The 142,336-nt window shown below is 40.5% G+C and overlaps 11 protein-coding genes, 3 non-coding genes and 1 pseudogene across 16 annotated transcripts in view; 5 read left to right on the top strand and 10 right to left on the bottom strand.

Annotated features, from left to right (window-relative positions):
- LOC130552366 (E3 ubiquitin-protein ligase TRIM39-like) overlaps nt 1–27,108 on the top strand; it is an 80,965-nt gene extending 53,857 nt beyond the window's left edge. The window contains exons 7-12 of the mRNA XM_057330599.1: nt 24,871–25,151; nt 25,318–25,413; nt 25,899–26,132; nt 26,213–26,351; nt 26,438–26,464; nt 26,561–27,108. Coding sequence (XP_057186582.1) covers nt 24,871–25,151; nt 25,318–25,413; nt 25,899–26,132; nt 26,213–26,351; nt 26,438–26,464; nt 26,561–27,108 — 1,325 coding nt within the window. The remainder of the gene's footprint in view (nt 1–24,870; nt 25,152–25,317; nt 25,414–25,898; nt 26,133–26,212; nt 26,352–26,437; nt 26,465–26,560) is intronic.
- A 4,819-nt stretch (nt 27,109–31,927) lies between these two features.
- Nucleotides 31,928–37,916, bottom strand: lrp10 (low density lipoprotein receptor-related protein 10). Its single transcript, XM_057344694.1, has 9 exons — nt 37,841–37,916; nt 37,070–37,252; nt 36,101–36,239; nt 35,636–35,826; nt 35,025–35,497; nt 34,502–34,932; nt 34,191–34,385; nt 33,932–34,061; nt 31,928–33,856 (listed from the first exon to the last, which is right to left on the bottom strand). Exons 2-9 carry the CDS (start codon nt 37,113–37,115, stop codon nt 33,257–33,259), a joined length of 2,205 nt encoding a protein of 734 aa, XP_057200677.1. The 5' UTR covers nt 37,116–37,252; nt 37,841–37,916; the 3' UTR covers nt 31,928–33,256.
- Nucleotides 37,917–38,421: 505 nt separating this feature from the next.
- mmp14a (matrix metallopeptidase 14a (membrane-inserted)) lies at nt 38,422–48,004 on the top strand. The gene is made up of 10 exons (XM_057333299.1): nt 38,422–38,965; nt 43,743–43,891; nt 44,028–44,150; nt 44,703–45,010; nt 45,133–45,294; nt 45,368–45,510; nt 45,599–45,737; nt 45,822–45,972; nt 46,094–46,209; nt 46,521–48,004. Exons 1-10 carry the CDS (start codon nt 38,864–38,866, stop codon nt 46,850–46,852), a joined length of 1,725 nt encoding a protein of 574 aa, XP_057189282.1. The 5' UTR covers nt 38,422–38,863; the 3' UTR covers nt 46,853–48,004.
- Nucleotides 48,005–52,656: 4,652 nt separating this feature from the next.
- Nucleotides 52,657–53,934, bottom strand: mrpl52 (mitochondrial ribosomal protein L52). Its single transcript, XM_057340427.1, has 5 exons — nt 53,889–53,934; nt 53,610–53,679; nt 53,199–53,266; nt 52,928–52,992; nt 52,657–52,808 (listed from the first exon to the last, which is right to left on the bottom strand). The coding sequence occupies exons 1-5, from the start codon at nt 53,920–53,922 to the stop codon at nt 52,662–52,664; spliced, it is 384 nt and encodes a 127-aa protein (XP_057196410.1). The 5' UTR covers nt 53,923–53,934; the 3' UTR covers nt 52,657–52,661.
- Nucleotides 53,935–54,640: 706 nt separating this feature from the next.
- On the top strand, nt 54,641–61,785 carry ajuba (ajuba LIM protein). Its single transcript, XM_057340414.1, has 8 exons — nt 54,641–57,942; nt 59,335–59,436; nt 59,562–59,629; nt 60,345–60,407; nt 60,484–60,614; nt 60,775–60,826; nt 60,906–60,974; nt 61,125–61,785. The coding sequence occupies exons 1-8, from the start codon at nt 56,472–56,474 to the stop codon at nt 61,227–61,229; spliced, it is 2,061 nt and encodes a 686-aa protein (XP_057196397.1). The 5' UTR covers nt 54,641–56,471; the 3' UTR covers nt 61,230–61,785.
- A 428-nt stretch (nt 61,786–62,213) lies between these two features.
- Nucleotides 62,214–85,750, bottom strand: acin1b (apoptotic chromatin condensation inducer 1b). The gene is made up of 17 exons (XM_057329702.1): nt 85,577–85,750; nt 84,545–84,610; nt 84,132–84,243; nt 83,628–83,704; nt 81,611–83,203; nt 81,264–81,319; nt 77,244–77,379; nt 73,113–73,158; nt 66,238–66,356; nt 65,643–65,795; nt 64,973–65,138; nt 64,724–64,869; nt 64,410–64,517; nt 64,216–64,323; nt 63,749–64,100; nt 63,567–63,664; nt 62,214–63,483 (listed from the first exon to the last, which is right to left on the bottom strand). The coding sequence occupies exons 1-17, from the start codon at nt 85,712–85,714 to the stop codon at nt 63,139–63,141; spliced, it is 3,819 nt and encodes a 1,272-aa protein (XP_057185685.1). The 5' UTR covers nt 85,715–85,750; the 3' UTR covers nt 62,214–63,138.
- On the bottom strand, nt 81,426–81,538 carry LOC130563284 (small nucleolar RNA U6-53/MBII-28). Its single transcript, XR_008964089.1, has one exon. It is a non-coding gene; the product is annotated as a small nucleolar RNA U6-53/MBII-28 (small nucleolar RNA).
- LOC130563279 (small nucleolar RNA U6-53/MBII-28) lies at nt 83,910–84,022 on the bottom strand. The gene has a single exon (XR_008964088.1). It is a non-coding gene; the product is annotated as a small nucleolar RNA U6-53/MBII-28 (small nucleolar RNA).
- A 162-nt stretch (nt 85,751–85,912) lies between the features above and the next one.
- Nucleotides 85,913–96,272, bottom strand: efs (embryonal Fyn-associated substrate). Its single transcript, XM_057329830.1, has 8 exons — nt 96,068–96,272; nt 94,904–95,045; nt 91,830–93,203; nt 91,580–91,696; nt 89,611–90,522; nt 89,221–89,295; nt 88,719–88,970; nt 85,913–88,415 (listed from the first exon to the last, which is right to left on the bottom strand). Exons 2-8 carry the CDS (start codon nt 94,913–94,915, stop codon nt 88,233–88,235), a joined length of 2,925 nt encoding a protein of 974 aa, XP_057185813.1. The 5' UTR covers nt 94,916–95,045; nt 96,068–96,272; the 3' UTR covers nt 85,913–88,232.
- Nucleotides 96,273–97,568: 1,296 nt separating this feature from the next.
- dhrs4 (dehydrogenase/reductase (SDR family) member 4) lies at nt 97,569–101,919 on the top strand. Of its 2 annotated transcripts, none has more exons than XM_057342180.1 (9): nt 97,569–98,064; nt 98,495–98,557; nt 98,724–98,901; nt 99,056–99,157; nt 100,383–100,453; nt 100,549–100,600; nt 100,895–101,029; nt 101,391–101,446; nt 101,645–101,919. In XM_057342180.1, exons 2-9 carry the CDS (start codon nt 98,496–98,498, stop codon nt 101,757–101,759), a joined length of 771 nt encoding a protein of 256 aa, XP_057198163.1. In that variant the 5' UTR covers nt 97,569–98,064; nt 98,495; the 3' UTR covers nt 101,760–101,919. The 2 variants fall into 2 exon arrangements, with proteins under 2 accessions (XP_057198163.1, XP_057198157.1); XM_057342174.1 differs by having other exon boundaries at nt 97,570–98,064; nt 98,448–98,557; nt 101,645–101,917.
- Nucleotides 101,920–102,092: 173 nt separating this feature from the next.
- On the bottom strand, nt 102,093–112,344 carry tinf2 (TERF1 (TRF1)-interacting nuclear factor 2). Of its 2 annotated transcripts, none has more exons than XM_057342155.1 (10): nt 112,094–112,344; nt 111,073–111,275; nt 110,756–110,854; nt 110,534–110,629; nt 109,177–109,287; nt 108,857–108,977; nt 107,920–108,736; nt 107,732–107,790; nt 107,532–107,614; nt 102,093–102,427 (listed from the first exon to the last, which is right to left on the bottom strand). In XM_057342155.1, the coding sequence occupies exons 1-10, from the start codon at nt 112,122–112,124 to the stop codon at nt 102,311–102,313; spliced, it is 1,737 nt and encodes a 578-aa protein (XP_057198138.1). In that variant the 5' UTR covers nt 112,125–112,344; the 3' UTR covers nt 102,093–102,310. The 2 variants fall into 2 exon arrangements, with proteins under 2 accessions (XP_057198138.1, XP_057198145.1); XM_057342162.1 differs by having other exon boundaries at nt 102,314–104,559.
- A 621-nt stretch (nt 112,345–112,965) lies between these two features.
- Nucleotides 112,966–115,480, top strand: cideb (cell death inducing DFFA like effector b). The gene is made up of 5 exons (XM_057341741.1): nt 112,966–113,269; nt 113,705–113,819; nt 114,163–114,312; nt 114,691–114,884; nt 115,048–115,480. Exons 1-5 carry the CDS (start codon nt 113,241–113,243, stop codon nt 115,196–115,198), a joined length of 639 nt encoding a protein of 212 aa, XP_057197724.1. The 5' UTR covers nt 112,966–113,240; the 3' UTR covers nt 115,199–115,480.
- Nucleotides 115,481–115,617: 137 nt separating this feature from the next.
- Nucleotides 115,618–126,052, bottom strand: homezb (homeobox and leucine zipper encoding b). Its single transcript, XM_057341728.1, has 2 exons — nt 125,324–126,052; nt 115,618–119,571 (listed from the first exon to the last, which is right to left on the bottom strand). The coding sequence occupies exons 1-2, from the start codon at nt 125,630–125,632 to the stop codon at nt 117,703–117,705; spliced, it is 2,178 nt and encodes a 725-aa protein (XP_057197711.1). The 5' UTR covers nt 125,633–126,052; the 3' UTR covers nt 115,618–117,702.
- An 8,615-nt stretch (nt 126,053–134,667) lies between these two features.
- On the bottom strand, nt 134,668–134,786 carry LOC130563078 (5S ribosomal RNA). The gene has a single exon (XR_008964036.1). It is a non-coding gene; the product is annotated as a 5S ribosomal RNA (ribosomal RNA).
- Nucleotides 134,787–137,243: 2,457 nt separating this feature from the next.
- Nucleotides 137,244–138,330, bottom strand: LOC130547231 (butyrophilin subfamily 2 member A1-like; annotated as a pseudogene).
- Between the last annotated feature and the right edge of the window lie 4,006 nt (nt 138,331–142,336).

Below are 142,336 nucleotides of genomic sequence, written 5' to 3'. Positions count from 1 at the left end.
GGATGTCGACACGACAGGACAGGATGTCGGCAGCTGGGCAGCGCTCTCTGGCAGCTGGGCAGCAAATAAGGACAAAACAACACACAAACAGAGTCGAATCGACAGGCCTGGGCACCAGCTGGGAGGCCGGCAGGGATCTGCAGCGGGAACAGGACACCGGCGGCCTCAACCCTGGAGGGGAATCCGAAGACCTCAAACATGGAAGGGAGCCCGGCGGTCTCGATCCTGGACGGGGTTCCGGCAGTCTCTACCCCAGAAGGGAGTCCGGCGGTCCCGACTCTGGACTGGAGCCCAGCGGCCTCTACCCTCCAAAGGAGTCCGGCGGATTCAACCCTGGAAGGGAGTCCGGTGGCATCGACCCCTCCCGCTGAGATCCCTCTGTCTGATAAGTCCAAAAGGGTCGGATCATTCTGTCACGAGTGTGGGTGGTGGGTGAGACAACAGACAAGGAGAGAGGACCCAAACGCAGACAGCGGGTAAGGGGTTAACAAGACTTAATAAATAATTAACAAAACTCAAAACAAAGACCCACGTGGGGGTAAACATAACAAAACAGAGAAACAAGAACAAGATTAACTAACAAGACTCAACTAATAACACATCACAAAGGAACACTTCAAACTAGACTAACAAGACAAGACAAGACAAGACAAGAACTCACCCACACGCCACAGTACAACATAACAGTACAATGATCCGACACCAGACAGAGAACACAGGGGCATTAAATAGAGGGACAAATCAAAGGGGAACATGTGTGGGGCATGAACTAATAAACAACCAATAACGAGAGATACAAAAGGGCGGGAACACAGACAAGGACCGGAGAGAGTATCGAAGGCCGACAGGGTCAAAATGACTCTCTCCACACATAACAAGGGATCCTGCCGTCATTCTACCACAAGATCAAGAAAGACATGAAACGACGAGGCAGAATCACGACAAGAACCTTTAATGAGTCAGCGCAGCCGCATGTGTGCACAGCTTCAAGGGAAAATTAGTTGTAATATTTTTGTAATATTCATGTTTTACATTTTTAACAAAAAGTTGTCTGTGAGTCAACATTAATTAACGGACCCCCTGCAGTTCCACCGTGGACCCCCGTTTGAAAACCCATGCTGTACATCATCAGGATCACATCAAAGAGTTTAAATGCTGTATAGGCAATATTCATATTGTGTGTATTCACATCATATTTAACCTGCTTTTTATTTTGGCTTATTGAGCTGTTTTTATCTTTCCTTGTTTTCTTCACGTCTGTCTGCATCTGGGTTCTCTGTCCATGCTCATCATGACAATATTAGTTAATGTCAAAGTAATATGTAATATAAAGTTCTTGGTAACACTTTATAATAACTGCATGCTATGAAGCGTTAGTAAAGCATTAGTAAATAGTTAATTCATCATTTGTAAAGCATTATCTCAACATTAATAGACATTAGTAAGACATTCATACATACAGCTATAAATGCTTTATTCCTAATTTATAAGAATATATGTAATGCGTTTAATAATTGTACATTCATACTTTATGAATGATCACTTTATTATTTCTAAATTGAGTATTATATCATTTATAAACCAGTTATTTAAGAGTTTGTCAGTGGTTCGTAAGTACATTTAAAAAGTGTAAGTAAATGATTAGTAAACTATTTAAATGTACATTTATAAATCTTATTATTTAGACATATCTTAATAGTTACAGTGCGTTAATAAATGCTTTATTAACACATAGTACACCTGTAATTCATGAATAATACAGGTAGTTATAATACATTTAGTTGTCAGTTAACTATTTGTGTGAGCTCATCTAAAGTGTGGACTATTTATGCTTTATAAAGCTTTTACAAAGAAGATTTAAAGGCTCGGTTATCTTCGAAACAGAAAACAAACCCAACACAGAGGTACACAGAACACAGAAATATTTATTTTATTTCTTGTTTCTCAAAGAAGTGCCAAAATTCAACATCCAGATCTTACTGTGGCAAAATACAAATAAATTCTACATTTCAAGCTAAAGACACAATTAGCTTAGATAGGAAAACAAATATTGAACAAATGTTAAATCAATTTTATATGAAAGTGTTCTGGTGTTCTGGTCTTTGCCAGCCATTCATTCCACTCAATCACTGCAAGATGGTCAGAAAGCAAACTCAGTCCGATTTCCCCTAAGCCTCCAGATTTGCTCTTTGTAGGATCTCCAGCCCCTCTCAATATGCTGGGTATGGGCACCAGTGTGGGGATCTACATACCACCTGCTGTGGTTGACAGTGTGATGGTTGTACCCTAGTGCAGGGAGTATGCGATAGGCACGCCACTCATCACTGATAATTGATGACCCAGGCCTCACATGATGCACATAGGGGTGGAGCCGAACCCGAATACGCTATTCGGAAAGGCACAAATAGCGTGTTTTTTACTAATACTTATTTCGAACAAATACTTAAAAAAATATTTGTATTCGGGAACAAGAAAAACTTTATATCAAAAAGCTGCGTTTTCTCATGAGACCGCATTGCATGCCCGCATGATTGAGTGACATTCAGGAGTCGGGGGAGGTGGGGGGTAAAAGAGGTGACTGACACAGGCTGCTGCACACAATAACAGAGAAGGCTCGGCTGAGCGAAAAAAGTCTTCACTGCGTGAACTTCACTATTTTTGTCGAATAGATTTTTGTACCTTAACTGGGTTCCGGAGGCAGTTTATAACTTTCGGGAAGCGGAGTTTGATCGGGAGATTATTCCATTACGCTGCATTATTGATGTCTGCAGTCGGGTGCTCTCATGTTCACTCTGTTACGTACACTATAACGTAAATTAGAAGTGTAACGCAAAAAAAAATGGATTTTTACGCCTATTTTGAATTTTACTCGAATACAAATACAAATACAAATACTTTCCCCCCTCAACAAATACAAATACAGATACAAATACCGGCTGCTTTGCACACCCTTAGTTGCACAATCAAGGGGACTAGATGTGTTTGAGATCTTCTCTCCAGAAGACGTAGAATAAGTTTTCTAGAGATTTGCTGGTGCTGATGCCACACACCTAACATCCCAAAGACCCATTTCTTTCTTTTCCACCCGCCAGCCATTCTTCCTCTACCATACTAATGGAGAAAATAGACAACAAAAACAGACATAAACAGATACATAATAACAATAACTTTGGTAACTATTGTTCACATTTATTTTATTCATTTTAATCAAATTTGCTATAGACCGTTTCATCGGACACGCACACCTTGACTGTAGGTAACTTCCGGTCAGTGATTGTTTATCAGTCTAATAATATAACTATTTATATTTTATTAAATTTATGTTAATATTAGTTCTGGTCAGTTCTGGTCCTTGATTCTGACTGCATTACATAGTCTAAGTGTCACTGTGCCACTGTTGCTGCATGTGTTTCTTGGCCTTGCTATGCATGTGGTATAACCGTTTTATAAAAGCAATAAGCTCCTGTACAATAATAAAGCAATAAGCCCGCAAGAAGCAGTGGGTTACAAGTGCATTTTATAACACCTAAGGGGTTTAATGACTAACAACACCCCTTAGCCATTATAAAATGCACTGTAACCCACTGCTTGTTGGGGCTTATTGCTTTATTATTACTTTATTGTATAATAATTGTATTAAATAATCGATTTGTTGAATTTTGTTGTATATTAATTCTATTAAATGGACAATTTGTTGAATAGGTCCTGTAGTTTGGTCACATTTAAAGAAACCGTATTGACATAATCAGTCTAAATTCAATATTGGAGAGACAAGTTTAGCCAAGTAACGGTTCCTCTCGGTTCTTTTTCTTGTTATCAGAAATAATCTTGTCATGGTCGACAAAGCTGAGAGAGACCCAAATGCAGGAAAAAGCTTTATTAGAAAATGGCAACAGTCAATAATCCAAACAACCAAGGAAGGCACAGCCACGGGAAGCAGAAAGATACACCACCGGAACGGGAGAGGCCTCCGAAGAGCGTCGAGAATCCCCCACCGGGGTAAGGGGTCAGTAGTTGGGGTTCGAGGGTTTACCTCGAACCAACTCTCAGGAGGAGAGAGAAGTGGTAGCTCGTGACGAAGATCACGCCCCTGATGTGACTGTTGTCAGGTCGGGTGTGGAGCGAGGCCGCCGGCCGGGACGCCAACGGATACTGCGTAGACAGAGAGCAGACCTGGGACGTGATGGGAGAGAGGTGAGAACACACTGGAAAAGCTAAGGAAAACAGAGTCAAGAGAAGCACGTTCGTGAAGGCAAAATGCCTAGAGGAGCTAGGACTAAGGCTATGACTAGGACTGTGGCAAGGCTAAGGCTAAGAAATCCAAGTGGATATCGAGATGCTATAGGTGAGCTGCAGCAGCACCTACGTCAGTCTGTAGTGGAAAACACACAACGGTCAGACACAGGACAAGAAACACCAAAGGAATATAAAGGAAACCTAGATGGGCTGGAATAGTCAACAGGTGTGGGACAATTGCGGGAACAAGTGGGCTTAATGAGGGAAGTGAGAACAGGGGTGTGAAAGCTGAGTGGAAAAACACCAGTGCAAGGAAAACCCTAAACGGAGTCTCGAGGGCGGGAACAGTGACGCAGACTCCGAGCACGTGGTCAGCCGTCAGTAGACAGCTTCCACGTGCTCGACAAAACAAGACCGTTCCCGTGCAGACAATTACCCCGACCTGACCTGGGTCGTGACAAATCTACAAGCATTCTATAATCTGCAAATGTGTACCGGAAGTTAAGGGCAGTCCACGAACACGCGCATGTGCAGTAACGTTTTTTATGTTGTTGCTTTGAAACCATCTATAACATACCTTTCTTTTGTGCTGAAAATGGCTTTCGTCGATCACAACAAACTCCCTTCTTCCACCTATCTGCTGGCCTGTACGTCTTCTCATCCGTTCAATTGCTGTGACACAGACTTCCCTTATTTTCTTTGCCATTTTACTATGAGTCGCTGAACTGCTTGCAATACTGTCATCCATCATGACTATCTGCCTCAACCATAGACCCTGAGAAAACCTTTAAAGGCAAATAAAACATATGTTTATGAACGCCTTTATGAAAAAAATATATATGTATGCATGTTTATATTGTACAACAGCAACAAAGTAAGTTTATGACATAGATATTTATATTACAACTGGTATCACTTGCCTACCTGTACAAGAATTGCATCAACATACTGAAGGAGACATTTGATCTGCTGAAGATTGATTTGTGCCTTATAGAAAAAAAAATTTGCCCTTCCCTCGTGAGCTGCCTGTTGACAAATCCTGTTTTTAAAGAAATCCAGTTTTTAGAAAGGGGATTCATACAATTGCATGATTGTTTTATTGCCCACCAACATTATCACAGACAGCAAACACTTAACATTATTTTACATTTTATATAGGATATATTTATTTATTTATACTTACCAAGCAAATTGATCTCCACTGTTCGTCCTTTTCTTCATTTTCATGACCCGATGACATATATTGCATTTAATTTTGTTTTTTAGCAGTTTCCTTTTCTGGAGCCATTTAATCAGCCTCAGGGTGTTCTTTATAGAGATGGGTTTATTAATAAGCTTCATTAGTCAGGTAAATTTACTCATCTTTAAAAAAAAATTAACGTTAGTGGTTTTTGACAATTTGCGATCTGATGGGCGGGAGAAATCGCTATAGGGAAATCGCGCTCCCGCTTTCAAACGTCATCAACAGGGGAACTATGCTAAACCGTTTGTGCAAACGTCATCATAGGGGCGACAAAGGAATCGTGCAGCAAACGTTGAGTTATGCATATAACTACTGTTCCCAGAAGGAGGGAAACGAGGTACAACACATGACTATGGGATATCGCGCTCTTGCACCATCTACTGAAGACACCTATATACACGCCTTAAAAGGCAAATGACGCATGACGACGTGGGCGGGACTGCCTGCCCACAGCATATAAATACAGTCGCATGTGTCATTCCCTTTGTTCAGTCCAGCTCTTCACCGAGCTTACGACTGTGCGGGGCCAAGATGTGTTGCACCACATTTCCCTCCTTCTGGGAACAGTATGTCATGAACGTGGGTGGTGAGGACAAGGACAGAGGACCCAAGTGCAGACAGTGGGTAAGGGGTTAACAAGACAGACTTTAATTATAACTAAAAAATACAAAACAAAGACCCACGTGGGGGAACATAACAAAACATAGCAACAAGGACAGGGACTAACTAGACTAGAAATAATAACAACACTTGACATAACCACAATAAACTAAACTAACTACAGAACAGTAACTCACCCACATGACACAAACAGAACACAACAGAACAATGAACCAGCACGAGACAGAAGACACAAGGGCATAATAAAGGGGAAAAATCAAGAGGGGACAGGTGCAGGACATGAACTAATTAACAAACAATAACGAGACGAAAGGGCGGGAACAGAGACGCCACACCGGAGAGTGGAAGACCATGAGGGACAAAACGTCACTCTCCACATAAAACAAGAGGTTCTATCATGGTTCTGCCACTAGGTCAAGAGAAGCAAGACAAGGTGGGGCAGAACCATGACAGAAGCCCTCCTTAAGGAGCAGCATCCTGATGCTCCTCAAGGAACAAACAAGACTAGACAGACTGTGACAAAAAAACATTATACAAAACACGACCAAAAACGTGATAAATAGGAAAAAAAAAGTCCAAACAAAGACATGGTGCCGGCACGAAGGCCGGCTGGACAACACATGGTGCGGCTGGAAGGCCGGCTGGACAGTACATGGCGCCGGCTGGAAGGCCGGCTGGACAGTACATGGGCCGGCTGGATGGCCGGCTGGACAGTACATGGCGCCGGCTGGATGGCCGGCTGGACAGGACATGGCGCCGGCTGGAGGCCGGCTGGACAGGACATGGCGCCGGCTGGATGGCCGGCTGGACAGAACATGGCGCCGGCTGGATGGCCGGCTGGGAGAACAGCTATCACCGGCTGGGCAGGCCTGGATGTCGACATGACAGGACAGGATGTCGGCGGCTGGGCAGGCTCTCTGGCACTGGGCAGCATCTCCGACGGCTGGGCAGCGCTCTCTGGCAGCTGGGCAGCAAACAAGGACAAACACACACAAACAGTCGACTCGACAGGCCTGGGCACCAGCTGGGAGGCCGGCAGGGATCTCAGCGGGAACAGGACACCGGCGGCCTCAACCCTGGAGGGGAATCCGACGACCTCAACCCTGGAAGGGAGCCCGGAGGTCTCGATCCTGGACGGAGTTCCGGCAGTCTCGACCCCGGAAGGGAGTCCGGCGGTCCCGACTCTGGAATGGAGCCCAGCGGCCTCTACCCTCCAAGGGAGTCCGGCGGCATCGACCCCTCCCGCTGAGATCCCTCTGTCTGCTGGGTCCAGAATGGCTGGTTCATTCTGTCATGAACGTGGGTGGTGAGGACAAGGACAGAGGACCCAAGTGCAGACAGCGGGTAAGGGGTTAACAAGACAGACTTTAATTATAACTAAAAAATACAAAACAAAGACCCACGTGGGGGAACATAACAAAACATAGCAACAAGGACAGGGACTAACTAGACTAGAAATAATAACAACACTTGACATAACCACAATAAACTAAACTAACTACAGAACAGTAACTCACCCACATGACACAAACAGAACACAACAGAACAATGAACCAGCACGAGACAGAAGACACAAGGGCATAATAAAGGGGAAAAATCAAGAGGGGACAGGTGCAGGACATGAACTAATTAACAAACAATAACGAGACGAAAGGGCGGGAACAGAGACGCCACACCGGAGAGTGGAAGACCATGAGGGACAAAACGTCACTCTCCACATAAAACAAGAGGTTCTATCATGGTTCTGCCACTAGGTCAAGAAAAGCAAGACAAGGTGGGGCAGAACCATGACACAGTAGTTATATGCATAACTCAATGTTCCCATTCAGTCGGTCCACTCGGTACAACACATGACTATGGGACTTGTATTCACGCCCCGCCAAGTCGCCAAACTAAACGTAAGGTACCAACACCGTCACTTAACCCATGCATCTCACGGAAGTGACGGCCCCTGGCCTGAAAATCCTGCGGTGAGCACGGACTGAGCCACTGTCGCCGCCATGACATCTAGTCGGTAAAACCGAACAAACGTGTGCAGTGACGCCCAACTAGCTGCTGCGCAAATGTCCTCTATAGGGACTCCTCTAAACAGTGCCCATGATGTTGCCCTGCCCCTTGTTGAGTGCACACACACCCCCATAGGCAGGTCCAAAGCCCTGCTCTTGTATGCAAGAGATATCGCCTCCACGATCGATTGTGAAAGGCGCTGTTTGGACAGCGGATTTGCAAAACATACAAACAGTTGATCTGAGGAACGCGTGGCTTGCGTCTGCTCCACATACCTACGCAGAGCCCGAACCGGACACAAAACACGTAGTTTCTCATCCTCCCCGGAGTCCGCAGAAACGGTTGACAGGGCGGGCAGCTCAAAGGGGAGTGTGTTATATGCCCCCGACAAGACTTTAGGTGTATATGCTGCATTTGGGCACAGCGTCACCTTCGACCCATCCAGAGCAAACTGCATACATGAGGGATGCACTGACAGTGCGTGCAGATCGCCCACGCGCTTCGCCGATGCCAGCGCCAGCAGCAGTGTCGCTTTATACGACAGCATTCTTAGATCCAAAGAATCCAAGGGTTCAAAAGGGGGTCCACACATCGCCTCCAGAACTGAGACCAGGTCCCATGATGGCACCATTGATTTTACAACAGGCCTCAGACGCCGTGCCCCTTTCAGGAACCGAACAGCGAGTGGGTGTGCGCTTGGGGTAGCACCGTTTATGCCCTCATGATAGGCCGAGATTGCCGCCAAATAAACTTTTATAGTGGAATGGGAGCCACCCTGCTCCAATAATTCCTGCAGGAACGTCAAAGCCCCCGCAATCGGGCACTTATGCGGCGATAACGCTCTTTGCCCACACCAATTTTCAAGCATGCGCCATTCAGCGTATAAAGTCCCCTTGTCGATGGCGCTCTAGCACTCTGAATCGTTTCCACCACATTGGTAGGGAACCCCGCTGCCATCAGGTTCTCCCTTTTAGCGGGTAAGCCCACAGAGACCAAAGCTCCGGACGAGGATGCAGAATCTGTTCCCCTGCTTGTGATAGTAGGTTGTAGGAGTGGGGAAGACGCCACGGTGCCTCTGACAACAACTCCATGATGCCCATGAACCATGTCCGTGCCGGCCAACGAGGTGCCTCTAGAATTAGTGACAGACACTCCTGACGTACTCGGTCTAGAGTAGGTTGTATCATGTCCACCGGCGGGAATGCGTATAACAGGGTACGGGGCCATACATGCGACAGCGCATCCACCCCCAGCGGGGCGCTCCTGTCTGTGATTGAGTAAAACAGTGGACAGTGTGTTTTCTCCAAGGACGCAAAGAGATCCACCTCGGCTTTGCCAAACCGATCCCAGATCTGCGCCACCACTCGCGGATGTAAGCGCCACTCCCTGACCTGCGGGTCACCTCTGGACAGCATATCGGCCGCACCATTCAAACGGCCCGGGACGTAAACCGCTCTGAGCGACGCAACATGTTCGCTGCTCCAAAACAGGAGCTTTCGTGCCACCTGCAACAGGGGAAGAGAGTGAGTCCCCCCTTGCCTGTTTATATAAGACACCACTGTCGTGATGTCCATCCTGACTAACACATGTTTGTCCCGCAGACGCCAGGCAAAGCGTTTCAGCGCCAGACGAACAGCCTGCAGCTCCAGAAAATGTATGTGACGCTGTCTTAGCGGCGCTGACCATTCCCCTCTTACGGAGCTCTGCTGGCACAGAGCTCCCCATCCATGTAGCAACGCATCTGTCGACACCACAATACGTGACGTCACCCTGCCCAGAGGAACTCCCTCCGATAACAAAACTGGGTTTCCCCAGGGAACCAGAGTCTGAACGCACGAAGGCATGATCGTCACCCGTCTGTGCAGATGCTGTGCCGCGTTTAATCTCATGCTCAGTACCCATCTCTGGAAGGCACGCATAAAGAGGAGACCCAACCAGACCGCCGCTATCATTGAGGCTATGAGCCCCAGCAGTCTCAATATTAAATGAAAACGGACCCGTTTGCCCAGCTGAAACTGAGCCAGGCAGCTGCGAAAAACCTCGACCCTTCGTACTGACAGCATAGCTGTGTTCTGTACGGAATCTATCTTAAAACCGAGATATATTATCTGCTGCTTTGAGACCAGGGAGCTCTTTTCGAGATTTATTAGAAACCCCAGAGCCCGCAAATGGGAAACAAGTGCTTGTGTCTGTAACACTGCTTGCTCTCTGCTGTCTGAGGCCAGGAGCAGGTCGTTCAAATAGGCGAACACTCTCATGCCCTGGCGTCGCAACGGTTCCAGTGCTGCCTCCATGCATTTCGTAAAAATGCGCGGTGCTAGGGACAGCCCGAACGGTAGGACCTGAAATTCGTACGTGGCCTCCTCGAAGGAGAACCTCAGAAACTTCCTGTGCCCCGGGAGAATTGAAATGTGGAAGTATGCATCGGTTAGATCCACTGATGTTAACCAGTCTCGGGGACGCAAGGAACACAGAAGATGTCATACCGTAAGCATCTTGAATTTTATTTTTCTGAGATGTTTGTACATTCGTCTCAGGTCTAGGATAGGCCATAAACCCCTGCTCTTTTTCGGAAGGAGGAAGTAACTGCTGTAAAACCCGTCTTCCGTGTTCCCCCGCTTTGAATTGCTCCCTTCTGGAGGAAAGCACGGATTTCCCCTCTCAGCACAGGCGAATATCTTTCTGGGACTAATGTTGCGATTACCCCGCCGAAGCAGGGGGGGCGCGAAAGAAACTGTAGTCGATAACCCCACTGGATCAAGCGAAGCACCCATGGTGCTGGGGCGCATGCGCGCCATTGTTCTAGGCAGACAGTGAGGATCCCCGTCATTACTCGGGGCCTCGAGGGGTCGGGCCTCGTCTTCCAGGACCGTACTGCTGTCTGGGCTGTGCATGCATTCTCTGCGTTCCCCAAGCATCGGGTCTCAGTGCTGCCGCTGGAGCCGGTCTTTTGGCCGGTAGACTGACCTGAGGCCTGCGTTGGAAGTCGACGGCCCCGGGCCGTTAAACCTCCGCGGCATCCAGCCTCTCAAGGACTCCGCCTGCTTTTTGGAATACTCAAACCGCACTTGGAACGTGCCTAGCCCTTCTCCAAAGAGCCCAGACGGGGAGAACGGTGCGTTGAGGAACGCACTCTGATCCCGCTCAGGCAGGTTAGCCAGGGTCAGCCAGAGATGACGTTGCGCCACCACCGTACTGGCCATAGCATGGCCCAATGACCCCAGAACCCCACGGGTCGCACGAAGGATATAATTCGCTGTGGAACGTACTTCCCCCATGAGCGCGTCACACGGCATTCCTGCCGACATGGCCTCGCTCAGCTCTCCCAGGCAGATGGCTTGATATGTCTGTAGCAAGGACATAGCGCTCAGAGCTCTGGCCGTACGTGCTTGCTCGCCGTAAACCCTGCCCAGTTGCTTAAAAGAAAAACGGCAAGGGCCTGTCGGAAGAGTGGGAGTGCTTGTTATACTCGTGTTTCTGGAGGGCGCCAGGTATGCCACCAAGGAATGCTCCATTGGAGGGGCTGACATTAGTCCTGCTGCCTCCGCTCCTTCGAGCTCCGTGAACTTAGTCACACCCAGCACCGGTGGAGGGGGTGACGTGGGCTTCGACCATGAAGATGTGAGCTCCGCAAGACAGTCTGGGTATAGCGGCAGGCGGGTTCTCACCACCGTTTGCATAGGAGCCAAATAGAACCCCCCAAAGCATGAGTCCCTCTGTACCGGGGGTGGAGCAAGCCAGTCCACTGACAACTTTTCCGCTGCTCTCCGGAAAAGATCAATGAAGGAATCCTACCCTGTGTCAACACCACCAGTCTCTACTGAGGCCGAAGGAGAATCCTGCATTTGTCCCGCCTGTAGCGTGTCATCGTAGAAATCCTCGCCCGCATCTAACGAGACAGAGTCATCTTCTTGATAGACAAACTCAGGAATATTCATAGGGACACCCGTTTCCTCCTCTGCACGGTCACCCCAGGTCCCCGCGACCTCTGCGAGGACGGCCAAGGCTGCCTCTGGGTTGGTTTCCGTGGACAGAAGCGGACCATGCCTCGCTGCTGCCCCGCTAAGCACCCGCTTTACGAATGCCACACGCCGCTCGAGCATGGAATGGCAGAGCCGCTGGCAATGTGCACGGGATTAGAGACAGCAAGCCACGCATGGACTATCCCCAGACACACTGGGCAGTGCTCGTGAGTATCCTTTTCTGATAGTGAATACCCACATGCCATAGGGCAGGGGCGATCTTTTTTAGACATTTTCAAAAGAGGTTTATTTAGCTGTTGTTAGCAGTGCTAAACTGAAGCTGAGAAACACACTTATTTTATTACAGTTTCAACCGGAATCACCACATGGGCTACCACTCGTGAAAACAGAATTGCATGACGGTGTCCTAGCAGCACGGTGAAGAGCTGAAGAACAAAGGGAATGACACATGCGACTGTATTTATATGCTGTGGGCAGGCAGCCCCACCCACGTCGTCATGCGTCATTTGCCTTTAAAGGCGTGTATATAGGTGTCTTCAGTAGATGGCGCAAGAGCGCGATATCCCATAGTCATGTGTTGTACCAAGTGGACCGACTGAATGGGAACTTCAGTGTGTTTATGGCATGGAGAACTCAGTCAAAAGTCAAAAAGGCGTTCGGACCTGGGCCAAAAAGAATGCCAACATGCAGATGGAGACATTGAATGAGACGTCTGTCAGTGGCACTACTGGTTAGTATGTTACTCTGTTTATTGTCTCATATTATTATTTATAGCTAGCAAGCTAGTCACTAATTAGAGGTCCTGACGTCGTCTTTGCGGGATGAGGGTTTGTTAGACAACCAGAAAGTAAATAGAACATTCTCAGTTCTTTCAATAATGTAGTTACTTTTAATTGGGTGTCTTCGTGGCCCCCACTGCAAATCTGGCCGACAAAAGAAAATCCCATGAGTTGGAGATGTGTAAGCTGAGAGTAGAGTGGCAAAAAGAGAATATTGATGAGTTAACCAAGGAGAGAGACTATCTAAAAGAGCAACTGGCGTCAGGTAAGTCTCACAACACAAAACATGTATTCAAATGATCAAAAATATTATTTTCAGGTTTGGATGCTTTAAAATATATCTTATATCTTTACATTTAAAAATATCCCTATTATATTAACTTTTTATTCAGGGAGGAAACTGTCAAAATAAATGAATGCACATTGAAATATGACACTATGCTTAAGTTAATGAACATTTTCCTTTTAATGTTTGATGGTTGAATGTGAGTAGAATAATGACATCTTGTGGCGAACCACAAGTAATATGAGAGGAGACATTCACCAAGGTACTGTACCTTTAAGGGAGGGAGGAGTTAGTTGTGTTGTTCCTGTTTTATGATGTGTGTGCTGTGGTTTTACTTGACTCGCTGTTCGGTGTGAGAGTTATATTAAAGTGGAGAGTAAGCGGACCCGACACATCTTCGTTTTTGTCTCCTCGTTTATTGCACTCCACAAGTGGTGACCCTGACGCGAGTTGGATACGGCTGAATTATGTCACACCACGACGGTGATGAAAATGCTGCTGCTAGCGGCGCGGCTAATGTCGGTGCTACCTGCGCCACCACCGTCAAATTACCGGACTTTTGGCAGCACAACCCACGGCCGTGGTTTCAACACATCGAGGCCCAGTTCCAGCTGAGAGGAATAACACAGGACGTGACAAAATATTTCCACGTGGTAGCGGCTTTAGATGCCTCGACGACAGCCAGGGCTATGGCGCTGTTAGAGGCTCCTCCGGTTGACGGCAAATACGACGCACTCAAAACATTCCTGTTGAAGCTCTTTGAACTGTCGGAGCTGGAGAAAGCAGACCGCCTTTTGTCTCTGAACGGCCTTGGCGACAGCAAGCCGTCCGAGTTAATGGAGAGGATGCTAGCTCATTCCTTTTCGCCCACATTTTTCTGCGGCAGCTTCCAGTACCCGTGCGCACCACGCTGGCCAGTTCCCCCCTCCCTTCCTCCAGAGACTACCGGGCACTGGCTGTGGAGGCGGACAGGATTTTCCTCGCCAACCGGCAGCAGTTTGTCCATGTGCTGTTGCCCCCCAGCACACGTTTGCCCTGCTTGGCCCCCCGGAGGACGACCTGGACACTGCAGCTGCCGTGGCTCGCCGACAGCGTGAGGACGGGTGCTGTTATTACCATTCCAGGTTTGGGGCCAAGGCCAAGCAGTGTCGTCAGCCTTGCAGTTTTAGAGCCCAGGGAAAAGCCAGGGCCGGCGCTCATTAACAGCTATGGGTGTTGGCCGTGACTGCAAGCTGTTATTCATCACTGACACCTTGTCTGGCCGGCGGCTGCTGGTCGATTCTGGGCAGGGCCGGATTATCCAATGGGCATTATGGGCACAGGCCCAGGGGCCCATGCGCGCTTGGGGTCCAGGCAAGAGAAAACATTTTCACATAACAGCGTTTACGCCATATTCATTCTGCCGTGCGCTTCTCTCTCCCACGCACATGGAGGTGCACACACAAAACAGTGTTTCTAAATTAGGAAGTCTGTCTTCTGATTTAATCACTTTTACGAGCCCTCCAGCGGCTTTTGTTTAGAAGAAGCGCATAGCGACAAATCTAGCGACTTCTTGGATAAACCTTAGCTTTCATTCAGTGGGAAAATATCGCCAGTGCTGCCCCACGAGCGCGAGGTCTCTCTTTCCCGGCAGGAAGAAGCAGCACCATACGACAGGTAACTCGTGAATAAAATGAGTACAAAACAGCGTTTCCAACAACCTGTCACTAGCCGGGTTTCCATCCAAAGTTGCCAATTTAGCTTATGCGCAAAATTGGAATATCGCATAAAACATTTGCGAATAAGCACCGTTTCCATCCAACTAGTCAACCGTCACTTCCTAATAAACTGGCACTAAATATCAGTAAGAAAAGTAAGAGAAGCCACTGAATATAATAGTTTTCATATATAATAATACTTGCGCAAACAGACGATTAGAAAACTCAATAAATGCGGTGCTTTTGTGGATGCCTGCTGTTCGGGAAACACAGTCGTGACAGTTCTAAGAGGCAATTACAGAAATACTTGACGACTTTGCTCAGGCGTTTAAGAATGACCATCACAACATTTCTGATGCTGTGTCACAAGATCATTAGCCTACTCTGGTTAGTCAGGTTACACCGGCCGTCTCATGCAGTTACGTGACTTTTTGGAGGAATTTATTCGGCAAATGCGTTTCCATCTCCTATTATTCGCATTAACCCTTTTTCGCAAAAATGAAAAACCACCTCAAGCGAGCGTAAAAACGTTTTTGCGAATTAAGGGTTTTTAATTCGAAATTTGGCGTTTCCATCACTCGTGTCTGATGCGAAACTTCAAAATGCGAATAAAACCATGATGGAAACCCGGCTACTGTTATCGACTGTTTGGATATATAAATATGATATATAAATATGAACAAAGTTCGTCGGTAAATATGCACATGGTTACCATGAGGCTGTGTGAAAGAACAAATAGTCGAAATCGCCGCTTTTTATTGTGAGTTGTTAGATGATGTCACGTCATGAACTGACAACAGAAACTGAAAATATGTCAATGAGAACGATTTTATTGTTGTAAATATAATGAGTTGATATACCCTCGCGGCTGTCTTAAATCTTAAAAGATTAGAGGTTTTTTACATTTATTTGGTGGTGTTTCCTTGCCAATTGTGAATTATTTTATATTGATATAATGTTGATCAGTAATTGCCTTACTTTACCAATATTTAGCCTTCATTATTAGATAATCAACAGTGCTTTTACATACATTGCAAAATGTTTAAAAAATAAATATGATGATGTCATAATACTGTATATATGCTAAAGAATACTTATAATACTTGTTAATGTCGTTTACTGTAACACATTACACGCTTACATAATAACGTGAGTGGAGAGGTGCTTGTTACACAAATAAAGTTTATGGACAAATTACTCTTGTAGTATAATCATTGACAAAGACTGCCCTGCCCGTTTAGTCTTTGAAAAAATGAAGATGGAAATATTTTAGAATTGCATTTAAGAATATTTTTAAGAACTTTCTGTAATTTATCTTAAGAAAGTTCTTATATTTTCTCTTAAGAACAGTTTTGTGAATCTGGCATGTTTCTGTTGAATTATGGAAGAATCTGATAGAACTGAATTAAAAGGTTGAGGTGTGGTAGTGTGTGCTTGAATATGGCAGTGAGTTACAGTATGCAGGGAAAGGTCTTAATATTGTTGTTGCTGGTCCAGGAAGGCCTTGTTGCAATCTTGTTGTAAATCCTGTATGATGGAGGATGTGTACAGGTGTTGATATTGTCCTTCAGGTTGTGATCATAGTTTGTAACTTGTCAATGTAATCCTGTAATCCTGAAACATAGAGGTGTTTCATACACATAGTACCCTAGGCTAATTTAAAACTTTATTGTGCGCATGTGTGTGTATGGGGGGGTCCATAAGACACTTGTGCCCAGGGGCCTCTGAGTTCTTAATCCGGGCCTGATTCTGGGGCTCAACGCAGCATCCTGCCGGCGATGACTGTGGACACTATGGCTGGCGGGCATGGCCCCCCGATGGACGCCGCCAACGGCACACCCATTCGTACCTATGGCACGAGGTATGTAGAAGTGTGTTTCGGCGGGCAGCGTTTCGGCTGGGATTTCGTAATGGCCGCCGTATCTACGTCGCTCTTGGGGGCGGATTTCCTCTGCGCTTACAGACTGTTGGTGGATGTTACAAACTGCCGCCTGATCGACGCCCTTTCTTTTGCTTCGTACCCCTGCACGCTTGGAGGGGTGGGGGCGCTTTGTCTGTCGAATACGCTTGCCACCGGGGACCTGTATCAACGCCTGCTGGCTGAGTTCCCTTACATAACCACGCCCACGTTTTCATCGGCAGTGGCTCAGCATGGCGTGGAGCACTACATCACCACGGTTGGCCCCCCGGTCTATGCACGAGCCCGGCGCCTCGACTCTGCCAAGCTCGTGATCGCCAGGGAGGAGTTCGCTACCATGGAGCACCTCGGCATAGTGCGCCGCTCTAACAGCCCGTGGGCCTCCCCCCTACACATGGTGACCAAGGCTGATGGTGGTTGGCGGCCCTGTGGTGATTTCCGACGCCTGAACAACGCCACCACCCCCGACCGGTACCCGGTGCCGCAGATACAGGATTTCTCTGCCCACCTAGCCGGCGCCACCATCTTTTCGAAGGTGGACCTGGTGCGCGGTTACCACCAGGTGCCTGTCCACCCACAGGATGTCCCCAAGACAGCGGTCATCACACCCTTTGGCCTTTTTGAATTCCTGCGGATGCCTTTCGGCCTCAAGGGTGCAGCGCAGACATTTCAGCGCCTCATGGACTCTGTGCTGAGGGACATGCCCTTCCTATTTGTTTACTTGGATGACATTCTCGTGGTCAGCGCATCCGCAGACGACCACCTGACTATTCTCCGGCAGCTATTCGGCCGGCTCAACGAGCATGGTCTCATCCTTAACCCGGCTAAGTGTGTGTTTGGCCGGTCGTCCATCACTTTCCTCGGCCACCACGTCACCGCACAGGGGGCCGTGCCCCTCCCGGCAAAGGTGGACACCATCGCCAGTTTCCCACGCCCATGCACTGTGAAGTCCCTGCAGGAGTTCTTGGGTATGGTGAACTTCTACAACCGTTTCCTCCCCCATGCGGCCCACCTCATGCGACCCTTATACGACGCCTTGCGGGGTGGGAGGCCGGCGGACGTGTTGGATTGGGCCCCAGCGATGACGGAGGCTTTTGATGCTGCCAAAACCGCGCTGGCCAACGCTGCTCTGCTGGCGCACCCTTCTCCGACCGCCCCAGTTGCTCTTACTTCGGACGCCTCTGATTACGCCGTGGGGGCGGTGTGTGAACAGCGGGTGGGCGGAGACTGGCAGCCGCTGGCCTTTTTCAGCAGGAAGCTCCGTGACAACGAGAGGAAATACAGCGCCTTCGACAGGGAGCTCCTGGGTCTTTTCCTTGCCAACCGTCATTTCCGGTTCCTGTTGGAGGGCCGGCGTTTCACGGCTTTAGTGGACCACAAACCACTGACGTTTGCTATGGCCAAGTCTTCGGAACCATGGTCTGGTCGACAGCAGCGTCAGCTCTCTGCCATCTCCGAGTTTACTACTGACATTCAGCACGTGGCCGGTAAAGACAATTTCGTAGCCGACTGCCTCTCCCGGGCTGTTGCTGGGTCCGTCCACTTGGGCCTCGACTACGCCACTATGGCGGTGGATCAGAACGCGGACGCTGAGGTGCAAGCCTACAGGACAGCCCCCATGGCGTTGCTTGTGGAGGATGTGATTTTTGACACGGCCAACGCTACGCTCCTCTGTGATGTCTCCACTGGCCAACCGCACCCTATGGTACCTGCTGGCTGGAGGCGTAAGGTTTTTGACGCCATCCACGACCTTTCCCACCCGGGGGTGAAGGCCTCTACCAAGCTGGTGGGGGCCAAGTTCGTCTGGCCAGGCCTGCGGAGGGACGTCAGGGCCTGGGCTGCTGCCAGTGTGGCGTGCCAGCGCGCAAAGGTGACTCGTCATACCAAAGCCTCCTTGGCACCCTTCAAAGTGCCAGAGAGACGTTTTGATCATGTTAATGTGGACCTGGTGGGCCCCTTACCCCCCTCCCGTGGTTACACTTACCTCCTCACCATGGTGGACAGGACCACCAGGTGGCCAGAAGTGGTTCCCCTGTCCTCCACTACATCAGCTGAGGTGGCCCGGGCGTTCATTATGGCTTGGGTGGCCCGTTTCGGTACACCGTCTGACCTCTCCTCGGACCGAGGTCCGCAGTTCACATCGGAGCTTTGGACTGCGGTTGCCGAGGTCTTGGGGGTGAAGGTCCACCGTACCACAGCCTATAACCCACAGAGCAATGGACTTTGCGAGCGGTTTCATCGTGACATGAAGGCCGCGCTACGGGCCAGCCTTACGAACTGCGACTGGGCTGACCGCCTCCCATGGGTCATGCTTGGCCTTCGCTCCGCCCCCAAAGAAGATCTGCAAGCCTCATCGGCCGAGTTGGTGTACGGCCAGCCTCTGCGCGTTCCGGGGGAGTTTCTTCCGGATGCCACGGCCCAGTGGTCTGTGGCCTCTCATCGGGCTGTGTCCCGGGACATTGCCGATGCTTTTGTTCCTATTCCCACGACTCACCATGGCCTCCCCCAATCCTACGTGCCCAAGGATTTACCGTCGGCCAAGTATGTTTTCATCCGCCATGATGGCCATCGTACCCTGCTGCGGCCCCCCTACGATGGACCCTTCCGCGTCCTGGTGGGAGGGTCTAAGAACTTTGTTGTGGATATGGGGGGCAGGCCTGAGCGGGTGGCGATAGACCGTCTCAAGCCTGCTCATGTGGATATTGGTAAGCCGTTTCAGCTGGCCCAGCCTCCTCGGCGAGGGCGCCCCCCTGCGGTAGCCTCGGCCCCTGCCCTGCCCCTGGCCCTTCGCCCCTCTCCTGCTAAGCGAAGCCGTTATGGCCGCCTGATCCGCCCCCCTCTCCGTTGACTTTTATATACACTGTAAACGCTGTTCTGTTTTGCAAGTATGCATGGAGACCTATGTTTTATTTGGGGTATATGTTCGGTCTGGCCTGTTTTTAGGGGTGAATTCTGGGGGGGCCTGTGTGGCGAACCACAAGTAATATGACAGGAGACATTCACCAAGTTACTGTACCTTTAAGGGAGGGAGGAGTTAGTTGTGTTGTTCCTGTTTTGTGATGTGTGTGCTGTGGTTTTACTTGACTCGCTGTTCGGTGTGTGAGTTATATTAAAGTGCAGAGTAAGCGGACCCGACACATCTTCGTTTTCGTCTCCTCGTTTATTGCACTCCACAATCTCATTGTACCCTTTTTTCTCTGTTTTAAGCAAATTATTGTGTAGTCTTTCAATGATTGTTTAAGATGCACCCATAATTCATGCGAAGTGTCAGGGCATAAGAAAAAGGAGGATAGTACAGTTGAGTCATGTTATGTTATGTACCATGTGATGCAATATGTGAGCCTTATGTATGTATTTGTATCCATTTTAACAGCTCTTAAAAGACAGGACACAGGTTTCAGCCAGGCAACTGTGTTGTCTTCAGATACCTCTAGTGACAGCTCAGTTGAATCTTCTTCAGATACTACTGTATATCTGACTCCTCCTCATCCTCATCAAAGGGCGACAGGAAGAAGAAGAGGACAAAAAGGAAGGGGAAAGGGAAAAAGCATGGTAAGAAGTCAAAGAATGTGTAAATAAAGACACATCAGAGAGGTAAGAATGCTATTTTTACCGCCTCCACTCACTGCTTATGTTAGGCTTGGCTGGTTTTGGATGTCACATTGTGTGTATGCTATAAAAAAAAAACTGTATTGGAATTTTTTTAGGAGTAACCTGGTATGCCCATCTACATCAGTTTCAACACTTGTTTAATTTTTTTATTAAATCTATTTAAAAGACAAAACAAAATGTTGAGGATGCATTACATCATAACTTCATAAGATACCAGGAACCTCATTTATACTGTATATATGGAGATACATGTATGCACAGTCTTTCCCTGACTGGGATTTATAAAGGGATTATGCGCAGGTTCTGGCATACACGTGGTTTTATAAATCTGAAAAATACCCCTTATTTATATTCTTTGGATAGCTAAAGTAGTCTAAAAAAAAAAAATCAGATCCACATAGCAAAATATTACATCATTATCAAATGAAAAAATATTTGCACAACAATTTCACAGGAAACTGTCTGAATACATATATAACTTATTCAAGGGCTTTGTCACGGATTACAGGGGAAAAAGAATCCAAGCGCAGGCAGCGGCAATGACGGGGTTAACAAAAAGACTTTTAATGACAGAAATGCAAAACAAAGACCCATGAGGGGGTAAAACACAATGACACGGGGAATATAGTAACACAGACTAAACAGGAACACTAAACTAAATAAACAACACTTGACACGGTTAACTAAACTGAACACTTACTGAGACCGACGGGACGGGACGGGACAGCACAACAGGAAGCATCAGACGGGACCAAGACCGGGGAAAGACGGTTGATGCTGGACAAATAACAAGACTACTGGATACAGCACAAGGCACATAGCACACACAATGACCGAACACAGGATAATGAAACATGAGGACTATTTAAAGGGAACACAAATGAGGGATAATAACACAGGGCAGGTGAGGGTAATGAAACACAGCCGGGAAACAATACAGGAAACGAGAGGGGCGGGGCCAATGACAAGACACTGGAGAGAACGCATATTATTGTCAAAAGGACAATAACATGTTTCTCTCCACACATAACCAAAGACTTTGTCATGGCTCTGCCTCGGGACCAGGAAATCCAAGACTAGGTGAGGCAGAACCATGACAGGCTTAAAGTCCGGGTAAAGTGAATTCTGAAAATTGTTTCTAAACACATTATAGATGTTAGAAATGTATTGCTGAAACACATTACAAAGACTCAGAAGTATGTATTCCTGAACTGTGGAGTTAAACCGTTAAAAAGTTTTTCACCAGTTCTCTGTTCAGGACTTTTTGGGCAGGGCTAAAACAGGGGATCCATGATGCAACGGAGCGTCCGAGCATGCATGGCCCCTCCCCTATCACTAGAGCGCCTAGCATCAGGTCACAATCACGAGCTCAGGGTTGTAAGCTCTCACGCGTATGCTTTCAGGCTCTCTCACGCTCTCACTGTGCCCAACTAAACAAATCTCACGCCAAATAACAAGCAAATGGTAATGCAGACGCGAATGGATGGAGGCGAATAACGCAAACTGAAGGAGAATTAATGCGCGTGATCATGTGCTTCAGTGAATGATGTTTAATTAACAAATTTCGAGACAAGCATGAGCAGATAATCCATCCGGCTGGTTTGCTATCAGCAATCTCAGCATCTACTACAAATAGACAAAGCTGTTTTAGGCCATGTCCATGTTCACACTTGACTTCTTTTTGATCGTTTTAAATTTTAATCCTATGGAGTAAACCGTGTTTTCAAAAAAAAGTCCAGAGCTCATTTTTAAACGCCAGCGTCTTTTTCTGCAGCTCTGTGTCTTTTGAGATTGAAAAAAGTTCAACTTCTCTGAAAAAAACGTCCTAAAAGCACCCTTTTCACAGCTTACCAATGACAGAGACCTGTCGTTTCCATAACAACATGTGAGGAACGTGATTGGTTGAGAAGGCTCAAGCTCAAAAAATAAAATGGTGGCCGAAACGCCCTTTGGAGCATAGTTTTGTATAAATGTAAGTCTTATTTTCACTTTCAATAACATTTTATTGCATTTCTAGCGAGAAATTAGTAGTTTCTAAAGTTCCGAAGAAACTGCCGGGCTCGGAGCCCTCTCCTCGGACAGCACGCCAAATACGCATGCCTTTTAACCTGCATTTTTATCTGCATAGGCGAACTCGTGAATTATCTATTCATGAATATCGCGCACATTGACTCGTGTGTGTTTGAATTCAAATCCTCCCATAAAACGTAGTCACATAATTCACATATAGCCTACTGGGCTGGCGGACACGTCCCCAGCGTTTGAGAGTCCTGCTTATTTTTCCAAGATTTTGAAAACTTATTATATTTACTTAGATGTTTTTTTCTCCATTCAACTTTGGCTGGGTGGTTAATAACACACTTTTCTGTTGTGTGACAAACTCAGAACACATATTTTTTACTCTGACATTAATATAACCATCAAACATTAGATTGGTCTGATAGTCTGTTTTTTTACTGAGGGGATCTGCTCTTTATAAACTGAAGTTTGTGGAATGTGTCATAATGTCGTTTGAAACAATGTACGAGTCAAAGGAGTGTATGTCAAATAATGTGTGAGAATAATAAAACCAAATACTAACTCTAATTCTATGTTCTCTGAATTACAGCTCAAACACCCCTGCAGGTGGTGGACCGATACAAAAAAATTATTTGGCACTTCAGTAGAGGAGGGACCATGTCAGCTGCTTTTAAGCATGTTGGGGTGGACCAGAACACAGTCGTGGTCAATGCTCCAATTGCAGAGATGTACATTGCTGCCCCTGGAAAGTTTAAGGAACTCCTTAAAAACCATGTGTGTTTGCCACACAATGTGCCACAGCAATTCATGAGGATCCAGCTATAGAAGATGCTATCAAAGCTTTAAAGGCTTCCGGTAAGCTGCTGCCCCTGCAACGAAAGTGTACTGACCAGTTTTCACACTGAATTTTACTAAATTAAAATAGGTTTGCACTACTGTTCTCTTCCTAGATGTAGTTTTGACTTTGTTAAATTTGCTTTTATATGATTATTATTGTTCTATAAAAAAAGTTATTTGTTTATTTTGGCACTACTGTAATCCAGTTTTGGTACTAGAAAATGTTTACAATTTAAAATATATATATTTTTATATCAGATTGCAGAGGTTTATTTTATTGGACAGTTGTTTTCTGGAGGTGTTGACAGACTTGACACTGTGAAATATTTTATTTTTTTATTAAAAAACTATTTGTTGTATTTTGGAATTCCTATTATATATTGAAATAAATATTTCTGTGTACCTCTGTGTTGGGTTTGTTTTCTGTTTCGAAGATAACCAAGCCTTTAAATCTCCTTTGTAAAAGCTTTATAAAGCATAAATAGTCCACACTTTAGATGAGCTCACACAAATAGTTAACTGACAACTACGAAATGTATTATAACTACCTGTATTATTCATGAATTGCAGGTGTACTATGTGTTAATAAAGCATTTATTAACGCACTGTGTAACTATTAAGATATGTCTAAATAATAAGATTTATAAATGTACATTTAAATAGTTTACTAATCATTTACTTACACTTTTTAAATGTACTTACGAACCACTGACAAATCTTAAATAACTGGTTTATAAATTATGCAATACTCAATTTAGAAATAATAAAGTGATCATTAATAAAGTATGAAAGTACAATTATTAAACGCATTACATATATTCTTATAAATTAGGAATAAAGCATTTATAGCTGTATGTATGAATGTCTTACTAATGTCTATTAATGTTGAGATAATGCTTTACAAATGATGAATTAACTATTTACTAATGCTTTACTAACGCTTCATAGCATGCAGTTATTATAAAGTGTTACCAAGAACTTATCTTATGTGACATTATTGTTATGATAATTAAAGTTCATTTCTTCAAGTATCATTTTTATTGGCCAAAAATACTGCTTTTAACATATTGTATGTAAATAAATAATGAATACTTTTGCAAAATATTTGAAAAAATATGTACAATCAAGTGTAATTAGTCACATCAGTAGCCTAAACGCTGTTTTATTTTTATTTATTCATGGCTGCAATTAATGTGTTTTTACAATGACGCTGAAATCATTTATTTTGGTTCATGCTACATGCTGATATTAAGTGTCAGTATACAATTTTGTTAAGACAACTGCCATAACAAAAAAAACTTTCACTTTCAATAAGAACATGTCATTTTTTATCTGAACTACTTACATCCTTTTTTAGATCAACAGAATGTACTATGCCCTTTTCCTTTTTCCTGACTGAAGACCTTAACTGTTCTGTCTGTCTGGATGTGTTCACTCATCCAGTTACAACTCCATGTGGACACAACTTCTGCAAGAACTGCCTGAAAACCAGCTGGGAGAAAACAGAACATTACAAGTGCCCGCTTTGGAAAGAAATATTCCATAGAAAACCTAATCTCAAAATCAACACGTCATTTAGGGATATTGCAGAGCAGTTTAAAAAGATTACATGTGATTCTATAACAGAAAAAGTCAGATGTGATGTTTGTAAACACAGAAAAACCATAAGATCGTGTCTAGATTGTTGTGGAACTTTCTGTGACATTCATCTGGAGCCACATTTCTCCATACCAGTGCTCAAGAAACACAAACTGATAAACCCAGTTGAGAATCTTCAGGATTATATTTGCCAGAAACACGAAAGACCTCTAGAGATGTTCTGTAAAGATGATCAAACCTATCTGTGTCTGCTCTGTGCAAGAGACCATATGCCACACAAAACTGTTATAGAGCAAAAAACTGGAGAGAGAAAGGTGATGCTTGCTAACATAACATAACGTTGGTAAATTTCTTTTTTTTCTGGCACCCCAGCAGCCGGAATATTACCGCTTTTTATAGTGTGTTTTCAATATAACATTATGATTGGTGAAAACATTTAAGACCTAGATCTATTTGACACACTTTAAACTCTGACTGCAGAATCAGCTCAGGAGCACACAAGACAAGTTACAAAAGATGATTCAGAGTAGAACAAAGAAGATTCAAGAGATCAGACACTCACTAGAAACCAGAAAAGTGAGTCTAGAATCCTACCATATTGTAATGAGGCTGAAGCCGAATCAGAATCCATGTGCAGTCGTTTATTAAAATCCACAGCAAACAAATCCAAATCGATAGGCAGGTAGCGTAAACGTGAAACAGGCAGAGGGAAAATACCATAAAGCAGTCCAATCCAAACAACGTAACAAAGGGATGTGGCAGGAGACGTAAACCGAACAGGACAGGCAATGGTCATAACAGAGGAAACAAGGCAGATACAATAAACGCTTGGTAAGGCAGGATAAACTGGCAATACTTCGCAATGGGTAAATGGAAAGGCATGCTTAAATAGTCCAAGAACAGGAAGTAACCAGTGAGGCAGCGAGTGCGGTAGCCAGTCAATACTCGGGAGAGGGCTCCCTCTGCTGGCGTGGAGTTACACATATGAAGTTTCTAGATGTGGTGACTTGTAGAACATGACTAACATGAATATGCATTTTCGTTTAACTTTTTTTTTTTAGAGGAACACAAAGAAAGAGATAGCAGATTGTGTTGAGCTGTTCACCTCTGTGATTCACTCAATTGAGAGATGTCAGTCTGAACTGCTTGATCTAATGGATCAGAAGCAGAAAGCAGCAGAGGATCACGCAGAAGATCTCATGAAAGAGCTGGAGCAGGAGATCACTGAACTGAAGAGGAGAGACACTGAGCTGGAGCAGCTCTCACACACTGAGAATCATCTCTACTTGCAACAGGTCAGTCTCTCGTTCTCTGCTCACAGATCACAGAACAACACTCTCCATGTTGAGAGATTTCTCTTTTTCTCCTGTTTTAGATATACCCATCCCTGTGCAGTCCTTTAAACAGCAGGAACTGGACTCAGATCAGTTTTAACACACATCAAAGCATGAAGACTCTGTGGAAAGCTCTGGCTCAACTGCAGGAGACTCTAAATGAGAAACTGAGTGAAACTGGTATTTCACACATCCATTTTTCACTGTAAGGGTAATCCTCAAACAAGAGAATTTATCTATAGAAATAATGTTTTTTATTTCTGCAGTTCTAAAGGGGATGCAGCAATATGCAGGTACAGTTTGATCAGCACTGCTCTTGTATAATTGCATGCAATATACTAATTATGAATAAGAAAATTCATGTTCGTAACCTCTGATCTCTCTCTCAGTGGACATAACTCTGGATCCTGAAACAGCCCATCCTGAACTCATCTTGTCTCCTGATGGAAAACAAGTGAGACATGAAAACATAAAGCTGAATCTCCCTGACAACCCACAGAGGTTTGATGACTGTCTAAGCATCCTGGGAAAAGAGAGATTTTCCACCGGCAGATTTTATTATGAGGTGCATGTGACAGGAAAGACCAAGTGGAATTTAGGAGTCGTGAGAGAGTCCATTAACAGGAAAGGGGACGTCATTATGAGTCCTGAGAATGGATACTGGGTTCTGTGCCTGAGAGATGGAGGGGATTATTGGGTGGTTGCTCATCCCTCCGTTTTCCTTTCTCTGAGAGTGAAGCCCCAGAAGGTGGGTGTGTTTGTGGATTATGAGGAGGGTCTGGTGTCCTTTTATGATGTGGAGTCCAGGTCTCATATCTACCTTTACACTGGTCAGTCTTTCTTAGATAAGATTCTTCCATATTTTTGTCCATGTAATAATGATGAAGGCACAAATTTTCCCCCACTGATTATTTATCCTATTAGACACACGAAATAAATATAGAATAGACTAGAATGTGATGAGGCAGCTAAATACAAACATTACATTTTATTATGTTATCAGTAATGTTTGTTCATGTTTGTGCTAGATGACTTGTGCAGCATTTCACTGCCATGTTTTGAGTCAATTTAATGTTTATTTCAATTACTACTTTTAAGGTGCACATATTTTAAATGTTGGTTTGTTGTTCTTGGTTTATGGAGATCTAATTCTGGTATTCTGCTGGTGTGTGGTAGCTCAGTGTGGTGTGCTGCTGGTGCTGCAGTGTGGTGTAGCTTCCTGTAGCTCAGTGGTAAGAGCATTGCGTTAACACGCAAAGTTGTGGGTTTGATCCCAGGGATTGCACATGCCTATGTATAAATGTATAGGATAAAGCAATGCAAGTCGCTTTGGATAAAAGCGTCTTCCAAATGCATAAATGTGAATGTAAATGTGTGGTATTGTTGTTGTGTAATTCTACTCATGTTGTGCCCTGTAATAATATGTACATTCTTTTTCTCGGTTATGTTCTATTTTCATTCTATGCATATACAGGTAAAAAAGTGCAAAATGTTGTTTCACCAGGACTGAAATGTGATTACACTCAAATCGACAAATATACACAGAAACACAGTGCACATTATAAATAATAACTGAATTAGATATGACAATGTGCTCCAAAGCAGCAGCAACGATACAACAAAACATGTCAAACTAGGCTTGTGTATATGTACACATATGTAAATGTGTATATTTTTACCATATTGGGGTTAATCAGCAATTTTTGCTGATGCATTATGTTGTTACCAATTGCAGCCTGTAGGGAGCCTAAACAGCAGCATGTACTCTGACTAAAACTACTGGCATGAGGATCTTTGCTGTAACCACTGCCACACAGGACAGAGAGGTGAGGTCAAAGGTCAATCTGGAGTTTGAAGTGGCCTCTTTCTTGTCATAATCTCTAAATATATATAGACACAATATATAATGCTCATTGATATGGAGTCAATTTACATAAAAAAGCTTTTTACACATTTTTACATGGAAACTGTCCTTATTTGTATAACTGCTGACAGCTTGTGATGAAAGTAAATATACTGTATAATATCTTTCAGAACTTTTCAAATTAAAAGCTCTCAATTCATTTCAAAATAAAACATTGCTCCAAAATTTTTCGTACTTTTATTTTGAAGGCAAATTCACTAAAGACGTGATTGTGACAGATCTATTTCAGAACCAACTGCGGGCAAAATAATGCTGCTGGCGCCAGATATTATTGCTGGTGGCCCAGTTCTGGCCCGCGGGCCTTCTGTTGCCGACCCCTGCTGTATAGTTTAGAGCAAAAAAATACATGTGTAAAATGAACACCAAACTTTCTCTGAAAATACCTGAAAACTGTAGATTTGACACATTTAAACATTAATGTTTGCGAGAGAACGTGCAGCACCTTTAAGTTAGGAAATAAAACATCAGCTGTCAGATGCAAAGATCTCACCGCTGCATTTATCCAATTCACTGCTTCTCCCATTCTCCTCTATCCAACATTCACTCTAATAAAGAACAATTACATACCAAGTAATCATGAGACAAACAAAATACAGAAAGCAGTGGTTTTGTTTGGAGTTCGTCTTTATATTTCAAAGACTCACAGCATTCGCCAGGGGTTTAAAAATATAGCAGCCATCCAAGTATTGATCAGTGAGACACTCCCCCTTGTGGAGGTGAAGATAATGACATCCCAATTCGCAACAGAAAAGAAGTTGAACCCGCCACAGTATGTTTGAATAAAAATAAAATAAAACAATGTATGACATGTTAGTACAATTTATTTTTAAATAAATGTCTTCGTTGTTTAAAGTGACATTCAGAGAAATCATTTCATTACCTGCCTGTGCAAAAAAAGGTTGAGGAATTGTGACAGGTGGAGACGGACCTAAACCGGTGACCTTCACCTAAAAAATACACCACTGCTGAGTAACATTAAAGGGATAGTTAAAATTCCTTTGTTCTGATGAACACAGAGAAAGATATTTGTCAGAATGCTTATAACCAAACAGATCTCGTCCTCCATTGACTACCATTGTAAGAAAAATTACTTAATAATTTTTTTTGTTCTGTTGAACACAAAAGAAGTCATTTTGAAGAATGTAGGACAGCAAACAGTTCTGGGGCACTTTTGACCACCATTATATTTTTTCCTATATGGTAGTCAATGGGGGGCGAGATCTGTTTGGTTATAAGCATTCTTGCAAATATCTTTCTTTGTGTTCATCAGAACAAAGAAATTTATACAAATTTGGAACAACTCGAAGGTGAGTAAATTATGACAGAATTTTCGTTTTTGGGTGAACTATCCCTTCAAATGGAGAGGCTTGACTCCAACCTCAACAAATCATTGGAAATCTTACCCTCTCCCCACACCAGACTCTGAGCTCGGCTGAGGTTGACTGAATACCAGCCTGTATCCTGAAGAGCAACGAGTGTGACCGGATCAATCCGAACCAGAGATGGCTCTGCCAATGAAGCTGTCATTATGGAGCCCTGCAGCACACGGGCCTCCCAGTGTGATGAGACACCATCAGAACCAGCATCCTGAAATCAAGAAAGAGTTCAAAAGAGACAGGGGGGTCTGGATTTTAATATCTTATACACGATTTGTGAATTTCCGTGCTAGTGTTTGGAGAGATGCTTGTCTTCTTGAGGTACCTTGTTCTCTAATAGAGCTCCAAGGTCAGTCTGTGTAGCATTGAGGTGTTTCTGCATTGTGCTGATCACAGTGGGTGAATAAAGTCTAACCTGCCCCGTCTCATCTGTGCTGGTCACATGGCCATGAAACCAACAGTCAACACCAGCTTAATAACAAATCACACCGTAATGTACAATGCAAGATCAGTAATTAACCAAGACTCATCCAAGCCAAAATGCAAACAAAAACAAGATGGAGATCATTAATGAAAATTAAAAATGATTAAAGATGATCAATTTAAAAACTCACTCTTATTGCAAAAGTTAATTTCTGACACTGGTATCATAATAGGGCTACAATAATATACAATAATACTCATTCTGTAACAATACATCACAACAACATATTGATACGATTTCTCACACAATTATGTTTACACTATAAGACAAAAGAAAAGTAGTGTTACTGACTCTGAGAGGAGAAGGAACAATCCCTCCACCTACTGTAGAGCTCTTTACTGAAACCGAACACATGGAATAGCTCATGCAGGACAGTCTGTACAGCAACAACAATGATGAAAAAGAGTTAAAGGGATAGTTCATCTACAATTACAATTTTATTGTGTTAATTTTAAAATGTTGTTTCAACCCAACATTGGGTCAAAAATGAACAAACCCAACCGTTGGGTTATTAATTAACATATGCTGGGTTGTTTTAACCCAAAATGCTGGTTTGTCCATTTTTTGACCCAACGCTAAATAACCCAACAGTTTATGACTCTTTCATGGCTGTAATTTTTAGACTCTTTCTTCTGTACAAAGAACAAATTTTCAAATTTGGAATTCAGGTAAAAGAAGTAAAGAATTATTTACAGAAGATATGACCTGTCACATAAAGAGGTTTGAAATGTAGAGCAGAGTATTTTAAAAGAAGATCATTTAAAGGACTCGGGCAATAAGAGAAAAACATTCTTCATAAAGTTAAGAGTGCTGCTGTTTCTCCAGATGAATTTGTAGTATTTGTTCATGTCTCTGTTCAGCAGCAGTCTGTCTGGAACTCCTCTCACTACCAACAAATAATAGAACTTGCAAACAAAGATTGCTTTGCATTGAGTATGTATTTAAGAAATCACACACCTGACAGTAAACTGGATACTTTGCTCACAGCTTCATGAACTGTTGCCATTAATCTCTCTTTTTGGAAGTTTTCTTTTGGAATCCACGTCTTGATCCTGATTGGTTGTAGATCAAGTGATTCCTCATCTCTATCTCTTTTAGATCGCTGAGGCTTTTGATAGCTGAGTGCAGTTTCACCCGAAGACCGATGAGCCAAGTTGTGTTGATTCAGTGAGGATACAACTTTGATTGATGTTTGAACATTGTCAAAGATACACTTCCCCCAAGAGGGAAACCATGGCAACAGTAATATGCCAATACAAACACAATGCAGGAAAGACATCATCTAGTAGTAGACCATCAAAATAACAGAAAGAATTATTTATTATTTGCCAGAAATGTTTACAAATATTTTACAAAAATGACATTATATTAGTAGTGTAATTAATATGTAATAACATCTTCATAACAAAATCATTATTCGTAAAGAATAAAAGGTTCCATTTAATCCAGTAAATGCATTAGCTAACATAGACTAGCAATGAGCTTTAGTTTTCCTGCATTCATTGCTATTTTCTTACTGTTCATGTCAGTCCATTGTGCATTAACCATGTTAAGAAATAACTTTTGAACAAATGCATTAGTAAATTAAATCTGAAAGTGACAACCTTAAACATGTACTGATTTTTACTTTTACAGATTTCTTACCAGCACAGAATCGCCTTTCTATCCTGTATCATGAGATGGCGAGTCATGTAACACGATCAAATATGCTTCAGCTCTCTCTTCAGTTTTCATTGTGGTATTTCTCCTGTGAATGATCATGTACTCCCTCCTCAGTAAAGAAACTCATCATTGACAATGCAAGCTTTGATGTGCTAATAGCACATTCACTCCATATGGTTTCAGGAGTATTAATGACACCTGGCTTCCATTTTAACCTTAGGAGGAAATGTCACCTACTTACCATGGCATATAAACCTGTGTTAAATCTTATTTAGTTTTTAATCTATGTAAAGAGTGAACACATCTTTTCACTTTAAGATCCATCTAGTTTAGGAAACTGCAAATTTTACAAGGAATAATTAAACTGACATCACAAACTGACATCACAATCACACAAGAAAAGCTTAAAAGTGCAAATCATTTTAATCTTTGTGGATTTCCAGCTGGTTCAGCAAATATATACAGTAAAATTCATCTTACTATCACCAGTTCATCTAAGATAACAACTACTCACCACTTTCTATTACAATCACCATTCAAGCAGATGCGAGTTTAAAACATACATGTAAAACTACAATCAACAGGGTAACAGGAGGAGTGAAAGGAGAGATCATAACAGGTGACTTGAGATATGGCACTACGACTGGTCTTCCATTTACAAAGGAACCTGAAATATTAAATCTATATTTTTCATTTTTAAAAGACTCATTCAAGTTATCGTGATGTCATTCAGTTGGGTGGTACACACACATGAAGTATGAGTGAAACCTAGTTTAGTCTCTCTCACACACACACACACACACACACACACACACACACGCGGTTCTTTAGTATTAAATTATTGCCACAGTTGCCATGCACTACCATTTACATAGCGAGGGTGAATTTTACATCCGTGTAAACATTTGTGCAAGTGTATTGGTGTGTTTGGCCCTACGTGCAAGCACATACGCAGTCACATACTGTCTAATGATATAAAGGAAGCTCAATAAAAGGCACTTCTCGGAAACACGCACAAGAAAATATGTGGCCTGTAGCAGTATGAGGTAAAATCAAATGTATGCACATTACACAGCCATCTCAAATGAAGTCTGCAGAAATAAAAAGCAAAGCTAACATGTTTTGAGATTTGTAATCGGCAAAGATTTAAACAGAGGAACATCTTCTAATCCAGCTGGGGGAAGATTTTTTGTGCAAATTTTTCTTCTAATATACATAACACTCATAAGTGCACAGCACACACACAAACTTGTTTGATTTGTTTCACTACATTAGTGAGTACATCTTATACCTGGCTAAAGATATTTTTATCCCCTGACCCTCACGTAAGCCTTTTGTAATCTTTAAGACCACCTAAAATCTCCTCACATGTTGGTTTTACTAAAGTTCTGAGGACATTTTCACAATTGTGGCTCTTACTGTACACACAAAAAACACGTCACTTGTCAAATATTCAGACCAAGTAATTAAATACTTGTTCTTTCATGTGAGGAGAAAGATGAAATAATACAAGATAAGGCACCAAGCCAGCACAAGAAGCAAACACGATGACGCTCGCGTGCTGAGTGAGGGAAAATCGGAGTGGAGGGAAAAAAATGAAACTAAAAAAACAGAAATCAGAAGAATTAACGCATATATCTCATGAAAGCATGGGCACATCATCTTCAGAGGTTGTGTCATCAGAGAGAGGGATCAGCAGCACTTCATCTTCTGAGGAAGAGGAGGAAAAAGAGGGGGATACAGATAGAGGATGAGATGTAGGGGACGAGGACGGTCTAAAACGAGAGATGCTCCGCCCCAGCGTGTGGAAGAGTGATGCCAGAGAGGGGCTGCTCGGGGGGGCGGTGATAGGCGGTGTCAGTTGTGTTTCATGAGTAGCAACTGGCTGGACAGGAGGAGGCGGGGAAAGAGGAGGAGCCTCGGCTTGCTCCTGTGCCGTTTCTGTCTGTTGGGATAAAAACAGTTTTAGAGGCAAAGGCCGAGTTGTCGTTTCTGTTGCCACTGAGGAGACTCCAGGACTTGACTGATTGGCCTCCGAGCCAGATGAAGCAGCCTCCGTCTGTTGAGAGGCAGAAGCCGTGGTCTGTGTTGACCTGGGGGCGGGACGGGGAATTAAGCCCCACCTTCGCAGGCGACGGACTGCTCTGCGAACAAACCGTGGCCTGCGTCTTCGCCGTGGTGAGGCGGCATTGTCTTGCCTGAGAAGCTGTAGTATTCCTCTCAGAGACAGTGAGACAGTCTAACAAAAAAAATTTGTTATAACAAAATGCAGAAGCCACAAGCAGGTAATAATGAAAGAGGGTGGGAATCTCACCTCATTGGGGTTTTCAGTAGGGAAGTCTTCCACTGGTGGAATGATGCCCTGAGCAATCAGTTGACCATAAGAGGGCGGGGCCTGCTGCTGAATGAGTTCTGCTTCCTGCCGAGTGATTGGTGCAAATAAGCTGAGGGAACAAAAGAATAGACAGAAATGCGATCAGTAAGCTAAAATGTAATCTTGTAGCTTTATTAAGAAATTTAAATATTATTGTACAGTTACATCTAATGGTATGAAGAAGGGCTGACGATTTTACCTGTACTCTCGAGTGCGCAGCGAATACAGTTTGCATGTACAACCCATCGCAATGACCAGCAGTAGTCCGCAAACTAAGCTTCCGACTGTAGCTGCAGTTATCACCTTCCGGGGCAGAGTCACGGTGCAGTTTAGCTCATCCGTACCGTCCTTACAGTCCACCTGTCCGTCACAGCGCCAGCTCTCAAACACACACCTGTTTAAACAATTCAGCAACAACCAATCATACAGCTGACAAAAATCAAATCAATGTCTACGACTGACCATTCCTTTTATAATGGACAAAATCAAAACACACAAGTGCATACAAACCTGTCACTGTCACAGTGAAATGTCCCATGTTGACAGATGGTACACTCCTTCTCATCACTTCCATCTGCACAGTTGAGCTGGTAATTGCAGCGTTCATGGATGGAGAAGCAGACCGGCCGGCTCAGCTGGTGGCCTGCTTTCTGCATGCCGCCCACCCCACAAAGGAAGTGCCCAGCCGGGCAGCCGCCACAGCCCTCCTCATCCAGGCCCGTTTCAGGACAGTCCCAATGCCCATCACACCGCTGCTTCTGGGTGTAACAGCCTCCCATCGATCCCCCACAAAGCCCCTCCCACGGGAAGCAGTAATCCGTGATCCTATAGGTTGCATTAAAACCCCGCCCTTCCGACGTAGGCAGCGTATGGTAGATCAGGGAAAGAAAGCCAGTGTGGGATTCCACCTCTACTGCTTTGTTATTGGACACATAGTTGATCTAAAACAGTAAGGGAATTAAAATTAGCCATACTTAGTTTCAAATTTTACATTCTTGCACATGCACACGTATTTACAAACAGTAGAACTGACCGTTTTAATGACTTTTCCAGCACCATGGGGATGGTCTGTAATTATAATCTTGTCTCCAGGACTAAGTTCCAACTGCTGAAGCTCTAGTTTGAGCGGTCGTGAATCCTGGGGGTCAACCGTCCACACACACTCCAAGGGACGTCCCGTTAGTACAGGGGGAGTAAATGACCCATAAAATGCATCCAAGTACCCCCCACATGGCCCTCCTTGGGACAACAAGGGAAAGTCTGGTTCTTTAGGTGATGGCAGATCAGTGTTGGATAAAAAGATTGGCATAGTAGTGGTGGTGGTATCGAGGGAAGAGAGAGGATAGTCTATGTGAGGTTCAGGGCTGATCTCATCGCATCCGTCCTCGTCAGAGCCAAGTTCATCCCCCTCCCCAAGGCATTCAACCCGCCCATTACAACGCCATGATGCCGGGAGACAACGCTCACTGTAACATTCAAACTCGCCTGGAAAACAGGGACCTGAGTCTGGAGAAGTGGAGGATAGAGAACAGGGATGGAAAAAACACAATTGAACTCTTCAGCTAAAATCCCGAAACATTTCAGATATGTTTATAAACATGTCATGCAACATAAAAAGCAAGAACTGTGATTGTTCTTTTGTACCTTTAATATAATAAAGGTAGAACCCAGACATTGGATAAAAATGAGGGGAGAAGTGGTGCGTCACTGTTATGTTTCCTCCTGTCACTTCAAATGGTGCAGGCGGCTGGGAACCACAGAGTTTTACGGGCCTGCCGGTGAGAGGAGCTACGGACACCCACTCCCGCCCACACTTGATGCTAAACTGGGAAAAACTTTTTTAAAAAAAAAGAGGGAGGCAAAAGGAAATGGTAGGTGATTGAAAAAGAGACAACGTAAAGATCAAAGCAATCTCACCCTGTTAACAAAAAAGCATCTGCTACACATTTTCTCACCACTAGATCTTAGACCTTATATTTTACAAGTTCAATTTGTAAGTATCGGCACAATTTCAGGAAATATCTAAAAGTAACTTAAAAGTTAAGCTAAGTTATTCTGCTGTTTCAAAGATCATAAAAATCAACGAATAAAAGATGCGACGGCTGTTACCTTATGATGACACGCTCCCCAACTGGTGAGGTTATCAGCCAACTGCAGTTGAGTGGGTGGGATGACCGGGCATGATGGGCAGAGTTGTGAATCTCTCCTTGTCTGGTTTGTAGTATTTTGGGCATATGATCACAATGAGCTGAAACAGACAGTAATCATTATTTTAAAAAATGATTTGCTATATTCTATATTTTACTTTAAAGATTATTTTTTATATTTTTTTAGGTTTTATAAAACCTAAAAGTGTATGATATGATATAAAGTTGACACACACCAACATAATATACCAATATGACCAGCAAGAACACATCTTGGGACCTTGGGGCTGATTTACCAATAAATGATGTTGGATGACATTACTTAACTAACTGATCATTTAGATTTTCTATGTCTTTGCTAATGTTTGTTTTGTAATGGACAGTGGACTAAGAATGTTAAGTAGAGAAATTATAAGTACAGTAAATTGTGTTGAGTTCTCTCTCGCCAGTACTGGAGGTCAGCTCCAGAGTGCTGGGAACTTTGTGGGAGAAAACATTTTGAAGAGTCAGCATATAAAAGATAAATGGCATATACAAGCAATGGCAAAAATTAAGGCTTGATCAACACTAAAACATAGTGACATAATGAGTGTCTCCTGCCCTTTTAAAATAGCCAATAACTGGGTGGAAGCTAGATTCCCTATATTCTAGAGAGCTTTTGATTGGTCAGAAAATTAGCTACGAAGCTGAAGTACAGAATGATGTCATAAAAATTGTTGATTCATTTTGGTGGATGTGAGAGACTGTAAGTGTTAAATGCTTGTTTCATCTAAATGTGAATTTGATGAATGTTTGGACCACACTATTTTATTGATATGCTTAAGGCCAACATATTCAAACCAAAAGACAAAAACTGACATGTTGATTTCATTGGGACTTTAAGTAACCTTTGATAAGTCATTATTTGAAAGGAAAAACAATGATATCTCACCTGATAAAATCAAAAGACCAAGGACGCAAAGGCTTTCGGAAACCATTCTAACAAACTAATGACTGTCACTGTCTCATAAAACACAAACTAAAACAAAATGTATTAAAACAATATGGTCGATAAATCCATCAGCTTGTCATTATTACGTCTTCGTCACCGATGTGGCTTGTTGGAAGTGTTTAGCTGTAAAGATAAAAAAAATAAAGAGGGTAAATACCATTAAGGACAAAATAATGAATCACAGAGAACAGTGCAGTGTAGTGTAGCTTGTCTCTGATGCCAAAAAAAGATTATATCAGAAACATGAAGACCACAGTAAACATACGAACTATTAAAACAGCCAATTACGCAAAAAGGTTCAGTCTGGATTTAGTCTAAACAGTTTCCTGTCTCGCTCTCTTCCCCAACAGTGACGCACCTCCTCGAGGTGCAAATCGCTATAATCTTCATATAACGTTACGTTACTCAAACTATTCGGTAACAGTTCATATTTTTATGTAAAACACATATTCTAAGAGAACAGTCTTGCGCGTGGACCGTCAAAGTTAGTAGCAGGCCTGATCGCAGCTACTAAACTGAAGCATTGTTCAGAAAGTTTCATTTCCGACTTGACTAACGTTAACTAGCCTCTTACTTGCCTGACTTTCGCTATTTAACCCTACCTGGGTTTCTTATCATTCACAATGGGTCCCAATGTCGTGATATAAAGTAATCAAAATCAGATTGTTTCGTTTTAACCCATAGTATTTAATGACTTTCTCTTTAGCATACCTTTTCTTCGTCTTTCTTGTTGACATTCGCTCCTAACCACTTCCGCAAGGTCTGTTTCGTAGGTGGGACAAAAGGCACCTCCCATTACGTTACAGTGACGCAATGCCTACTGCTTGTAATGTGTGCGTACAAGCACTAGAGGTCGTCAGGTATCACTTTATCCACAAATTTGGCATGGAACTTCCATCTCATTTAAGTCCTCATACAAAGTTTACGCCATTATTTATTTGTACTATTTTTAAAACGCAAACTTATCAAAACTAAAAAATACCACAAATATGATTATGGGGATTTTAAAGTCTCTCGTCCACCTGGGATGCTTTGAAACAATACTTAAGAAGTCATATGCAGATGTTGTATGCAATTCCTTGTCTGAACCAACTCATCAAAAAGTGTTTTAACAGAGCTGACTGCATTAAAACGACTAAGAAAGTCTACCTGGTTTATTATGTTATAAGTTATAAAGTTGAATTTATTGGTCTGACGTAAAACAAATGCAAAAGTGCTCCGGCACCCTATTTCACCATACCTGAATGGGGGAAAATGCACATCTGCAGGGTCGATCCTCTTTTAACTCCTCCCAGTTAGATGGTCGGTTAGTGCAGTCAGATTACCATAGGGGATGTAAAATACAACCACGTCTCTATCTGAAACTGAAAACTGCCTGTGGAAAGATCTGAAGAGAACAAAAGAAAAAAGCAATGCAAGATGGGAAACAACTGAATGCGCAGATATAAGTTCACTTCCGCAGTGTTTTTCGAGACCGCAAGATTGCATTTTTCCTGTGTTAGTTGAATCTTTTACGGTACAGTTTTTTTTTAAGATTTTGAAATCATAGTTGTGCTTGCTTAATAGTTGTGGGTATCTTTTAATTATTTCAATTCAAAGTTCTGAGAATTTTCTGTACCATTGGAATGATTTGACTCAGGATAATCTATCGGGGAAAACCTTGAGGAGAAAAGTTAAGGACGGAGTTCTTGAGCACATTTCCAGCGTTTTTGGACTCTGTAATTTCGCGCAGGAATGTTACCGAGACTACAGACGTTACCGCGGCTACTGACGCTCGCCCTCACAAGCGTATTTCTGGTACAAAGTGGGACAAGTGACAAGAACGTCAGACCAGAGGTAAAGACCGACCGACTGTTTTTTTTTTTCAATTGTGTGCATCGCGTGTCTGTCTGTGCGTCACAAATATACTGATGTTTCTACGTGTCAAGATTTCCTTTAAAAACTGCCTCATCGGTTAATAATACACTCAGAAATTGAACAGATGAGTGTCAGATGAAGATTCAGACTATATATATATATATATATATGTCAGTGTAAACAGAACAGGATTGAGGCAGTGCATCCAAGTTTTGAAGCCACATTTAGCCAGAGATTGTTAGTTATTAAGGTCATAATTCAGTGTGTGTGTTCAGCATCTACAGCAATACAACATCACCAGATTGACATTTAGCCATTGTGTCCAGTGCTTTGACTTAACGGTGGGTAATACATTTACAGTACACCAGCTTTGTTTATACTGTAGTCTACCCTGAGGTCAGATATAGGCCTACACATGAATGATGGGGTAAGAAGAACTCTTTGGTGTCTTTGTCACAAACTCAAGCCAGGGAATCTTAAAAGCATACAGAAAGAAAACAGAATCAGAGGGAGGTTCTAATAATCTTTTTTATCTCCTCATTCCTATGTCTCACACTCCTTCACATTTCTGAGATGGTTGACAGATGTAACCAAGGCTAGTGTGGAAAAAATGTAGCTATGCAGATTCCAACAAAACTTTCTAAGGTTTTTTAAACGTATGACATTCTTCAGGATTCATGTCTCGTGAGAGTTGCGTGATCAAAAGGGAAAGGTCACAATAAAGATGCAAAACAGACAAATCAGTTTTATTTTAACTTATATAATAAGTTGCACCTTTTGTTTTTCCAATGTTTTTTGTATTAATCCTTAAGACATTAGGGAATTTTTACTTTAGCTTTTTTACAAACAAAATATATTATTTTTAGTATTTATTCGACTTATTTTGAGTCTGCAACAACGGCAGTATATTTTTCAGCTTTTGCTGTTGTTACAGGTGCTGTTGTTTTAAATAATGTCCCTAAAAATGCAAGAAAAAGAGAAAAAACAGTTCAGCCATATTCCTTATGGAAAACAGCTGGGTATTGCACCACGACCCCCCCAAACCAACCCCCCCCCTTCAGCCGAGAGATGATGTATTTGTTTAAGTAGCATTACAGATGTCAAAGCATCTTCTGAGACTCTGCTGAATTTTTTTTAAACTTTCTTTTCATTATACAATTTGCATGAAATATCAATGTAATGTTTCATGTTGAGGAAATCATACTTTTAAAGAATTTCAAACATTTTGAAAATCTTTATGCAATGTTTGCTTGTCTTGATTGTTCAAAAAGTGTATTGTCGTTCTGAAGTGTACATGAATGACATGTAATCATCTGGAACTGCTGCAATAGACCATCACTTTCTGCTGATTTATAGTCTGTTATCCTGGTATTAGTTCTGGTGTTCAGTAAAATGGGTCAGTGATCTGATTCTACACATGCAGATGCTCAGTGAGACTCGGGCGCTAATGTCTAAAACGTTCAGTTTTTTCCATTGGCACAGACCAAGGGGAACGACTGACTCAGTCCTTCTGTCGTGCACAAACTCACCTCTGCCCTCCTTTTTCTTCTTTTTCTCATTTTCTTTGTTGTAATATTTTGTAACATTTAAATCTCTAGGATTCTCACTCAGGGTTTGTTTTAATTTTTTTTTGACATTCTCTCTCTCTCTCTCTCTCTCTCTCTCTCTCTCTCTCTCTCGCTCTCTCTCTACAATCTTTCTCTTTTAATACCATAGGGGGAGCTGTAAAAATCATAAATGCTCTTTTTTCTTAGTCTGGAAAGCTTGCTGAAAGCAATCGTTTCTGCAGATGAACTATCAGTGAGTTGTACTGCTGTTGTGTTTTAATAGAATAGTTCCCCTTCAAAATGAAAATTCTGTCATCATTTACTCATCCTGTTGTCTTCTGAGGTCACTTGCGAAACACCGCAAGACCAATGACATTATGTTTCTTAGAAACAGCCATCCCAGAAAGTGGCCTGTTGCAAAATACCTTAAGTATTCAGTCCCAGAATCTTGAAAGGTTGAATTTAGTGTTTCTGTATGTGTTGTAGTGTGTGCTAACCTTGCTGTCATCTGTGGCAGTGAAGTCATAGCACGTAATGATTCTCAGAACCCTTGCTGCTCACAGGTCAGTCACTATCACAGAGTTAATAGCTAGTGTTGAAGATCCCAGTAAAGAAACTGTTCTCAGCCCTGTGTTTAACGGCAGCTTTGGCCTTGATTATTACTCAACGCTTTCCCAGACAGACTGAGAGTCAGTAAACTTATTAAAGGCTACCTGTCTGTGCATGGTAAACGCTGACGCAAGGCCACACAGTCGCTCGCTCTTCCTCAGTTAGGGGAACTGCCGAGGGGTTCTAAATAGGACCTTTGACGTCCACCGCTGGGAGTTCCAGGGCTGTAGAGCATTCTGGGATTTCTGGCAGTAGTCAGAGACCCGAAGCTTGTAGGAAGAAAGAAAAGTGCCTTCAGAGGGAGTATGAGAGAGAGAGAGGGAAGGAGGTTAGAAAGTGTTTGTACAAAATTGGGGTGCGTCACCACAGTGGAGCCACCACACACAGAGAGCACTTATGAAGAAGGAGGAACTGTGGGAAGGATAGAGAAATACGGAGCAGGGGTGACCAGGTTAACACTACACTATACATGATCCATATTTATACTTTTTCAACCGATATGGCCAATGTAGACCACTCCCTCTGGAAAATCTACAATGTGAATGGCCCAGTGTGAAGCTCCAAATGATTTACTATATACAGACCTGTGAAATTGCCTCTGGGTTGGATTTCCTGATCGGTGGAGTGCCGCGATGCTAATGGAGACATTAAAGCATGTGAAAAGGCAGTGTCTATTTTATGAGGTGTGATCAGCATAGAGTTAGTACAAGTTAAGCTGTGTTGCTATATGAACACTGGTGAGGCTTTATTTTCAACCACCGTAAATCTGTAGCATCATCTGCCATCATTCTCTGGCCTTCTTTTCCTGATTTATTTCTGTAGCAGCAATGCTAAACCAATCCTGCTCAATATATCCTAAAGGTTTTAAAAGGGAAAAGAGAGAGAAAGACTGGGAGGAGAAAAGCAGTTTGAGTTCTGAGGTCACATGGATTACCGACAAACTGCTTGTAATTTTTGCTGACACTCTTTGTGGTTAAAATGGAGACACTGGCTGTCTGATCCTTCAAATCAGACATTTACTCACTCTGTTTAGACCACAGTGACTCTGAACCTGTAACCTTTGTGTTCAGCGATTAGGCCACAAACACCTGCACAGCTAAAACACTATAATAATGTGCTGTAACTTAAAGGGACAGTTCACCCAAAATGATAATTCTGTCATTATTTCACACCTGTATGACTATCTTCTGCAGAACAAAAAAAGAAGATATTTGTAAGAATACTGGTAACCGAACAATGGCGGTTCCCATTCACTTCTATTGTGGACACAAACCAATGCAAGTCAATGGATACCACAATTGTTCGGTTACCAACATTCTTCAAAATATATAATTTTGTGTTTTGCAAAAGTCATACAGGTTTGAAATGACAAGAGGGTAAGTACATGATGACAGAATTATAATTTTTAGGTGAACTATCCCTTTAACTAAAACATCACTGTAACATACACATTCACCGTCAATTCTCCAGAAATAAATATAACACTTAGAAATAGATGGGAATTTTTCCTCCCACACAGAGGAAACTTTCTGCTTAAGAAAGACAGTAGAAGGCTTTGTTTGAGTTCAACTGAAATTAAAATGCTATAATTTCTTTTTCTGAGATACTTAATAGAAAAAACACAATAACATTCTAGTTTAACTAGACGTTTGTTTGTTTGAGTGTGTGTCAAATGTCTATAATTAGTGCAGGCATTAACTACTCTCAGTTCTCTCTTTCACACAACAATTAAAGAACTTTATGAAGAGGAAACCTTCTGAAGAGATATAATTAAACTGGAATTACTGTATGTCTAGCTGTGTTTACATTTTTAGATTTTATTTATTTTATTCTTTGTTGGTTCTCATTTTACTTGTGTACTTTCGTGATCTGTGTTTATTTTTGTAAGGCAGAAGGAGTGAGAGAGCAGAGAAACTGATTGAATTCAGTCAGTCTGGCTGTCTTCCTCCCACACACCTTTCAGACCAGTGATGATGTCACACCCATTTACCTCCACTGACCAAATAAAACAAATGACTAAATACTAATCCTGCAACTAAAAGAAACCTTTTTAATTACAAATAAAAACGTTTATTTATATCACAATTTCCTTTGAAGACAAAACCAGCTTTGCCAGCAGTTTTTTTCCTTCAAAGTTTGGGTGGGTTATAAAGACAGACACAATTCTCGGACACACGCACACTCTTTCCCAGAAAAGTGTAACCATGTCTCGAGCACATACACACACACATCTTATGTTTACACTGCAGTTCTGCACTAATGTGTGTTGATTTTGGCAGTTTTGTGTTTAGTTTCATTTTTATGAACTCAGACAGCAGCATGTCATGATGATTTGATGCTGAGCTGAGACATTTGGGACAGTGCGCACACAAAAAAACTTCAGACCGACCTTAATTTCCCTGAGGTCACCTAAGCACCAATGACAGCAGCGAAATTTGTGCTGTTTCATGCTTTGACAAAAGTGGAGAGATTTTCTAAAGAACGCTGTCTGTGTGTATGTACAGTATTACATTAATTTGTGTTGACTTTGAGTTCATTGTAATGATGATGAGAAACTTGTCAGTATGTTTTGTGTGTTAATGAAGCATTTGTTCTGTCAGGTGTGGCTCCAGCAGTATGGGTATCTCCCTCCTGGTGATGTTCGGGCTCAGGCTATCCGTTCTCCAAAATCCATCACTTCCGCAATATCGGCCATGCAGAAGTTCTACGGCCTCACCGTGACCGGATCTATGGACCAGGCTACTATCACGTAAGTCTTGCTCACCTCTGAACTGGATAAAACTCTTCTATACATTATATTGTCTAAAACTGCTAAAACACTGACCTGAGGATGATGTTAATAGTCGAGTGGGGATTAATGTCTAGAATGGATGTGTTGTTGCCAGGGCAATGAAGCGGCCAAGGTGTGGTGTTCCCGATAAATTTGGCTCTGAACTGAAGAGCAACCTAAGAAAGAAACGCTACGTCATCCAGGGGCTAAAATGGGACAAAAGAGAGATCACGTTCAGGTATGGAGAAATGTAGAGTGAACGTTTATTTAACATCATTGCATATAAAATTCCAGTGAATCATTGATTCTGAGAATGTTAATAAACTTCTTCAAAACCTTAATGGGAAAAAATGAAAGAATATCAAACCCAAAATAAAAACAGGAACCCGTCAGCTTTTTCAAAATAAGAGGGACTTACCAGATCTCATACTATTTAAAACGTTTTTTAAAGGCACACTAGAGTTTAGATTTTTTTTTTTAGATTTAGATTCAATTTATTGTCATTGCACATGTACGAAGGTACAAGGCAACGAAATGTGACCTCTGCATTTAACCCATCCAGAGAGTAGTGAACACACGTACCCCCGGAGCAGTGGGCAGCTATCACTGCAGTGCCCAGGGAGCAAGTAGGGGTAAGGTGCCTTGCTCAAGGGCACCTCAGTTGTTACCCGCCGGCCATGGGAATCGAACCGGCAACCTGCTGGTCACGAGTCCGACTCTCTAACCATTAGGCCACAACTGCCCCAATAAAGCTTACCTATAACTAATTTATGTCTCTTCATTTTCTCAGTATTCAGAACTACACACCCAAAGTTGGTGAAAAGGCCACACATGAGGCCATCAGGAAGGCGTTTAAGGTCTGGGAGGCTGTGACGCCCCTGAAGTTACGCGAAATTCCATTTAGTCAAATCAAAGGCAAGGTGGACAAGTATGCAGATATCATGCTCTTTTTCGCTGAAGGCTTTCATGAAGACAGCACCCCGTTCGATGGCGAGGGGGGCTTCCTGGCCCACGCGTACTTCCCCGGGCACGGCATCGGAGGTGATACCCATTTCGACGCAGCAGAGCCATGGACAACAGGCAACGTTGACCAGGGAGGTGAGCAAAGAGTAGACAAAAATTTGTTAATTGGCTTAATAAACTATAGTTTTAATGTGTGCATGTACATTTTGTGACATGTTTTGTAATTTCATTATCGTCTCTCTTTTCCTTTTATTCAGGCAATGATGTGTTTTTGGTGGCAGTGCATGAATTAGGTCATGCTCTTGGTTTGGAACACTCCGGAGATCCCTCTGCCATCATGGCTCCGTTTTACCAGTGGATGGACACTGAGAACTTTGTTCTGCCTGATGATGACAGACGGGGAATTCAGCAAATATATGGTAGTCAGTTGAAAAATTAATATTGCGTATCATTTGTATGTACGATAATACTCACCCGTGGCTTTTTCGGCAGGCTCTGGCTCTGCTAAACCCCCTCAACCCCCGGCACCTCGGCCTCCCACTCCCAAACCAGATCGCCCTTCATTTGGCCCCGACATATGTGAGGGACACTTTGACACCATTGCTATTCTGAGGGGAGAGATGTTCGCCTTCAAGGTGTGCCATCTCTCTGTTTTGACTCTTAGTATGTTCGTGATTGTGATTTTTGTGTTTTCAATATTAACACACCTATGTTCTCTCACAGGAGAAGTGGTTCTGGAGAATTCGTGATGGTAAACCTCAACAGGGGTATCCCATGCCCATTGGACACTTCTGGAAGGGATTGCCTCCCTCTATCAATGCTGCCTATGAACGTTCTGATGGAAAATTTGTTTTCTTCAAGGGTGCGCCCATCTTTTGCATTTCCACCTCACTGTAGTCAGTATTTCTCACATTGATCAAAAATAATGACGTTTATTTTTCGCCAGGGGACAAGTACTGGGTGTTTAGCGAGGCCAAAATGGACGAAGGTTATCCAAAAACCTTCAAGGAGCTTGGCACAGGGCTTCCTAGAGACAAACTGGACGCAGCTGTTTTCTACACGCCCACTGGCAACACTTACTTCTTTAGAGGAACCAAGTACGATCTTAGTGCCACCTGTCATTAGTCAGTATCTTATCGTTTTTCTTGATTTTTTTGTTAACTTGTCATTCTATTTTATTGTCTTCCTCTGCTGCTCTCGATTCTGCCTGAATCTCAGGTATTACCGTTTCAATGACAAAAGCCGGTCAGTGGATGCGGACTATCCCAAACCCATCAGCGTATGGACAGGAGTACCAGATAACATCAAAGGGGCCATCATGAGTGAGGACGGAGGTACAGGAACGTTTGAGATGTTAATAGCTCATGCAGCAACACATCATTGAGGCCTTGAGCACCTTTTGGAATTTAATTATATATGGGATAATACATATTAAACATACAGTATAAAAAAGTTTTCAAAACGTAAAACCGCTGATATGCAACTACAATACGATACAATATGGGTGCTGCACACTGATATAAAGAATAAGTTGCTTTGTCGCAGCTAGTTGCTATTTTTTTGGGGGGGTTGCCAAATTTATATTGTATTACAGTTAAACACCATTTACTGAGATAACTTTTTGCTCTTTATCTCAATTCTTCAGCCCACACTTACTTCTACAAAGCCAATAAGTACTGGAAGTTTAACAATCAACAGCTGAAGGTGGAGCCGGGCTATCCCAAATCAGTTCTCACTGATTGGATGGGCTGTGAAGGGGAGGAGCCCAAGAAGCGAAGCGGGACCAATGAGGAAGTGATCATCATTGAGGTGGATGAGTCAGAGGGTCGAGCCATGGGAAGGGCTGCAACCATTGTGATCCCTCTCTTTCTTCTGGCCTGTGTGCTTGTCACATTAGGAGCTCTGCTTTTCTTCCACCGCTACGGCACCCCTCGACGCCTCCTCTACTGCCACCGCTCTCTGCTCGATAAAGTTTAAAGACAGACAAAGGCACAGAAAGGAAGAGAAAAAGGAGAAGGAATACAAGGGATACAAAGTAGACGACTTTGGGAGAGGTGTCGAATGGGAGATATTGTGTGTTAGGGTGGAGTGAAAACGAATGTCACTTTTAAAGGTCCACAAGGGGTAGAGATGACAAAATGAAGGAAAGGATGTGTATTGTACGTTTTTTTATTTACCTGTACGTCTTTGCCATTAATAAACCAAAAAACAACATGGAAAGGGAGATACAAACTGACATCCCCTCTCTGTTTCTATGGTTACCCTTTAAAACTGCAGTGAAATGCACTTTTTTAGTCTTCTTTCCTATATATAATCCCTCCTTTATCTTCTTTGACAATCTCCCTCTCCAGAACCTAACTCGACACCAGCCAGGCGGCTGTTTGATTGACATCTTTACAATAATTGTTCTTCATATCACTTGAATTTTCTTCATGAAATCGTAAACCTGCGTTTCACATAGATCCAATGAAAACCTCCGGTTCCTCTAAAGTCCCACTGTCACCTCGCACCCTTTATTCCCAAAGACAAGGATAGATTTTGACCTTTCACAGATCAGTGTATGCACAAAGTATGGCTCAACTGTAGAGACCTGCTGTATGTGAAAGGTCAAAGGTTAAATGTCAAAGTTCAGGGAGAGAGAAGTCGACTCAGCTCTTAAAGTAGGCCAGTTTCTGATTACACCTAAAGAGCAGACCAACTCAAAATACTATTGTTTGTTACATTGTACTATGATTAATAATATTTCATTAATGATTTGCATTGTTATTATAACTATGGTTATTGTTATTATTGTTCTCCATGTGTAGTCTGTAAATTGTCATTTCAGGTCCTGCTGGACACAGGCGGAATGTGACTTATTTCAAATTAGCTTCCAACGTCAGGTTTTAAAAATCAGGTTTAGAGATTGTCTCATTTTTAGTGAGAGAAGAAAAGAATAAAGAATTATTTATAAATAGTAATGGTGCTATGGGTTTTCTGTAATAGAACTTCATCACCATTGGACGTTTCTTAATTAGTCAACAATGATAATGGTAATAATATTTATAATTATAATTGTAAAAGATTTTTGCTTGTTTTATACTTTTTGTACCTGGAAAGGAAAATGAAATAAACACCTTTTTAACATGACTCCCATTTTCTTGGAAATAAAGTCTTGCGAGTAAGTGATGTGTTAAAGGGATAGTTTATCCAAAAATGAAAAATCTGTCATTGTTTACTCACCCTCAGGTTGTTTCAAACCTGTATACATTTCTTTGTTCCAATGAACACACAGAAAAATATTTGGACGAATGTTAGCAATTTTCAGTTCTGGGACATCTTCCACAACCATAGTAGTTTTTTTGTTCTGTTTGTCTTTGCGTTCATCGAAACAAAGTAATTTATACAGGTATGAAATTACATGAGCGTGAGTAAATAATGACAGAATTTTCATCTTTGGATGAACTATCCCTAACCCTTATTTATATATTTCTATTGATAGAGTCTCAGTTGTGTATATATAGTTTTATGGGTTTAAAAAAGTGTATTATCTAAAGTTAACTTATTTAGTAATCTAATATTAACCTATTATTATCTTAAAGAAAAACCTTAAAACTCACTGTAAAAAACAACTTACTTAATTTTTTGTGTTAATTTGTGCAACTTTTGCACACAGTTATTTTAAGTACATTTTATTTAAACTACATATTATATTGTAATGTTTTTAAAGAAAATTGTGCACACATAAAAAAACGTGCACACATAACAAGAAATTTTGTAAATCTCACTAGTTATTGTTTACAGTGCAGGGCAGCATGTGTCTGTACTCAGATTAAAGCAAGAGAAAAGAGAGACATGCTTCTATACTTATTAGTTAGAGAGGGAACATCATTTTTTCAAAGTGTGTTAAAACTGTTCCAGCTGAGTGAGAGAAAAACAGCCCTCTGCCATTTCCGCTTCCCACTCCCTCCCCTCTCCCCATTTATCCACACAGCAAAATTATTGTCTTTTATGAGGCTTTTAAATGACACCCTGACCACAAACATCTCTGCTTTTCCAGCCCCCTCCCCTTTAAATCCTTTTCTTTTTCTCCTCGCATTGGCATAGTTTCATCATGTATTGTGGTCAGAGTATGTTCAGATGCCTGCATCATATTAAAGGATGACATGACGGGTCTAATTCCTCATGATTACATTTCTGTTTCTTTCATTTGTTTTCTCTCTCTCTCTCTCTCTCTGACACGCTACCCAATGAAACACTTGTGGTTTCTTTGTCTGCAAAAGCATCAGTTTTTGATTTTGTGGGAGCGTCAATTAGCATGTTCAGACAGGTTTCTGAATAAATATGTGTAATATATTATCTAAAGTAATAATTATAATGTTAATACATTTGACCTTAGGCATTCATTGAGTCCTAAGGATGGACAGTTGAGGACAGGAAGTCTGGTTCTGGCCAAGGTGGTGTGGGAGAGCTCTGGCAGTCATCTTCACAGTGCTTGGTTTTTGTCTGGTGGGGTGGCCAGGGAAAAAGTACACATACGCCCACACACACATATACACACACTGAGCTGGCGAAAAGGACTTGGCCTGAACAGCTGCTTGCAATTGAGACTATGCGTATGTGTTACAGTGTTTTGTGTAACCTACATACAGCATAGTCTCCCTGAGAGATGAAAAGAAGGACCGAAGAAGGTAGGAGAGGAGCTAGAAAGCAGACGGAGAAGTTGGAGAAGTCGTGGAAGAACCTTCTGGAATTCTTGAATTTGATTGGTCAGTTGTGGCATACTAGGTCAAGTTTTTTTTAATCAATTTTAATTCAATTTTTCACTCAACTGTATATTTAACACTGCCCCTGGCACAATGTTTATTACATAACACATGATTCAATTAATTGTTTATTGTCTTTTTTTTAATATGTGTAATATTGTACAGTTTGAGTCTTTATACCCAGTGTAAACTTGCCCTCACGCTTTCTGAATTTCTTACATCTGTACTAAAGCCAGAAGTTTATTGCTTAATCCAAAAGCCTGTGAAAGCCTAAACACTAATATACTTCGTCATATCCCGTCCAATATACACTTTAGCTCCCAAATCTGCAATCCTCACACGCTCCATATACACCTTCTTCTTCTGTTTTTTTCTTCTTGTATGTGTGTTAAAGGGCCGAATAATCACTTCATCTTTAGTTCCTCCCCTTAAACCTTTCTGTCCTCTGCTCACTCTCTTCCCCTTGTGCACTCAAAGCAACATCTGGAACTCATTCTGTGAAAAACCAAAACAACACAAAGGAGGGACAGAGTGAGATAGAAATGGACATGGGGAAACATCAGCTGGTGAAAATCCATTGAAAGAAAGACCAGGAAAAGAAAAAGGAAACTCAAAAGCAAGAATGATTGTGTCTTCATACTTAGAACTATATACTGTATAAAAATCTAACTCAGAAATCATCTGAAAACAGGGGTTTTATTAGGTTTAACAGAACATATTTATGTAACAATAATAAAATAGTTTCTTCAGTGGTGGTGCGAGAAAAAACTAAAGTGTGTGTGGTTTCCATTGTGTTTGTTAGCTTTCAACATCTTAAACAAAACAGTCTTATAGCGCAGACAAAAAAATGTTGAACCTAATCCAGCGTCCAGTAAAACACCAGAGGAAAAAATCTGCAGTTCAGCAACTGGGGCCATAATTATGGAGAGAGGCTGCTGAAATCAGCAGGAAGACCTGTATGTCTCTGAGAAAGTGAGAGAGATCTTTTTTTTACATTTCTACATTTTTATCTTTTATGTTTTTCTGTAATGCCTATTTGAATTTCAGTATCTTTGATGTCACTATAAGAAAGAGTCAGGCAGTGACAAACAATCATGTGTGAGCTCCACATGTATTTTGAAAACTTCAAGACAAACAATGCATGGTGGACACATGGGTTCAATTGAATAAATATAAGAGGACTATTTCAAAGCCTGCTGTAAGTTACACACTTCCTACTACCAGATAGTAAATAAAATAGCAACCTCTTGACTGTTGAATCGGTTTGTCCTGTATCATATCGGGGGTATCCCTGTGTCCTGCACAGCAACTGGAGCAACCCAGAAAAAAGTGCATTAGCATCAGTGGTTTTAGCACAATTTCAGCTTAATAAACTAAATGTATGGTACAGTTAAGGTCATTTAACTGTTGGTCAGATATTGCGCAGTGTGACATATTTCCAAGTGAAGCAGAAAATATTTCATAATAAAATAATGAAATATTTCCAGGTGAAGCAGAAAATATTTCATAATAAAATAATGATAATTGGATCTAGAAAAGTGTTAATTCTTAAATGACAGAGGGGAGGGGTTAAATGATTTTCTGCCAATGTTAAAAGAGTACATTTTGATTTCATGGGGACATCAACATAAATGACTGTATGTTATTAAATGGTTATACTGATTGATTTTCAAGATTTTTTCTTCAGTTAAAAAAGTAAATTGGCATTTTGCGGCTAATGTGAAATAGAGTTACTATGGCAACACCCTTAATTACTTTTTCAGGCATAAGACAGTATGGAAACATCTCATCTGGATGACTGTTACCTTAGGAATTATTTTATTACACCTCATTTTTATTAAACAAAACAGATGACCACAAAAGATATTTGAGGTAAAATTAAAATACAAAGATGTGGGGAAACTGGGACCTAGAATATTTCTCTATGCATAGTATGTGCAGGAATCTTTATCCCACCACAGGAGAATGAAGGTCAGATTGTCTGCCAGGCGGAGGAGAGTTAGAGAAACACTGCCACCCAATGGAGTGACATATTATGAAAAGGGTATTTTATGCTATATTAGAGGAACAATTCACCAAAATAAAAATTCTTTCATCATTTACTCACCCTCAAATTCTTCCAAATCGGTATAAATGTCTTTGTTCTGATGAACACAGAGAAAGATATTTGGAAGAATGCTTGTAACCAAACAGTTCTTGACCACCATTGACTACCATAGTATGAAAGAATTGCTTTATAAATGTCTTTGTTCTGATGAACACAGAGATATTTTGAAGAATGTAGGAAAGCAAACAGTTCTGGCGCACTTTTGATTACCATTGTAATTTTTCCTATCATGGTAGTCAATAGGGTTCAAGATGTTTGGTTACAAGCACTCTTCCAAATATCTTTCTCTGTGTTCTTCAAAGAAATTTACAGATTTGGAACAACTTGAGAATTTTTATTCATAGGTGAACTGTCCCTTTAAGTAGCTTTTAACTGTTTTAAGTACTGACGACATGGACCCCATGTAAGCTTGGGTATACAATAAAAATTAATGTTGTAAATAATCCTTGAATTTGTATGGATTAAAAGTTAATAATTTAACAAACATCACATCAGTCTATTGTAAATTATTGTCCCACCACTGTCAGAACTATGTTGGTCGGAACTGAACTGATCCCAAGATTTTCACCTACTGTTGCACTTGCGTATATGGATGAATGACAATAAAGGGGTTTGACTTAATTGTGATGTAATGCCATTGCATCAAATAATAATTTAAATCTGTAGTATCACTGAAAACAGTTATATGTATAGTCAAATTTCAGCACCTGAGTACAACTGCACCTAAAAGATAACATGACATACTATTTAGTTGGACTTACATTGCATCTGGTCTAATTCAATTACTTGCTAACAAAGTTGCACAAGTTATTTGTGATTGTTGCACTGAGAGATATGGCAGTCACCCTGGAATTACCCAGCATATGGAATGTTTTATACAGTATATGATCAGCCTTAAACAATGAAATCACACTTCAACTACTGTCAAGCACATTTACTTCTTGTTCTTTAATAATAAATTGCCTTTAGGTTTCAGCATTAAAGATCTCAAGTGCTCTTCTTTCTGTCTCTCGTTGTTCTTCCTCTTCTGCCATTGGTCCATCCCTTCATCCATCTCTGCATTGAGATACACTGCTCTTTTCTACAGGACAGAGGTATAAATAAAGAAATAATAGTGATCAGCAAGAAGCCATTGCAAATTAAACATCAGGGGAAAAGTTAATTGGCTAAAACAAATGATCAGTAAAAACAGAGTATTACAGCAAACTCCTCTCTTTGATTTTGTCTGCGGATCTGTCCTTTCAGTGGGGGTGCAGGCCTGCCATCTGAAATTCATAACATAACAAATCATACAAACCATTGTCTGTGCTCACATTTACATTCATAGAAACACTGTTGATTGATGTACTGACAGAAACACATTAAACTGCTGCATACAACAGAAATGACAAGTACAGTACATCTGGGGTTAACGCCCTATTGTTAGGCTGTAAATAAAACAACAGTCAGGAGTCTGTAAAGAAATAGTTACCTGCATGGGACCAGTCAGGCAGATCTGTTAATGGCCCATACTCTGATCCACTACGTGCTAAACCATGTCTACAGAGAAAAAAATCCAACATACAAACACAAAAGATATCAACAAATCAAAACATTGATTGCATGTTCAAGGACTTAAGCGTTGTTAATACAATGCAACTGCATTGTTTTCCATTAAAAAATCTAACCATTGTTTAAATCACAGGTTTTTTTGTAATATAATAGTACCCGTAATAGCCATAGTTTAACCATGGTATTTATATTAAAATTACAGCAATACAAATAGTAATGAATCTACCACGGGTACCTTAAAAAACCTGAATATATAGAGAGAGAGAGAGAGAGAGAGAGAGAGAGAGAGAGAGAGAGAGAGAGAATTGGTTAATGTGAAAATTCAACTCACTCCAATCTCCACTTGTTTCCAGCACAGGTCACACATGTCGAGGAAAACTGTCGTGTAGTCTGCTTTAAAACTGTAAACATAAGACAAAAATGTTTACTCAAACCTATCGTTTCATGAGTACTGACAATATCGACAATTTCTGAGAACGCTTGCTGGTGGCATGATGTTTTTATAACTGAGGTAATGTTAATGCTTATCTGAAATACCAAAATATAGTTCATACATAGTTCAGACATAGTACGAAAATGAAAAATCTAAACGTTGAATGCACTGCCTCACCTGTGGTGCAAAACGACCTCAAGGGTGCTGCCATTTTGGATTATACCTACGGCAAGTACGAGGGGACAAAATAAAGATTCTGCATTGGTATAGGGTGTCTTGGCTTATTCCTACCAGTAGATGATGCTGTGATCACATAAATACAGCAATGTACTTGTTGAAAACAGCATTCTAACAAAAACTTTACATTAGAACAAAACGTAAACATAAAGAAATCTAACACAACTAACATATATTTTAATTATTTTAATTATATATATTTTAATCTTGTTGTGTACATGTTTTGGTATGTATAACTCTTATTTGTGTGTTTACCTATTTATAACAGAAATGCAAATGGTCTTGAATGTAGTTTGTAATTTCATTTCGCAGTCTCAAGATGACAATTTTGTTAAAAAAAAAAAAAACACGACACGTGGGAGACTGAAGAAATTGACACCCTCCGCTTAATGGTCTCCGGCACCAAATATCCCTTTCATTTCTCCTGTGTAACAGTGCGAGCACTGCTGAGTAACAGAAACATTCCCGCGTGCGCTCCCAGACAAGTCCCCACTCGCCAGATGCGCGCGTCCGTGCGTGCATGCGCGCAGTCACAAAACCGCAGGAAAGCTGCAGACAAGACAAGAAAGGGAGGAGGGAGCTCCGGGGTAGGGAAAAAACGAGGTTTTAAACAAAAGAACAGCGCTGGGTCTTTTTAGGATCGCTGTGGGGCTGAATACAGTAACCATACGACAGCAGGTCAGTTGTCACCGGAATTTATGCTACTTTGGTAACTATGGAGCAATGAGAGGCATTTTCCGAGAGGGAAGAAAAGAAAAACAGTTACATTGTTGCGCTCGCGAAAGCACACATTTAGCCGACTCACGCTGTCCCAGGGAACTCAGTGATATCCATCCGCACATTCCACAGACTAAAGGCACGACCAATTAGGCCTTAGGGTTGAAAATGGCATAGAAAACACGCAAGGCTATAAACCTTTTTTCAGGGATATAGACCTCAATTTATTTATACATTATTTTGACTAGAAAATTTTACCCCAACTCATTTTTTTGCGCCACGCACCATGCATTGAAATTGTTTGCGATGTCATAAACAAAAGAGAACAATTTGTATTCAGTGTACTTTGCTCTTGCACTGTTTAATATTTGAAATATTTATTGATTCAGATCACTCTTGTTTGCTTCCATAGCATACCATCAAACTGCTTTTATGGCATGATAAAGTCATAGCGTTTGTGCAGTCATGTTAAAGTTGTTTGTATAAGTCTGCTCGGCTCAACCAATGGGCACAGTTTGTTTAAGAAGTTGGGCTGTGTGACGAAATAGTGGGATGCTATTCATGCGCGGTGCCCGGGGGAAAGGTGTTCCGGTCGGGAAAAAGCCACAGAGGAAGAAGAAAGGGGGAGGTTGGAATTTTTGGGGGGGAAGAAAGAAGCCGTACGTTACCTTAAAGATTTTGTTGCAGTTTTCCTTCGTAGAGCGCGCAGTGCGTGTTGTGGTCTATGCGAATATGTTTGGGTGAGTCACGCGACTTGTTGCGTTTGGTTTTTGTTACGCGACTTACACCACTTTTGGGGAATAATGGTCATTTTCTTTGAAACTGGACTGGGCAAAGTGGATTTTTTTGTTGTAAAACGTTTCGCTTTGATCTGCCACGAACTCTTTTTATGAGGAATATACTCGTTTAAGTTACCCGAAACAAACGGCTCAAAAACAATTATCAGCAAAGAAAAACGTTTTCAACTTGATTTTTTTGAAAGCCGCTAGTCGAGGCAGAGAGGCACCGTGGAATATCCTATAACCTGTGTGTTTCATTACAACACTTAAACACAATCAGCGGAAACGTGGAGCACACTGGACATTATTCAGTATTCAAACTCTGTTTATCTCATTGAACAACCAGTGACGCCTTTTGGATAAATCCACTGAAACAAAGAACCAAGTGGTGATTGTAAGACTCGCGAGTGATTACGAACAGTGGCGGTGGATCAGTGTTATGGATGAGACTGGCATGCCTATTGTTTGAATGGCCTTTTCTACTCTGCGAGAGGCTGGCGTGTGTGTTTGAAGTATTACGGGACGAGAATTAAAGACTCTTTTTAACCTGGCTGTAGTTTCCACATTTCCATTTATTCGCTGCTTAGTACAAGGCCACACAAGTAGCTGCGAAAGAAATCGCAAACAAATGGATGAACACGCTCCTGTTCACGCGCATGTCCAGAGAATTCTTCACATGCAAACAGTTTGGAGACAACTTTTTTCCATGTCTGACTAGAACATGTAGCCTGCAGAAGATGTCATAGTGTTTTTATTTATCAAAGTATTTATTTTTGTAGTTAAGCACAACGTATTCATTTTTAACAGGCAGTTTTTGTGTAGTGTGCTGTATTTGTTTTGTTTGGATGTAAAATTCACATATCGTTTGGTCTCGTATCTCACCTGCTGTCAAAACACTTGAAATATATTTGTGTCCACACTGTATTTCACTATATTTATGCAGTACGCTATTTAAACTAGTCATTTTCTGGTGGCATTTATTAGGACTTCGTATTTTATGTTGTAGTTGAGCTTAAATTAAAACAGAATGGATCGACTTGGCAGCAAACTGAAGCAAAAGCTAAAACTGAGTGACTCTGGAAGTGTCAAATTCAGCAAAAAGAAAAATGAGTTGGCTAATGCAAATAACAACAGTAATGCCAAGAATGCCAGTAATGGAACTGTGACACAGATCAACCCGCTAACCAACTCCTCTGTGAGCACGCCTCATTTCTCCCTCACGTCTGGGGAGGTTTGTGGACAGTCGGGTGGAAGACCTGGCAAGGTGGGCACTTCTCAGAGAATCACGCCCTCAAATACTACCACAGTACCTGAGCAATGTGGGCCTGGGCTCGAACATCACCCTTCTACTCTTGCTCCTCTGCGGCGCCGGTCGCCCCCACAACGAGCATCATGCTACCTACCCGAAACCGTGGAGGGCCGAGGTGAGTCAACCAGAAGTGATGGTGACCCACATCGGGCGTACAGCCCAAATTCTCACGCGGCCTTGAACCAGAGGCGTTACTCTCTAGAGCTCCAGCAGCTTGTTCGTCGTCAACAGCTTCTCGCCCAGCCTCCTCCACTGTCGTCCGTACCACCACAGCACAGCGGCCCGTGTCGTACGCCCAGCACAGCGGCCCGTTCGGCTGCCACAGAGCCCAGCTTCCTCCACGAGCTAGAGCGTCATAAGCGCTTGTCTCTTCAGGAAGCTCTGTTCTACAAGCGTCTGAGCTCTGGTGGTGAACCCTGGGACAACGGCCGACCTGCTTCCCTCTCTCACCCATCGCAGAGGACCTATGATAGCGGAGTAGGGGGATTCTTTTTCCCCCCTGCACCAGCACTGAGTCCCTGCTCCTCGTTCAGCTTACAGGAGTCCGTGTTGGTGAGCCCTCGCTCGAGTTTCGCCAGCAGTACGGCGAGCGGAGGAGGTGGAGGCGGTGGGAGCCCAATGGGAAGTCGCTGCAGCAGTAACCGGACGAGCGGCATCAGCCTGGGCTACGATAGCCGCCATACACCTGGGCCTGCTCAGCAGCACTCCTCTACCCAACTCTGTGGCCCCGCTTCAAGTCAGGTGTACCCGGTATCCGCATCTATGAAAACAGGAGCACCACCAATGGAGGTGTGGAGGGACTATCTCGAAGGGGTGTCGGGAGGTGCACATGACAGTCGTCACTCCTATCCTCCTGGGCTCACTGTGCATACCGTGACCCACCACCGCGCAGAACCGGAATGGGGGGTCAATGACCAGCGGGGTGATGGCGTCAGCGAGAGAGCACGACACTCTGACCAGCCTGGAACCCGCTATCAGCAGGAGCTCACCCGTCTGCTATTGAGGGATGCTGTCCTGGAGGGTGAGGTGCTACTTGGAGGTCTGACTCTAAAAGAACAGCCCATCTCGACCACCAACCTGTCCAACCCCGCACCTACCCCAATCCCTGCTGGAGTGCCAGGGAAGTCCCTGGAGGAACAGATGGCTGGGAGGGAGTCATCAGTATCTCTGGACAGGCAGGAATACTTTGGTGAGATCACTTAACTCCTCCAATTTCGCTATTTCTAGTTATGACTAATGGTACATCTCTGGCAATAGCTGTGTGTGTGCGCGTGCGTGCGTGCGTGCGTGTGTGTGTGTGTGATGTGGTGAGATGAGAACTGCTTCAGACCTGCTAAAACTTGCAAGAGCTTCCTCCCTGAGACAAAAAAGCAGTTGAGAGATCCTGCCATCATCAATACAGAAAGCACATCCAGTCAGAGGAAGTTCAAAGACTTTAAAACCATATGCTAGGCTTTTCTTTCAGCCCATTTCACTAACTAACCATAATAACTAACTTGCATGTTACTGGGCAAACAGATATATACATAGATATCCCCCTCCACCCAGCACTACATGGAGTTCTTAACAGACGGCACCGTCAAAAATATCCATCTAAAGCAAGCATAGTCATTATGAATGACCCCAAATTACAGGCTGTGTGTTATTGGTCATACCAAAGAGCTGTGAGTAATACAGTAGGACAGAGGTTCGGTTAAGCGGTGACTTCTCTCTCTCCCTCTATCTGTGTGTGTGTGTGTGTGTGTGTGTGTGTGTGTGTGTGTGTGTGTGTGTGTGTGTGTGTGTGTGTGTGTGTGTGTGTGTGTGTGTGTGTGCGTGTGTGCGTGTGTGTGTGTGTGTGTGTGTGTGTGTGTGTAAGCGCTCTTGGCTTTCGACCAGGCGCAGTTTGAGGGTGTGTTAGCGTGCACTAGCGTGTGCTGGCGTGTGCTTGTTTAGCTCAGGTATTTGAGTCCTGAGGGAAGGCTCTCTCACACACTCAATTCAGACTCGAGGCTTGGGCGTGTGTTTGTGCCTTCTGTGTGCGCAGCTCTTTTTTGTTGCGACGGGGAAAACTCCCCGTTGTCTGAAAAACACCTGTGTAAAGTTGAAGACGTTACCTCATTCTGACACTTTGCTAAATTCTTAATTTCCAGGCCGTTAGCTCCCTTTTTTAGATTACATTTATGCATTTGGCAGACGCTTTTATCCAAAGCGACTTGCGTTGCATTATACTATACATTTTCTTTTAATTCTGAGTATGTGCAATCCCTGGGATCAAACCGACGACTCTGGCTTTGCTAGCGCCATGCTCTAACCGCTGAGCTACAGGAAAGCATGAAGGAGTTATTGGGCTCAGATTTATTCGTATGTTTATTGTTGCTCGAGAAACGAACCCACTGGCTGTTATTCCCAGAGAGGAATGCGCAAGTCGTACTGCATCGACATGCATTTGAGTCCAGACAGATCTGCGTTAATTGGTATGATTAGATAATGACCTCAGTGTCCTAGATACTTATCTGAGGTGTGTGTGAGAAGAACGACTTGAAATTGTTTGTTGCAATTGCATTCAAACCGTGTTTGTGGTTGTGCGATTGCTTTTCAGGTACGTGTGTGAAATGCGGTAAAGGTGTTTACGGTGCGGACAATGCCTGCCAGGCTCTGGACAGCCTGTATCACACCCGCTGCTTCATATGTGTTTCCTGTGGTGAGTTATTAGTCTTCAGTGATCAATAAACAATGCAAGATGAATATTTATCTAAATAGTACATGCTCTATTTGAGGGTCACGCTGGTCTAAATTTGTGATTATGTCTGCTTTTTTAACTTTTAGGCCGAACTCTGAGAAACAAGGACTTTTATAATGTCAGTGGCTCAGTTTACTGTAAGGAGGATTACATGGTAACTATGACTTTTTGATTTTGGTTTGTGTTCTTTTTTATTCAAGAATACCATGTGTAACCACACCAGACTTCATTGAGGTTTTGATAAGTCACGGCAGATTTCTATATAAATAAACTTGAATTTTCCTTGTTCGCTATTGTTACATTTTCTTCTGGAAGCAAACCATCCATAAGATGTCTTCTGTTTATAATAATAGCCCCAAAAAGTGTTTGGAGCCAGAAAATGTATAATTAATAACATATTAAAAATGTATAACAATGTATAGACATAAACCAGACTTAAAAATGTATAAATATTTGTTATTAATAAATATTAAATAATAAAACATAAAGTTCACACGTGTCCTATGGTGTGACATGGCAAAAATGCAGAAAACAGTTAACAATGAAGATAAATTTCTCTTACGCTATTTTGTATTAGAAATACAAATATTAATATAAAATAATATATTAACCGTTTGTTTTCTAGATTTTCGCTGTCACACCATAGGACACGATACAGTTTATTGGGACACTAAAGCCCGACTTGAATTTGATAGCAAAATATGAATCAAAGTTTTATTATTTTAAAGGAAGCACAATTACACTTTTGACTCAAAATATTTCACAAAAATGTTAATGTTTTAGACTCTAGAAAAGTTTAATTGTCAGAATTGTCAAACGACTTAAATGACCAAGACATCTTCATATTTTTCTAAATGTCTCCATTTCAGTTTTCAGGCTTTCAGGAGGCAGCTGAGAAGTGCAGTCTTTGTGGTCACCTCATATTGGAGCAGGTACGAGTCTCTGTGAACTCCGTTTCAGGTTGAGGAGTCAGAATGTTGACATCTCGCTGTTTCCTGTGTAACTCAGATTCTACAGGCTTTAGGGAACTCGTATCACCCAGGATGTTTCCGCTGTACGGTCTGCTCAAAGGCTTTGGATGGAGTGCCATTCACAGTGGACTACCTCAACAATGTCTACTGCGTTTCGGACTATAACAGGTTTGTTAGTTTGAGCTAAGAGAACAAAACTTATGTGATTGTATTGTGTCTGGAAATAGATGCGTGTTTAGTACACAACCTACACAAAGCCAACATTTCAACGTGTTGATTTTTTTTGTTTATTAATACATGACAAGGTGTCTTTATTTCTGATCCTCAGGACATTTGCTCCGAAGTGTGCCGCCTGTTTACAGCCCATCTTACCTGCTGAGGTAATTTTCAGTGCGTTTGGTGAATTCAAGACAATTGTCAAAAGTGATGTTTATTTTGGTCTTGTGGTTTGTTTTTCAGGGCAGTGAGGAGATCCTTAGGGTGGTGTCTATGAATAAAGATTATCACTTTGAGTGTTATCACTGTGAGGTAGGTGTTATGGATAAACTGATGGGTATCATTGTGGGTACTTCTGGAGTGTTTTGTTTAATTTCAGATAAGGCCATATCTGCATGTTTCGTTTGGGGAAAAGAATGCGGTATCAAACGTGCTTGTAATCCTCCCTTCCTCTTTCTTTAGGAGTGTGGGAAGCAGCTCTCCGATGAGCCTGGATCTCAGTGCTTCCCTCTGGAGTCCCACCTCCTCTGCCACTCTTGTCACATGACCAGGGTGTGCCACACATAACCTTCCTCTCACAATACACACTGAACTAATGTGCCTGACCAACGTAAACTACTTTCTACTGTCACATGCACACTTGCGACCGCTGTATGTTTTTTTTCTTCTAATGTCTATCTCTTCTACATCAGTTCCATTTTAAGACAGTGGGGCAGATTTTTTTTACATTTTACTGAGGTTTGAGACTTGAGGTCATAATACATTTCAAGTGCAAATTCCACCACTAAGACTTTATCACCATCTAGTGGTTGGGAAACGCACCAAATGAATCCTGCTGAACGAATTATTTCTGTACAAGTTTTCCAAAGTAAAGATTATTGCCTGCTTACTTATATTATTAGGGGAGTTAAATATTACAGAACAGTACTGTTTTACTCCTATGTCTACAGTTTGCTGTAGGGAAAAACAAGGGACTTTTGCTTAACATTTTTTTATATTTAATATCACTAGCAAAGATTTTGCACTTAAACATGTTTACTATTAAGAGTTTTTTTTTTTTTTTAATAAAATGATTCCAAAATATTCCTGTATCTGTTTTAATAAAGTATCTTTTCCTCTGTGATTGTTACTTTCTTTTGTAATATGCACGTTTTAAATATGATTACTTATTAGCAACGTTCTTATCCAATTTTTTTAGCAAAAGTATTAGGTACTACCTACTTTTTCCTAAGCTTTGTTAATTCAGAGTAGCACATCTATTTACTGCCAGCTTCCAAATTTTAATACAAGTATTAAAACACAAAAGCAAAGTTTCCTTTAGTTTTTAATTATTTTTGTACATTCATGAAGAAAATAATCCAAAAAAGTCAATTTACCTTTAAAACTAAAACATTAACATTTAAAATAACATTAAAAAGGCCTCTTTACTATTTTCTCTATAAAGGATACATGTATGCTATGACTGATTTACAGAGATGAATAAGCTTCATACCTCCAGGAAAAGAGAACAGACAAGGATGAATAGATAAGAAACTCGTCCGTACAAACGTATCTATAGAGTGTGGATTTATTACCGGATATCAGTAGTCACTTTATTAAATTCAGATCTTGTGAAAAACCTCTGTGAGATCAGTGTCAACAGCAGGACAGGCTCCATTAACTCAGAATAGTGGCCAAAACATTTGGGTGGAGATTTCCCTCCACGCCATCCTTTAAGAAAATTTAATTTGGACAAAGTGGATAAAAAGAAACAAATATATAAAAATATCAAATGCAAATAACTTCAAGGCCCACAATTACACGCTGCATTACCTAACCACCGGCCTACAGCAGCACTTATTCAACTATAAATAAAACAAGATGACTCCGGGTTGTAGAGGAGTCAAATACATTTTATGATTCATGTAATCTCTCGTGCCATCTCTCATTGTTATTTTGTTATAGGAAAAAGATTGACTAGCCACTTTGTTAGATTAAGACCTGAGGTTTCATCTGCTATTTTTTGAAAAAGTTTATTTTTCCACCTTAAAACAGTACTGCTGTGCAGGAAACAATATTATGTTAAAGGACTAACTCACCCAAAAAATAAAACTCATAATTTACTCACCTATGTCATTCCAAACTCATATGAATAAAACACAAAGGAAGTCATCAACTGTGGTGCTGCTTTGTTTCCAGTTATACAGATTTTTTTTAAACAGATTTGGAACAACACAAGTGTCAGTAAATAATATTCTTTATATTCCACTTTTGGATGAACTACACCTTTAATGTATGACATAACCAAGACTACTAAGTGTGATCTGTTTGTAGATAAAAGAGCAAGGCTGATGGTATAACTAAAAACTAAACGGATGTTAATGTGTCAAAAGGGCTGGCATTCATCACGGTTGGAGCTGTCGTAATGCTGACAAATCTGTTCCTTCTCACACACTCATGCTCGCGCGAACACACATCACACAAAATTCTCATACACTCAGCGGCGTCTATCTCTAGATGTATTGCTACGGCTCAGAGAGCGTCTGCTGCCCCCTGCAGTTTTGGAGTCACCGTCTCTGTTCCCCCTGTAGGCATCTCTCCTCTTTTCTCCCTCTCTACCCCTTTCTCTCTCTCTTTCTTTACCTCTGTCTCTTTCTCCCTCAGCTGAACGACCCACACCACCACCTGCTCCCCCTCCCCCCGTGGCCCCTCCATCTCTTTCACGGACTTTTGCTCTTTCTCTCCGTTCTTCTCGTTTTTTGTCCTCCTCATCCTGGAGTTCTTTCCTCCTCTTCTCTCGTTCCTTTTTGCGCTCGGCACGCTCCAGAGCTCTCTGTGTCACCTGGAAAGAAACGGCAAAGACTTAAAATGAGTAAAAAACATGTGAACAAAAAATGTCTGTCAGTGTATATGAGACATACTGACCTGCTCTTCTGTGAGGGGTAGCCAGTATATACAGGGAGCTACTTTAGTTTTACGGAACAAATCATCAAGGAGTTTTGCAGGAGGCTCCTCTGGTTTATCTAAAGGCGTTGCAATAAACAGACAAATCACGACAAAAGAAACCGGAAGATATGGACTATAAACAGCACTTGACCTACACTCACCTTTTTTCTCAGTTCTTTTCTCTTTGCTCTTCTCTCTCTCTCTGCGTCTGCGGTCCTGTGATCGAGACCTTGTTGTTCCAGCTTTGTCCTCACTCCCGAAATCCTTTACCTTACCCCGATCCCACTCCCGCTCAGAACGAGTCCTCTCTCTCCTTTCCATCGCTCTTTCTCTCTCTGCCAACTGGTCCCTCATGGCTGAAACACCATCTCGGTCTCTTTCTCGTTCCTTTTTCTCGCGGTGTGTGGGCATATGTGGTTTAGGGGCAGCAGGCCGGTTCGGGGTTCCTGAAGCTTGAGGGTCATTTCCATCACCTGCACGGTTACTGGACAAGAGACCTTTATGGAAGTCCAACTAAACACCAGAAAAAAATACATTAAAATGTGAAACAAGCAAAGTTTGACTACAAAAGAACTAGAAATTACATTGTATAAAAGCAAGTGTGACCGGTTTAGAAAAATTGTTAGACCTCATCCTGCTCACAGAAATCCACGCGTAGTACTTTGGGATTACTGGTAGGCCATTTTACACCATGCAGCGCTTCTCGGGTGGCCACCGCTTCCTCTGTAGTCGAGTACTGAGCAAGAAAAACACGGGGATGTTCAAATGTAAAATACTTATAAACAATAGGAGAGAAATTAAAAGAACAAAAATAAATCATACTGTGACATAGCAGTGGGATTTTATCTTGTCGATCCAGAAACCCTCCTCCACCAAGGTACCTGAACGGTTAAACAGCTCCTTCAGCTGACCCAGAGTGAAAGGTCGCACCTACAGAAACAGTTTAAATATCAGCGACACCACCATAACAATCAAGCCTTAGCACAATGTATGCTGTGAAACCATTTGCAGAACCAAAACCAAATTCATACTGGTAAAAAACAGAAAGCATTAGTCCTAAAATCTGCTATCCTGCTTTCCTAATTTTTAGTTAAATACTAAGCAACAAAACGAGCAATGTTTGTGAAAGTGCTTACCAGGTTGCACACGTGTATGATGTTGGAAGTTTGCCCATGAGGAGGAGACAGCTCGCGACTTGGTCGTATGGGGTCGTCGATTGTTATGGACACACCTGATTTCTGCTGACTAATGGACCGCCGCACCAAGGAATCATTGGGAGTGACTGAGAGAAAAAAAATACACTTACATTCTTGCGTAGGAAACCGCAAGCAAAGGATTTCTTATTTTAAACAGTTCAACAGCTATTCTGCATCAGTGATAGTCACCTTTTATGGCATCTCCCACTTCTGTTTCCATAGCAGCATCGGAGGAGCGCTCCTGTTTCCTTGTTTTTTCCTTCTCTCCGCCTGTCCATTTCTCTTCTTCCTCTTCTTCCTCCTCCTTCTCCTCTATTTTTTTCTCCCCATTCTCACGTCCATCAGATGGAACAATCTGGATTACATAATTATTTTACACCCAAATTAGTGAGGCAATATAAGTTATATTTATTAGTAGGGCTGCCAAATGATTAATCACGATTAATCGCATCCAGAATAAAGGTTTGTGTTTACATAATATATATCTGTGTACTGTGCATATTAATTTTGTATTTATAAAGACAAAACATACACATACTTGTCTATATATTTAGGAAATTTTACAAGTATTAATTTATATTTACCAATAATTGAAATTGTAAATAAAAGTTTATTAATTGTTATATTTTATATTTTTCTTAAATATATGCATTTATGTGTATGTGTTTATAAATGCAAAATTTATATGCACAGAACACAGGCATATATTATGTAAACACAAACTTTTATTCTGGATGTTTGACAGCCCTATTTATTAGTTAAGTTCTATTTTAGTTATACAGCTTCCTCTACAACCCTGTTTCTAACATGTAGCTCATTTTCTTAACTACTTGTTCAAAAGTTGCCATAGAACCCTTACCTGTGTCACTGTGCGTCTAATCTTCAGGCCCTGATCATCTTCCAGTTTGTCTACATCATGAAGACCTGCTGAGTCTTCACTAGAGAGCTGGCCCTCGTCTGGGTGCAGTTCAACCACAGCCTCCAGGACAGGCTTGATATCTGGAATTAATGTCTAGAAAAAAGGGTAGCCTGATTATACACCAATTACAGACAACAAACACATTTTATAACTTTGCTTAACGGCAAGCACATATTTGTTACAAGTTATTAAAATTGTTTTAAATTCATTAAAACATTGCTTAGGTAACGTGGGAGAAGCCTTAAAGGACCAGACAGTGAAATCTAGTGGAGAGGCTGCAAATTGCAACCAACAGCTCACTCTGCCCCTCACCCTCCCGTCAAAGCACTACTACGGCTGACACAACATGGCGAATTCCATGCAAGGGGACCCGCGGTGTATGTAGATAGAATCAGCTCATTCTAAGGTCCTAAAAATATAACGCTTCATTATGTAAGGTCATTATACACATCTGAAGACATAGTTATGTATATTATATTGCATTTCTGTTAATGGATCCCCAAATAATTACACACAGCACATTTAATTGATTTACCTTCAGTGACTCAGTGGTGATGCTAATTGATGGCCTCTTGGCAGTGACTGCTGTACTTGAACCCCACCTTCTCTTCCTGTTGGCTCCGCCCACAGACTCAGAAGCATTCTCTGTTTTACCTGATGGGGTGAAAATAATCATTGGTAAAACACAGAGCAACTAAAGAAACTAGGGCAGGAACGAAGTTGACTGCAGTCGCGAAAACCATTTCAAAATTATATTCAGTTTTTTACTACTTATATGTATGTGTTTAGGCAAAATTATATCTTTTGTTTATTCCGTGAACTACTAATGATATTTTTCAAATTTAAAAAAAGATACTGTTTCTATTAGGGATGTGCACGAATGTTCGATCCACAATAACTATTCGAATATTAAAATTGCTATTTGAATATTCGTATTTTTCATAAGAATGAAACTGCGTTAAGTTACCACTACAGAAGACCTTAAAGGGCTCGGCATACTACATTCGAAATCGAAAAACGACAGTCTGTGACCTGATTTCGAACAAATCTGGTCCAAACGACAACTTGTTTCACTAGTTCGCCGCAGCAAACCAAACAGAACTCTCCGGGAAAGTTTGTGTTGGCCGGTAAACACCCACAAGCCACCATTGGTCCATGGCCATTACGTAATAGGTGGGTGTGTTATGTAGTACCGCCTGGTCTGTGGGAAATAACGCGTCATTTTATTTGCATACGTCATGTAAACCCCGCCTCCAGAAACAAAGGGGTGTTGGATTGTTCGAAAACACTATACAGTCTCAACGTTTTCGAGCTTCGTTTTACCACCAAACGCAGAACGAAAGCGCAATTCGCCTGGACTATGCAGAGCCTTTAAGAGTTGTCACGTCTTATACAACGCTTCTTCTGTAATGATTTTATAATATACAGAAAATATAAAAAATCATTTGTATGTGATCCTAAATCTTTGTTCACTCAGATCGCAAGCTAGTTTAAATATTTTAAGTTTACACACCGGATGCCCGGATCACGTTTTATGCTCGGCTCACATCACCATATTAAAATGTTTCAAAACTGGTGGGCCACAGAATTCATTAACATTACTTACATTAGGTATAAAAATATCAACGTAATATTAAATGATTAACAATAATTTATTTATTAACATAACTTGTTTGGAGCGGTTGTTCTTAGTAAATTCATATTTGTTCGTTAAAAATATATGAAGTAATGCTAATTTTAACAACTTGAAACATGAAAATGTACATTTCACTGAAACTGGATGAATTTGGCCTTCAATATATACAAAGAGGTCTGCACATCCAAGCAACCCAGATTGGGCTCAGGTGCCGGACAACAAAAAAGGATAAATCACAAAAGAAAGAAAATTGATTGTCTGCATATAATATAATATGCTTCAAAGTTTATTTGAATAGCGCAACGTTTCGACCGTCAGGTCTTCATCAGGCACAATAGCATTGTGGCTTACAAATCCCCTTTAAATAGGATCAGGTGTTAGCCGTAATTAAGCACAAGAAAAAAACACATTACAGCAAGAAAATTATATAAATCTCAATATAAATGACACCCAATGTACACATCAAATACACACCAAACAACATTAAAAGATCATCAGAAAAACATCATAATCCCCATTATAAAAAGGCTTAATATCAAACTCATCATTCAAGCCTAATGGTGACAAAGTATTTAGAGTGTAAATCCAATGACATTCTCTTTGTAATAATTTTCTCTCATAATCACCACCTCTTACTGCAGGGCTAGTCAACTGGCGGCCCGCCAATCATCTTTTCCTGGCCCGCCTTAACATTTCAAATAAGTGGCGAGACTTTAAGAACGGTGTGCCCAAAATGCTGCTACATTCAATACGAAAGTAATTCCCGCGGCTCATAATGATTTACGTCTTACAAAGCGATTTGATCGGTCAGTCCGAGAAACTTAATGTTATTTACAACGTTATAATCAACAATGCATTGCACAGCCACAGGCAATCGGTTTGCGCACGCGATAGGTCGCGTTCGAAAACGAGTTTAGTGCCCTTGAAAGTAGGCTAACTGTAGGAAGGGTACACCACGTGAATGGTTGTCTCAGATAAGGGGGAAACGGTGTTGTTTTTATAACTGCATTCATTATGTATAACGGCTATATTTACAAAAAACAGCTGTTCATCTCCGCCAGAACTCGCACTACAAAGGATCTGCCCTATAAGTGCGTGGGGCGCATGAATGCGATTGGAATTCACCAGAAGATGTGATAATAGAGTTCAGTTTCTTGCACAGATCAATTGACTCGCTTTATAAGACGCTAATTTAACGTCACAAAGGGCAGGGATTACTTTTGTGTTGAATGTATTTGCGTTTTTTACTTTTATTTACTTTTATTGATTTAACTTTAATTAATTCAACCAAATATCTTCAGAAATATCTTCTTGAAAAAACAATGCCACCCACATCTCGATGTACTGGAGGACTGTGGGTGAGTAAATTAGTAGCAATTTTTGGGTAAAGTAACACATTAAGGAATATAAAATACAATTAAAAAGACAATATCCCTTTTAATTTAATATCATGAAAAGGCACAAATACTGGATGCAATATTTGTGTGCATGTTTTAATCATGGCCTATAAGTAACAGCAACAAAAACAGTATAAAAGGAACAAAACGCAATAAATAACAGAAGAAATGAGAATATGGTAAAAAAAACTGGCCCGCATCCTATTTATACTTTTGGAGTCTGGCCCTCAAAGAAAAGTAGTTGAAGACCCCTGTCTTAGTGGTTTTGTGACTTTCTCAATACCCATGTATTGTAAAGCACTGATATTAGACTGGCTGATTTAAAATGAGACGCTACCGGACTTCGCACATCACCAGTTCTAATATTGCTACGGTGTTCACAAATATGGGTACGTAACGGTCTAGAAGTTTTTCCTACATACACAAGACCACATCCACCTCCACGTCTGACAAGGAGCAACCAGGGGACACGATTATGAACTTTTCAGACAAGTCTTTGTCAACATCCTGTATCTCTGCTTTGCGCAAAGGGCTTTCTTTTATACCTGATACCTGGGACAATGATTGATTTTCAAAAGTTATTTAGGACATTAAGACTTAAGGAATTGTTTAGCCCTTATGAACGTCCGTCTGTACTCACTGATGTGCCGCCCGCTATCAGACAGGGCAGTGTTTTGCCGTCAATGACTACTCATGACATCACTATTAAACAACCATTGTCACGTCTTCCCTTTAAGAGGAGGTCGACCTTTATTCCACCTCAGAATAGAAATTCATCTTTGATTCATCGTATTGTAGACTTGTGGAATTTGATGTTGAAAACTTGCTTGGGAATAAGAGGCAATACAATTCTATAATAATTTGTCACAAGCAGAAAGGGATGCCTTATTTGATTTGAAAAAAGATGGCACCGTAGCGGTATGTCCTGCAGACAAGGGTGGTGGCTATTGTACTTCAACGTGCTTCAGATTATGAAATAGAAATTCGTAAACAATTGGATGATCATGTGTTTTATGAACGTTTATCTGGTGATCCTACTAATAAGTTAAAAATGAGTATTCACTCTAAATTGTTGTCACACTTTGAAAAGGGTGAGCTTAACAAAAATGAATATGAATTTCTTAAAGTTGAGTTTCCAGTTACACCAATTCTTTACACACTACCTAAGGTTCACAAGGGATTAGATACTCCTTTATAAGGTCGTCCTATTGTGAGCGGAATTGGGAGTCTCACAGAGAATAGATCCTCTTTTGTGGATTATTTTATTAAACCATTTGTACCAATGTTGTCATCTTATGTAAGAGACTATGGATTTTATTGAGTCATTACTTAATATTGATTTTCCTCTTGATGATGTTCTTCTCACTACCTTTGATGTACGGAGCTTATACACCAATATTCCCCACACTGGAGGTTTGTTTGCTCTAAAAAAATGTCTTACTCAAAGAATGGGGGCTGTAAAGCCTAGCACTGAATGATTATTGGATCTAGCTGATATTGTCCTGACTAATAACTATTTTCGTTTTCAAGATGATTTCTTTCTGCAAGTAAAAGGAACCGCTATGGGTAGCAAAATGGCACCTAATTATGCTTGTTTGTATATGGGAGTCTTTGAAAATGAGTTTGTATTAAATGAGACAAATCCCTTTTTTCCTAAGATCTTGTTTTATAGACGGTATATTGATGACATTTTTATCATAACTAAGGCTACTCCTACAGAGTTAATTTCTTTTTTGGACTTAATCATTCGCGGACTGAACATGTCAGCTTCACTATGGAATGTGACACTACCAGCATTAGTTTTCTTGATGTTAAGAGTGTATATATGTGATGAAAAACTTCATACTGATTTGTATCGAAAACCTACTGATCGAAATACAATTTTAAGAGGTGATAGCTTTCATCCTAGACCTTTAATAAAGAGTTTACCTATTAGCCAGTTTAAGCGTGCACGCAGAACTTGCAGTACAGATGAGTCTTACTCCCAGCAATCTACTGTTTTAACAGAGAGATTTTTGAATCATGGCTATCGAAAAGAATGGATTGATAATGCCAAAAAGAAGTTTGATAACATCTCAGATACTAAGCCTGCGAGAGAAAAGTAATAATAAAACACAGCAGTCCGACTCTCCTTTTTGCATTGTAAAGTACTCAGCACTTGGTGCCGAGTTTCGTCATGTTCTTAACAAACATTGGCACATCGTACGCACTGATCCTAAGTTATCTCGGATATTTCCCAGTGGTCCAAAATTGGTTTTCAAACGTCAAAATAATCTTCGTGATGTGTTGGTAAAACCAGATTTCCATTCAAATAAGGTACAGGGCACCTACTCTTCCCTCAGGAAATTATAAATGTGGCAATTGCGCTCAATGCACTTTCAAATATAAGTCTAAATCCTTCAGTCACCCGCCGTAACATTTTAATACGTGGTACTATTACCTGTTCCTCTACGCATGTTATTTATCTTATTCGTTGTCCCTGTGGTCTTGCGTATGTAGGAAAAACTTCTAGACCGTTACGTACCCATATTTGTGAACACCGTAGCAATATTAGAACTGGTGATATGCGAAGTCCGGTAGAGTCTCATTTTAAATCAGCCTGTCTAATATCAGTGCTTTACAATACATAGGTATTGAGAAAGTCACAAAACCACTAAGAGGTGGTGATTATGAGAGAAAATTATTACAAAGAGAATGTCATTGGATTTACACTCTAAATACTTTGTCACCATTAGGCTTGAATGATGAGTTTGATATTAAGCCTTTTTTTATAATGGGGATTATGATGTTTTTCTGATGATCTTTTAATGTTGTTTGGTGTGTATTTGATGTGTACATTGGGCGTCATTTATATTGAGATTTATATAATTTTCTTGCTGTAATGTGTTTTTTTTTCTTGTGCTTAATTACGGCTAACACCTGATCCTATTTAAAGGGGATTTGTAAGCCACAATGCTATTGTGCCTGATGAAGACCTGACGGTCGAAACGTTGCGCTATTCAAATAAACTTTGAAGCATATTATATCAGAGTGCGGACAACACATTTCTTTCTTTAATTAATTTGGCCTGAACATAAGACTGGCACTGGACTGATTTTCCTTCTAGGAGTTCAAATAAGGTCGTCGCCTGCAAGTTACATCCTGTAAAGAAATTTGCACGGATGCTTTTTTGTTTGTTTTAAAACACGCTGTAATTCCTTACCTTAGTTGAAATAAATAGGCCTGTCCTATTTATTGATGCAAATGCAATGCAAAGCTAAAAAAGACAGACACTGACCGTGAACGACAAAGAAAACAATATTTATATGCGGTGCAGATCAGCAGGAAATATCCTCCTCAGATGACGGTCTCGTGATAAACAGGGAAACAAGCACTATGGCTCCGTCGTTGTTGCGGGGTATTTTTTAGGATTTTAACAGTCAGCATGGAGGTATCAAGCCAGTTTACTTTATTTATTATCAACATTATAAACAATAAAGCCAGATTTTCTTGTCAGATCTGGGTTTGGTTACCGAGAGTTAGAGAAGAGCAGCGCGTTTTCTCCGCTGTCGCTTGTTAACCGTCGGCTTGTTGAACAGACTTTCTGAGTAAAATTGACCTATATGCTTGTTTTCTTATCAAGAACATGTAAAACAAACTAAAGATAACCATATATCACAAACTGTCAATATACAGTCGTTATGTTTTGTCTGTTTTCTTTTTCGTATTATATGGTTCCGTGCAGGTTTAAATGCAGTTTAACTTTTTTTCAACATTAGAAAAGCTATATACAGGATATATTAATGTGTTATGAATATTTAATGATAATTATAAGCTTGATAAGAAATTGTGACTAAATAAAAACATAACAAATTACGCCATTATTAACTTAATTTAAATTCAAATATTAGGTTTTTTATGAGCTCAAATATTTGAATATGAAATTATTGAAAAATGCCCATCCCTAGTTTCTATTTGCAGATAACTGGAGAAACTCTGTATTTTTTCAGACCTTAAATTTAGCAAAGAAAACAAGTTCACATTCACTTTTAAACAATACAACAGTAATATTTGTACATAGAAAAAGCAATACATTTATTTTGTGATAACCCTGATTTCTATCACACTTTTCAGGTGTCTTGTCATGCTTGTCAGTCTTTCACATTGACTTTGTCACTTCTGAGGTTTGATTATGTTGAAACTCAACAGACATTGAACTGCAATGGCCACAACACATCTAGAAATGCTGATTTGAAATGACAACTTGTAATGCTGACTATGGCACAGTGTACCATTTACTATCATCCAAAACCAATTCAGAACTACCATAAACTTCTGGCACCAGCTCCTATCAGTGGACAAGGGCACAAAAACCTACTTATTTAAAAATATACGTACCGCTCAGTGAGATCTTGCGGGCAGCAATCAATTTCGCAGGAGAGCTCTGAAATAAAATAGAAAGGAGGAGAAACAAGATCCCAGTGGATGTGTAGGGAAAGAGACAGACACGACAAAAGAGACACATTGGGAAAAGAAGGGGGAATGAGAAAAAGGAGAGGGGAAGAACAAATGCACAGCTATAAGTTACCAATAATATTCAGTTGCTTAGACAGACAGTGGTTCAGAGAGACCCACCCTTACTACACACTTTTGCTGGAATTAAATGTCCCTCACATAGCTGCCATTCTCCTTTGTATTTAAAGGGATACTTCACCCGAAAATGAAAATTCTGCCATCATTTACTCACCTTCTATTTGTTCCAAATCTGTATACATTTCTTGGTTCTGATGAACACAGAGATACAACACAAGATATTTGGAAGAATACTTATAACCAGACAGACTTTGTCCCCCATTGACTGCCATAGTAGGAAAAAATACTTTATCATTTTCTTTGAGACATTTTGAAGAATGTAGGACAGCAAACAGTTCTGGGGCACTTTTGACTACCATTGTCATTTTTTCTACTATGGAATACTATCCTTCTCTGTGCTCATCAGAACAAAGAAATGTATACAGATTTGGAACAACTTGAAGGTGAGTAAATGATGACAGATGTGTCATTTTTGGGTGAAGTATCCCTTTAACTATAAATCTGGCTAACACATGCTTGACCATTTATCTACTTTACTAAACCAGCTATAAAACATGACTACTACACCTTGTCAACCAATCTTAAATCACTATCATTTGACACTAGTAATTAATTAAATAAAACAAACTAACACTCTGAAACCTCAACTTTAAAACACCTTTCCATGTTAAGTTAATAAAAACATATACATCTTGGGAAAAAGGGTTTTCCTGGTACCATTGACACCTGATTCCTCCCTGGCTTGGCTATGGCCCAACCGTACAGCACTGTATCTAGGCAACAAAGGTCCAATCAGAGGAGGCTGAGTAGCGTGGGTGATATGCGATCACAATTGAGTGTGCTGATTGGCCGGCTGACAGGAACTGCTCTTTTCTGCTGCATGTTTTATGGCATTTTGTTGATGGCATTAGATATCGCTGGTCAAAGTTTAAAGTCTTTAAAGTGTTTCTTGAGTGTTGTATGAGCAGCGAAAGTCTTTGGCACACAACAGATGATGGCTTTATAACACTGCAGGTATCTCTGGTGTCCACCCTGAATGGGGTGACTTCACATAACCAAAAAATAAAAACGAGTCCCATTTTAATGTCCACAAATTCTGGTTACAGTCTTGTTCAGGATAATGAAGTGTTTCTTCAAATCCTTTGTAGACATTTACCAACTGTGTGGCAAACACAAAACAGATCATGTTGGTAACAACGGTTTCTTTTTGGGCATTTTGCAAATGTTCTCAAATTGGGCTGTTATGGTGCCGTTCACAAGCTCATGTGGATGTTTGGGTTGATGGTAGCAGTTGCAGCAATGTTGCTTTGATTAAAGTTGAGCTTATGGTTCTTTAAAATGAGAAAGTCCAAAAAGTTGACCATTTAGGATGATATCCTTTCAAAATAATGCACTGCGTGATATTAATGGCTGCTGGCAAACTTCAGCCAAATGATGGGACCCAAAAATATCAAGAAAAATGCCTAATAATCCAGCGGTTAGTCCATAACCCTTGTTTATCAGCTCAGACTGGTAAAAGCATGAGTTCAGTTCACAAGCATGTGATAAAACAGCAGACGGCTGTGTAATGAGTCCATTTAGATATCAGTTCATTCAAGTCTTTAAGTGAGGGCAAAAATAGCAGAAGGCGTCGAGACACTTTAACAGCTGCGTGCACATCCTGTTGACAGGAGAAGTCCATCTTGTGCTTGTGTTGCTAGCATAAACTCTCAGAAAATGTCTTTGTTAAGAGAGACATGTAGTGCACAACATGACTGATGCCTTGCCCATTTCACCAGCTCTTTTGATTCTTTCAAGCAGTCCAATCAGGAGGCCACATCAGTTTTGTATGATGAGACGCAGTGGCCAATGATCCGGCAGGCTCCGTCAGGCTAAAGTGTGCAGTGGCGACTCTGGGGGGCCTAACTCAGGTACAGCCGAGACGCTTGGGCATAGCGGGGCAGGTGATGGAGGTGGAAGAGGAGAAGAGGTGGTGGCAGTATGCAGGTACCAGTATGAGCAATGGAAGAGGGGAGGGCACCTTTACAACAAAGCAATCAACGGGATTTTAAACCACAAAACAGTCATACTACCAGATCCACAGATAAAGAAAGAAAACAAAAGAGAGAGAACAGAGTGGGAGAAAGAGATAAAGGGGGAGAAAAGAAAAGGGAGGAATAGAGTCTACAGCTTACGGCTCTAACTACATTTGGTCAGGGGTTATTATACATCTTTCAGGAAAATAAAATTTGCTCTTACATAGACTCGTTGTGCTTAACTATAAAAGCTGATAATCGGATGAGCAGAAACTGTGACTGCAGATGATTCGGATTCTATATAGATAGTGCAGCTTCTTTATGATGGCATTGTAATCAAAATGATGCAAAGCTACAAATTAATATAGTCCTGCTTAGGCTGATTTAACCCTGTCCAATTTTGTGGGTGATTTACACAGGCTGGTCTAGGACAACATTCTAGTATTCAAACTGCTCAAGTAAAGAATACTGACACATTTGGATTGTTAATTTCAAGGAATTAGTTCACCCAAAAATGAAAATTCTGTCTTCATTTACTCACCCTTGAGATGTTCCATATCTGTATAAATTTCTTAGCTCTGATGAACACAGAGAAAGATATTTCGAAGAATGCTTGTAACCAAACAGTTTTTGGCCACCATTGACTACAATAGTAGGAAAAATGTATTTTTCTTTTAAACATAAAAGATATTTTGACTACTATTGTAATTACTCTACTATGGTGGTCATTGACTTTGTTTACATGCACCCTCATAATGCGATAAAAAAATATTTTTGCAATACTGGGATTACACTTTACCTCATGTAAACGCAATCATTAAATTTAAATGATGTGATTAAGCTCATAATCGCAGTAAACATAATCAAAGTAACAAGTGGTGTACGCCAGTTTTAATCACAATATGAAGGCATGTTAACACCTTAATTGCATTTATGCTGCTCTGATCAAGGTGCGCATGTGCTTCTGTCACGCACCTCAAGCGCAAATTCATTGTAAACATGACGGTCTTTACCATCAACAACATGTTGTCAGCAGTCTCTGCTCCTTACCTTCATACAGAAACAGCGCGAACGCGATGACAGCATACATCAACGTTGCTGAGACATCTTCCATCATATTTCTATATTCATCACGGCGCCGAATAACCATAAAATACATCCACATAACTGTGTTTTGCATTTGACGCGAATATATTAAAACTACAGTCAGTAACACACACCTACTGTATCTAAGATCATCGTTTGTTTTGTGTATTATAGCAAATAATTAGACTAATAAAACTTCCAAGTAAACGGGAGCAAAGAGGTGTTCTCATCTCATGTAAACATGTTAAGTCCTTATTCTGATTATTGGAAATAATCGCATTATTGATGCGCATGTAAAAGTAGTCAATGATGTCCCAGAAATGTCAGTTGCTAATATTTATCAAAATATCTTTCTCCGTGTTTATAAGAATACAGATTTGGAACAACTCGAGGGTGAGTAATTCATGACAGAATTTTAATTTTTGGGTGAACTGTTCCCTTAAGTTGTTAAAGGTATCCTGATTCATCTCAGTGTGATCTTTGTCACTACAGAGGAACATTGTAATGTTTTAAACTGCCCTTCAGTACACACTCATTAAAACACAATGACCTCAACAGCATGTCGTTCTACGCTTTATTAATCATACAAATTCCTTAGGCACTGCTGCTATAAATTGATAGGAGGTAAGGGAAAGTAGAGACAAAAAAACAGTAGAGAGACCCAAACTAATACCCGACTGTGAACTAAATAAGAAAAGATAAGACAATCTATGTTCACTTACACCTGCTAAGAAGTTCAGGTATGGTTCAGCAAAACCTGCCTCTCAAAAAGAGTTTTACCCTCTCCCCTTTTCAGAATTACTGTTTCCACTGGTCTTTTCCAAGGCCTTCTTACCTTCTCTGGACGAGGGTCGCTTGCATCTGCCTCCTGGTGGTCAGGCTGCTGCATAGCACTCTCTGAGTCCGAGCGGCCCTCCAGTTCCATGGTAACTTGGCCTGCAGGCTCAGAGAGAGTTTCCTGTTTGATCTCCCTGAAGAGAAAGAGTCAAGAAAGCAGGAGAGCGACAGAAAGAGTGAGGGCTAGCTTTCACTTTACCTATAAACAACAATCCAGCTAAATTACACTCACTGCCATACACAAACCATATGACATCCTTATCCAGGGTCAGAAAACATTGGAAAGGAACAAATGGACAACATGCATAAAATCGATCTACTAAAATCATGATCAATAATTCATCCATGACCTTCATCATTAGATCTTGCATCACCTTCTACCAAGAGTAATAATTGTCACGTCTCAAAAGAGTTACACATAAATAACAATGCTCAGACTTGTCTTTGTTTGCAAATATCTACATTAGTTTCATCGACAGTGTTGCATGCAATAAACCACTGACAGGGGAATAATTCACCCAAGCTCACGACATAGGGGATTTGATTCAATCCAACATCTCCCTTACACAAATACACCCCGCGCGCAGCACACCTTCACACTGTAATCACCTGAGGCACAGAAGCCCAGATGATGGTAGATGAGGCAAGGCTTCCCCCCTTTGCATTAATGCAGTCAACACATTCTGAGGGGAAGGGGCGGCAGCCAAATCCCCCAGAATAATTAACAATTACACATGAATGCAAAGCTGACAACCACCAAGAGGAAAACCTGAAAGACAGCCTCAAACTGAACTGCACCGGTCTCAGTTCATTTTCAGTGCATTAAGACTGACAAACAATTCATGAATAGCAAACTAAGCATATAAACATTTCCATTTTCCAACAGTCTTTGGTTCCAAGCTTGACGTTTTAAAACACACTTCTATGTCTTTTTTCTCATCGCTGTCATTACTCGTCAGGCTTCCTTCAATTTTCGGCTGGGGACATGAGCCATTATTTTGTTATTAGGGCTGTACAACCCTCTAATGCAAATTAATTTTATTAGCACTCAAATCTAGTAATTTCTGGATAACTCATTTTTTTCCTGGGCAGACTATTCATTTCAGCAACAGGTAACGTTAACAACGCTAAACAGTTTACATGATTTGCAATGTAGGCGACAAGCAAGCTGTGTTAACATTGTTTTATTCATAAGGTTGAACCTGCATCGTTTTTAAAACGCATGCGATCATGACCATGGACATCTCCATTACTAATGTATCGCTACATGCGCCTCTCGTGATTAAAACGTACTACATCCATTGTTGAATTTAACGTGGCTGAAAAAGAATCCCCCCTCCACAGCATGTTATGTATTTCAATTGGGTTGAAAAACCGAGCAAGAAAACATTTTCGGACCTCATCGGCGGATGTGATCGTGTGACCGCTCGACTGAATACGAATCATGATGCCGTGTAGGTAGAAACCCACTGGGTTTTGAGACGCCGCAAACCCTTTCCACAGATTATCCGATGAAACGAAATAGCACCTGCCATTCATCAAATATACTATACAGACCACCCTGCAAACACAACCGTTGTACTGATTAAGATAGAGAGATAAATGTCTATCAACTCAACGCCCGAGGGTATTTCTAGAAACCCGCTCTCTTTATCTCAACCTTACCCGTTTTTGTTGCCGTCCGACAGCATAATGTCAAGCTTTTACGGGAAACTCGACGGGCGAATATATACTGGTTCTGTCAGTGACGGATTCGTAAATAGAAACGCGAGAAGTGGGCGCGTTGCAAGACTGTTGTTTCTCCTGTGCAATGCGTCGATACAGTCACGGTGGCGCTCACAGAGCAGCCATATTGAGCAGCGCTGGGGGGAAGTGTGAGCAGAGTGCGAGCAGGACCCCACCTCCAAGGCCACGCCGGTTGAGAGGCTGTCATATAGAACGCCTGAATAAAAATACATCCGCCCTCAACATTTCTCCAAAAACGTCTCTTATACGCAATTAAGATGATTTAAAGCATACTACACTGTATCATTCCAAAAACAGCAATAATCAAAATGTCTAGGTGCACTGAATCTTACACGATAACACACAATGGGTATTTCCCAAACGGCATTTATGCGCTTTGGAAGCGAAGGGGACGACATTTGTAGGGGCGTTCCAAACTAAAGTGTAACGTTACACCTGAATCCCTTCGCGAAGACCCTTTTTGTCAGTGATCACTATGATTTCGTAGATTTAAGATGGTTAAAATAGAGTATAAGATCATTTAGTTTATAGGGAAGTCTGTTTAATATGTTTAATAATAGCTACTATCATATATTTCCTTTTTAAATACCAAGCAGAGTGAAAAAACAAGGTTACCTTGCCGTTGTCAAGGTAACATTTGGCCAGTCATTCCGTTTGTGAAGGGAGAAAGTAATGCCCTACACGCTTCAAACAGTTCACTTCAAGGGCTCATCCCTTCGAAGGGAGTAGGGCATAGGGATGCTCACTTCCGTTTGGAAAATACATAGTGTAAAACCTCACATACATCATGACCTAATATACTTATAAATCTGCATGTAACATTAACCAATATTTACATTATTGTAAATAGAGATACTTATTATCCATATGTGTGATTCTTTTAAACCCGAAATTAGCTGTGTGTCCCGTTCAAACGGCCACTGGCAGAAACATGTCAGAACTACCATCTGCATATGGTCTGGTGAGAAGCACTAAATGAGGGCAAATGGGCAATCTCACTAAACTATGCATGACAACAGGCTGTTGAGTTTGAGCTCATACATTTCTAATGTGTTTAGTATATTTCTGTGATTCCAGAAAGAAATGCGAAGACAATACAGTCGTTATGAAAACCATTCAGATCTGAATAGACGTTAGAAATGCATGTAAGTGGGGTTTGGCATATTTAAATCCTTAAAACAAATACGTTCAAAATACCGAGATAAGAACAGAAACCATTACTTTATGACACAACCAGCACCAAGACTAAAACAGAGCATAAGAAAAAGCTCAAAAGTAATTTTATTTTGTTTACAGTTCATTAAGCTTATAAAAATATGCTGAAATCTGTTTTGACATATTGAAAGCATTTTGTTTGTGGGTTTGAACATATGTAACACCCGTTTCATACTGCACGCGTCAGCAGCGCGTATTTTTTTCGGCGCACATGCTAACAGATGAGAGCATTCATACCGCACGTGTAAGCAGCGCGTGCTCGCGGAGCAGAAGCGGCACGTAAGCAGCACTGCAGCGATCATTTCGGCGCCGAGTCTATTTTTGCTGCGCTGCTCACGCTCAATTAAAGCAACAGTGCATACTTTACGGTCAAAATACACATGGATTGACAGGAAAAAGTAACATTTTTACATTTAAAGCATGTAAGTGGTGTCTAATGTGTTTTTAACAGTCGCCATGCGTTTCAAAAACTTTTGCCAGGCGTTTTTTTGGCCTAAACCACAACAGCACATTTAAAGGATTTATAATACAAGTATATCTTAAATGTTATGCTTATATTGCATATGAAGGAGTGGAAAACGATTGCATTACGCTGTCAGTGTACTGTCTGAAACACACTGTGTTTCAGACATCTACATAGACATCATGTTATTTGCTTATATTGTGTACATGTGAGAGAAAAGCCATTGCATCACTCTCCTATTGTGAGTTAACCCTTTAGTGACTTTGTATCATTCAAAGCACGATGGCTTTTTATTTATAACTTGCACTACGTAGATCTAAAAGAGCATGAAACAGGCGGATATAACAAATCATAGTTATGCAATCTACTTAAAAAGCGCTTTGATTAAGTTCTGGGAGATATTTCGCTCATTGATGTATGTAAATAACGTAATGCGAAATTGCATTGTTGTACCGTGGTTCCCAGGCAGCGCGGTGCATACGCTGCCGGTGTGAAAGAACAATGGGTACACGCTGCTCCCGCTCCGCCTACGCGCTGCTCACACGTGCAGTATGAAACTGTTGTAACACTGTGTATATGAAAGATGCTGCTGACCTGGGAGATTGGGTCTTTTCTTTAATATCTGCTTTTTGTTTCTCTGTCTTCTTATCCTGGTTTAAAACAAACAAAAATAACTTATGAAACATTTACAATATAGTCATCACAAAACAATGTCAATATTTTACTTGTTTTTATACAAAACAAATCTCCTGTGTTTTTCTTCAGATCACACTACATGTGTGAGAAGTTTTGCTCAACTCATTACACCCAGAGAGACCAGATAGTCAAACTGGTGCATCAGTATTAGCATGGCAGGCTCATCATTAGAAAACACAAAAGAAGAGAAAAACCAACAAGAATTATAGGGTGGAGGGTGGACATGTGGATAAGCGATTACACACCTTTTTTTGACTGTGTGGCCTGGATTTCTCACGTGAAGAGCTTGAAGAACAGGAGGATGATGATTCTGAATCAGAGTCAGAAGATGAGTGACTTGATGTTGAGGAGCTTGGTTTGTGAGCGTCTGTTGTTTTTCCTAGTTCACCTTCATCAGATGAAGAGTGTGAAGATGGGACCATTATACTCTCCTCTTTTGCTCTAGGTGACTGTTTCTCTAGTATCTTAACTTCTTTGTTCTCCTCACTGTGTTTTGATTGAGACGTAACTGTATGAGTCTCTGTCTCCATCATAACATCTTCAGAGCAGGTAGGCGCTGTGGTGAGAACTGACACCTGCTCAGGTTTTGAGGGTGACTTAAGTGACTCAGGTGGCGGGACAGCAGAGAAAATTCGTGGTCTTTTAAGTGGAAACATTTTGGATGATTTCATATGGAATGGTGCAGCGGTCTCGTTCACTTTCTCATTTTCTTTCTCTTCACCTCTTTTTTGCTCATTTTTCTCATCCTGAGATTCTGAGATCTTATTCTCCAATTTACGATGAGCATCTTGCTGAACAGAGGACATTGTGGGTACTGATACAGACACATGTGGCCTGTTAAGCTGCTGAGCTGAGATTTGAGGTTCGGTCTGAACATTTGTTCCCATAAGTACTTCAGGTGCTTCTGCTGGTTTGCCACCCTCCTGCTCTTCAACTTCCATTTCCCCTTCTATCCCTACCTTCTGTCCACCACCAAACACACCCTCAGACTCCATTTTGCGTACCAGCAGACTCAGAGGACCAGGTCTTCGTGTGGACAGAGGTTCTGGGCTGCTGGATCTAGAACTGGAGCTGGAATCCTGCCTCTTGAAGGGGGGAGGAGATGGCATGGAGCCGGGCCCCGGAGCAGCACCATCTCCCGGGCCCACTGCTTCATCTTGGTCATGGGGGCTCTGTTTGGGAGTGTCAGGAAGTAGAAAGGAGAGCTCTGGGGGTGGGGATGGAGGAGGAGTGGGTTGGCGGAGCTGCAGAGGAGGCTGAGGGACTGGCTGAGGTTGGGGAGGGATGTGTTGTGGGGGTTGAAGCTTTCGACGGGATCGCTGGGGGCCTGTGGCTGGTGGAGGTTGTACAGGAGGAGCCCGCACACTCTTTTTTGCATTTGAGGAAGGACCCCATTCATAATCGTCGTCGTCACTGTCATTATCCTCTTCCTCATCATCACCATCAGCTTGAACAAAAGCTGCAGCTCTCGCAGAACGGCTAAGCTGCAACACTGACTGGGCAGGACCTGTTTCAACTGGGGCTGTTCCTTCCCTCTCTTGGGAACGAGGCATCATAAGTGGCAGGCCTTGACGCTCGGGTTGTCCAACCACTCGTACAGACAAGGAGGCAACTGCCCGTGGAGGAGAAGGTGTGGCAACTTCCTCATGGCTGGGGAAATTAGAAGGATGTCTGATCCTCCCGGCTTTAGTGTCAGGGGGTTCGTGAGGCAGATGAGAAGGGCTTATATCTAGCCTGTGTGATCCCGTTAAACCAGGGTCCTGAGGCAACCCTCCTCCACGATCCCCACCTCCACCCTCTGCCTGGCTTACAGATAGATGAGAGTGTACAATGCGATGCTGAAAAACAAAGAATGCAATACAGTGAAACCGTATCCCATGGCCAACCATACATATTACAGGGTAAAGAACAAGCAAAAACTTGTCAACTGGAATTTAATTTAGAGGTCAGTGCCAATTACATGGGACAAACAAATTGTGTATTTGCTGATTTGATTTTAAATAAGCTTTAAAGATCGTGTATCATGCAATGTCATGCATTCTGACTTCTTTACACTGTTAAACGTGCTGGCTTTTCATGCTTGACATGGTCAAACGGTAAAAAAACGAGTTGGACGTATGACATAGTATTTCTGACTATTCTAAAACTAAATACTCTTCAAAGATACGATGTATGCAATACTACTGTATAGGCACTCAAGATTAATATGAGATTGGCAGAAACTGCGTGTGATACGCGATCTTTAAACAAAGGTGTATGTACCTTGTCTGACAGACATGAAGTGCTTTCGCTGGTCAACATGTGGTCATCCTCCTCTGGACCAGCAGGACGCTGTATCTCTGAAAGGAACATTGCAAATGTCATCAAACTTAACATTTCTTCTGCTATAAATGCTGTATCAACAACCTAAAAACAAATGTAATTTTGAATCTGAAATTTCAATGAGAACATAAAGTGCATATAGCTCAAAGTCAAAGTCCATACAAATGCACAAGGACGAAAAGAAACAGGTAAACATTCAAGAAGGTGACTGAAAACCTAGTGTTTCCTCAGAGCACACTGCAAGTGTGGGAAGTTCAGTTGAACTCACTTACACCCAGAGAGACACAGTCAGACTCTGGTGCATCAGTATTAGCATGGCGGGATCATCATTGGAAACATTAATGAGCCGTTTTTAAACATCATATATCATTATACAATAGAGGTGCCTGCATATGTTAACACAGATGGTCAGTGTTACAACCTGTGTGTATGTGCAGTTCTTACCATCTGCCTCCGTAGCTTCTCGTGCTTCTCTCTCCAGTCTCTGTCGAAGGAGCTCCTGCTGTTTGGCCAGGTACTGCTTTATAAAGCTGTTCTGACTCATCTCCTCTCCAATCTGAGATACACACAGGAAGAACATACTTAAGCTCTTCATCCCAACTCCCCCCACACAGATGTAATAGATGCTCAGAGGCTATATGGGCTGTATATTGTCAGATAAAAGGCTTGATTTAAACAGATCTATGTGGTTAACCCCAACACTCCATTCGTTTAGATTACAATTCTCGTTAAATTAATCACACAATGAAACATTTTTACAGACTCTACTCACAAGCAGCATATTTTCTTAACTTGTTTAACTGTTGTTATTGATCCACAAATAGAGCACCTGGGCATGTATGAAAAAATCCTCTCACCTGAGAGTTGGGTTGAAGTCCAGCATGATGGGTGGATGTTCGCTGGAGATTCTCCAACATCAGAGCCTTCACAAACACAACAAACAAGCACATTAAAAATAAAGCGACTGTCAAGGTAGTTCAAGGACTGTTTAGACAAACCAGAAAAGCAACACAAACCCTGTTTTCACAAACTCTGCCAAGATGTCCGATTAATCACAGAGATTCAAACCTATTATACGCAACTAACATCATGAAAATAAACTCCAATAGCGCCAACAAATGACTCACCCGTACAGCAAAACATGACCGCTTGCGACTTGGCACTACAGTGTGATTGATATCTGAATGCAGTGTGTTTTTAACAGAGGCGGGAGTGGTATCAGCCTTTCAAAATATTCAGCAGTTAACACATAACGTTACTTCGCAGACGCCCGTGTAAATTGGACAGTTATCCGGTCGTTATGGTAAGTGTCCATAGAAAACAACGGCAATGACCCATATGTCATGTAAATGCAGTTTCAAAAAGAGTAGGGGGGTATGAACGATTTTCATACCCCCCCCAAATTACGCTGTATTCAGAAGCAAATCAATTGCGCGTGTTTTCAAGTGTAAATGTGAAACGGTCGAACTTTATTCACGGGTGAATCTCTGCATTTGCATTCTCAGTTCGTTTTTCCCAAGCAGTTATTTTGTTCTTCATTTAAAATGTGTTTACGGGCGATAAAAATGTTAAACGCAAATCCATCACAAGGCTGACAAGCGCGCCCCCACTACAAACATACCACGCGCGGGCACGACGTAAACTCTAGCGGTTTTGTCATGACAGACTGTTAAGAAAAACTGCATCATTTAAACTATGCCGATATAATGTTAACACCTCGGAAGATAGGGGAACGGAGATGTGCTATGGATATGCAGTAAACATGCGGAATTGTCCACATGTTCTCCACAATCATTCCCGCTTATAAAGCAAATACTTGGCCTGCCTGTCGGCTCCGGCTCAACTTGACAGCACACGGTTGCAACACTTCGTCCTTCGACCAAACTTACCCCTTTCAGTCGTTTAATAAGTGCATTTTTCTGTCCACTTTTGGCGAGACCTCTTTGCTCCAGAGCGGTTTTTAAATCCGCAACACGAAGCGATTGAAGCTGTTTCCCGTCTAACGTAACATCGTCGAGTTCCGCCATTTTGCTTCACTCGAGCGCTCGAACTTCTGGGGTTGTGCACGAGCGCGCTGCGCGTCACCGCTCGCGGATCTCCGGAAGACACACAAGTTGATGTATATTCAGAAGTGGCAGGCATTTCGTTAAAAACGACATTCAAAATGCATGCATTGGAAATAAAGAAAACGATTTAGCGTTACAAACCAACACAGTCATTCAATGTTGTGACCTCAATGTCCTTCGTGGGTTATTGCAATGAAGCATCTCTTTAATGTCAGTATATACAAACATAACATGACACAGCGATCGAAAAAAAACACACAATTTTAATTGTATGGGTTCTGTAAAGTACCAAATACGTCCTATATGCACCCAAATACCTGTGGACCATGTCTTACAAATAAAATGTTAAAATTAACATTAGTGTCAAGTGGAATATCACAAACATCCTGGTAAAAAAATCACATTCTTAAAGCAAACATGTAATTATCAATGGCAGGTTACAGGAAACCATCCCATATGTGCATATATTTTTTAAACAGCAACTTAAAGACATGCAGACATTCGATTACCAAAATGAAATAAATATAACTATATAGGACAATCAAATCTAAGCATTACTATAAGCACTTAATTTAAGAACTTAGAAAGAAAATAACAGGTGATCGTCTTGAGAGGAAAGGATGCTTGCTGAGGACTAGTGAATAAATGCAATGTCTATATACATAAATATTTGTTTTGTACAGAAGGACAAGATAGTTCATTCAAAATCAAATAGTTTGTAGTTTAGCCTATCTACCTGAAAGTGTTAAGAAGTATATTCTGAAGTACCTGTTGAGGCTCTTTAATCCTCCTTTACTTCTAAATTGTGTTGTAGGCTAATACTGATAAAGTCCACCAGATGGCACTTGGAGGTCACTCAAACACCAGGACCAGAATAATAATCTATTCTTGTAATACAAAATCTTATTCTGAATAATCCTCAGACTAAGATCCACTAAATTAGACATTCCATCACTTTGTAACGCCAAATCCACTGCATCCATTGTGATAGGACTAACCAAAATTATGTTAAAACGAATAAAGGCCACAATAAATAAAGCAGTACATACATAATTAACAGAGGGCTGAAAATATTTGACTTTGCCATAAAAGGAGAAAAGGGTGCAAACGTACCTAAGTAGACTATATCTCAAGTAACAGGTGTAAGACTAATTTTCACCCTCATCTGTGTGGTCTGACTTTACTTTTTTGCCACAAAACCAACACATCTTACATTAAACCAAACAGTGGAACAGTTTGAATAATACTGAAAGCTTTACACTGGGGGTTGAATAAAAATAATTCAAGTATTTTGAGATAGAAATTGGGAAAGAAAGCAGAAAAATAAAAGAACAGTAACGAGGACTTTGAAATGCAGTAACGAGGACTTTGAAATGCAGACTATGAGGATCACACATAAACAGGAGGAAAAATGTATGACTTCATTTTTAAGACAGGAGGTAAACAGGTGCATGTGTCAACCCGTGTACTCACAAGGTCTAGACTGGTAAGAACCGAGTGGTTTGCAGGCCTGTCTGCATAGTAAACAATCCCAAAACATTTTGTAAGCACCAGCAACTGTTTTGATTGCTTCTATAGAAGCTAATAGATATTTATACATATTGCTGTTTCAGAAATGCTGCATAGCCTATCAAAAACAAAAACCCTGTTTAGTATTGTTTGTTGCCCAACTTGTTGCCCAAACTGCTTCACACTTAAGTTGCCATTGTTAGCAAGTGCAGAAACTTGGCAGAATGCAGCGGTGGGAGTGGGAGAATTACGGTAAGAAAACAGCGAAAAAGCATGTGAGCGAATAAGGAGGTGAGTTGGCCTGACAAACAGGTTTATCTCTGAATCAGCATTGTGGGAAAGATCATCTAATACCTGTCCACCAAAAATTCTCATTCAATTCCTGTTGTACTTCAGATAATATAATCCTGATTTTTATCTTCTTCAGCTTCTGAAACTGCCCGATCTGAACAAATGGCCCATTTGGTTACAAATGTAACCAAGACCACAACCCCCTAAACTGTCCAACTAGTCACTTCTTTAATCTCTTTACCACAAAGGCCACTTCACATTTACAAACAAATAAAAGTAGTAGGATAAGTATTTTACATGAGGATCCTTAAATGGAGATTTTATAACAGGATCACTGTTAAATGTGATGATGAGATCTCGGGATAAGGGGACAAAATAAAGCTTTAAGAAAATATGCCTGAGGTCGCAAACATCTTCAAACGAAACATCCATCAATAAGTTATTACAATGTTTAAGTGTGCTTGGCACCATAAACTAATATGAAAAGAAAAATAACACACTCCTCCTAAGTCACATCCTACACGCTGATACACTTATATTCACTCACTGTTATGAGTCAGGCAGTGACACACTTTAGACACCTTCTCAAACACAATCAATAAACAAATATATATATTTAAAAAAAAAAATAGTAAGGCATTCCACTGTGAATTATAAAGCTAAAAAAACACCAACTATATCAAGATGTCTCAGCTAATCGCTGCAAAAGCCCAGAGAACCCTGCAGCATGCTGGGATAGATCAGCTACTCTGTCCACCATTTCTTGCGTAGCGGGTACTGAAGGGTAATTCTGGGCCGCCCCCTTGGTTGCCACAACGACCGCTTTTAGAGCTTGACAGAGGCGTCCACTGGAGGTGGTGACCTGAGGAGACAAACAGCGGTTTGTGTTTTAAATCCGTTTTAAAAAACGTCACCTGTTTATTACTGCATTGCTGGAAAGTGACAAGTCAATGTGTTTATCAGCTTGTTCACTTCCCTGACTGTTCATGTTGTGTCTCGCCCTTGGGTTATTAACAGCCACAAGAGTGATATTCACAAGCACATAAGCATATATTAGGTGCGTCTAATATGATCTTGTTGTAGCATGAATCATTACTTACATTTGATATATCACACCCGGTTTTTAACAACATTACAAGAAAAAAGTCCAACAAAATTATCTAACCTTTGCCCTGAGATCCGAAGAGCTGAGGAGGCGCGCAAGTGTATCCCCAATAAAGACAAGTTTGTGTGCAGTTACAATAAGACTCTTCCCTCTGGAAACAAAGACTCGAGGTGGTTGGTTCCCTTGGACACTTGTGAACAGCGAGTCAATGGCATCAGCCAGGCATGAAAGATGAGAGAGACTTTGGGATGAATAGAACGAAAGAAGCTCTGAATCCTCCAGAGACAGTGAGACAGGTGGAGAGGGACTCAACTGTAGAGAAACAGAGATGTAGACTGTTTATATATGTACTTCAGCAGATGTGCAACAAACTTCTTGCTTCAATTGTGCAAGACGCTGAAAAACAAGACATGAGGCACTGGGCAGAGACGTCAGTGTGACGCATATGTGCATAGACTCATAATTAGGCCAAATGTGCGCGGACTGAACGCAAGATGGCATCCCGTGTGAAAGGCCCTTTAGTATGTGTGTTTAGGAACATAACACATAATCAAGGACTTACTTTATTGTCAGCTGTGGTGATAAGCTGTGAAGAACTGTGATCTGTGTGGCTGTCTAGTGGAGGCTCGGGCTTCCCCTAATTCACAACAACAAACAATGTAAACGTTCACAGAAAGAGAACTAAAGACCATATAAATGTTACAGCAGAGACTAATGCAGATACCACAGTATGAAAGGAGAAGTATAGAAACAAGACAGGAAATTAACATCTGTGGGAAAACGTTATATCAGACAACCTAAACCCTGTTCTTGATACAGACTTTGTGACATTAAAATTTAGAGCAATAATGTTGATGTGTGGGCGATACTCTTTGGCGGAGTTTGCCCCACTGTGCCACATGGGCTGCATGTGCAAACTTTTCTACAATTTCCCAATAAAAAGGTGTCTAACCTGCAGTTTGACGTATCCCACACTGTCACCAACAGGATATGAAGGCGGTGGAGTAGGAGTTAAACCAATCCCTGCATATTCATTCCCGTGTTCATCATCCTCCACCCTTCCTACAGTAGGGGCTAAGGAGACTGTTGCTGGGGGCAACGAGAAGGCCACTGGTGGTGGAGGAGGAAGCGGTCGTTCCTGGATCCAGCTGCCCTTTCGTGACCCCATATCTCCTGCAATGGGCTTGACCTCCGCCACCGGTAGAGCAGGAAGAGGTCTCCGGGACAGAGACTCCTGAGAAGGTAATCGGGGCCGTGCCTGCGTTTGAAGAAGTGTGGCGGAATCTTCCAGAGCACAACGGACCATCGCGAGTAGACCGTCAGCTGGAGGGGCAATGCCACACACTGACAGGGCAGGAAGTAGGTCTGAGAGACGGGTCCAAATCTGCTGCAGAACTGGAGGAACATCACTGAAGTGGCCAGCTTTCCAAGCAGAAAGGATTTCAGCCAGTGCAGAAGCTAAGTCTCTGGAGGGGGTGGTGGTGACAGAGGAGTAAGTCAGTGCGGACTGGACGAGAGCAGAGAGAGAGGCTTTCCACTGGATGTCCCCAGAGCCGGTGCTTGATATGGACAATCGACGCGTTGGGATTTCTAGAGTGAGTGCAGGCATGTCGTAGATGCCTCCGTCGACTTCCGATCCATCATCACAGGCTAGATCTTGCTTTCTTGGAGTGGAAATGGAATTAATCCCTGCAGTTAATCCCGGCATCTCGCCTGACTCCAAGGGCAACCCAGGGAGACTGGGAACACTGTAAACATCCTCATCCTCTACATCACCAGTCGCAGCGGCTGCACCTGAAATATTGTAGGTTTTCTGCTTATGCTCTGAAGAGGAATTAAGGGCCAGAGTGGGGACATCATAAATCTGTGAATGACAGAAAATGAGGAAATTACGCATAGTCCATAGTTTATCATTTGACAGTCTGAATCTCAGACTCCATTCAGTTCTACAATAACGTCATTATAAACCCATTATTCAAGTCCTGAGGTTGGCATGAGTTTAACAGTCCTTGCATTAAGCCTGAATTGTGCTCTATGTGTTTAACTTTTGTGTGGGAACACAAAGCCTTGGCTACTGGTCAATTTAGTATGTGTTCTCCAGTGCTACACAGTTGACCTTGTGAAGGTCTCTTATGTGTGGCCACCATCAATATGTAACTAGACTGCAAAGAAGTGACTTAATATATTGTACGTGAGGACTGGAGGAAAAGGACAGTGTCTATAAATCAAAAGCAAAACAGCATAATTGTATGGCTGTAACATTTATTTATCATGTTGGTTTTTGCAGTGGGGATTAAGAGGAATCAAAATGAGAGGAAAGGAGAAAGCATGTGGGTGGAGGGCTGAAGAGAGCAAGGACACTTGGGTCTGGCTAATCTGCCCAACTCGACAGGCGAGTGTAACTTGCGTGAGCAGAAGAAAAGTGCTGGATGGAAATAGCTCACAGCTGAAAAAAGGTGTGGTTGAAATGGATGAATAGGAGAGCTAGAGCAAGAAACACAGAACAAGAAAAACAGCAAGACGAAGAAGGAAACAGCAAGAGAGCCAACAAGATTATAGGCTGTTTGAGATGTATTCAGATATTTAAAAGCAGACAGTTTTGCACCCAAAAATAAACATGTCATGTCATTCAACATTTACTAAAAATATTTTCATGTTGATATTTAATTTGTAAATCTCATTTGTGTCTACATTTAAATATGCTGGATGAATATGCGTTGCACAAGGTTTGATGTCAAACAATGTGATGTAATGTGCCACTCACAAACATGCGGAAAAGAGATGAGGCCAAGATGAATAATGAATATAGTAAACAACTCATGCTTTTGACAAAAAACATTTGACATGATGGTTAAATGCTGACCATGTTTTTCCATTAAATGTGAACTGTTACAAAATGGATGACATGTCTGGTTTCTTACCTCAGAGGCCTGGTCAGTGTGTACAGCACGAGGGGTGTTATAGATCCCATCATCCTCCTCAGAAGGCACTACAGGAACTGAATGTTGCCACCTTTTTGTGGGAGGTGTATCGTATACCTAAAAAGTGCAAGGTTAAATATTAGAAACTATAATTAATTATTTTAAATCAGAAACCATATCTAACAATTTCCAAACAACTTTCTAGAGAGCATCAACTTTCCTCTGTCCTATCTGTTCTAATGCATCTTACCTCATCATTGAGTTGTTCTGAATTTGCATCTGCTTTTCTGGTCACTGCTTCACTGTTCTTTTTAATCTCGTTCACTTGTGCATTTCCATTTTTATTTCCCTGTCTCTCCTCCTCCAGCATCTGCGCCTGCGGGGATGCAAGGCTTGACTGGAGAACAGGTTTCATGGCTGGAACTGGGCTAGACTGAGGTAAATCTTTTCTGGTTACACTTCTAACTGGTGGTGCTGGCGGAGGGGGTTTGCGACCAAAGTTTGGGGAGCCTGGTACTCCGGACTTCCCCGTCCTGGCGAGTAGAGGGGATTCTCTCATGCCTGCTTGGGGCAGTTTTCCTCTGCCAGTAGGTGTTGAAGAAGTACCCTGTGGCTTCTGGGATCCTCTGCCAGAAGGAGGTGTTTGCTTAACATTCTGCCCCGATGTTAATGGAGCAGAGACTCCTAAAGTTCCAGAGGGATGTTTGCGCTCAGATTGAGGTGTCCTTAATATTGCTCCTCCAGGTGTGGTAGGGGTTTGGTACATGCTTGGGGCATCTTGGCCAGCCTTATTTTGGGCAGGATTAATAGGGGTAGTCATTCCTGGTACACACTGTCCTGCTACTGGGGCACCACTCGTAGGAGTCTGATATAAATTCTCATTGGTCAATGCAGTTACAGCTGGTCTAGGCACCAAGTAGCATCCATCGGAATGGCCTGCCCCTGCATCTTTTGTGGTCAAATACCTTGCCTCCCCTCCTGTTTCGACAGCAGACCTCGAAACAGCACTTGGACTCAGATATACCGAATCTGATGCCAATTCACCCTGTGATCTGTATTGTGCCGTCAGCGGGGCAGGTGAAGTGGGTGTCTGGTAAAAGGTCCCTGACTCCCCGCCCCGTCCTCTAAGAGAAGGGGAGCGGGGACGGCCTGCCACAGCCATATCCCCCCAGTCTGGACGAGGCCTGGTTCCAGAACTAGAGTGTGATCGTGGCCTTCCTCCATCAAGATGACGTAGATCTCCAGACCTGACTGGGACAGCTGCCGCCCCAGGGCTTTGGTAAACCCCTTCTGTCAAGCTGGGCGGTGAAAGATACACCCCATCTGCATCTTCAGCACTTAGTCCATTTAAACAACCTTGTTGGCTGGGTGACAGGTGGACTGAATCCACACTAGGAGCCCGTCGAGTTTCCATACATGTGCTTGGAGTGAGAGTCTGGGAAGTTAGGAGGAGACGTAGTCGGTTGGCAGGAGCAATGCCTTGCCGACCATGAAGGGAGCAAAGCCACCAGCCAGGTCCACCTTCCTGCTCTTGGTCAAGAACCATCAGGATATCACCTTTACGAAATGCCAACTCCTCTGGGGTTTCAGCAGCATTGTCAAAAAGTGCCTTTGCAAGCACAGTCTAAAAGACAGTAGAAGAGAATAAATATAAAACAAAACTCACAATTTGGTTAATTTAAAAAGAAAAAAATAATTCCACATTTTCATTTTAAATCAGCATTTCTAGATGTAATGTGGCCATTACAGTCCAGTGTCTGTTGAATTTCAATAAAATTAAACCTCAGGAGCGACATAAAGTCATTCAACAGTTACGTGCAGGACTGACAGCATGACAGGACACATGAAAACTGATCAAAATCAAGGTTATCACATAAAGAAATAATCTTTGAACTTTTCCTAAATACATATACAAATATCACTGTTGTATTGCTTAAGTTAAAAGTGAATATGAACTTGCAGTATTTGAGGTCTGAAAAAATACAGAGCCTATTTTTTAACCGGTTTATTTTCTGCAAATAAATGAAATGGAAACAATATTTTTATTTGAAATTTGGGAGAAATATTGTTAGTAGTTCACAGAATGAAACAAACCTTTTTACCTATTGTACCCAAACACAAACCTATAAATAGTAAATTCAGAAAAACTGAAATGATGCTTTGAAATGGTCTCTTTATTTTTTGGGCGAGTATATGTCAGAAATGTTTATGAAAAGGGTAGCTTGAAAGAAATGAGGAAGAGGAACCAATTAGAAGCCTTTCAGTAATAAATAAACGAACTTATCGTACAAGTCCTTATCAAGGATACAAAACATGAACCCATACATGCATTTAAAAATTACATAAATATTTGATAAAGAAATAAAGAAAAATTTTAGAAAGTGCAAGAAAGAAAAATGCAGATGCAGTGGTGCAGATCCCAACGTGACTGGAATGCCAGATTTCATTAAAGAGCTAGCAACAACATAATCCGGTTGTTGTTTAAATCCAGTGTCCTCAGCTCTGAGCCCTCAAATGACACGGACTGAGTTAGTAGGGGAAGTCAAAAAAAGGAAGCAAAACTTCAACTAGGTTTAATCAAGAGTTCAGTGAGCAACATTATTTTATGTTTGTTTAACAAACACATTGGACAGACCATCAGGACGACATCACAATGATGAACATCATGGCTGAATATCAAAAAATATATTTTGCCTCTGAGGACTCAAACATTCAAAGAGGAAGCATGGGCGATTATAAATCAGGTTAAGAAACAAAATATGAGTAGCGTTAAAGATAATCGCTGACCTATTTTCTTGTCATGCATAAACCCTAACAGAGAAGTGCTCTCTAGCAGATGTCGTGCATATAAGATAAACAGTTAGAATGATGTTACGGATGTCATGGGATAGCGTCATGGTCTTTTTGTATTCAGAAGCCCACACTGCGGCCCTCATGGTTCAATCAATATTGATAGAGAGAATGCATAAGTAAGGGCAGAGGTCTGTGATTATGGAAGAGAGAGAAATAGTGATTAAGGAAAAGAGCTGCTGAGTTAATGATAATGAGAAAGACTGGTGGGGGAGGGGTTCAACATCTGTCCCCCTGTTTAAGGTCCTTTTGTCATCCTCTTTTTACCTCTAATTTCCCTCTCATTCACTCATTCCCCACAGGGGATGTATTGCTCTGGGGCAAGCTGAGCCCCAGTACCAGCCCCAGTACTCCAACCCCCCAGATTGGACAGCAGAGAGATTTGATTTTACAGTGGTGCCTTGAACAGCAAAAACTATCAAGCAGTCACAGTCATTTTAGTCATTTTAAATGCAAAGACGCACACTCACTCACCGATAGCGACATGATTGAAGTCGTTTCTCCACAGTTTTTGGCTTTGTTAATTCTACATGGGCTCTCCTCTGAACTTGTGCCCCATTCACATGCAAACTGTGTCAGTCATCTGCATGTTTAACAGATCTGCTTTTCCATTAACCTGAAGCGTGCAGAGGAGGGAAATATAATGAATGGGCTTTATATCAAAAGTAATCAATTTCACCAAAGCATGACTACACAGAGATCTTTGCAATTTGTGATTTTCATCACATTTGACGTTGATCATGTATTTTGAACCCTGTATATAACATAAAGATATTTCAATGATAAATCCCATAATCTAACTGAGACTGTAATGTAATGAAGTCACTAGTGTTTTACAAATAGACTTTAGAGTTGTTAAAACATGTAAAGACAGTCAACTGCAGTGGTTAAACTAGTCAGACCAGCCATGGAGCTTCAGCGGCGAAGCGAAGACATAATTTCATGAAATTTCGTAATGTTCCTAACTTTTTCCAAGGCTGTCTTATATTTTGTTTTTAAATTTGGTTAACCTTGATTGGCCAGCCAACTGTGCTATATGAAATCATTACTTAGTAATTATGTGTTAATAGAGGACGAGACATCATTTCGCATTTATATGTATTCTTTTCATCATTTTACATTGTAATTTAAAGTCCTTGAATAAAAAATGTGCCTTAAATAAAAAATACAAATGTAAAATATGAACAGAACAGCTGTGACACAACAGCCTACAAAAGACTAGGACACTGGCCTTTTAAACACAAAACATATACATTATAGGTATGTCAATGCTTTAAATATATTTACAATCCTGTCTATATAGTCTTTTCCAACACTTTTTGAGTAGATTTAATTGCAGTATGCTGCATCAGCATAAAATTGACAAAAATCACAGTTTAAGCCACGTTTCGTTTTCCATCCAACGAACATGCAACCTCAAGGTTTCCTTTATGCAGCATAAACCCAGAGAGACAGACGGGACTAAAGGAACGGTCAAACAGAGAATATAAGAAAAAGCTCTCATGCTCCGGGTAAAACGATAACAGCTGCATAAATATTACTCTGGTGAAATGGGATGCTATGTATTTAAATCACAAAGGGACAAACGAACAGCGATACCTCAGTGTATGTGAACTAAATAAGCAATGCGCATCTTACCGTTCACATGTCTGTCAATATCACCTTCAAATACAGAAGTAGAGTCAAACCTCACTAATCATATCTCCTCAAAAGACTGCAATGCACGGCTGTTGTTTTTCTTTCTTTCTTTGGGGATACGCGTCTCGCTCCGTCAGGCTTCGCCCTACCCTGGCCTTCTTGGTTTTGAATTACAGTTGAGCGCATATGGTTGCTCCCCCCTCAATGTGCCCGACACAGCACGACTCTCAACAGTGCATTACGCCCTCTAGTGGATCGTGTATCTATCTATCTATCTATCTATCTATCTATCTATCTATCTATCTATCTATCTATCTATCTATCTATCTATCTATCTATCTATCTATCTATCTATCTATCTATCTATCTATCTATCTATCTATCTATCTATCTATCTATCTATCTATCTATCTATCTATCCGTAAGGCATGGGAAAATAATATATCAAAATAACTGAAAACTGATTATTACAGTAATAAAAAACAGAAGTAAAATATAATAAAATATTAATGAGCAGTACTGCATTAGTTATTAAACATGTAATATATGTATATCATATTCTGGTTTTTACATTTCTAGAGTGTAGTTTCTTTAGCATGCCTAAACACACAAACGCCACTTTTATATTTCTTAGCATAATGAAATTGCTGGTATTAGACTATTGCCTGCCTTTGATACCCTTTGATTTTGACTATGACTGAACACAGAAGAGCTTGTATTACCCTTAATTTACTGTAATACATATAGCACTGAAACAATATACTGTAGGTCCCTGCCCACTTCATGTGCCCAGTAATGCACTTCATACTTTTCTATGCACTTTCTAGACTAGAGAAAGTTGTTGCTGGCTGATGGATTGAAGACAAACTCTGTAAAAAGAAATAAGTAATAAAATAAACGTCAGAAAAGCAGAAGCTGAAATTATATGTTGTTACATAGTATTATCATGTGAGTGCTGAGGTAGCAAGGAAGGAATAGAAGGAAAGATGTGTTATAAGTATATTCTGTCCAAAGAGTGTAATATGTTGATATTGTAGGGCAGTTCAGAGGGATGTAGATGCATTTTTTTACATTTTTACAAAACGCAGGAGACAGAGGTAGGTAACACAATGTGTGGGCAGCGATGCTCTTTTCTGGCCTTTGTGCGGTATCTGGAGCAGCCAAACAAACAGCGCCATCTGATGCCTGACACAAGTTCAGTATAAATTGCAAGTAGGGGTCTACGCAGGTCGGAGAAATGGGCGTGTCGAAAGGTTTCTTCTTGGTCAAAGGTGCTCTTCCCTGGCATACCACACATACGTAGTTTCTTATAACAGGAAGAAGGTCGTAGTAAGGTGTGTGTAATGCAAAGTTTGCAAACTTGTGAACTTATGATCACATAAAAACTAAACATTTCTAAAAAAAAAAACATGATGCAATGTACAGCAGGTGGCAGTAACAATCCAAAGAAGTGAGCGGCTATTTAACAAGAAGAAGAACTTTTGCTTCGATCCGAAGTCCAAGCAGGATATAAATGCTATATATAACATAATTCCTGTTGTTTTCCGTTGAAGTGTAAAATCTAAATGTAACATACAATATAACTAAACAAAAGTAAAGTATTGAGCGACCACTAAATATGTAGTTTTTTATTATTTTGTAGCATCTGCTTTGTGTTTTAGAGGGTATATTACATTACTGACTATATATGGATCGGTTCAAACGAACCGAATCACTTAATCAACGCGACTTATATTTAAAATACTTTTGATAAAAAGATTAAAAGACTTAAGATCATTTGCAGCCACATATGTCCGAGCTTAGTTAACATAACACAACCCTTCCAGGCTACAAACCACTTTTGACGTTACAAAGATTCGTCAGCTAAAACGAATCCCTGGCAGTTTATGAAGCACTGAATCGAAACAAATGATTCGTAAACGTTTCGAAGCTTCATGAAGTAGGCTTGATCGCACCCAGCAGCTACTTTGCCCCCAGAATATCTCCGCACGTCACAGGTAAAGCTTGCTTGTTCAACTCATAGTTTATCATACGTCTTGTTTAGCTGGGTTTAATGGCAAACAACTATTTGATTAGCTATTTGGTCGCTAACGGCGTTTTGTTGTTAAGTCAGGATGCAAAGCTTTATTTAACTAACGTTACTTAACAGTAAGCACAACAACCTATTGGACAGTGAAACTATTTGTGGAAACACTTGTTGTTACGGAATATAATCGTTTTATTAATGCTAAAGTGAAAACCGATCTATGTATATGTCCGTAAGTTTCATGACCTGTCACCTAATGGCCTACTTGAAGTGAGTTGTAGCAATACAAGTCTCGAGTCTTATCTGTGGTAAATTCTTAATACTGCATGAAAATATATTGTATCTTATCTCAAGGCAATGTTGAAAGCTTTAACCAAGTTGAATCCTATTGCTGGTATAAGAATGATGTCCCACCACAGCCCCCTATCAGGAAAAGTTGCTATAGTAACTGCATCCACAGATGGGTATGTTATTACATCCCCCCTCTAAGCCTATGTTATTTTTCCAGATGTTGAAGAGATTAAATTAAAGACTTATACAAAAGACTTATTTTAATAATAATATAATTTAAATATTTACATCGAAAAATGTTTTCACAATAATGATGTAACAAACCTTGATTTTTTTTAGAATTGGGCTTGCAGCTGCAGAGGCTTTAGGCCAGAGAGGAGCACATGTTGTTGTTAGCAGTCGACGACAGACCAACGTTGACAAGGCTGTATCGCTCTTGCGCAGTAAAAACATACAAGTGACAGGGACCACTTGCAACGTGGGAAACGCAGAAGACAGAGAGAAGCTCATAAACATGGTGAGTATTTTTTGCTAAAACATGAATATGAGATGATTAGATGTACTGAAGGCTTTGGGAGGGAATAGAAAGGTTATATATGCTGCATATATACAGCATTATATGCTGCTTTAAAATGTTATTGTTTACTCGGAGTATGTTATTTTTATTGCAGACAGTTGAGCAGTGTGGTGGTGTGGACATGCTGGTGTCCAACGCAGCTGTGAACCCATTTTTTGGGAACATATTAGACTCCACAGAGGACGTCTGGGACAAAGTATGACAGAGTTCAAAAACTTAAAGATCGCGTATCACAGGCAGTTTCTGCCAGTCTCATATTAATCTTGAGTGCCTATACAGTAGTATTGCATACGTCGTATCTTCGAAGAGTATTTAGTTTGATCAAATTTATAAAAGAGAGATACAGCTGTACGATTATTTCCGGAAAAACACGAGCTGCTAGAGGTGGGACTAGTGGGGAGAGTGGTATGGAACTACAGCACGAGCAAGCAACACATCATCCCTTCGTGTTTTTTACATTATGCACGTACACGCCGATTGCCAACAAAACACAGACGTATGACTTAGTTTGACTTACCACGTGCAGTTCATGTCCGGCATCTTTTAGCGCTGGGACCACTCCATCTCTCAATTTCAAACGATCTCCAAATCCAGCGTTATATCCACCGTTTATATAACATCCATCACTGAAATGCCGTGAACAAACAGACACACATAAACGTCACTATCGCAGAGTAACGAGCTGCAGCGCAGATAACCTTGATGGCAGAGCCATTGAGAGAGAGAGTCGCGTCAACTCCGTTGACTCCAACGGAACAGTTTTTTCACAGCAATGGAGGCTCTCAATAGTTCCCGGAAGTTACTAGTTACGCATGGAGCTGCGACTAAGCAGACCAACTGAGGAAAACTTTTAACCCATTTAAGGACGAAAGCCATTTAATGAATAAAAAAATGAAAGAAATAAAGCATTTAAAGAGAAAACATAACTTACTGGAACTATCAGAAGGCTCCATGAATCACGTGACGCTCCAGCGTTTTGGACTTCCGCTGGCAGAACTCTCTCTCTCAATGGCTCTGCTTGATGGTAAACGGGTCTCGCTCGTCGGTTGGCTTGTGGGCGGGCTCTTTCGCCTTGCTTTTGGCCAATAAAAGGAATAGGATCTCTTTGATGACGCGAGGATCCAGAATTAGAAAAAACTTTCCGAAACAAGTTGGAGTTCTGAGGGAGTGTATCAAGTACAGAAATACTATGTCATACGTCCAACTCGTTTTTTAACAAGTTGACCATGTTAAGCATGAGAAGCCAGCACGTTTATCAGTGTAAAGAAGTCAGAATGCATGACATAGCATAATAGCTCCGCTTTAACATTTAAAAGCGTAACAATGACGGTTTCGATTGAAATTCATAATTCCAGTGAGTATTTTGTTGAAACTTTACTAAGTTGCTTATGCAGAGCATAACATTATTTGCTTTTTCTTAGATACTCGGAGTGAATGTGAAATCTTCATTTCTACTGACCAAACTGGTTGTGCCTTACATGGAGAAAAGAGGGTGAGTGACAAGCACACGGTTGTGATATATAAAGCAGAAGTGTTGCCAGATAAACATTTATATCTGAGCCTAATGTAGGTATCTTTTAATTTCAGGGGTGGGTCTGTTGTGTTTGTGTCTTCTGTAGCAGGGTACCAGCCAATGCAAGTATGAACACAAAGTTACAATGTACATTCTTTAATCATGTAACAAACTCTGGCCAAATTATTGGTATTACAATAGAGTAAGGCTATGCAGTATGACTGTAATAATTACAAAAAACAGAACAATGTGAAAATATAAAGTGGGATGTGTCATAAAACGTTGACATGAGGAATCATGTATTAAGGGGTTTAGTTAGGTTTAGTTATTTACAGCCAGTTACAAAAAGATTCCAGTGTTTTTTACTTTTTCAACAGCTGCTATTGATGTCACTCTTACTTTTTTTTACTTCACTTTAAGGGTCTGGGCCCATACAGCGTGAGTAAAACAGCTCTGCTTGGTTTAACCCGAGCTCTTGCTCCTGATCTTGCCCAGAGTAACATCCGAGTCAACTGCGTTGCCCCTGGCATCATCAAGACACGTTTCAGCTCAGCAGTAAGATTTTTTTTAACATTTTATGGCTTGGGAAGTTCGCACATGCATGATGAATGAACATTGCATAATGATATGTTTGGTCCGAAGACATGCAAGAACCAATGAGGTTTTGATGTTATTAACTGCTCTGTATGAATTCATCAGTGATTGCATTGGTATTTGGCCCACAACATTTGCTACAATGTGTGTGGAAAAATCATATCTAGTGAATTGACAAAGAAAGCTGGAAATAAAGTTGGAATTTGAAATGTAGCTGTACTGTCAGTTATAGTCTCTACACTCATTATAATGAGTGTATAATCGTACACAGTATAATCGTTTCTGTGTTTGAGAAATGAGCGTTGCTTCTGTTCTTTTGTAGCTGTGGGAAAGCGAGAGCATGACGGAAGAAGTCCTGAAGCAAACAAGCATAAAAAGGTCCGTACAGTTACTGCCCTTGTAAAGACATAATGTATGATAGAAATGTTTTACATTTACAGTGAAATACAGCGCAAACAATCATATGTGGAGATGACTCAGAAGAGGTTAACACTGCAACAACTGTACACAATTCTTATTGAGAAATATACTTTTGGAATCCCTCCAATTTATTATGTTTATGCCTTGATGTTTTAGACTTGGCGAACCAGAGGACATAGGCGGTGTGATTGCATTCTTGTGCTCAGACGATGCCTCATACATCACAGGAGAGACCATCACTGTAACTGGAGGCATTAACTGCAGACTTTAAGTGCCGCTGTTATCATATACAGTAATTACACCGTATATGTACAGAATGTCTTTCAGAGGAACCTTCCACTTGTATTCAACACATGACTGTAACAATTGATGTGAAAATACATTACTATTCTAAAACACATGATTGGAATAAGTGATTTTTGCTAATTTTGTACATGTTCATTTACAAGTAGTTTAGGGTTTTTTTTTGTGCCATTTCATAAATACATTTTTATGATTTTACAGTTGCTCATGATTCTTGGAATTCCTTGGAACATACCGAATGCAATTTGAAAACATTTTTATGCTTATATTAAATGACAATTTTATGATTTCCTTAGATCAAAAAAACAATTTAAAATTCTATATTTGGGAAATTTAAGGACTTACCTTTAAAGAACACAAAACAGTAGACCAAATTTATTGTAAGATAATATAGATTTAACATTCCGCATGATACAGATATAATGACTATACATTAAAAAATGACAATTAATGCTCACACTATTTAAAAGCCATCCATAACAGCAAAAACTACCATGCTAGCATGTAACTACATCAACGTCAACATCTGTTTCCAGGAGAAACAATGTCTCTGTGATAAATCGCAGGATTCCAGAACTCCTGCAGTGTGGGCACATACGTGCCATTCTTTGTTTTGCAATAGCGCTCCGTGAACACCTGACAAATAGAGGGGAAAAACGTCACATTAAAAATAAAAAACAGACCACAGAGAGTTCCTTGACTTAAGGTATATCATTCATCTTTTCAAACATTTTTTGACATTGGATAGTGTTTGTTACTTCAGAATCAAAGTGCAGTTATCCTAGGTGTATTTTACTTTAGCTGAACACAACCTTGTACATTCAAACTAGGGCTGTGCAAAAATATCAATACATGTAACTATCACAATACATATTTTTTCTATAGTGTATCAATAATGATACCTCTACTGTCGATATTTTTTTAAAATCATGTCATATACTGTACATACGGCCAAAAGTAATTGGAAGCGAGCACGGCGAAAAATATAAGAACACTTCGAGCTCTCAGAGCTGATGTGTGGGTGTGCTTTGGTTTCAAAATAAGTCATGGAGTAATGAGTTATACAGTGGCAAGAAAAAGTATGTGAACCTTTTGGAATTTCATGGTTTTCTGAATAAATTTGTCATAAAATGTGATCTAATCTTCATCTAAGTCAAGGGTATTGACAAATAAAATGTGTCTAAAATAATAACACACAACATTTTTATGATCTTTCATGTCTTTATTGAGAACAACCAAAAAACCTTGTAGTGCTTGTGGAAAAAGTATGTGAACCCTTGAGTTAATGACCTAAAAAAGCTAATTGGAGTCAGGTTTTAGCAGACCTGGAGTATCATTAAGATAATAAGTTTGGAGGCGTTGACTACAGCTACTTTGACTGATAAAAACCCCATCAAACTTTTGGAGTTTGCTCTGCACAAGAAGAAAACGCTTATGTGAGCCATGCCTCGCCAAAAAGAGCTTTCAGAGGATCTACGATCAAGAATTGTTGATTTACATAAAGCTGGCAAGGGTTACAAAGTTATTTCAAAGGCTTTAGAAATTCACTAGTCTACAGTTAGGCAAACAATCTACAAATGGAGACACTTTGGGACTGTTGCTACTCTACCAAGAAGTGGGCACCCAGTCAAAATGACAGCAAGAGCACAACGAAGACTCATCAATGAGGTAAAGAAACAACCCCGAATGACAGCCAAAGATTTGAAGGCATCATTGGAACTTGCTAACATCTCTGTTCATGAGTCTACAATATGTAAAACACTGAACAAGCAGGGTATCCACGGCAGGACACCATGAAAGAAGCCACTGCTTACTAAAAGAACATTGCTGCACGCCTGAAGTTTGCAAAAGGGCACATCGACACTCTACAGCGATACTGGCAAAATGTTTTGTGGACTGATGAAGCTAAGATTGAACTATTTGGAAAAAACACACAGCACTACATCTGGCGTAGAAAGGGCACGGCATATCATCATGAAAACATCATCCCAACTGTAAAGTATGGTGGAGGAAACATCATGATTTGGGCCTGCTTTGCTGCATCAGGGCCTGGCCAGCTTGGAATCATTGAGGGGAAGAATCATAGTCGTGTCATATGACCCCTTTAAGGAAACCGTATGGTACATTGACATCTAGTGGTTGAGCTTGGTATCACAGTCTAAATTCAAAATATTGGAGAGACAAGTTTAGCCAAGTAACGATTCTTCTTGGTTTCTTTTGCTTGTTATCAGAAATAACCTACAGGCACTCTATTGTTTGTGAATGTGTACCGGAAGTTAAGGGCAGTCCACGAACGCACGCGCAGTAACGTTTGTTTATGTTGTCACTTTGAAACCGTCTATAGGCCACATACACACTGCAAGTATTGGAAGAGTCAACTTGATTTAAATGTGGATGTTATTGTCTGTGTATACATTTGCATGCAATGTAACACAGTATTTAGTGAATAAGCTCTTACAAGCATATTGTTACAAGTATATCTTACAAGTATTTTCTCTTAGAAGCATATTGTTTTGCTTCAGAGACATTTATTAAACCCCTGGAATCATTTACACAGTACTGACACTACTTTTACTACAAAATGGCATAGAATAGTGCATAAGTATGTGAATTTGTTGGGTGCAGTGCGATGGATCTGGGGCCATCCTCCTCGTCGTCTGACGTTTTGGTTTTGGAACATGCAGGGTTGAGAAAACGTGCAGGACTGATGTTGAAAGAGTTATTAAGAGGGATAAAGTGCAGGACCTGATTGATGCGAGTTATAAGAGCTAAAAAAAAAGAGAGTTATTAAGAGCTTTATTAAAAAAGAAATTTCAAAAAGCAGATACAAGCAATACAAAAGTAATCTGTGCGGATTACAATGTATTATAATTACAATGTGTATAATACAATGTATTATAAGGCGAATTGATCGTTCTCTAAAATAAATATTAAATATCATCTGTAAACTACAGTTTCTGCGACTGAAACTTCGGACGAATATCAATCGCACCCAAGTGCCTTACCCACTTAGGAGGGCAGTGCTCTAGAAGTGGAAATTCGATCACATTTACATTTATGCATTTGGCAGACGCTTTTATCCAAAGGGACTTATATTGCATTGTATTATACATTTGTTTCTGACTATGTGCAATCCCCTAGGATCGAACCCATGACCTTGGCATTGCTAGTGCCATGCTCTAACCACTGAGCCACAGGAAAGATCACAGGCAAACTGAATAATAAATATCAATGACATTTTCTCTTTCTCTTCTCTTTTCGAACACTTTGCGTTCGTCCCTTTCAGCAATGACATTTAGAACGCGTTTTTTTCTGCCAGACCCGTGCCTGATGCTCAAGCTATGATTGCCTGTGTCTGTGCATTGAATGTTAAAAACATGGCACCAGAGGACTTACATTTTATAAATCACTAAGGACTCTTCGGATCAGTACAATTCACAAGAATGGCATATTGGGATTCAAAATGGCAAATTTTGCCGAAAAGCGGCAAGTTTGCAGTGTACCTCAGAATTGATGTTTTACCGCGAAAAGTTGTCTTGGTCCATGGAAAAGACGATGCTGTTACGTTAAAGATCATGTATCATGCTATGTCATGCATTCTGACATCTTTACACTGTTGAACGTGCTGGCTTCTCATACTTAACATGGTCAACTTGTTAAAAAACGAGCTGGATGTATGACGTAGTATTTCTGTACTTGTGTAGAGTATTTAGCATAAGCCAAATGGTCGGAGTCATTGAAACAAGAGCCATCAACCCCCTTCTTGATACCATCATCAAAAGACCAGAGTCAAAACCTAGCTCCAGGGGTCTGAGTTTGGGTTTTGACCTCTCACTGAGAGATTTGATAACCTTTTGTTTCTCTGTTGGATATTTTACGACCCCTAAGCTTCAAAGCAGAGGGGAGAAGTCTCTCTGTCTCATGTGAAACTTAACATATGAGGCTAACCAGAGAAACTTCTCTGACAAATAGGAACTTGTGATTCAATTGTCCTTTTCTATAAATATATCTAAATATCTCGGTTATATGTCGTCGCTCTTGCCATTTTTAAATAATCTGTAATTGTTAAATAGGCAAGTTAATTCAGGCTTTGTTCGTATTCGTACCGCCGAATGAATCATGTCTTGATGCACTTCAAACCTTAGCATATTTGATATATAAATGTTTGTCTTTACAATTCCTCCTTGTTTATATACATCGTGTGACCATAGAACACTTTCTTTTCATTATGTTATAATTGGGAATGATATTTTGTAAAGTTGCCAGGAGGTCATAAAGATGCAAATTAGCTGTTGAGTGGACAAAGAACCTCTTCCCTGCTCAAGTCTGATTGGTCGATTCAAACTCATGTGGGCCTGCCCTCTCGTGAGTTCAAATATCGAGCCTGCTCTGAAAACCTTCCTTCTCTTCTCTTCCGGCTTCGTCTCTTCGGAGACTGCCCTTTACCCCCTGGGGAAAGGATGGAACAATGGACTTCTACTGCCACGTGGTTAAGCCATGCGGGCCGATCACGAGGCCCGCAACTTTCTGCTGGACTGCCTTTCTGAAACCTTTTGAACAATTCCATCTCTACACACGCATACGGATATCGGTCCAGCACAGAGCTTGCAAGTATCCGTTTCTATTTATAGAAGCTGCGTTAAGTCTGTGCCTCTTCTCTCTCTCTCTCTCTCTCTCTCTCTCTCTCTAATAAACAACCATATATATTATTATATATGTATTCACGCTCACAGACTTTGTCCCTTCTACTGTGTTTTGATTCGCTACCTTTGCTCTAAATCCTGTTTGCTAAAGTCACATTACTTATGGCCATGAGATAATATAAAGTATATAATATAAAGTATATAATATCAGTGATGCATTCGCTGGACGAATGCATACAAGTATTGTTATGCTTTGTATAACTAACCAGAGACCTTAAATATTTGATCACTAAACTAAACTAATTCCTTGACTGAAATTGATGTTTTAAATAACTTTTCATGGATATGATCTTGAAAGATCTGGTGGAGAACCATATTTGGTGAGCTTTGCTCATCAATATAATAACGTTATACACGCGATCTTTAATTCTGGTTGGCTCAAGGACCCCCCCAAAAAAAAGACGATGCTGTTATCTTGATTCGTTGGCCCAAGGACCAAAAAACGATGATGCTGAGTCTGGTTGGCCCAAGGACCAAAAAAGACGCCGCTGTTAGCGGTTATCTTGATTCTGGTTGGCCAAACGAAATCAAGGCGCTGGACCAAAGACGTTTCTGACACTCGAGAGTAGATGCCTAAGACCCCCGCCCTAAAGTTATATAGTTGTATAAAGTTGTATTGCATACAAGTGTCTGCTAAATGAGCAAATGCACTAAAGGCAGTGTTTTAAACTTGTACTAGTACTGCTCCTGAAGAAAGGACAGACACATCTCAGATGACCTGACAGTGTCCAATAGAGTGGCATCATTGCATTAGCAACTACTTGTTTAGTCTGGATCTATACACAGTTCACAGATTTAGTGAAAAGTTGGTTGTCATAATGTAAAACCAAAATCTGTGTATAAAACATTTAGAAAATGGGTGATACCTGCATTTTTCTGCAGTGTGTACGTGGCCACAGCCGAGTGCTATATCTAAAACTGCAACCATGCTCTGGCTATTGTGAAGGCCTATACATTTGATGGATTTTCACTCCATAACTTTATTTTTCCATAAAATTGTATTTCCTTGTAATAATATTCTGAATGCTATTACAAACCTTTCTTTTTACTTTCTCTGATCTCTCATCCTCAGAATCGATGATAATATCATCAGTCGAATCAGCTACAGATGATGGGGTTTCTGAAATAGCCCAAATTTAAAAGGTGTAATTTTAACCATATGCTGTAGTTATTTGGCATATAAATGATCCAAAAATGACCGAAATTGCCCATAAATGAAAAGAAAATGAATGTTTACCTGGACTAGCCATTGGAAAACGCAGAACAGGGGGAATACACGGAGAACAAGCTGAAGACCTTAAAAACAAGCCATTCAGACAATTTATTGTTCACAAACATCAGCATACACAACACAAGAAATCCAATGTCTTTTTATGGTGAAAAGTACATGGATAGGTCTCTGAATTATGTTTATAATTTTCTTACAGTTTATTGACCGCTAGGTATTTTTCAGGTGTTGGAGTCCAATCAATAAATATCCTCTTCCGGTTGACAGAACGACTGCTTCCCACACTGGATGTGTCATTTGTTTGGCATGGAGATCTTGTTGCTTTTTGCTCATCAGACATATGGTTCAGATGGACATGTAGATTGTCACCATTTATGTTCAATCTGGGAATAACAACTCTCAATTGGCGCTTCATACAAGAACCAAGAAGAGCACCTAAGTCTGCTTCGTTCTTTGAGCAGTTGCTTTTGGAGTTTTTCTTAGATGAATTTCTCATGATAACTTTTCTGTTTTTGTTCTTTAATGTCGACTCAATATTTGGTAGGTTTTCTTGCTCTCTACTCTTTTCGCCATCACTTTTGTCATTGGGGTCCTCTTCTACTTCACTGCCTGATGATTGACTTATGACTGTGATCAACATATTCCCAACAACATGCTCCTCTTCGGGATCCTTCTCTAAAGCAGTTTTTTTAGAACATGATCTGAGTTTGGACCTGGTATTTGCTGATGTCTCTGAAGCTGATTCGACGTCATTTGCTAAACTGGATACTACTCCGTTACTAGGCAAATTGTTTTTTGGGAGACTGTGATTGGAAATGGATCCAATCACAGGTGCAACCTGTGACGGAGCTTCTTTTGCTGATCTGTGTGTGGCTCTAGGCACTGACATGGCGGGACTTATGACATAGTTAGACGTGGGAGTGGTTTCTGATCGGATGGTCTGCTGCACTCTGCCAGAAAGAGGGAGGGAAAGGGATGATAGGATCGATTCACCAGTGGAGGACAGAAGAGAAGCTGAGTCAAAAAGTCACAGGAAATACAAAAAAAACAGGGAGAGGTAGAAAGGAAGAAAGATGTCAGTATATCCTGATTTAAACTTGTTCAATTGGTTGATCTTTCAGCTTCAAAACTCACCTGAGCCAAGGTGTCCAAGACACGCTTCATGTTGCAGAAGTGTCCTGACGAGATGGGGCTGTGAGGCAGTACGTGCACACTCCTCCAGAACAGCAGGGGTAGCGGTGATCCACGAGGCTGTCTGAAATGATACATGTAAAAAACAGAATTGTGTGTTATTTTTATTGTCTTTTCTATTCACAATATGGCCATACTACAAAAGTTTATTATAGAGAAACCTCTGATATGACTTCAGACTTCATGTAAGTACTAACATGACAGGACAAAATCAAACATGCATAGAGGAAATATGGGCATTGTTTTGCACTGCAAGACTATACCTGACCAAGATCTGGAACAGGCAATAGCTGATCCAACCTGATTAGAAACTCCCAAAGCAGCTTTTCCAGACTGGCTATATAGTTTTCTCCATAATGTTGAGGAAAATCCTCCTGGAGTCAAAGCAAAAATAAAGAAGACTCTGTATTAGGTTTCATGTGACCAATGCCGATCATGCACTGTGAAATCGGTCAACTCCGACTACACTAATTCTGCAGACTGGCCCAAAATGCTAGTCATAGAAGGTTGACATTACGCCCAATTCATACATACTCCGCGTGCAGTGCGTAGAGCAACACGTATGCAGTACAGATCCATCATGCGCCATTGTGCTTCCACACATACTATATTTGTAGCATGCTAGCGGTCCGTGTCTTCTGTGTGTAGACCCATAAAAATGGGTATTTCCGATATATAATTGATTGAAACGTAAGTTTTTGAAAAGGGTTTATGAAACGCGCTATTTTCATCATTGTGATTCTCAGTTTTATGTTTAGTGCTAATGGTTGATATATATACTGTATATAACAGCAACCAGCGTAAACTTCCATGGTTTGTCCAGATTAAAAAACATGACTTTGAATTAAGTGTAGGACAACACAGAAATACAATTATAAACCTTTTCAGGACTAAACACAATAGCTGAAAAGAACGCACTATTTCAATTATATTTTATCTGTAGTTTTGATGTTAGGATGGTACTTCAAAACACTTGATGCTTACGTGAAGTTATATTAGCTTAGCCTATTAAAAGTTCCAAAATAACTTCCCATCCATTCCAGTAGCAGATGAAACTGCCTCCCATGCCTTATCTTTAGCCTTCATGTCTTTATAAAATCAATCCTGGGGTTCATAAATCACTTTGTATTTCTCTACCTCAATAATTAGCTGCGCGTTATCCATCGCACTGACATCTTGTACTTTCTGGACCACCTGCTTGTCACTATCTGCGTAGAAGCACCTTCCTCACGCAATATAAACACTGTAGAATATTTGTACTACACAACATTTTAATCGGCTTTTATTGCTTAATTAAACAAATAACATAAACTAAAAAAGGTAGTAAACTTAAATTATATGCATTTATGGTGAAATTACTCCATTTCTGTGTCAATTCGTGTTCATTTTGAGCATGATACGTGTGCTATCACTTTAAAACAGTCCGTGCTGTACAGCAAAAATAGACTCGATGCGTAAACCATCGCTGCACTGACGCAACGCACCTGCAACGGACGGACCGCACCGCACCGCACATGGGCACGTGAAAAAATACGCACTGCACACGGAGTATGTGTGAATAGGCTGTTAGAGTTGAGTAGTGAAACCTGGCCTTGAGCAATACAGTCTCCTTTTTGTTACCTTGAAGAATTGTTGTCTGGCAGCTGGATTCTTTAGGAGACAGTGCACCAGGGTGTGGAAATTGCGTTTAGCTTCCTCCACCTTCAGATCCTTCCTCTGTGTATGTAGACATCAATGAATTTAAGTACTATTACGTTATATGTAAGAAAACTCTAAAGAAGCAGGATGAGGCAAGCAAGAAAGAATAACAAAGGCTTTCCACAATGTTTAGGCTGCACATACCCTTCCGTTGGCAGCGGAGGAACCTTGCAGTTTGTTTACCTCCCGGAGGACATGCTCAGCATCAGGAGGATCTGATTGACGAAGTTCTTCCAATATCAGCTGCAGAATGAAAGGCATAGAAACTCGTTTTAACATTTATAGAAACTAAAACAAAAATTAAGCTGCAAATATCACACTCTACATGGAAAGAACAGTCTATATACTCACAAAAGGGAATAGAATAAAAGACGGCATTCAAAACAGAAGCTTCCCAATACTAAAAATGGATTAACAGCAGAATTGTTTAGCTATTGTTTGAAGTTTACTGGTAATCTTACCAGGGCCTGCAAACCCATTGAAAGCCTGGCCTGATGTCTGTAATGGAGCAACCCAGGTACAGTGTCACAGATCGATGTTACAATCTCTTCCAGTTTTCCATAATGCACTGCATCCCTCTGCTGCATAACCTTCCACATGGATGCAGACACCAGACGCAGGGGTGGAGCTATAAGCCTCAGAGCTGACAGAGGCAGGGATGCATCTGTCACAAAAAACAAACACATCTACATAAGGACACACAAATAGTCACAACAATACAGAATCTACAAATAATATTAAGAATTAATATATTTTTAAACAGAATATAATATAATAGCAAAAGATAAAAGTGATTAATCTATGTAAGGGATAATGTACAGGCAGCCGGTTGATCTTGTATCACACTGAAGGGGCTTATTTCGCGATAACAGCCGGCTGCTTGTACATTATCGCCCTTATTACACGGCTAAGTTACATGCCACGTGAGGAAAAAATACACATGAAATGTCAACTTGAAATATTTTATTAGCTCGTTTTTAACGAATGCAGACCTTCCGTGGGGAAAAGATGTTTACTTTCGGTTTTCAGGTAAGAAACGACGTTCAAATGTCACGAACAGTGTAATAAAGCTTTTTAACACTTTAGTTTTTAAATAGCACAAGTTATGAAGTGTACAAACATACAGATAGGATTTGTAAATCATGTTTATGTAATACAATTGTAACATTCGCTTTAAAGCTTGCAAAACATTTTGTGTGATGTCATTTTTATGTCTTGTGTCACAAGCCTCCGTGTTTAATCTAAAAGTTGGGGGGGTTATTTCTCAAACAACGTTAACTTCGCAACATCAAAACAAACAATCCGTTGATATTTGGAAAGCACCATGTTACATAACAAAGACCCATTAAAAACAGAAGAAAAGTTTTATCCACATATTATTTGAGATCCCTATTATAACAATACAGTTACAGCTCAATATGCTTGATCTCTCTACACTTAATCTATTATTAATCTATTAAAAGCAACTTTACATGGACTCACCTTCACCCTCAGAGTTCTTCGATGCTTTCATTGTTTTGACAGTCCCGAGATCAAGAGTAAAGACAGCAAGAGACAACACGGCAGTAATAACGAGACCGCCAATATGAAAATCATGCTGATCGCGGCAAAAATCCACTTCTCGCGCCAAAGTGACGACAATACTGTTTCCGGTATGCTAAAATCCTAGTAGATAAACGTAAGTAGATAAATATTTTTTACGCAAACGAGCTTTTATTTTTAATGAATGACATTAGTCTGAGTAACACGTGAAGGTGCTGTTAGATTGTTTAATTATATATGATTAAAAGGTTGTATTATTTCATTGTGTCATTGTGACGTGTTTTCGTAAACTTTCAAAATAAGAGTCTTCTCAAGTAATTGTGATTTCGGGGTGCTTTTAAGTGCAGCCTATTTTAGGCGTTGATTTCAAAAGTCCATTTCAGACTAGTTTTCTGTTATTAAAAGAAAGAGCGAATCTTGTAAAACATAGGGTAATTATATTTACACAAATTATGACTGATTAATATAAAGGACAATCGATCTTGACATTTTCACTTTAATACAATGATAAAGTTTTTTGTAAATAAATTATTTGGCTTAAGCATAAAACTAAAAAGAGTCAATAGTCTTCTATCCCCATTGCCCACCGCACCTTCTGATATAATGATATTTTTTTATTTGTATTATTATTCATTTTCAAGTATTACACTTATAATTAACCACAATAAAAAATATAAAAAATAAAATAAAAATAAATACAAACGTACAGACTTGCCAGAGTTAACAAAAAAACAAGGTAATAAAATTACATCTTAAGAAGACACAAAGGATGAATACAGAACCTGGAGCTGAATCAGACAGTGACCGAAGCTGCTGAACCGATTCTTTTTGCAGTCGACTAGACACACTCACTTCATTCACACCTTCGCTCTTACAGAAGAGACCTTGCCCAATGACACACTATCATACTACTCATCCATCAAAGTCAAAGTCCACTTGGCCACAACAACAGGTCACTTTTTTTTCAAAAAGATATTCTCCACCTGCTGTGACTCAGTACCACCAGTATACTTCATACAGTCGTTTTAGATAGGACAGTAAACAACTGAAAGTAGACGGGCAGTAGAAGTGGACAATAGCAGACACCATGATGGAAACAACATCCTCTCTTTTAAAGTAAGTACATAGACATACCAGTATTACTGGTATTTATTTATCCTCAGAAGTATGCTGTTAACCTGCCTATTTATAAAAATAATAAAATGTATACAAATGATCTGAATTAAAATCAAGTTATTAGAAGTAATACATTTATTTATTATGTATATACTTTTGTATAAATGGTTTTGTCAATGTTCATCCATAGTCTTAAAACATTGGACTTCAGCTGCTCTTTCACAATCTATTTGTTTCCATCAATAGCTCTTCAGATAAGACTATCTAAATAGCATACAGTGCGATTGCAGCTGTAATTCACATGCTGTATGTGCTACTATTTTAGAGCAGATCTGGAATATATTAAGTGATCTTTTTTTGAAAATCTCATTTTTTTTACCCCGACTCAAACAAAACCAACCAAGTCCCCTCAGTCAGTCTCTGTTTTTTATTCAGGTCAGTGGCTAGACGTGTTTGGGCTGCTCCTCAGCGTCCGTTCAGAGTGTGTTCCTGGAACAGAGAGACTAAAAAATGGGTCACTGCAGGAACTTTAGAGGAGCTAAAAGAAAGGGTAAGGAAATGTGATGTAAGGTTTGAAGTTCATTGTTCATCAGCATGAATAACAAAATACGTGTACATTTCTGTGGGAAACTCTGCAGTGACGCTGTGAATTATGGTCAAAGTAATGATGGACATTTAAAGTACATGGCATCTTTCATTCTTCTGTTAATCAATCTGTCTGCCCTGTCCAATATTCACATCCTTGTCCTTCAGACGTGCAGAATACTTTTCTTAAATATACTAAACAGCAAAAGAATACAATTTTATACATAATAAGCATTTGTGGTAACAATAAACATGGGACACTTTTATAAGGAAATACTATGACTATTTCTGGTTCATTTGTACTTCAGGCAGCCCAGGCTCTCTTGATGTCTACTCTACTGACTTTGGTGTGTGAGGAGGATGGGACGGAGCTCGACTCAGATGAGTTTTTCATGGCCCTGCCAGACAACACTGTTTTCATGGGACTAAAACCTGGAGAGACCTGGAAACATCATCCTGTATGTATTTATTTCTTATAGAATTCATATGTGACATCTGGACATATTTGATTGACTACTGTAAATGAGCTGTAGGATGATGGGAATATCACCAGCATTTAAAGACATCTCACATCACGCAAACAAGCAACTGTAACTGGGTGTTGAATATGATGCATTGTGCAAGTATGACGTGTGCTGTGCTTTTAGCGTCATATTGGGATTAGGCACTAGCGTCTTACACGTGTATTATTTTTATATTGATCGTGGATGTTGTGAAACATTATGTATTGAAACCAACATTTTTTTTAGATGATCATTAAAGAGTCCAAACACTGTAATGTCCATTTGATTGTACTAGACCATTTTTTTTCCACCAATCTCTTCTATTGCTCCTAGTTGCACCAAAGGGGCGGTCATAAACCAGGGGACAACAAGCCAAGGACAGGAAGAGACATTGCTCAAGTCACCTTTGATCTTTATAAGAAGAGCCCCAAAGATGTATTTGGCTCATTGAATGTGAAAGCCACATATCAAGGGTTGTACTCTGTTAGTGCTGATTTTCAATGCCTGGGTCCAAAGAAATTCCTGAGGCAAGTCATTGTCTTTGTACTGCCGTGCAGATGGATATTCTGAAAGTAGGGTGTACAGTTTTGGTCATAAACGGGTTTATTCTATTATAAACTTTAACTTCTTTGTACAAAATTACTTTATCAAGCTATTTTGTATTTTATCCTCGCTTTCTTTTTGTTTCAGGGAGGCCCTCAAAGTCCTATCTACTCTCCTAAATGCTGCTGGATACTTGTTGATCTCATCTGCTAAAGTGATTCGCCGTGTTATCCAGGGCGCGGATTTTCTTGAAGCTCAACAAAGCAAATCTGTCAGCAACACAGAGTACTGGCATTAAGCTGAGATATGTCATTTAATAGACAAAACCGAGATAAATAACATTGTAAATGGAGAGACTGAAGAAGAAATGCAAGTCAGTGGAGATATTTCTTTACATATTTATGCTTGTGCTGTTCTATTTGTAAGCGGTCTCTTTGCTTATGGGGAGTTTTAATGGAAAATGACCATAATTTCTAGCAGGAATATTAAGAGTTATTTGTTTACATTTTAGTCCAGGCTTAACCAATTTTAGCAGAAACCGATTCTAAGGTTTTAACTCTTTTTGTAAATTGTTGTTACCCCACTATATTTTGTTTACCGTTTTATATGATAGCCTATTGTGTGATAATGTAAATTTAAAAAATGATGTGTTTATGACATTGAACCTGTAGAAATAATGAATGTATAAAATTAAAATAGAAATGTTTTTAAAATCAATTTATTAAAACCAAGTCTGTAGAAAATGCTTGAGCACAAAAAGGACAGTCTCTAGTCAGCTCACTTAATGCATACATAGACTAATAAACGTTTTATTTAATACAACTCATGTGTTTTCTTTCAATTAAAAAAAACCAAAGGTTGTCATGTTTGGGGGAAAGATAACCCGAGTAAATAAATTAGTACATCATTTCACCTGGCTGTTTCCTAAAACAGAACCTTATTGGAAACATGTGGAGAGCACTGTGGATCTAAAGCTTTGGAGTTATGCTAAAAAACCTTAAATATAACTGACCCTTTATAAAAGCAAACATCTACATACAGTGGCAAGAAAAAGTATGTGAACCTTTTGGAATTTCATGGTTTTCTGAATAAATTTGTCATAAAATGTGATCTGATCTTCATCTAAGTCAAGGGAATTGACAAATAAAATGTGTTTAAAATAATAACACAACATTTTTTTTATCGTTCATGGCTTTATTGAGAACAACCAAAAAACCTTGTAGTGCTTGTGGAAAAAATATGTGAACCCTTGAGTTAATGACCTAAAAAAGCTAATTGGAGTCAGCTTTTAGCACACCTGGAGTATCATTGGGACTGTTGCTACTCTACCAAGAAGTAGAGGCACCCAGTCAAAATGACAGCAAGAGCACAACGAAGACTCATCAATGAGGTAAAGAAACAACCCCGAATGACAGCCAAAGATTTGTAGGCATCATTGGAACTTGCTAACATCTCTGTTCATGAGTCTACAATACGTAAAACACTGAACAAGCAGGGTATCCACGGCAGGACACCATGAAAGAAGCCACTGCTTACTAAAAGAACATTGCTGCACGCCTGAAGTTTGCAAAAGAGCACATTGGCACTCCACAGCGGTATTGGCAAAATGTTTTGTGTACTGATGAAGCTAAGATTGAACTATTTGGAAAAACACACAGCACTACATCTGGCGTAGAAAGAGCACGGCATATCATCATGAAAACATCATCCCAACTGTAAAGTATGGTGGAGGAAACATCATGATTTGGGCCTGCTTTGCTGCATCAGGGCCTGGCCAGCTTGGAATCATTGAGGGGAAGATGAATTCCCAAGTATATCAGACAATTTTTCAGGATAATGTGAGAATGTCTGTATGTCAGCTGAAACTGTGTAGAAGGTAGGTGATGCAACAGGACAACGACCCAAAACACCGGAGCAAGTCCACAACAGAATGGCTTCAGAAAAACAAAATCCGCCTTTTGGAGTGGCCAAGTCAGAGCCCAGACCTCAACCCAATACAGATGCTATGGGTTGACTTGAAGAGGGCCATACACATGAAACGTCCAAAGAATATGACAGAGCTAAAGCAGTTCTGCCAGGAAGAATGGGCTAAAATTCCTCCTCAACGATGTGCAGGTCTGATCCACAGCTACAGGAAGCGCCTGGTTGAGGTTATTGCTGCCAAGGGGGGTCAACCAGTTCTAGTAATTCTAAGGGTTCACTTACTTTTTCCACTGCCATTTTGAATGTTGAATGAGTGTGTTCAATAAAGACATGAAAGATCAGATTTTTTTGTGTTATTATTTTTAGACACATTATGTTTGTCAATACCCTTGACTTAAAATGTGATCTGATCTTCATCCATCACAAATTTATTAAAAAAACAATGAAATTCCAAAAGGTTCACATACTTTTTCTTGCCACTGTATCCAAGCTCAAAGTGCACCTTAAACATAGAAATGGCAAACAAACATGCACTCGCTCTGTTGAATCACACCGAGAATCACAATTTAATACAACTCTAATTAAACAAGATAATACATTTTACAGTAACTCAGTGCCTTGCTGCACATCATATTGTATTAATCACTTTAGGTACATAACCTAATACTAAATATTTTTGATTCAAGTAAGATGCTTAGCGATACATATTGCATAACAAAGTTGTGAGAGAGGTTCTACAAGGCCCTGGATCATAGCATTATGGGTGGAGATAACAAGACGGTTAAGAGGGAAAAACTTTCTTTGGCAGTGATGTGGAATTCAGTTTCCACCTATCTGCACAGCTACAAATGCCTTTACAAACTGACTTTGCTTCTCAGGTCAAAGCTTGCCCTCGGGCAGAACTGGGGTACTTCCGCTAAAAAGTTCATTCCATGATGTTGGCTTATCACTACCGCTTCCATTAACAAAAGCAGAATCTCCCAAACCCAACCCTGAGCCCATGCCCTCCAGTAAGAGTCTGCCCCGTGAGTACTTCCCGCTCCTTTTCTGCTGTTGAGTTACGGCGGCAATGATGCGTTGTCTCTCCTGTGAAGTCATCCAGCGCATCTGATTGTGTTTGACGTGATAACGGGTATCTCCGTACCACTGAATAATCTCTGTCTTTGTCAGGCCCGTCTTCTGCTGAAGAATCAAGTAGTCGTCATTTGTGGGCCATTGGCAGCGAAGGAAGTTTTGTCTCAAAATTTCCAACTGTTCTCTTGTTTTCTTACGTAGTCGCACGCTTGGTTCTACTCGGCCGCGTGCAAAAGACAGAGGAGGAGGAGAGGTGGAGCGGTCCGCAGAGTACTGTTGAATGGAACTTTTGTTGTCATCCAACTCACCTTCGTCACTTATTTCCTGTCTGCTCTCATTCGATTGGTTGACTGCCCCTTCACTATCATCCACATCTACCTCAAATTGTGCCTCAGGGTTATCAACCTCATTGTTGCTATACAAACTGCCACTTGGTAGACTGTCATTATCCAGCTGACCCAGGGAGTCTTGTTGAGCTTGCTGCAATGAGCGATTGTGCTTTGCGAGCTTGGCCAGCCAAGCGCGGCCATTTCTGCGAAGCTGGTACCGGCTGTCGGCAAACCATTTCCGAATTTCACGGCAACTGAGTCCAGTCGTTCTCTGGAGGTGCTGGACTTCGGCGTCAGAGGGCCAAGACTTCCGTACGAAACTGCGGCGCAAGGCCATCAGTTGAGCTTTAGATTTTTTCCCTGAAAAGCTTTGGAAGGACTGGGGTAGAGGGTTTGGTCCTGAATGATATTGAGCTGCTGTGTGTTGGTCATTCATAATCATGTTCGGTGTTTGTCTATAGGCATCAAAAACCGGGACTCCAATATTGTGAGGAGGTACGTTTTTACGTTCACTGTGCAAATAGGAATTCATCTGAAGAGCTTGGGATAAAGGTTCAAGACCATTGCTGAAGACTACATTTGAACTAAGTAACTGCTGACCATGATTGTTAGATTGCGAGTCAATATTATTCTGGCTGACATCAAAGCGGCATTGGTCACTGATTGTGTGCAGTGGAACAGTGTGGTTCGGTTTAGGTGTGTGCTCTCTCTGCTCCATACGGGCCTCTGCAACAGGAGGCTGTTTAAAAACCTGCTGCATTTCATCTAAGCTCCTTCTCTCTTGCTCCTCATCGTTGACTTCCTCACATTCCTCGGGTTCTGTTCCCTTCTGAATGTGGCACAGCTTGCGTCGGGTTTCTTGGATGTCGTCTTCACCCCAGCTGATTCCGTAGCGTACCCGTTGCATCATGAACCACGTTTTCACTCGGTCTGGTGGTAACGCACACTTGCGAGCTAGAGCGCTCGCCTCCTGCGATGTGGGGTAGGGAAATGCGTTAAACGCTTCGACAAGATCAGATACTTCATCCAACTGTTGGATCTGTTCTGAGCGCACCCAAATAAGCTTCAGTCCCTCTGAGACCAATGGCAGACAGACCAGGTTAGTCGGGTTATGGATGGATGAACCAGATGGTACAGTAAGCCTCTTGTCACATGTGTGCTTAGACCCTGAAGAGCAGTGGGACTTCTCCTGTGATAACAGCAGGGATGAGCTCTGCGTGGCTTTGGGAACAGGCGAAACTTCCATCCTCTCTTCCTGTTCCTGAGTCGCTGTGGAGGATGAGGTCTCATTTGATTCTTCAGGGGTGTGAAGTGAAGGAGATTCAGATCGCTCAGGGGTGACCGGCTTAAGAAATGAGAAACAGATGTATGAATACAAAATGCACTGATGCAACATGCATTTTCTCACTATTACAACTAAAGCCAAACACAAACTATGAACAAACTATTTCTGAACTAAAATAAATATGACTAAAGAATATATATAATATTTATTACTGCACTCAAATTTGCACTGCACATACATAACTAGTCAAAACGTCACTTTTGCTATTATTATTTTTACACACATTTTAGTATTAAACTCACCAAAACAGTAAAATAACAAACAGAAAAATTTAACGTTTAGACCATCTCATCGGACGCGTGCGCGCCTGACCCCCAGTTAACTTCTGGTTTGTGTTTGGCTAGTGTCTAATAATATAACTCTCTATATTTTATTTTAATTTATGTTAATATTAATTTGTATTATTTTACTGTATAATAATTGAAATAAACGATTTGTTAAATTTTGTTTCATGTTCATTTTATTAAATTAACAATTTGTTGAATGGGTCCAGTATTTGGTCGCATTTAAACAAACTCTATGGTTCATTGACATCTAGCGGTTGAGCTTGGTATCAAAAAGTCTAAATTCAAAATATTGGAGAGACAAGTTTAGCCAAGTAACGATTCTTCTCAGTTTCTTTTGATTGTTATCAGAAATAATCTACAGGCACTTAATTTGTGAATGTGTACCGGAAGTTAAATTGGGGTCACAAAAGTGTGCATGCGCAGTAGGGCTGGACGATGCGACGATGTTATCGTATATCGCCAATGTCTCGCAAATATCCCGATGTCGATTACAACAGACAAATACTAGGGATGTGCTCTACGACTAATTTGACAGTTGTATAAACTACAGTTTTGTAACCGTGTAGTCGACTAGTCTAAAACTAAGAATGGCCCAGAAGGCGGTCCAAAAACTTTGCGTATAGGGCCTATGTAATACATTTTAAAGACTAAAGAATGTAGTCTATTAATCAAACTGTTCATATCCAATATTTAATGTAGCCAAAACAGGCATATGTGTTCCACTTTCCTTAAGTTATGATCATTAATATTTCTGCATTTGCTGATGAGCCAACCCTGACTGGATCGTTTTTGCGGCTGCAAGAAGTGACATTTGTTTGCTTTGGCTGGTCTGTGCCTGGGCTTAAAATATGTAGCCTATACAAAATCCATTTTATTTTCTCCTATAAGTCTGTTTTTTCGGACTCTAATTTGATTACTATAATTTAATTGAACTTTTATATAAAATTTTAGTAAAAGTATGTCTATTACACTTAAGTCATGAAACTTAAACTATTTAACAACAATTAATTAAAGCTTAAAAACGAATGTTTCATTATTTGTTTATTTAAATGATGTTGATTGAAAAAATATATTAACTAATTAGGGTAGGCCTATAGAATATCAACAAGATAGCCTACATTATATCATGTTTTATTATTTATAAAGAAGAGCAACCTGTGTGTAAACAAAAAAGTGAATAGAAAACAATGGACAAAAAGTACAGAACACATTTGATCTCACGCAGAACGAATGAAAAAGCCGCTAATAAAGCATACTGCCCAAATTAGCTAATTTATAGAACACACATAGGCTAAACACTCGAGTCTGCATGTGATTATGATGTTAATATTATTTTACATGTTCTTGTTGAGGAAATGCAAGCATTATGCTCGGATGAAAGTCGGCTCAATGTTTGTGAACAATAACTCTGTCTGAGGAATCTGCGCAAACTCTGCAAGGACACGCAGATAGCAGTGCGAAGCGATCATGTTTATTCAAGCGCTTTTTTTGTGATAAACATTATAATCAAAGAAATTTCAAAGTTATGTGAATCTAGAAGCTGAGACATTCTCATCTCAGTTTTATTGAGTGTGCTCAAGATGCATTCACCGCATTTACAGCTCATTATGCCATCAAATAACGTAAATGCGTCTTTCATGCATTTTAAATATGAACATATTGATAATTATTATTAAGTAATTGTTAACATAACTGTATGTAGCTTTAGATCATTATCTGTTTTATGCCTGCATTCCGCGCTTTTCCACATCGTGCCAAAAAGAACACGATACAGTATGGTTATGCATGGCTCCAGTGAAATTGTTATGCCACTTTGATATGACATAGTTTGCGTAAAAGCTACCCGTTTTCCTCCTTCAAAACAGCCCAATCAAGTGGTCATTTCCGAGCATGCTAAAATTGGCACAATAGAAACGCATGCTTGATCTGACCTAAAATGAAAACATTTTGTTCCTGATACACTTTTAAAGACTATTAATAATTATTTTATCAAACATATTCTTTTAGTAAGTGATTTAAACGTTTTTTTAAACGAAACATTAAAATGGAAGTCATTTAAATAAAATTTTGTGTATTTTTTCGCGTAATCGACTTTTGTTTTCAATGTCGACTAGTAGGAGCTTAAACGACTAGTCGATTAGTCTCGCACATCCCTAACAGATACCAGACGATAATCCATAATAATGGAAAATACGCGTTATAACATTATCATGCGATGTAGGCCTTAATGTGAACGTTCATGTTCATATGCCCAGGCAGTCAGTAACAGTGACAGAATTTTGGAAACGCTGTTTTGTTCGGTCAGTATGCCGATTGTCTGCACAACGTTGCATGAAGTCAAACACACCTGATATTATCGGATATCGCGACGATTTTAAAGTCAATTATGGATTTTTTTTAAACACATCGCCCAGCCCTAATGTGCAGTAACGTTTGTTTATGTTGTTAAGATGAAACTGTCTATAGACCCCTTTTGCGCCGACGTCACGCTTACGTCATGGCATTAGCTGGAGGCAAAACAAAGGGAAAGCTGGGGGTGGCCAATACAAATCAGCACAGATTCGGCTACATAAGGAGTTTAAAATATCATCTCGTTGTGTTGTTTAGTGCCACAATCGACAGAATACAGTCTCCAATTTGATATTCTAACACATACCTGCTGTCATTGCCTAACAAAAACACCTGTTACATGACAGCTGTAGTTAAACACAATAAAACAAGCGGACTGAACAGAAGTTTCACTTCATAACACTTAAGATTAAACACAACAAAATTCAGTAGGTGTGGATTATGATTTGGGTATGCGTCTAAAAATATCTCACGTATGCCCAAATCCGAAAATATAAATGTTTATATGGAGCATTTTCATCCGGATTGGATTTTTAATCGGATTACATTGGTCCATGTTAACGTAGCTAGTGAGAACGCTCATGTTATGGGTCAGGTTTGTGTTCAAGTAAATGCATTTGCTGATGTTTGCCAGTGTTAGTACACGCAGGCATCTATAGATACGCTCTCATTTTATTTTTACTATACACACTTGGTTTCTCTGTCTGGTAGGTGTAGATGTCAGGCCACTTAACTGGAAGTAATCCTGTCAGTTTGTCTCTGGATCCATTTGAGCGCGTACAGATCGGCCACGTTCCTGGTGTTAAAGTTAACTTTTTCAAAAACAATCGCAATCCTAGACAGTGAGTGACCTTAGATGTTAAACTTTTATCTGATTTTTTTCTAGTCATTGTCAAAAAGCAAGCTAACAAACAAAACGTGCTAGCATTAGTAATGCGGTCAGGGGCTCTTTCTGCCTCCACCTAAGCTCCGCACACAAAAACGTGTCACAATGTTTACTAACAGTAAAGGCGTCTATAGATTCTAGAATTTGTAAATATCCACTCTTGGCATGTTATGTCTGCAATGGTATTCAGGTATTGTATAGTTTTTTTTATATTTTCTAAACATTTTGTTTACATGTTTTAAAACCGATTAGATTAATCATTAAAACATTTAAGATTAGTCAACTACCAAAATAGTCCATATTGACAGCCCTTAACAGCTTTCCTGTGGCTCAGTGGTTAGAACATGGTGCTAGCAATGCCAAGGTCATGGCTTCGATCCCAGGGAATTGCACATACTTAGAAACAAATGTACAGGTGCTGATCATATAATTAGAATATCATCAAAAAGTTGATTTATTTCACTAATTCCATTCAAAAAGTGAAACTTGTATATTATATTCATTCATTACACACAGACTGAAATATTTCAAGTGTTTATTTCTTTTAATTTTATGATTATAACTGACAACTAATGAAAATCCCAAATTCAGTATCTCAGAAAATTAGAATATTACTTAAGACCAATACAAAGAAAGGATTCTTAGAAATCTTGGCCAACTGAAAAGTATGAACATGAAAAGTATGAGCATGTACAGCACTCAATACTTAGTTGGGGCTCCTTTTGCCTGAATTACTGCAGCAATGCGGCGTGGCATGGAGTCGATCAGTCTGTGGCACTGCTCAGGTGTTATGAGAGCCCAGGTTGCTCTGATAGTGGCCTTCAGCTCTTCTGCATTGTTGGGTCTGGCATATCGCATCTTCCTCTTCACAATACCCCATAGATTTTCTATGGGGTTAAGGTCAGGCGAGTTTGCTGGCCAGTTAAGAACAGGGATACCATGGTCCTTAAACCAGGTTCTGGTAGCTTTGGCACTGTGTGCAGGTGCCAAGTCCTGTTGGAAAATGAAATCTGCATCTCCATAAAGTTGGTCAGCAGCAGGAAGCATCAGAAGCGTCTCGCCTGGGCTAAAGACAAAAAGGACTGGACTGCTGCTGAGTGGTCCAAACTTATGTTCTCTGATGAAAGTAAATTTTGCATTTCCTTTGGAAATCAGGGTCCCAGAGTCTGGAGGAAGAGAGGAGAGGCACAGAATCCCCGTTGCTTGAGGTCCAGTGTAAAGTTTCCACAGTCAGTGATGGTTTGGGGTGCCATGTCATCTGCTGGTGTTGGTCCACTGTGTTTTCTGAGGTCCAAGGTCAACGCAGCCGTATACCAGGAAGTTTTAGAGCACTTCATGCTTCCTGCTGCTGACCAACTTTATGGAGATGCAGATTTCATTTTCCAACAGGACTTGGCACCTGCACACAGTGCCAAAGCTACCAGTACCTGGTTTAAGCACCATGGTATCCCTGTTCTTAATTGGCCAGCAAACTCGCCTGACCTTAACCCCATAGAAAATCTATGGGGTATTGTGAAGAGGAAGATGCGATATGCCAGACCCAACAATGCAGAAGAGCTGAAGGCCACTATCAGAGCAACCTGGACTCTCATAACACCTGAGCAGTGCCACAGACTGATCGACTCATGCCACGCCGCATTGCTGCAGTAATTCAGGCAAAAGGAGCCCCAACTAAGTATTGAGTGCTGTACATGCTCATACTTTTCATGTTCATACTTTTCAGTTGGCCAAGATTTCTAAAAATCGTTTCTTTGTATTGGTCTTAAGTAATATTCTAATTTTCTGAGATACTGAATTTGGGATTTTCATTAGTTGTCAGTTATAATCATCAAATTAAAAGAAATAAACATTTGAAATATATCAGTCTGTGTGTAATGAATGAATATAATATACAAGTTTCACTTTTTGAATGGAATTAGTGAAATAAATCAATTTTTTGATGATATTCTAATGATATGACCAGCACCTGTATAGTACAACGCAACGCAAGTCGCTTTGGATAAAAGCGTCTGCCAAATGCATAAATGTAAATGTAATGTATCTAGCCTGAATGGAAGAAACTATGCATGGAATCCTTCATCTGAAACGCATAATTTTATGTAGTCATAATAATCCAAACCACATACATGTGTAATCCAAATTAATTGCTGCACACTCCTTTGGCCATAAAATTGCCAAGGGCACCAAATGCATGCAACTGTTCAGCGCTTAACGGGAACTCATAACTTACTTTTTCCTTAACAGGACTCGCCAAATCGCCATTCAAGGAGGATGTTTTCCCATCATCGCCCACACCTCCTCCACACGCCTCTTGTCTCTCACATCTCTTGTTTCCCAGCGAGCTCGAGTCAGGAAGGCTGGTAACTGGGTGAGCGGCTTGTAGATGCTGACTGAGACATTTAACGTTTGTCACTTTATAACCACAAATCCGACACTCGTAAACATCGGCGTCTCCCCCGGTCTCCGCTGCGCTCCCAGTACTTGTCACCGGGTCCGGTGGGGAAGTGCTCTTGGGCCGCGGAGCCGCGCATCGCTCCATCGCAAGCTGTGCACGACTGAGCCGATACGCTATTCATATAAACACACAACGATAATCTAATATCTTCCTGCAAGATTTCACTTGAAACAAAATGCAACAAAAGCCGCAACGAGTTTCATTTGACAGAACAGTTAAACAGAGTTTAAAGTTAAATCCTAAATCATGGCCATGCTGGTCTGAATGTGGAACAAAGGCTGACTAGCAAGCGAGCTAACGCAAGAGCTTGTCGTGTTGATTTTACACCCTCGCATTTAAAAGTAAAACAACCTGCTCGTTTTTAGCCCGATTTATTTTTCTTTAAGAAAGACGGTGACTTGAGCAATAATGCATTCAATAATTTAATTCCTTGACAATCGCTCTCGCCGTTGAGTCGTACAGCTGAAAGCTATCACACAGGTTTGGTTTGTCGCATCCTTGGAAAGTGAAGCTGGAGTTGTTTTCCTTCAAAATAAAAGCACCGTGACACTCTGCAAGGCACTAGAAAAGAATATACTAAAATGTTTCCCTCATAAAATTCTTTCACATTTAGATTTAGGACCATTCAGAGGGGTGAGTAAATGACATACAATATAGTAAATATTTCCAAAAAATTCCACTTTTCGTTTGCTCGATTACTGTCTGTACATCACAATTGTTTTTTTTTACATAATTTCATTCATTTTTCTTTTACTGGTGATGAAGAGCTCTCATACACAACTAGTCCCTTGCACTATAAATGAAAAGAAAAGTAAAACAGAAATAGTATATTCTGAAGAACATTTTAAAGAATGGCTGAGCTTTTCCAGACAATGGAAGCACAAACATTAGTAGTGCTTTATGTAATGGTGTAGATCAGGGTTCTCTTCTCAACCTTTTTGACTCCAAGGCCCCCCACTGTGTTCAACAATATTCAAAGGCCCCCCTCCCACCCACAAAACTCAAAATTTCTACCCAATAAAATATTTTAGAGCTTGACATTAACTGTAAAATGTTTATTCATTATAGAAATGGCCAAAAAATAAGAAATATCTTGAATTTTAAAATGTATTGCAATGTTCATTTTGTCTAATTTAAAAATAGTAGTCATCTTGAGGCCCCCTTGGAAGTCAGCTGGGGTCCCCTTGTGGGCCTGGCCCCCCCTGTTGAAAACCACTGGTGTAGATGGTAATGTGCTGACGGAGTACATGTTTACATATTAAGGGTTTTCAATAGAAATCTCGCACAGAATAAATAGTACTAATGCACTATTAATGCTATAAAATACATACATGCTAAATATTTGTCTGTCTTAGTAAGCATTTTAAAGATTAAAGGTCACAAAACCATCATAAACTTCTCTGTGTCCATGAGTAATACATTATCCTGTGCCATAAAACACAGTAACAGCAGTCAATGGTTGCTCTCTGCTCTTAGAAAGTGTAGGGGATTCAATGAGGAACAGTATTATTTAAACACTATTCTTCACCTAATTTGTAAGAATTATCATGAGCTTTGATCACAATTATAAGTAATATATTCTCCACCACCCTTTGTAAGGGAAACAAATATCAGCCCAAATTGGGATGAATTTAATTGATTATGATCAATTATACTTATCTGGATCAAATTCATGATTTGGGGAAATCACTTAGCATTACGAGCAGGTAGCAAGAATCTGCATGTTTAGGGACTCTGGATTATGAGCATGAACTACAAACAACGTCACGTGTGAAATAAAACAGGACTTTATTACCTAGACTAGACACATACTAATCTAACATACTCACACATACCGTTTAGCATTGGAAGAAGGCTGAAGTTGAAGCAGAGAGAAGAACAGAGCATGGATTTATGGCAGTATTTGATATTCAGAAGATCAATAGCCTGAACAAAACATCAGTTTCTTCTTGTAAAGCACCTTTGTTAAAAGGATTAATGATGCTCTATGCATCCATTAATAAGACTAAGTATGATACTTGCATGTCTTGCCCATTAAAAGAAAGAAAGTGTCCTGATGCAGTTTGTTGAGGCTCCAGTGGATCTTGGCTGGAAGTGATCAAAGAGAACCAGTTTTATGCAGAGGATCTGTAACTGGAAAGACGAGGCCGCAGCCTGGCACAAACTTAGGGGTCAAAGGTGAAGTATCCTTCTAGTCCATCCTTTAGAGATAGTTCTACCCTTGTAGATGTGGCACGGACAGTACCCGGACAAAAAGAAAAGCAAAATGCAAGAAGAGAGAGGAGAGAAAGAACGAACCTGTCGAACATCTCGAACACTAAGAGACTCTTCTTGTGGTCCTTTAAACTGTAAGGATGTCACATCCTACAGATGTGACTGACCCAATCAGGAGATGGCACCTTTGGAGGGAAAGTTAACTGTCTTTGTCTTCCACATGGTGTTTTGCATGTGGAAGCTGATTGGATGTTCGCTAAGAAAACTTCTAAGAGTTTAATAAAACTAATATGAAAAGAGTTACCAAGACACAACAAACATTAACATTAAGGAAATCACAAATGCAGCTCATAGACACCAAACATGATCTACATATCATCGTGGTTAAATGAGTTACTACAAATCTAATAATTTTAGTAGTTATACACACATTCATTCAAACTACACTGTAAAAACTAAAGGTACTTTGAGGAACCATTTGGGGTTCTTCACATTGCCACACCGGCAGAACCCTCAGGGGAAACTCAAGGCAACGCTTAATGAAGGGGGGCGGTTCTCTGAGGAACCCTCAAGGCTTCTTGGGGATCCCTTTCATTAAAATGGTCTGGAACCATCTTGCGTGCTTCAAGGCACCATTTCACAGTTTATATTTGCTATTCACAATATTTTAATAAGCAGAAATACTAAATCAAATACAACAGTTTATTGATAAACAACAACAATTTACATTAAATAAATATTTACAGAATGTTCAATATTGAACATTATCATTCTAAATTCATGAAATCACATGTATAATTAATATTGTGTTGGTGATATTGTTATAAATAAAGTCTTTATCTTAACAAAACTAACCAAATAATTTGCCTTAATTTTAAATATACTGTACATACAGAAATATTTCAGGTACTTTGTACAAATGTACAATTGTAAAAAAGTCCAGCAAAAAAGTAGTCTCTCATAGCAAGGCCTACACCCATGGTAAAGTTGTAATTAGCCAAAAAGCAAATCCTTGCGAGCTAGAGAAAACAATGCTGTTCTCTCCAAATGGGTTTCCTGCTATTACCAGGTGGTGTGAGGATCCATGTAGTCAAAGTAAAAATTATTTCTATAGTACATTTCACAATTTTGCATTGCTACAGTAGATATGTATTTATGGCAAAAAGAGAACAGGAGCTGCGCCTGTTGGCCTTAGTTGTCCCAGGCAGTGCAAGGATGAGCATCAGGGTGGGCCGGGTCTGTTGGCCTTGGTTGCCCCTGCGAATAAGTCATGGAGACCAAAAAGAGGGATTTAGATAACGTCTCATAAAACATTCAATTTAGCACATCACAAATTGGTTTACAAATGTAACAATACACAAAATATTACAATGCCTGGAAGTCACTGTTTTGGTCTATGGTTAAGGAGTACAATAGGCTATTTATAGCAACAACTGTAATAATCCACTTTATTCAGATTTTCCATTGTCAATGAGTATTTTTACATGTGCAAATATAACAAATAACATAATAATGAAAATATCACAATAAATATAATACTTACATTTTTTTGCTGCTCAACTGGAAAATACTGAAAATTCTGAGTTAAAAGGATAAAAACAGAACTGAATCATAAAAATATTTAATTACAGACAATTTATGTAACATGGGTGGGAAAACCATTCAACACAAACATCAATAAGTTAAAAAAAGAGCTATACATTCACTAAAAGTGAACATAATAGCTAAAAGTGGCTAAAAGTCATTGTTTGTCATTAACACTAACGTTACGCATTTAACGTTAGCCCCACAAGCTTCATCTTAACTTATATTAGTTAGCATCTCGGCTAAAACATGCGCTGCCTACACTGTGTAAATAAATGGTTTAAACAGCCAAAAGCGGCCATACAATTAGACGTGTCAGGTCAGAGTATTCCCGCCTGTCGCGCGAGCGGAACAATACCGGTGAACACTCGTGCCACTGATGTTTGATCGCAGACGGATCGGCGACATCAAAGCACAGTGAGAGCTATTTGTGAACTGACTGCTCTGTATGCTTTAGAGATGTTATTCTAAGTCCGTATGCTCTTTGTCATAAGGTGATCGGTCTGCGCAGAGCTGGAAAAAGTTAAACACACATACTAACGAAAGCGCCACATGGCACATGTATTGACGCTGCGACACTGGGCCAACAGCGCCACAGTACTGTGGAGGGCGAGACTGCACAATAAACACACAGAGCAGCTGCAGTTTGTTTGGATGGAAAGCACAACGTTTACATTTTCAAAAGATTTCAGTGACTTAGGATCTACTTATAGAATAAAAATGTTTATTTATAATATATTAATATAATTAATCATATAATACAAATAGTAAGAAATATAAAATAATCAAAACGCTTGCTGAAATTTTTCTAAATAACATTTAGCCTTTTCTAATCATGTGCATGATTTTAAAATGTGTGTTCACTTAGCAGGGGCCAAAAACCAAACTTTGGACTATTCTTATTCTCATAAAACATCAAAATGATCAGACACTAAAAATCCCTATTTCATGCAGAATTATAAGGGGTTCCTCTAGATACTGTCTTGTACAAGAGAGATTCTCCAGGAACCACTTACAAGTTTACAGATCTTACAAGAACCATTTTTTAGAATTTGAGTTCCTTCAATAACCTGCAAAGCACTTTGAGGTCCCAGTGTAGTGAAAAGGCGACTTTTCCAGAACCAGAACTTCACAACTGAATATGGGGTTATTCAAGAATCTTCTAGGTTCCTGGAAGAAGCACAAAGACTATAGATGGTTCCACCAATAACCCTTTTATTGAGAAAAAGAGCTTTGGAGCACTTAAAATACAGTTTAAGGTTCTTTGAGTACACAACAGGATATTTGAGGCACTTTTTCTTTTTACTGTGTACTTTGGATTAATGTTTAAGACATAAAAACAAGAACATCAATACATGGAAAGGTTATAAATGAATATATGTACATTTCTATAGAGATGTGTTTAGGATTGTATGTCTGTCCCCAAAGTGAGTAAAGAGAGTTCATCTCCCTACATTCCATTCAGTCGTAAAATACTCTTATCTTGATGGTTTGGTGTGGGTTGCTATGGTCGCCAGAGATCTGGTCCTGCGCCTAGTGTTAGTTGCAGATTGGGGGTAGACCCCCTGGCGACTAGCTTGCTGGTTGGGTGAGGGGTGTTGTTGTTATATTTAAGAAATATAACTATTGTGTGTCTGGTCGGTCTCAGGCACTACACTGAGGCCCCCTTGGAAGTCAGCTGGGGTCCCCTTGTGGGCCTGGGCCCCCCTGTTGAAAATCAATGGTGAAGACGGTAATGTGCTGACGGAGTACGTTTACATATTAAGGGTTTTCAATAGAAATCTCGCACTGACTAAATAGTACTAATGCACTATTAATGCTATAAAATACATACATGCTAAATATTTGCCTTTCTTAGTAAGCATTTTAAAGATTAAAGGTCACAAAACCATCATAACTTCTCTGTGTCCATGAGTAATACATTAACCTGTGCCATAAAACACAGTAACAGCAGTCAATGGTTGCTCTCTGCTCTTAGAAAGAGAAATGGACAAGAATGTTGAACAAGTGTGCAGTGTCCAAGGAAGCCTCATCTGTGACCTGTGACGTATGTGTGGGGGTTAAATCTCCGGCACTGAAGACCTGCCTGAAATGTGAAGTCTCCATGTGTGCTGAACACCTGCAAACCCACCTGACCTCTCCAGTGCTGCAGACCCATCCTGTAACCAAGCCTGTGTCGCTAGCTTCCTCTGGTCAAAAGGTCAGCAGATGCTCAGCTCACAGCAAGCTTGTGGAATACTACTGCCTAGATGATCATGTATTAGTATGCATGCATGTCTTGTGCTATTGAAGAAGGACATCGTCACCATGACACTACAGCCTGCTCATAAAGAGCTGGCAGAAAATCTGAGAGTAAAGATGAAGACACTGACTGAGAGACAGAAACAGTCCAAGTAGAGATGGGATGTTTGACACTAAGGCTTCGAAGCCTGTTTTACTCTATTGAAGCAGACTGGTTCGAAACTGTGTTGAGGCTTGTATCAAATGTATGTGATCACGTGACCGATGACGTTTGAGGCTTCATACGTCACAATTAAACACCTGAAGCGATGTGAATGATTCAAATCTTTGCCGTGCCTTCATTCATTATAAGGAGACGCAAAATGCTCTTAATGCAAATCAGAAAATCTAAATCCAGGGATGTCCTTATAATCAGTTCCACCATAAGAGGTATCCACTGAATTGCATATTGCAACATATTTTAAACATTTTACTAGTAAAGTGACATTTCAAAACGTTGTAACGCTTTCATGTGTGGACAATGATTCTCAGACTGAAGATACAGCTGGTATTGCTGAGTATTGCTTTTGTGTTAACTGGAATCAACAAGATGTGAATCATTAGAAAGTGGCTTCTATAATTGCAGCTGACCAATAGATGTCACTGGTAGGGTCTGTCTTTCAGGCTTTGAAGCTTTGAATCATTTTTTGGTACAATCAGGAAAAAGCCTCAAAAGCTTCACAGGGCTTCATCTGCCCATCTCTAAGTCCAAGGATCTTGAGAGTTGGTATACGGCCCAAAGACAGACCCTGGAGAACTGTGTTGGTCAGCCCTGAGAGATCTGGTTTTAGCAAGTGTAAGGTACTGTTTAGTGTTGACAAAATGTTTATATGCTCTCCTACTTGTAAATCGCTTTGGATAAAAGCGTCTGCCAAATAAATAAATAAATGTAATGTAATGTAAGTGTAGAGAGTTCGTTTCAGCCAAACTTGGAGCTCTTTAGACTGACCAGCAGGCTATCCGTTCCGCTCTAATGGAAGATGAATTGATCTTTTTGCAAAAGTTTGCTGGAGTACATAAAGCTCTATAGAGGAGGCTTGTGTGATGGATCTGAGACGAGGTTTAGAGTATGAAACTGATTGCAGTAACTTTATTGAAGAGATCAGGAAGCATGGACAGATTATTGAGGAGCAGGTGCTCAGACTTGTGAGTCAGTTCCTTGCTTTTGTTGATCCAGAGAACCAACAAAACCCTCAGGATGAGACAAATTCATTCTCAGAGTTGACCTTTGACCCAAAGACTCTCAGACTTCTGTCCGAAGACTGTAGAACTGTGTTTTAGTCCCCTGCATCTACTAACCGCAAGGAACCGAATAAGGTTTCAGAACCACACAGCAAACCCAGACATATTTAACCTCACAGGGTAACCAACTTTCTATAGCCTCACAGCTGGCTGAGATTTCTAGAGCCTTAAAGCAGACCCATGCGACTGAACCACCCTTGTTCAGTCTTACACCACAGCCAGGGTCCAACAGCTTCACTCCAGACCCAAACTATTTGTTGCCTGCAGAGAAATACAACGAATCTTCACTGGATCGTCTGGCTCTCTGAGCACTTTGACTGGACCGGCATATGTGATGAAAACACCACCAGAGGGGATTATACTAAAGTATATCGACTAAAAATAAAAAATGAAACACTCTCATCTTTACAAACAAAATTTATGGAGAACACTACTCGTGATGGTAAAAGAAAGTATAATACTCAGGTATGTCTAGTGCATTATACATTTCATGTCACTTATCCATGGAAGGTAGAAGTGATCTGGGACTGTACCACTCAGCTACTAGCCTTTTACAGCAGAAGCAAGCTGACCAAAAGTTTTTTTACTTCTCAAGCTAAAAGCACATTATTTTGGTCACAGGCTTTATCCCTTTGTCACTGTGGAACCTAAAACGTGCAATCCACAAAACAGTGCATACAGGAATCAATTAATGAGTCAAGAAAATGTGACTTAGGACAATTCATGTACACACATACTCTGTGCGCTCAGTAGTAAATAGAAATTCATACAAAAATGAATGCTTTTCTTAGTCATATTTTTGAGACAATAATCCAGCTATCCAATGAAGCAGAAATGTTTTTAAATTGTTTGTCTAATATCAAACTGGTTACATTTCAGATGACTTTGAATTTTGGATTGTGAAATTAGTTCAATTTTAGCATAATTCACGTTGTTTATATGTGCTACCTTTTCTGCATGAGTTTGTATGATCATTCGTTGTAGGCCTATATTTTTTTGTGGTTACTATTAATGTAAATGCATGTTGGTTCTTGAACCATAATAATTAGTATGTGCCATTTATTTAAAATTACCATTACAGTACGCACCTACAATTAAAGTGAATGGGGCCAATCTATAAATAACATAATGTTTCAGAAGTATACACAAACATACACCAATTGACCTTGAGTGTGATAAACTCTCTTGCTAATTCTATATATGTAAAGTTATTTCAATTATTACCAGTGCTATGTTGACATGGCAAAAGGGTGTCTAGATATAACTGCAAAGAAATGGTTCCTAGCGGGTGATTTTATTAAAGTAAGACCACATAAGTGCCACAGTGTAACCTTTTTTTTTGTATTTTCATTCTCATTTTGTTTTGTTTTGTTTTATTTTATTGTATTTGTTGAAGTAATCAACTTTTGACTAATGTCAGTGGTTTTGTGTCTATACAATGGAAGTTAATGGGGTCCCAGGTTGTTTGGTTATCAGCTTTCTTCAAAATAGATGTTTTGTGTTCTGCAGAGGAAAGTCGTACAGGTTTGAAATTACACGAGTGTCAGTTAATCAAGACAGTTTTCATTTTGGGTGAACTATCCCTTCATTTGATCCAAATCAAAGAAATTAAGCATTTTGTCGCCCCCTAGTGGAGACCGGAAAATGACGAGAAAATGTATCTTCACTCATAGAATTAAAGCACAGAGGGCGCAAACAAAAACACTAGAAAATTCACCAATATGTGTAAAAGGATGAGTGTAAAGATAAAAACTGAACCAAGGCAAAGTTCATTAGTCAAATGATGAAAAAAAGCCAAAAGCTTACAGCACCTGGTATTCCCAGGCGGTCTCCCATCCAAGTACTAACCAGGCCCGACTCTGCTTAGCTTCCGAGATCGGACGAGATCGGGCGTGTTCAGAGTGGTATGGCCGTAAGCGAATACAACAGTAAACAGCGGACTATTTAACCCTAGAATGCATACGACGAACGTGTTAAAGTGGTAAAACCTTTATTTTTATTCCATCAGCGTGGAACGCACAAATCAATACAAAATCTTTTTGTTTCCCCAGTTATATGGTTTAACTTTAGCATATCAACCATACATTTACGATGTGCTCATTATTGCAACCATTTATCCATAGTATTTGTAGATAAACTGTGGAAAGAGAAAAAGGCAATCAATCCAACAATATTACTATGGTAATTTATTTATTATTTGAGTATCCAAGCCTTTTGAAACTCATGCAATTGTTATTTTTTTCTCAAATCAATATACATATGTATAATATTTATATTTTAATAATATTTATAGGCCTATTATATAATATTTTTTCTGGCTTTTTTTAACTAGTTACTTGGTATTAGCACCTATTGTATTATTGCTCCTGTATGACATATCGCTTTATTGCTCCCTGAACTCTTTGTAAATCGCTTTGGCTAAAGGCATCTGCTAAATTACTAAATGTAAATGTAAATAATAATGTATTACACAGCTCTGGAATACTTGATTCTGATCTGATAAGACGCTCCACTTCGAATCGGGTACTGATCATTCTTGCGATAACAACCGGTTGCATGTACATTATCCCTTACATAAATAATACAAATATGAATATTATTAAGATAAAAATTGTCCATTGTCTTACAGCTTATTGTGGATAAACTTCTCTTTGCACTTTTCTTTCTGTAGGCCAATACCACAATAAACCTCTTGGGGCTCGCAAACCGTGTTTGTGAAACTTTGAGCTTATGATTTAGTCATTGTCTTCAAGGCCATCAGTTTTACAGTTTGACGTCATTTAAAAATTTTCTATGTTAAAAAAAATAAAGAATGTATTGATGTCAGTTAGTCATCGATACTTATCAATACATTTGTTAAATATATGAAGAATTAACACATCACAACACAAGTTGAGCAATAATGATGCTTAAAGGGATACACCACTAAATATGAAAATTCTGTCATGAATTAACCCCCCCCAAAGTTGTTCCAAACCTGTATACATTTCTTTGTTCTGTTGAAGACAAAGAAAGATATTTAGAAAAATATTAGCAACTGACATTTCTGGGATGTCATTGCTATACCAGAGTAGAAAAAATTCTAACGGTAGTCAAAGGTGCTCTAGAACTGTTTGCTTCCCTACATTCTTCAAAATATCTTTCTTTGTGTTCATCAGAACAAGTAAATGTATACAGGTTTGAAACAACTTAAGGGAGCAAATGATTACAGAATTTTCATTTTTGGGTGGAGTATCCCTTTAAGCAAGCATTGTGGGAAAGTTCATTCAAAAATGAAAATCATTTCATCCTTTATTCACCCTCATGTCATTCCAAACCTGTATGCTTTGCTGTCATCTGCAGAACACAAAACACAATTTTGAAGACTGTTGATAACCAATTGTAGGGAGGGAGGGAGGGAGGAAGTGAGGAAGGAAGGGAGGGATGAAGGAAGGAAGGAAGGAAGGAAGGAAGGAAGGAAGGAAGGAAGGAAGGAAGGTCAACGTTTATTTAGCACAATAAGGGAAGGCACGCTCACAGCGTGTCCTACTCCTCAAACAACAACTGAAAATAACTCCAAATATACCCCCTTGTGGGAAGTTTCTGTGTGTTCTTCCCCATCAAGGTTTTTTTTTGGTTTTGTATCTTTTATTCTGTGTTTTAGTCTGTGTTTTACCCTTCACCTGCCTGCGCTTCGGTTCTGTCCACTGATCCCTGAATCATTTAATAATCGAAATGAGTCTATGAAAAACAGAAATAATTCATATAAAGAAGCCATGTTGACAAGTTTTTGTAAATTATGGCAAAATCCACAAGATTGTAGTACCTTCATTGCCCTCTAAATGGCAATATTAATTATAAGATAGGTGCCATGCAAAATGTAATGTGTAATTGCATTAGTCATTACAAATGTAGTGGAGTAAAGAGTACATATACTTGTTCAAAAATGTAGTTAAGTAGAGAGTAAAAGTTGATAATATCTTTAATACTCTGTAGTTGTACTAAGTAGCCAAAAAGATACTTAAGAGAAGTAACTAAGTACATTTACTCCAATACTTTACACCACTGGTGCGTGCGTGTGTGTGTGTGCGTACTTGTCTGTGTGCGTGTGTGTGTGCGTACTTGTCTGTGTGCGTGTGTGTGTGCGTACTTGTCGTCTGTGTACGTGTGTGTGCGTGCGCGTCCGTGTCTCTCCGCGTCCGTGTGTGTGTGTCTATGTGTGTTGGTGTGTGTGTGTGGAGTGTTTTGTATGTGGGTATGTCTGTCTTCTGTGTTTTCACCTTTTTCTTGTTTTTACAGGTACAACTTTAATTGTTTTGCTTATAGTCAATATGTCTCATGTACAGCTGCTTTGCAACAATGAAAATTGTAAAAAGCGCTATATAAATAAAGTTGAGTTGAGTTTGACTCTGCAATGATACTTGGTGTCACTATTATAAACGGTAATTCTGTACTTTAAACCAGCATCATAAATCCATCTATCTCCTTTACTGTCAAACCACACAAGCTCAGGTTCAGGGTTCCAGCCTGTACTTTTATACAGCAGATGAAGTCCTCCCGAATGATCAAATTCCTCAACAATGATCATCGAATGAGTCCCTACAACTACCGGTATAAAGAAATGATTTTCTTGTACTTTTGTACTAGTTGTCCCTTAATTAAATCAAAAACCAAGATACAACAATTAAAGTAATACAAGAAATGTATCTACCACACTCACATGTGGCAATTAAATTGATTATGCTCATGTTTGCTTTGCTCACCTTCAACAATGACATCAACAGTGATATCATCATACCAGGATTCCTATGAATAAAACATTTGTAGGTTCCGTTATCAGTGACCTGGAATGTTTAGAGGCTGAGTGATGCGTTTCCTTTCTGTAGCTCTGGTTGGAACAATGTTGTTCTTCGTCTGTAGGACTGGCTCTGCTCTGTAGTTCGGTTTTCACAAGCTTCATACAAATACATTACTGAGTCTTGCTGGTCAAGTTTAAACCACTCAACTCTCATATCCACAGCACTTGTGTCGGGTTTGATGTAACAAGGCAGAACCGCATCATCACCAGCAACAACAAAGAGAGGATAGGTCCCACCAAATGATACAGCTCTATAAGAGTCAGAAATGCAAGTGTAAACCCATATTGAATGTTAAGTGTCTTCAGCTCAGTATACCTGTCACGGTCCCACCGTCTTGTTTATGAAATTCTAGTCGTGTGGTGGGATCGGGGCAGAGTCCTTGGGTTTTATGTGGGAAGACCATGAGATGTTTATGTTTTTACCTCTCATGTGTTTTTCCAGTGTCTCGTCTCTGTTCCCGCCATCTCGTTTCCTCGTTATCCTTCCCTAAGTGTTTGATTACCCACACCTGCCCCGTGTCGTTATCCCTCGTTTGTCTTCCCTTTAAATACCCTCTTGTTTCTTTGTCTTGTGCTCGTGGATTGTACTATGTATGTGAGTGTACTGCGTGGTGTTTGTGTTCATGCTCGTGTTGTCATCCGTGGTCCTGTTTTGTGCCTTGTATTATTTAAGATGTCTGGTCGTGTCCTTTAGTTTAGTTTATTGTTCATGTTTTCATTTTGTTCCCCTCGTGGGAGGTCTTTTGGTTTATACATATATATTTCTTAGTTCTGTTTTTTCCCCCATTGTGGGTGTTTTTGTTCTGTTTTCTGTTTTGTTTAAAATAAATATCTGTTAACCCCTTCACTGCCTGCCTGCGCTTGGGTTCCTCTGCTCAGACCGTGACAGAATCCACGAGCCCCTAGTCCTGTTGTTGTTTTGTCTTGTCTGCCACTGATTTTGTTTTCCATGGTTTGTCTGTTCATGTCACTGTCTCAGTCTGCCCTGTCTCGTCCGTCTACCCCTTGGTGAGCACCTGGAGGTGCTCATTAAAGGGGGGGCTTCTGTCATGGCTCTGCTTCCATAGTCATGTTTTTCTTGGTCCTGTAGCAGAGTCATGACAAAGCCTTTGGTTATGTGTGGAGAGAAACATATTGTCCTTTTGACAATAATATACGTTCTCTCCAGTGTCTTGTCTCTGTTCCCGCCATCTCGTTTCCTCGTTATCTTTCCCTGAGTGTTTAATTACCCACACCTGCCCCGTGTCGTTATCCTTTGTCTGTCTTCCCTATATAATACCCTCATGTGTCATTGTCCTGTGTCGGTCATTGCGTGTGTATGTGCTGTGTCCTGATGGTCCCTGTGTTGCCTGAGTCTATCGTCCCTGTTTCAGTAAGTGTTTAGTTTAGTCTATGTCAAGTGTTGTTTAGTTTGGTGTTTAGTTAGTTTACGTCCCTTTTACTTATTATTATCCTGTTCTTGTTTACACCCCATCGTGGGTTTTTGTTTTGTCATTTGTTTATTTAGTTAAAGTCTTGTCTGTTAACCCCTTACTGCCTGCCTGCATTTGGGTTCTTTTGCCACATCCGTGACAATACCGATACTGTACTTAAGTTACACATATTTGTTAAGACCTAAAACAGTATAGGAACCCATCTATCTTCTGCCTTTTTAATGATCATCAGCAGCTCTGTGACTAACAAAAGCACACAAAATATAAAAAGCATAAGTCCTGCATTATGTATTTAATTCTTATTTTATTTATCATTAATTATTTATACATCGAAATATGGTATTAACATCTGATACAATCCAGGTATACCCCACAGTACTTTTTATTAGTTGTTACTCAGTAATTAGGCTATTTATTTAGGTAGACACGGAACATGTAAAGTGTGATCTTATAAAGAATATACTCAATGGATCATATCCATAAACAATTCAAACAGTTTTCATGGTGTTTTATGAACATGCATGTTTTTTAAAAGCAGGGTTAAAAAGAGGCACTGTGTGTCACAATACCTATTTCCTGTTGACAGATTCTGCATTGTGAAAAATAAAACTCACCCCTAAGTGATGGCCTGGTGTCTGAAGAGGTCACAGAAAAGGTTTTTTTCAATAGGCCTATACACTTTTAAAAAGAAGGTGCCGATTTTGACTGAATGGTTTATAAACCACATCAATTGACAGGAAGGCTCTGCTATTTATAATCCTTATTGTTTCCTCGAAGTTACAATTTTATAATTTTGCTTCTTGGATAGAGTTATGTAAATCTTTGTGTAGGAATTGCTGAGAAAATAGCCAGGATGATTTTTTGACAAGATACAGATATGTGATATAAAGAAATAAATACAAATACTTTTTAACTTAAAATACTTTTTTACTTTATAGCAGTGGTCGCCAACCAGTCGATCTTTGAGACGTTACCTGTCGATCCCCAAAAGTAGGCTAATAGGAAAATGAATAGACAAATATATTGTGCCTGATCATTTTGCAAGTGCATCTCTCTTTCTCTTCATTATTTGCCTGGCCGGGGGGCTGCTTTAGAATTTTAAAGTTTTACTTAATTAATATTGCATATAGGAATTTGTAGTCTGTTATATTTGACCTGTGCTTCTCTCTCCTTTATCTTAAATGTGTGCTCTCACTGTGCGTGCGTGCGTGTCTGTGTGTGTGCGTACTTGTCTGTGTACGTGTGTGTGTGTGTGTGTGTGTGTGTGTGTGTGTGTCTGTCTATGTGTGTTAGTACGTGTGCATATTGTGTATGTGGAGTGTTTTGTATGTGGATATGTCCGTCTTCTGTGTTTGCACCTTTTTCTTGTAAACAGGTACAACTTTAATTGTTTTGCTTATAGTCAATATGTCTCATGTACAGCTGCTTTGCAACAATGAAAATTGTAAAAAGCGCTATATAAATAAAGTTGAGTTGAGTTAATTTTATTAATGCAGTGGAGTCTCATCATTCTGGGCTGCGTTCAGAAACGGTGGTGCGGTTGAACACCCTGTTGTGATGACGCAAGAGTTGCAACTATAGCCCTTTATATAGTTTTATAGCCCAGGAATTTGTCCCGGGATCGTTAAATTTTTTTCATTCACACTCTGCTGTACAAAGGGGCCATAGAAAGTGTTCCCCTACCAGACAGAGAGTCAGGCTATCACAGCCAGTATTTTCTAGTTCCCAAGAGGGATGGGGGGTTGTGTCCGATCCTAGATCTCCGCGGATTGAACCGCTACCTGAAGATGCACAAGTTCAAAATGTTGACAATCAAGATGATTGTGTCTCAAATTCAGTCACACGACTGGTTCGTAACGATCAATCTCAAAGATGCATACTTTCACATAGAGATCTTGCCACAACACAGGAAATTCCTGAGGTTCGCTTTCAGGGGCGAAGCTTACCAGTATCGGGTTCTTCCATTTGGCCTTGCCTTGTCACCCCGCACATACACAAAATGCATGGATGCAGCTCTGGCTCCTCTGCGACTCCAGGGCATCCGCATTTTGAATTACATAGACAACTGGCTGATGTTGGCTCAGTCTCGGGAGCTAGTGCTTCGACATCGGGATGTTGTCCTAGCTCATCTCGAAGCTCTCGGGTTGAGACTCAACGTCAAAAAGAGCGTTCTCTCCCCTACTCAAAATACAACGTATCTGGGAGTTATATGGGACTCGATCGCGATGCAGGCACAGCTATCTTCTGCACGTGTCGAATCCATCCAGAGCACCCTGAAGAGCATCAGGCTAAGTCACTATTCATCACTTTCAAATTGTTCTAGGTCTAATGGCGTTGGCTTCCACAGTGATACCTTTGGGCCTCCTGCATATGAGACCATTTCAGTTGTGGCTCAGAGCCAGGGGGTTTCATCCAAGGGCCAACCCCCAGAGGCAGATAAGGGTGACGTGCCAGGGGCTTCGCACCCTTTCTATGTGGTTCAGACCTCGGTTTCTGACTCTATGTCCCACTCTCGGTCCGTGTTGTCGTCGCAAGATGCTAACGACAGACGCTTCCCTCATGGGTTGGGGTGCGGTCTTAGAAGGCCGTCCAGCCCAAGGGATCTGGAGAGGTCATCTTCTCGATTGGCACATCAATTGCCTCGAGATGATGGCTGTATTTCGGGCCCTGAAATACTTCCTCCAACAGCTACGAGGCTACCATGTCCTAGTGCGGGTGGACAACACTTCAGTAGTCTCGTACATAAATCACCAGGGCGGTCTGTGATCGCGCCACCTGAACAAACTGGCCCAGCAGATCCTGCCTTGGGCAGAGGGCAAATTCCTGTCCCTCAGAGCGATTCACATCCCGGGGCATATGAATGTGGGAGCAGACTTGCTGTCCAGACAAGCTGTGACGAACGGGGGATGGAAACTCCACCCCGAGATAGTCAAACAAATCTGGGAAAAATTTTACGATTTTCTACGCAGGAGTAGGAGTAGTGACAAAAGTAGGTTTCGCATATAATGCTATAATTAGCGGAAAAATGTGTATACCGGAAATGAAATCGGAGATATACGTTTTTTAAGTTTTGAGCCAATGAATACATTGATATAAAACACTTGGGTGTGCGACAAACGGTTTAGAAGTTATGAGTACAAACGCGTTTGGCATCGCTATAGCGCCACCCATGGGCCAATTGGGGTCATAATTTGATAC

The sequence above is a fragment of the Triplophysa rosa genome, linkage group LG1, assembly GCF_024868665.1.
Source record: "Triplophysa rosa linkage group LG1, Trosa_1v2, whole genome shotgun sequence".
Taxonomy (NCBI): Eukaryota; Metazoa; Chordata; class Actinopteri; order Cypriniformes; family Nemacheilidae; genus Triplophysa; species Triplophysa rosa.
This window is presented reverse-complemented; position numbering and strand designations above follow the sequence as displayed.

Excerpts from the sequence above, each read along its gene's own strand:
- lrp10 (XM_057344694.1), bottom strand. The coding sequence starts at position 37,115 with ATGGTTTCCGAAAGCCTTTGCGTCCTTGGTCTTTTGATTTTATCAG. Across the intron at positions 35,827-36,100 it reads GGGGAGCGTGTCATCATAAG|TTTTTCCCAGTTTAGCATCA; the intron begins GTAACAGCCGTC and ends TTTTTAAAAAAG. Across the intron at positions 34,386-34,501 it reads TTTCACTGTGACAGTGACAG|GTGTGTGTTTGAGAGCTGGC; the intron begins GTTTGTATGCAC and ends TTGTTTAAACAG.
- mmp14a (XM_057333299.1), top strand. The coding sequence starts at position 38,864 with ATGTTACCGAGACTACAGACGTTACCGCGGCTACTGACGCTCGCCCTC. Across the intron at positions 38,966-43,742 it reads ACAAGAACGTCAGACCAGAG|GTGTGGCTCCAGCAGTATGG; the intron begins GTAAAGACCGAC and ends TTGTTCTGTCAG. Across the intron at positions 45,511-45,598 it reads GAGAGATGTTCGCCTTCAAG|GAGAAGTGGTTCTGGAGAAT; the intron begins GTGTGCCATCTC and ends GTTCTCTCACAG.
- mrpl52 (XM_057340427.1), bottom strand. The coding sequence starts at position 53,922 with ATGGCAGCACCCTTGAGGTCGTTTTGCACCACAG. Across the intron at positions 53,680-53,888 it reads GAGGTCGTTTTGCACCACAG|TTTTAAAGCAGACTACACGA; the intron begins GTGAGGCAGTGC and ends TTATGTTTACAG. Across the intron at positions 52,809-52,927 it reads ATCAAAGAGAGGAGTTTGCT|AAAAGAGCAGTGTATCTCAA; the intron begins GTAATACTCTGT and ends TCTGTCCTGTAG.
- ajuba (XM_057340414.1), top strand. The coding sequence starts at position 56,472 with ATGGATCGACTTGGCAGCAAACTGAAGCAAAAGCTAAAACTGAGTGAC. Across the intron at positions 57,943-59,334 it reads GGACAGGCAGGAATACTTTG|GTACGTGTGTGAAATGCGGT; the intron begins GTGAGATCACTT and ends ATTGCTTTTCAG. Across the intron at positions 60,975-61,124 it reads TTGAGTGTTATCACTGTGAG|GAGTGTGGGAAGCAGCTCTC; the intron begins GTAGGTGTTATG and ends CTCTTTCTTTAG.
- acin1b (XM_057329702.1), bottom strand. The coding sequence starts at position 85,714 with ATGGCGGAACTCGACGATGTTACGTTAGACGGGAAACAGCTTCAATCG. Across the intron at positions 83,705-84,131 it reads AGAAGCTACGGAGGCAGATG|AGATACAGCGTCCTGCTGGT; the intron begins GTAAGAACTGCA and ends TGTTCCTTTCAG. Across the intron at positions 63,665-63,748 it reads GAAAAGAACTGAGAAAAAAG|ATAAACCAGAGGAGCCTCCT; the intron begins GTGAGTGTAGGT and ends CAACGCCTTTAG.
- efs (XM_057329830.1), bottom strand. Across the intron at positions 91,697-91,829 it reads CAGAACAACTCAATGATGAG|GTATACGATACACCTCCCAC; the intron begins GTAAGATGCATT and ends TGCACTTTTTAG. Across the intron at positions 89,296-89,610 it reads TGGGATACGTCAAACTGCAG|GGGAAGCCCGAGCCTCCACT; the intron begins GTTAGACACCTT and ends GTTGTGAATTAG.
- dhrs4 (XM_057342174.1), top strand. The coding sequence starts at position 98,451 with ATGTTGAAAGCTTTAACCAAGTTGAATCCTATTGCTGGTATAAGAATG. Across the intron at positions 98,558-98,723 it reads GTAACTGCATCCACAGATGG|AATTGGGCTTGCAGCTGCAG; the intron begins GTATGTTATTAC and ends GATTTTTTTTAG. Across the intron at positions 100,601-100,894 it reads CAGGGTACCAGCCAATGCAA|GGTCTGGGCCCATACAGCGT; the intron begins GTATGAACACAA and ends CTTCACTTTAAG.
- tinf2 (XM_057342155.1), bottom strand. The coding sequence starts at position 112,124 with ATGAAAGCATCGAAGAACTCTGAGGGTGAAG. Across the intron at positions 111,276-112,093 it reads GAAGAACTCTGAGGGTGAAG|ATGCATCCCTGCCTCTGTCA; the intron begins GTGAGTCCATGT and ends TTTTTGTGACAG. Across the intron at positions 110,630-110,755 it reads CCTCCGCTGCCAACGGAAGG|AGGAAGGATCTGAAGGTGGA; the intron begins GTATGTGCAGCC and ends CTACATACACAG.
- cideb (XM_057341741.1), top strand. The coding sequence starts at position 113,241 with ATGATGGAAACAACATCCTCTCTTTTAAA. Across the intron at positions 113,270-113,704 it reads ACAACATCCTCTCTTTTAAA|GTCAGTGGCTAGACGTGTTT; the intron begins GTAAGTACATAG and ends TTTTTTATTCAG. Across the intron at positions 114,313-114,690 it reads AGACCTGGAAACATCATCCT|TTGCACCAAAGGGGCGGTCA; the intron begins GTATGTATTTAT and ends TATTGCTCCTAG.
- homezb (XM_057341728.1), bottom strand. The coding sequence starts at position 125,632 with ATGGAGCGATGCGCGGCTCCGCGGCCCAAGAGCACTTCCCCACCGGAC. Across the intron at positions 119,572-125,323 it reads CGAGTCCTGTTAAGGAAAAA|CCGGTCACCCCTGAGCGATC; the intron begins GTAAGTTATGAG and ends TCATTTCTTAAG.